Source organism: Amblyomma americanum, chromosome 1 (genome assembly GCF_052857255.1).
Source record: "Amblyomma americanum isolate KBUSLIRL-KWMA chromosome 1, ASM5285725v1, whole genome shotgun sequence".
Classification (NCBI taxonomy): domain Eukaryota; kingdom Metazoa; phylum Arthropoda; class Arachnida; order Ixodida; family Ixodidae; genus Amblyomma; species Amblyomma americanum.
In genome coordinates this window covers 120,467,766-120,611,944 of record NC_135497.1, presented here as the reverse complement: position 1 = coordinate 120,611,944, position 144,179 = coordinate 120,467,766, and the positions used below count along the sequence as shown (strand labels likewise).

General features: G+C 48.6%; 1 protein-coding gene and 1 pseudogene across 3 annotated transcripts; both read left to right on the top strand.

Moving 5' to 3' along the window:
• Positions 1-42,795: 42,795 nt before the first annotated feature.
• Positions 42,796-119,751, top strand: LOC144113556 (kelch-like protein 17). 3 transcript variants are annotated; one of them, XM_077646692.1, is made up of 36 exons: positions 42,796-43,189; positions 44,610-44,920; positions 54,740-55,182; positions 56,710-56,893; positions 56,986-57,229; positions 59,406-59,639; positions 62,018-62,351; positions 63,892-64,075; positions 64,168-64,398; positions 66,570-66,803; positions 69,164-69,497; positions 71,032-71,215; positions 71,308-71,538; positions 73,710-73,943; positions 76,325-76,658; positions 78,193-78,376; positions 78,469-78,699; positions 80,871-81,104; positions 83,486-83,819; positions 85,354-85,537; positions 85,630-85,860; positions 88,029-88,262; positions 90,643-90,976; positions 92,511-92,694; positions 92,787-93,017; positions 95,189-95,422; positions 97,785-98,118; positions 99,659-99,842; positions 99,935-100,165; positions 102,337-102,570; positions 104,926-105,259; positions 106,794-106,977; positions 107,070-107,298; positions 109,459-109,612; positions 119,175-119,322; positions 119,407-119,751. In XM_077646692.1, the coding sequence occupies exons 30-33, from the start codon at positions 102,542-102,544 to the stop codon at positions 107,192-107,194; spliced, it is 672 nt and encodes a 223-aa protein (XP_077502818.1). In that variant the 5' UTR covers positions 42,796-43,189; positions 44,610-44,920; positions 54,740-55,182; positions 56,710-56,893; positions 56,986-57,229; positions 59,406-59,639; positions 62,018-62,351; positions 63,892-64,075; positions 64,168-64,398; positions 66,570-66,803; positions 69,164-69,497; positions 71,032-71,215; positions 71,308-71,538; positions 73,710-73,943; positions 76,325-76,658; positions 78,193-78,376; positions 78,469-78,699; positions 80,871-81,104; positions 83,486-83,819; positions 85,354-85,537; positions 85,630-85,860; positions 88,029-88,262; positions 90,643-90,976; positions 92,511-92,694; positions 92,787-93,017; positions 95,189-95,422; positions 97,785-98,118; positions 99,659-99,842; positions 99,935-100,165; positions 102,337-102,541; the 3' UTR covers positions 107,195-107,298; positions 109,459-109,612; positions 119,175-119,322; positions 119,407-119,751. The 3 variants fall into 3 exon arrangements, with proteins under 3 accessions (XP_077502818.1, XP_077502817.1, XP_077502816.1); XM_077646691.1 differs by having other exon boundaries at positions 109,459-109,701; XM_077646690.1 differs by having other exon boundaries at positions 109,459-109,710.
• Positions 119,752-137,616: 17,865 nt separating this feature from the next.
• On the top strand, positions 137,617-138,894 carry LOC144135447 (uncharacterized; annotated as a pseudogene).
• Positions 138,895-144,179: the final 5,285 nt, after the last annotated feature.

Genomic DNA, 144,179 nt, shown 5'->3' with positions numbered 1-144,179 from the left:
ACGCGTCGGAAGCGGGCCTTGAATGCTCGCACTCGAAATCGGAACTGCTGGTTCTTAGGGCCAAGTCACGCGGTAGAAACGCAAGCCAGACCCCGCCGACCCCTCTGAATGTATATGTGCAAAGTCTTCCGGTCAAGGAGGTCCGAACCATACGCATACTGGGCAGGAACATACAGAACAATCGCAAAAACATCGAAACAATCAACAGACTTACGGCCACATTCAATCAGACTGTGCGGCTAACCAGACGGATCTCCAGCAAAAGACGAGGCATGAAAGAGAAAGATCTATGTCGACTTGTGCAGGCTTTCGTGCTGAGCAGGATCGTCTACTCCCTTCCTTACCTGCAACTCCAGCTCGCGGCAAGTAGTAGGAGTAGTAGAAAACATTTATTCCTAAAAGGTAGGATAGAGAGGCGAAAATACAGATTTTGGGTGGTTCCTTATTTCAGGACCCCAATGTCCACCGCAATTGCTCTTCCTTGGGATATCAGCGTTCGCTGCGTCGCCAAGTCAAAGTTGAGCAGGGCAGACTCCCACTGTTCCTCGGAGTGATGTTTGTCTAGTTCGGTGGGCTTGGGACCGGAGCAGCCCTATGTTACATGATATGTTGTTGGAATTCCGCCACACCAGGGGCAGATTCTGTCATATCTGTCGGGGAAGATGATGTGGTACTTGTGTAGGTTAGGAAAGGTGTTCGTCTGAAGATGTCGCCATTCCCTCGCCTCTGCCACCGTTAGCTTACGGTGTGGTAGGGGATATACTTGTCTTTGTGTTCGGATAAGGAGGAGGCGCTCGCCGTACGTAGAGGGGAGAGGGGTGAGGTCGGGGAGGTTATTCGCTCGATTAGTATATCCTCTAGCTAAACTGCCCGCGGCCTCGTTTCCCTCATTTCCCTCGAGCCCATCGTGCCCAGGAGTCCAAGTGATTTGGTGCTTGCATGTGGAATTTTGAACTTGTGGGGTACTCAGAATGGGAGCGACGGAGTGTGGAAGTCTGCCAGAGAGGAAGAGGCGACACGCGGACTGGGAGTCGGTAATAATTTTTAGCTAATTTCCCGTAGCATCGCCGTGCTGGATTGCGAGGGCAATTGCAGCAGTTTCTGCTACTGTGGGAGAGCAGTTTCTTAGGGAGGCGCTGGCGATTTCCTTGAAATTGGTGTCCAAGACGACCGCCACCGCGTTTGTTGAATCGGGGTACATGGCTGCGTCGACGTATACAGCATTTTGTGCCTGTCGATGTGTGCGGCGCAGGTAGTCCACTCGCGCCTTTCGTCGTCCCTTTTGTGAGTCCGAGTGCATGTTCTTTGGGAGTGGAGCTACACACACGCGAGTTCGCAGAGTTGAGGGTAGGTCTCGGTTGTCCTAAACGGCGCGTATGTCAGCCGGGGAATCCACTCTTTCCAAGATTGCGCGTCCAGCTTTGCTGGTGAGGAGGCGTTCCTTTTGCGATGCTAGGACGGCTTCTCGAATTTCTTCTATTGTGTTGGTCAGTCCCAGGTCCTCGAGGTGGCAGCTGGCCTTGTACATGGGGAGGCCTAACGCATGTTTGTAGTCGGTACGGATGATGGCGTCTGCTTTGTCTCGCTCATTCCCCAGAGGTGGTAGGAATGGGAGACCGTATGACAGGCGGCTCATAACTAGAGCCTGTATCAGTCGAATTGTATCCTCCTCTCTCATGCCTTTTCGGTTGCGGGTGATGCGCCGAATCATGCGGGAGATCTGGAGGGCAGTTGTCCGGAGACGCTGTAACGTGTGCTTGGCTTTCCTGTCGCTCTGAAGCCAAAGGCCCAGGATGCGGATAAGAGGGACTTCCTTTATTCTAGTGCCTTCGAGGTAAACCTCGATCTCGCAGAGAGATTTGTAGGCATAGCCCTGAATGCGAATAATTTCGGATTTGTCGGGTGCGCAGCGGAGGCCGCAATTTGCTGCTTGTCTTTCTACGCAATTGACTGCCTCTTGTAGGTTGTTTTCTTTGTCATAAAGGGAACCACAGGTGAACCAGATGGTAATATCATCGGCGTAGATAGTATAGCCGATGCCTTCAATAGCCTCGTGTGCTTTTGCCATGCCGATCATAGCTATATTGAAGAAGAGAGGAGAGATGATCGAGCCTTGGGGAGTGCCTTTGTTGGGTGTCTGCTCTTTTCCAGAGCCGACATCACCCATGTCAATCGTGGCCGTGCGGTTGCTGAGAAAGTTTTTGATGTAGTTGAAGGTCTTGGGTCCGCAATCGACGGCGTTGAGCTCTTCCAAATGGTGTCGTGAGAAACGTTGTCCAAAGCGCCTTTCAGATCAAGTGCCATAATTAGGTGCTCGCCGCCTCTTGGGATGTTACTGAGTACTTCTTCCTTGAGAAGGAGGAAAGCGTCTTGCGTAGAAAGACCTTTCCTGAAGCCGATCATAGTGGGTGGAAAGAGGTTGTTGTCCTCTATGTAGTTTTGGAGGCGGATCTGGATAACGCGCTCGTATAGTTTGCCCAGGCAAGAGGTGGGGGAGATGGGTCGTAACGATTCCAGGCTTGGTGGTTTGCCTGGTTTTGGGATTGTAACGATTTCGGAGTGTTTCCACTCCGCAGGGAGTTCTCCCGCCTCCCATAGGGTTTCATTTATGTAGGTAGTGAGGACCTCGATCTGCGACTTTCCCAGGTTTCGAATCATCCCATTTGTGATCTTGCCCGCGCCAGCTGCCATGTTGCGTGTGGCAGATCGAATCGAGCAGCGGCGTAAACCTCGGCAGTGGTGATGGGGGCGTCCAGCCTCTCATTTCGGCCTCCCGTGTACGAGATTGTGCTGGGAGGATGGGGGGTGCCGATGTATTTGGTTTTGAGGGCGGTGAGGAGGGCCGCGTCGTCTCCGGAGCACAGATGAGCGATTTTCTTAAGTGTACGGTTAGTGGCAGATCGCGATGTTTGCGGATCGACGAGGCTTCGGAGGATCGCCCAGGTGCGGGAGGTCCCCAGCGTGCCGCGTAGTGGCTCGCAAAATTCCTGCCAATTCCGTTGAGAGAGCTGTTGTGCATACTCTTGTGCTTCTGCCATGATCTGTGATATGCGGAATCTCAGGGCACGATTGAGGCGTTGGCGTTTCCATCTGCGACCAGAGTCCGTCGGGTCTGCCACTTCAGAAGGTGGTGATCGACCGCCGGATTATCTTGTGTGCATTGTACTTCGGTGGTGGCCTCCTTGTGTGCTTTCCGAATCTGTTCACTCCATTCGCTGATTGATTGAATGGGGTTTTCCGGAACGCACTGTGCACGGTATTTAGTCCAGTCCGTGACTTTGACTGTTCCCAGGGTGCGACGAATGTTTGCGGAGGTGATAGACGTGCTTACGATGTAGTGGTCGCTACCTAGGCTCTCTCCGAGATTTGTCCACGTAGCGTTATGGATGTTCTTGACGATTGTAAGGTCAGGGCATGAATCGCCGTGACGCTGTTTCCTTCGCGGGTTGGGTATAAAGGATCAGTAAGTATTTCCAGTCCCAGCGCATCCCGAGCTCGTACCACGCTCAGACCACGCAGCGAGTTCGTTTTGTAGCCCCATTCCCTGTGGAGAGGGGGGGGGCCGTTAAAGTCACCGAGTGCGATAAGCTGATGCGAAACAGCTAGCTGATCTGCCTCTTAAAGTATGTCAGAGAAATCGGCCTTGGTTGCTCGTGGGGGGTGATACACGTTCAGAACGAAGGTGCTCTTGCGGCCCCTCTTATTGGGATTGACATCGATCATGTTGCAGTTGATCTCCTGTTCTCTCAAGGAGTGTTCGACCACCGTGATGTCCTTAGAAACAATGGTGGCAACTTTTGGTGAGCTCGCGTTGTGGACTGTGTAATTTCCTGAGAGAGTCGGCGCCAGGTCGGCTCCTACCTCTAGCAGGCAGATTATATCGGGTCTAATGGGGGTGACATTGATGTATTCTTTCAAGAGGCTTTGTTTTCTCCTGAAACTTCGGCAATTCCATTGCCAGATCTCTAGGCGGTCTGAAGTGCCTGATTTAGAGAGCGGAGCCATCCTGGTGGCTGGTAAAGCTCCTGACAGATTCGTTGTCGGTACTCATAGCGACGGCCGCGGTCGCGGACCAGTAGGCTTTTGCTCGAGGGTTGTCAGAGCTGCTAACACGTTTTCTGCTAGGGACTTTGGTGTTTATCAGTGCTTGTTGGGTAACAAATTGGGCGTCATGTGCGTCCAGGCGCGAGCCGATATATTTGTGCGATTTGGGCTGAGAGCTGCGAGGTGAATGTTTTCAGAAGGGGGTTTATGTTGTTCTTAATGCTATTCAAGAGACGTCCCTCCTTCTTCATATTTGTTGGGTAGGGCGGTGGTTGTCGGTTGGCGATGTGTGGGAGTGGGTGTCGCCACTACTGGTAGAAGTGGTTTGCGGGAAGTCTCAACGTCCCGGGGCGCGGGAGGTGGGGGAGGTTGGACATGGGGGGTGGTGAGAGGAGTGCACTTGCGGGCTAGCTCCGCTACCTGGGATTGTAGCTTGTCGATAGTGTGTGCCATTTTTGCGCAGTCTGAGCATTTGGGTGGAGTGGGTGTGTTCGAAGGAACAGTGGGAGAGTTCTTAACGAGCTCTGCCCAGCTCACCTTTTTGTACGTGGCCCTGGCTTGCCCCTGGTGTGGCCGGCTAATTTCCTTTTTTTGCTTGGGTGCAGGCGGAGGAGGGGTTGACCGGTTGGTGGAGACAGATCTCGATCTGCTCCTACTGCTGCAGCTTTGGCTGGATGACTCGTCGTCCATGCTGAACCAGCGCGGCGTCTGAGTTCGGGCCTAATGGTCTTTCCTGGACCGGTGTTGTTCCTTGATGGGTGGGGTGGAGGATCGGACGGATGGTGGCTTTTCCTTGAGTGGTTTGAACCGATTGGGGCACTCCTTGCTGCCGGTTTCGTGTGTTCCTCCGCACAGAGCACACTTCGGCAGGCACTGATGTCCATGAGGAGGATTTTGGGCCCCGCATTTCCGGCAGGCCGCCAGGTCTGGTGTGGGGCACACATCGGAGCGATGACCCGGCTGCATGCACACATAGCAGAATTGTCGTGCTGGGCGGTACAGATGGCAACGAAACTCCGCGCTCTTGAAGTACACAACTTTGGAGGTGGTCGGGCCGTTGAAAGCGATCAGCATTGACGATGTTTTGCACATGCGTCGTACGTCGAGTAGGGTGGTCCCGCGTGAGCGGATATATAGGCACGTCTGTAGAGCTTCCGGTGTCACGTGGTCCGGAATTCCGTGGATTACGCCCCGTCTGTCGTGCTCTGTGAAAGGCATGTAGGCGTTCACGTCATGAGTGAGGTCTCCAAGGGACAGTGTCTTGATTTGTCGAAGTTAGTTGGCAACTTCTGCGTGCGGAGTGCTCGCTACGAGGGTATTTGAACCGTGGTGGGGGCGGAGGGGGTACCTTCCTTCCACCTGCTGGGGTTCTGGACCGGCATTGCTTAATGCTTGCGCAAGATCGAGATTTGAGAAGTTCTTTAAAGCGAGTCCTCGGCGAGGTCGAATCACGATTTTGATGTCCGTTTGCGGTAGAGGCGGGAGGCGGACTCGAAGGCCGCGTTTCTTTGGCGTAGGATGTTTGTGATTTGGTGGGGGGTCCTGGGTGTCGGTGCTGCCCTGCACTTGGCTGTTGGTTTAAGCCCGGGCTGCTTTGCGAAGCTTCCTTTTTTGATGTCTGCTCAAGGCTATCTTCCAGCCGTTGTGCAGAGGGGTAATAGGCGGTGGCGAGGCCGGAGACGAACTGGTCGTCGGACCGTTCTCCGTTCGGTTTTGAGAGTCGTTTAAGTCCATGTCGGAATCCAAGACTTCATTTGTTCTGGGTGGCAGGGACGCCTCCGAGCTCATTTTCAGCGCCGCGCAGCGTGGCGTGGGGCGAGGCGTGGGCTGGAGGACCGGCCGCCCTTGTTGTGCTAGGCACAACGCTTGTGCTAGGCAAGGAATATGGTCAACGCTGCTATCCGGCACGCCTACAAGGCGGCCCTTGGGCTCCCGCACAGTGCGTCCACGGATAGGTTGCTGGCCCTTGGGGTACACAACACACTCGGAGCTGTGCGAGGCGCACCTCGTTTCCCAGTTCGGACGACTCACTCGTACTAGCGTGGAAAGGGCCATCCTATACAGACTAAAGACGTGCGAACAGCTCCCAGAAAAGGGCTCGAAAACGCAGTTACCCTCGCACATCAGGAAAGCTCTCTTGATTAAATCTCTACCCAAGAACATGCACCCCGCGCACCACGAAGGCCGACGCACAGCGAGGACTCGCGCCCTACACACCACACACGACCGGAACGACAATGTGGCGTACCTGTACGCAGCGGAATACCGGAAAACCCAGATAAAAGCGTTTGCACTTGTCGCGGTGAACGGGAACGGCGCCCCGTTGGCGGCCGCGTCGATAGAGAGAGAGAGAAAGCACTTTATTTGCACCCGTCAGAGAGTATGGGTGATGGGTGAGACGCAGAAACCACCTCCTCCGAGACGGTGGAGGAAGCGACAATAGCCTTACATAAAGCGAACACGCGTGCTGATATTATATTCAGCGACTCCAAAACAGCCATTCGCAATTTCGCAAGGGGCCGTATCACATCTACCTCACTCCGCATCCTTTAAAACACCCCCCTTCCGATTAGAGAAATTGAATTGATCTGGGTTCCGGCCCACTCGTCTAATCCAGGCAACGAGGCGGCTCACGCGCAAGCCCGAGGTTTCGTCGACAGGGCAGTGATCGCGCCCTCCGACCCGAATTTCACGAGGGACGGGTTGATCTCATTTCATGACATCACCCATCACTTTAGGCTGGAGAGGCGCGCATATGCCCCTCCCTACAAATCGTTAACACAAGCGCAGGAAGTTACCTGGCGCCGACTGCAAGCACGCTCCCTTCTGAAACCGGCAGTGCTTGCCCTCATGTACCCTGGCCAGTACGACCCAGACTGCCATAAATGTGGTGAAAGGGCCACATACGACCACATTCTCTAGAACTGTGCAAATGATTCGCCTCCGGCGGAGTTGATACAGCTCCCTTCTTCCGAGCGGTGCGAGGCCGCGCTGGTTGGCTCGGACCCTAACATTTAAGTACGGGCAATCGAGCGGGCCAATGAGGTCGCCGCCGGCCATGGGCTAGCGGCCATCTAGTATGTGTCTCCTGCAACCTGCCCTCGACGCAATAATTGTTTTACAATCCAATTCGGAGCCCCCCAGTACGGCACCTCTTTTATGCGTTGCATATTGCAATCACTCAGTTCAGCCATTGGGCGCGGCCGGGCAGCCACCATTGACCTTTAGCGCAACCACGTGACGTGACGTCACGACAGCCGGAGGAAAAGCTGGGCCCCAACTCGCGCGGTCGCGCGCGGCCGCAGCCACCACCTGACTCCCGCTCCTCCCGCTAGGGGCGCTGCGCCGGCGCGTGACGTCACGGAGGAAAAGCTGGGCCCCAACTCGCGCGGTCGCGCGCGGGCGCTGCCACCACCTGACTCGCGCTCCTCCCGCTAGGGGCGCTGCGCCGGCGCGTGACGTCACGGAGGAAAAGCTGGGCCCCAACTGGCGCGGCCGCAGCCACCACCTGACTTCCGCTCCTCCCGCTAGGGGCGCTGCGCTATGATTGACGTCACGGCATATGTATAAAAGAGCTGCGCTCCTTCGCCGGGACAGTCTTACAGCCAGATGCCGCCCACGGGTAAAGCAATTCGACAGAGCGCAACTGCATTAGCTTCACCGGCAACCACATATATAGCCGCTACAGCACTTCTCGCCTCACTACTGGTGCTTGCACACAGAATGACCAAGAATTAAAATAGCTAAACCAAGTATTACCGAGTAAATCCAAGTATAACCAAGTATTGCCGAGTAAATCGAGTGCCGCCAAGCAATACCTCGCCCTCAAAAAAAAGCGCGCAATATGCAACGCATTCTTGCCTTAACCAAGCTAAGCTTGGCCATTTTCTTCTTTCTTCTTTCACTCCCTCCTTTATCCCTTTCCTTACGGCGCGGTTCAGGTGCCCGCCGATACCGCGCCATTTCTTGTCCCCAAAAAAACCAATTTTAATTTCTCAGGTGCGGGGCGTTCGAAGCGAGCGGACGTGTTTTTTAGCTCTCTGCTCCTTCGGACGCTGGGCCTAAGGCTTCGCGGCGTTGCGGGGTCTCCCCATGGAGGCCACAGACACCGTGAACGAGCGAAGGCCTGTGTTCGGCGGTGACAATCAGCAACGCAGGGCAGGCCGCTCACGATCACGATCACGGAGACGAACGCCATCCAGAGGAAGGTCGTCCAGCACCATTCGGCGAATGCAGGCCGAGATCGCTGATCTGCGGGACACGGTGAGGTGCCTGACGGCGGCGCTCATCACCACCTCGGAGAACCTTGAGTCCGTCATCGGGACCTTGGACGTATCGCCGGCGGACCCACGCGTTCTAGCCTTGAGGGACGCCATGGCGCTCGCTCACCAGACGCAGAACTCCATGGCGGCTCCCTCCCCGCCATTTCTGGCCACCTCTGCGCTTCCTGCCGCCTTTGCTACTCCTGGGGAACCGGCTGTGATGCCCTCTCCCCCTGATGCTGCTGCTGCGGGCTCACCGCGGACACCTGCAGCCGAGGAGAGCATGTGCACCCCAATGGACGAGTCTGCTCTCCGGAAACGGCGACGCTCAACGGGGTCCGAGGAGGAGAGGGACTCGGAAACCAAAAGGGACATCGCGGTGGCCAAGCGGGAAGCTCGAAGGCCCCCCACCGTCACTGTTCCCTCTCCCTCCACACTCGAAGGAGCAGGGCCTTCCCAGCACGAGCCCCATGGAGCCCACCTCCTGCCTGCTGCTGATGCTGCTGCTGTTGCTGGTGGGGCGACGGCGTCCGGAAGAAAACCGGGTGCGACCTCACCAAATCCCGCCGCACGAGACCAGGCTGCGGCTGGGGCTTCGTCTGCTGGCAGCGAGCGCGCCCAACTCCGCGGCGCACCGCAGCAATGCGCCGCAGGCAGCGGCGACGCTGATGCTGGGGCCAGCCTGGTCCCGTGGCGCATTATCACTACCAAGGCGCAGCGCCGTCGGAGAGCTGCCCTGGAGCGAGCCGCTGCTGCCGTGGAGGTCCCGTCCAGCCTGGTGGGGACGGTGCTGTTTCGGCCGGCGAACCGGGGCACCGCCTTCACCAGGGAACAAGGCTGGGAGTTGGCCGAGGAGATCGGATCCCGCCCGGGCGTCCTCGCCGTCCGGGTAAACATGCGGCGGAATGTGGTGGCAGTGGACGCGGGGAGCAGCGATGCTCCCCAGGCCCTGCTAGCCACGGCCGTCATCCGCGGCGTGCCGGTCTGCGCCAAGGAGCCTCCTCCTCGGAATCAAAGCTCCGGCCTGGTCTTCGGCGTGGACGGGCGCAGGACGGCGGAGGAACTGCTAGCGGCGGCGGAGTCAACGGTACCGATGGTGTCGGCGTCTCTGTCGGGCAGCACACTCGCTCTCCGTTTTGCGGCGCCGACACCCCCGGCGTTCATAACCATATTCAAGCGCAGGCTCGCGGTCCGCCCCTGCCGTCCCCGGCCGCTACAGTGTGCCAAGTGCGCCAGCCTGGGGCATGCCACTGAGGTGTGTCGTGCTCCTGCCCGCTGCACGCGCTGCGGTGGGCCGCACGAGCCTGGTACCTGCGCGAACAAGCCCCGCTGCATTAACTGCGGGGGGCGGCACGCAGCCATTGACCCAGCGTGCCCGCACTGGCAGCGAGAGCGTCACGTGGCCACTTTAATGGCCACATCCATGGCCCCGATGTCCAGGCGGGTTGTCCGAGCCGTCGTCCAGGCTGAGACAGCGGCCCCAGCCCAGCAACATCAGCAGATGCCGCGCGCTCTTTATTATGCGCAGGTCGTCAGGGGAACACCCCAGCAGCAGCAGCAGACACAGAAGCAACGGCAGCGCCGGCAGCGGCAGCGGCGATCCGTTTTCCCGGCGTCCCGTACAGCGCGGCCCGAGCCTGCGGCCGCTTCTCACGGCCAGCCCCCTGACGCACGGGACGCGGAGATCGCGAGCCTAAAGCTGGCGTTGCGCGCCCTCAGCGCACTTTTCCCGGAGGGCACCGATGGACACCGGGCTTGCTTAGAAGCAGCGGGTGCTCCCGCACAGATAAGCCAGCATGATGGCTAGCCGCCGGACTCCCTCCCGCATACCATCCATCCTGCAGTGGAACGTGCGCTCACTTGCGGCGCGGTACGCCGAAATGCGAGTTCGCATCGCACAGGATTCGCCGGCAGTTATCGCGCTGCAGGAGACGTACGTACGTTCACATGACGGGGAGCCCCAGATGCGGCTACCTGGCTACATTGGCTACCACTCAGCCACCACGTGCGAGGAACCCACCTGTGCTGCAGTGCCCTGTTGTGTCACATCTCATCGCCCCGGGAAATCAAGGTGCGCGATATACGTGCGGCAGGACGTCCAGCACACACTCGTCGGCTCGGCGGCGGCGACATCTGACGCCCAGGAGTGCGTGGTGGTGACAGTGCGCGTCGGTGGTGTTGACACGTCGGTGGCCAGTGTTTATGTGCGTCCAGCTGTCGCGTGGAACGCGCTGTGTTTTCGTGCTGTGTCTTCGTGCTGTGCCCCGCGCCAAATCATCTGTGGTGATTTTAACGCCCACCATAGTGCGTGGGGCAGTGCGCGCCACTCCGCGCGTGGAGACGACCTGCACGACGCAGCAACGCAGCTGGGACTCACCCCCTTGAACACCGGCGAGCCCACCTTTCGACGACGCGGAACAACCGGCTCCTGCATCGACGTTGCCTTCGCATCCAGAGGCATCGAGGCGACATGGCGCCGATCACCATCTCTCTGGGGCTCGGATCATTACTCCATCCTAATTGAACCCACTGCGATGGAGGCGCGCCCCAAACGTGCCTACTCCATTACCAACTGGAGTGCGTTCAGGCGGGCGGTCGACGAGGCGGCGGCCACTGGCGCAGATTTCTTTTCAAGTCTAGTCCGAAGCGCTCTCGCAGCCACCCAACGAGCAGAGGTAAGGGCAGGGCAGCCCACACCTGATATGAAGCTGCTCAATCTGCGTGAGAAAAGAGATCGCGCAGAGCGACGGGCGCGACGGACTGACAGAGCCGCCGACTGGACTGTCTACAACCGCTTGGACGCAGCAGCGCGCCGCCACGCCAACAAGCTATACCGCCGGCAGTGGGCTTCACCATGCCAAAGGATGGAGGAAGATGTCAGCTCGCGGAGGCTGTTCGACACCCTGCGGCGCATCACCGAACCACAGGCAAACCGTCAACCGCTGGCCGCCCTCGCAATCTCCAGCGGGCTCAGCTTTGTAGAATTGGCACAGCGGCTTGCCGATCGGTTCGCGCCGCCCAGCCCCGCAAACGCCGCTAACATAGCTGCTCCTGAGAGCCCCAGAAGCGACGCCAGTCCCTCGCCCGTCGCCTCGGAAGGTCCATGTGATGCGCCGTTCACCGCGGCGGAATTGAACAATGCGCTGCAGGGCTGCCGCCGCCGCTTGGCGCCCGGACCGGACGGGGTGACATACCAAATGCTGCGAAACCTGGATGCGCAGCAACGACAGATCCTCCTGCAGCAGATCAACCTGGTGTGGGAACGCGGGGAGCTACCGGAGGATTGGTGAACCGCGGTCGTTTGTCCTATCCGAAAGGCAGGGCGCCCACCTACGGAGCTGAGCGGATACCGGCCAGTGGCATTAACATCGGCGGCAGGTAAGCTCATGGAGCATATGGCGTTGCAGCGTCTGAACGAGCGGGCTGCGGAGGCTGATTTGTTTGACGAGCGGCAGACGGGTTTCCGTGGGATGCGGTGCACGGCTGATTCTATATCGGACGTTGTTACAGCGCTGGAGCATGCCAGGACAGCAGGCCAGGTTGCGCTGCTGCTGCTACTGGACGTCTCGGGCGCTTTTGACAACGTTCACCGCGCACCAATTCTCGCGGTGCTTGAGGGGGCTGGTGTGAGCGGGCGCCTTTTGCGATACGTTCATGGCTTCCTGAGCGGTCGCACCGTGCGCGTACGAGTAGGGGGTAAGCTCTCCAAGCCTCGCCCGGTCGACATGGGCGTGCCGCAGGGCTCTGTCCTATCACCATTTCTGTTTAATGTGGCCATGTCGGTGGTGCCGGCCTCCCTCCCCACGAGCGGGCGACACCATGTGTACATGTCCATATATGCAGACGACATAGCTCTGTGGTGCCGGGGACCACCGGGCGAGGCGTTCCGCGTGCGGGGGTGCCTTCAGGGAGCCCTGACCGCAGTCGATGCCAGCTTGCGCGGCCTTGGTCTGTCGCTGAGCGCGGACAAATCGGTGGCCATGGCCTGCGTTTCGCGCTCGCGCGCGCACCTTGCGCCACTGTCACTGGACGGGACTCCGATTCCTTGGCGTAAGTCGGTGCGGTACCTTGGCCTGGACATCGACTGGCGCCTTTCCTTCCGCCCCGCGGCGACCAAGGCCTGTCTGCAGATGAAGAGGATCACCGCCGCCGTGCACAAGCTAACCGCTCGAGGCCAGGGCATCTCCCAGCAAGCCGCGCTGCGTCTATACAATGCCACAGCTTTGGGGGCGGTGCTCTATGCGCTGCCGCTCGTCACGGTGCGCAAGCCGTGCTGGAAGAAGCTCGAGCTTCAGCACCGTAAGTCCCTGCGCGTGTGCCTAGGCCTGCCCAAAAACTCGCAGTGCGCCGCAACGTTGGCCGAGGCAGGAGCGTGATCCCTTGAGCTCCAAGCAGCGCGCAGGGCACTGAATCACATCGACCGGCTTCAACGCGCACCGGACGGCGGCTCGCTGTTGCAGCGTATGCGCTCGCACCCGCGCTCACGAATGGGCGCGGCGCTGCTCGAGTGTGAGCAATTGAACCAAGGCCCACCCCCCTACGGCTCCTGCGCGCCCTGGCCTGCTGCCTCGGAGGTACAGCGAGAGATCGTCGGCATCGCGGGAAAGCGGAGCACACCCCTCTGTGCTGTGCAGCAGCTGGCCTGAGCCGTCATACACGAGGAGCTCCAGGACCATCTCCTCGTGTACACAAACGGATCAGTGGCCCGCGACAGCTGCTCCCTTGCTGCGGCGGCCACCATCCCCGCCCTGCGACTGCACAGCCAGCAACACGCAGCCTTCCTGGGCTCCTCCACTACGGCGGAGTTGATGGGGATCCGGCTCGGGCTGGACCTGCTGCTCACCCTCGGCCCTCCGCCGCCCAGGAGTGCTCTGCTGTGCGACTCCCGCGCCGCCCTCAGCCGCCTGCAATCTAACGGCCGCGGTACCCCACTAGTGCGGGAAATTCGCTCGCGCATCGAGCGCCTCGCACAGAGAGGTTGTGCCGTGCGTGCACAGTGGGTGCCCGGTCACTGCGGCATCGCCGGCAACGAAGAAGCTGACGACCTCGCGACCGCTGCACACCAACTACCTGCCAGCGATCTGCCTCTTGCGCTGGAGGATGTGCATGCGGCCATCCACGACCATCTCCGAAAGCAGCACCCCGACCCACGCATCGCGGGAGGTGAGCGCATCGCCAGTGTCACCGGCTGTCGCGCACTTACACGGTCACAACGTGCAATGATCCTCCGCGCGCATTGGCTGCGTGTGGCCCGGGGAACGACGGGTGCGTCACGGAATCGCGACGAGTGATGTGTGTGACGGATGCGGTGCAGTGGAAACACTAGAACATCTGCTCCTTCGCTGCTCCGCGTTCGCCGATGCTCGTCGCGATATGCTCGCGGCCTATAGGGCGCAGGGCATACTACCAGACTCCATCAAGACGGTATTGTGGCCGCAGGGCAGTGCGCGCACTCGTGAGCGAACTTTGGTGAGCCTCTGTGCATTCCTCGAACACACGGGCTTGACGTCCCGTCCGTTCTCCGTCAGGTAGTTACACGCAGTGACCGAACGCTCCGCGAGTTCTACCTTGAACAATTAATAACTGGACGCCCCGCTCCAGTTGTAACCAACACAGTGCTGTGCGCGTGTGTGATTTAATTCCTCTAAAATGGACTAATCACGCGCACAACCTGGACACATTTCTTATTGTGTAAATAGTTTGTACATATTACTTCTCCCCTGTCCTCTATTCCTGTCCCCTCACCTCTTTCATTTCATTTCTCTATTCTGCCTGCTGTCCTTTATTTCCGCTGCCCCAGCTCAGGTGCTTCAGTATCGATGGCAGATGCCGGGGCTAGCAAAAATCTTTTCCTTCCTTTTTACTATTATTTTAATTTAAAAAACCATTACCACCACCACCATTTTTTCTTATATACCTTCGGCGTTCTTTGGTATTAATTGGCGTAAGCGTTGACAACATTCTAGAATCCAATGATTTTGAGGAAAGGAAGACGCATAAATGGCTCCCTGGGGCAGTGTATTCCTCAAACGCGCTTTGAGGTACGTGGCGGTAGGGAGAGAGAGGTGTGGGCTGCCTACATTTGCGCTGACCGCAATTTGCAATACATTTGCAATAGGCCGCAGCGTTCATTGGGTGACCAACCTCTCGCGATCAACCATTAATTTGACCTCCACCTGGCAGGGTGGGCGCGTCGCCTATACACTGTGCGGAACGCACTCAACATTAGAAAGGCCAAGCCGCGTCTACTTGCCTGATACACCACTTCAATATAGTCCTTAATAATAATAATTGGTTTTGAGGGATAAGAAATGACGCAGTATCTGTCTCATATATCGTTGGACACTTGAACCGCGCCGTAAGGGAAGGGATAAAGGAGGGAGTGAAAGAAGAAAGGAAGAAAGAGGTGCCGTAGTGCAGAACGCGGCCGCGGCGGCTGCGTTTTTATGGCGGCAAAACGCTAAGGCACCCGTGTGCTGTGCGAAGTCAGTGCAGGTTAAAGATCCCCAGGTGGTCGAAATTATTCCGGAGCCCTCCACTACGGCACCTCCTTCTTCCTTTCTTCTCTCAGCCCCTCCATTATCCCTTCCCTTACGGCTCGGTTCAGGTGTCCAACGATATGTGAGACAGATACTGCGCCATTTCTTTTTCTCAAAAACCAATTATTATCAACGCATTTTGACATTATGTATATTGATACACCATGCACCAATCAAGATGATGCCATCATACCAGGTGTTCCAGAGAAAAATTTCAAAAATTTTCAAATAGAGGCTTTTCGGGGCAAAAATGTTGCTCTTGCGGCATAGTATACCTGTGTCAGGAACAACAGAAACCTGGGGAACTGTGTTAAGTAGCAAGCTGGTAAACTACTTTCTGATAACTAACTTTTTAGCTATTACAGAGAGGCAACTTGCTGCAATAGATATTTGTAGCCGGTCGATAGTAATAGCGATATATGTTTCAAAATTTCGAAATCGCAGTTACCCTCACTGCTGTTTCTGGACAAAATTTGGCTCAATCGTGCGAAAATACATGCGCTTTCGAAAGCATGCAGGCAAAGCAGCCCCTCCAGCGCACGTAACTAATAATAATAATAATAATAATAATAATAATTTGTTTTCGGGGAAAGGAAATGGCGCAATATCTGTCTCATATATCGTTGGACACCTGAACCTCGCTATAAGGGAAGGGATAAAGGAGGGACTGAAAGAAGAAAGGAAGAAAGAGGTGCCGTAGTGGAGGGCTCCGAAGAATTTCGACCACCTGGGGATCTTTAACGTGCACTGACATCGCACAGCACGCGGACGCCTTAGCGTTTTTCCTCCATAAAAACGCTGCCGCCGCGGTCGGGTTCGAGCCCGGGAACTCCGGATCAGTAGCCGAGCGCCCTAACCACTGAGCCACCGCGGCGGGGTCACGTAACTAGACGAAAAAGCCAAATTTTGTCGAGCAGCAGCGCCAAGGGTAATCGCGTTTTCGAAATTCTAAAAATTGATATGGCTATTGCTAACGACCGGTTACAAATATCTAATTGCAGCTAGACGCCCCCGCCGCGGTGGCTCAGTGGTTAGGGCGCTCGACTACTGATCCGGAGTTCCCGCGTTCGAACCCGACCGCGGCGGCTGCATTTTTATGGAGGAAAAACGCTAAGGCGCCCGTGTGCTGTGCGATGTCAGTGCACGTTAAAGATCCCCAGGTGGTCGAAATTATTCCGGAGCCCTCCACTACGGCCCCTATTCTTCCTTTCTTCTTTCACTCCCTCCTTTATTCCTTCCCTTACGGCGCGGTTCAGGTGTCCAAAGATATATGAGACAGATACTCGCCATTTCCTTTCCCTAAAACCAATTATTATTATATTAGCTAGACGCCTAGCTGTACTAGTTAAAAGTTAATGATTAAAAATTGGTTGGTGCATGGTTTATGGGGGTTTAAGGTCCCAAGGCGAATCAGGCTATGAGAGACGCCGTAGTGAAGGGCTCCGGAAATTTCGACCACCTGGGGTTCTTTAACGTGCAGTGACATCGCACAGTACATGGGCCTCTAGAATTTCGCCTCCATCGAAATTCGACTGCCGCGGCCGGGATCGAACCCGCATCTTTCGGGCCGGCAGCCGAGCTGATTAAAAATTAGTTAACCAGCTTACTAAAGACGATTCACCGGTTTTCTGATGTCCGTCAACACTGGTAATAGCATGCCGCAAAGGCCAGTTTTACCCCAAAAAGCCTATTTTTGTATATTTTCGATCCGGAGTTCCAGGGTTCGAACACGACCGCGGCGGCTGCGTTTTTTATGGAGGCAAAACGCTAAGGCGCCCGTGTGCTGTGCGATGTCAGTGCACGTTAAAGATCCCCAGGTGGTCGAAATTATTCCGGAGGCCTCCACTACAGCATCTCTTTCTTATTTCACTCTCTCCTTTATCCCTTCTTTTACGGCGCGGTTCAGGTGTCCAACGATATATGCGACAGATACTGCGCCATTTACTTTCCCCGAAAAACCAATTATTAAATTGTTATTATTAACATTTCCGAAAGCGTTCGCTGAAACACCCGGTATGCAGGGCTGCTACCTCCACATCATTGTGCTGTCAGATATATGAATCAGTAGTACAAGTTAGCTCTTTGCTACGTTGTGCAATTTAATTCTAACCTGAGGAAAAGTTAAATACCTCAGTTCTCTCATGGTACCAAAAAAAACAATATTGTTTTCAGTTATACGTTGAATTCTACATTGCCAAGCGACTTCAAGAGCAATATTTTTCAAGTCACCAGCTACGACCAACTTCAACACCGCGACTTCTACCATAGCTGATATAACATGAATAAAATCTGTTCATCTGAAATGGGAATCGTTTGGGCTGTGGTTGCGGTTGGTTCCATAATCAGTAAGCCATCGGCTGTAAATTTGATGTTTTTTGCTTATTTTCAATTAGGTTTTGATAAATTAACATTCTCTTGGATCATATCGATCAAGAACATAGACTTTTAATGACTTGTGAGAAATCGGCTGTAAATTTATTTTTATTGCTTTCTTCATTTTTGTAAGTGCGCGCCGTAGGGGAAGGGATAAAGGAGGGAGTGATAGAAGAAAGGAAGAAAGATGTGCTGCAGTGGAGGGCTCCGGAATAATTTCGAACACCTGGGGATCTTTAACGTGCACAGACATCGCACAGCCCGAAGGCGCCTTAGCGTTTTGCCTCCATAAAAATGCAGCCGCCGCGGTAGGGTTCGAACCCGGGAACTGCGGACCAGTAGGTCTTTCGTACACCACTTGCCAATTGAGCCTCGTCTCCGTCCCTCAGAGGCTTCGGCCACCACTGCATTGACTGATTAGGCCCGCGTTCCCAATTTCACAGACATGGTTCCTCAGTTTTATAATCAGGTCGCACGGCAAAAGCCGCTCCACAATAATGGCCACTAATATTCCTTGGGTCCTTATGCTTCGGGTGCTACGTCAGGCTTCGTCGGCACTTCAACAGCAAATGCGAGTCGTTCACGTCCTTTTCCTTTGTTCGACTAGACTGAGCGACGCCCTCCAGCAGGGATCAAAATGATCTATTACAGGGATGATCCGTTTCAAGTAATTTGCTCATCCACATTCTTTTTGGCGGAGTTTTTTATTCGTTTTCAAGTTTTCGCGGTTGTCTTGGCAGGCATCGTTAGTACTTGGTGGTAACCGCGGTGCGAAGGCATCACTTCGAAATCCATGAACATCGGGAAAAAGAGCCGGCTTACAGCATACCCTAGTAACAGGATATAAACGGCCTACTGTCTAGCTACAAGTATTTTCAGTGGAAACCCCGAAGTTAATGTGGAGTGCTGCTCGAGTGTCCAGCCTCCGTGGACACGTTTTCTTCACGGGGAACAATAAGGCGTCTCAACAAAAGAGGCAAGCGAGATCCCAGTTCTTCAATCCATGCGCATCAACATAAATTACAGCCAAGCGACTTCAAGGCTTAATGGAGGGAGAATTAGAAGGACAGGGCCAAGCACGTAATAGTTTTGTGGGGAACCAAAAAATACTAATATGATGCGTAAGTGAACGACTACCGTCTCCACTTCCCGGCGGGGAAGGTGGACATGGCGGCAACAGTCGGACGCCAGGCCTAACGGAACCGAGAGTTGTACGCACGGTAGTAGACTTGGAATATTTCGTAAGCGTTCATAAAAAAGTGACTCGCTTTTTTTTTCGAGGCATACTTCAAAAAATGTCTCAGTACGCGCTAATACCGAAATTCAACGTGCAGTTACCACCGGCGTTCTTACTGAAACCGGGCCGAGGCAGCAGATAGCGAAATCTATTTTTAGTGCATAGTAAAAATTGGAAAATGGGATTTTGGGGAAAGGAAATGGCGCAGTATCTGTCTCACGTATCGGCTATACGGCGTTATATAGGTATACCCGTATATATCACGGAGCCAGTTATTCGCCTTTCCTTTCGTGACTCTCAGATGCTCTAAGCAAACAGTCGGTTTTGGCGCGGTCGGAGGCTAACAGTGCTTTTGCACCTAGTGTGCAACTGCTACCAGTAATGTGGGCCAGGCTCGACATGCGGAAACCTGCCCCAGTGGTTCGGGTGCTCTGCTACTGAGTCGGAGTACCCAGGTTCGAACCCGACCGCGGCGGCCGGGTTTCGATGCAGGCGAAACGGAAGAAATGAGGCAAAGCGTTTAAACGCTATTTTTTTTTTCTTTCAGCTATCGTTACTTCAAAAAGAGCCCGTTATAATAAAGCGTGTTCGAACAGATCGCCATATGCCGCAATGCAACTCTGGCATCTTATCAGCACATTTTCCGTGGACCGTAGCCTCTGCAGTGAAGGTGTAGACTTGCTTTTGTCTGATTTGGCTGGTGTCGGGTAGACTAGATCCTCGATTCAACACCAAAGGAAAAAATCCAGGAAAGTTAAATCTTGCTATAGGCCGGACTCATGCCGCCCTATCCACTGCTGCTGCGGGAAAACTTCAGCCTAGCCACTCGCAACATTTGCTGCTGCCGTGTGCAGCAGCACTATCATGCTGATAACCGATATCACTGATCCTAGCCAATGGAACTTCGCAAAGAAAATCCTGAAGTGGTCCATGCAGACGTATTATTCGCTTGTGTGTCGTCAGAAAACAAGGGCCCAATAACAGTGGTACTGTCAATTCCACACTAAACACTGAACGACCCCTGATATTAGTAATATACCTGCAAAACGCAGCGGCAGCTTTAGTCACTCCAATAGAGAGCATTGTGGATGTTCACTGTGCATTGCATGAGAAGAAAGCTTCATCGGGCTTGTGTATCTTGCAAACAAAACCTGGATCCTCGTCAGTCTTGATTGCAATCCAGTTTGCAGTCTTTTAGACTTTGGAAGTCGCAGGGCTACAACATTTGGTGCCGCTGCATGCGGCAGGGATGAAGTTTCCCCGCACTGATGACTTCCGGTACTCCAGCTTCAGCACTAAGAGCATCTGCATGGGTGTCTTAAAAAAACTTTGACGGCATATCTGTCTGCACGTCTTTGTCCGGAATTCCACACCTATGTAGTTTATTCGTAAACGTCTCACTCTGCCTGAGCATCTCATATGGACAAAAGTCATTGAGCTTGGACACGTACCCAGATGCCAGCGTTAAAATACCTTAACTGTCTGCCTTCTATGTCCGCTTCATACGCCTAGAGCCAGAACCATATCTGCTCTTCCCTCACTACAGTAAGGCATGTATGCTGATCTAAGTACATCCTAGCCAAGTAGTAACGTCGCTGTCAAAAACACGTAGGCATATGGGTGCCTGAGGAGCCCCCGATAAATGGAAACTCTTCAGGACTATCTCACATGAAGTAGAAACTTGATCAGGGCATTTTTATCCAACGGTGCAATTGCTGCCGCCGTCATCGCCTTGCATTGTCCTAGCGCGCTTCACCCTTTCCTGCCTTGAAGCAGAACCAAAAAGCTGTTTCTTCCTTTCTTTCATAGCCTTGGACACTTATTCACTTCGGCAACGATCCGCCAGCAGTATCCATTTGCCCCGTCAAGAGCCAGAGGCACAGATACAACAGGCATAGCACCTTAATTGTCACCTCCCCAGGATCACAGTCACGCTGCAGCTGACCTTGTTCACCTATCGCACGCTTGAGAGCAGCACAATAGCGAAGTGCAAATGTTCAGTCATGTTCTTTTTTTTTCATATTTAACAGGCTTCCTTCGCAAAGTGAAAAAAAGGCTACACGAGACAAAATGCACAGAAAATAGGTGGCTCCTGATGGTGCTCTACAACTTTGCGTATCACTCTTAAGGTCTCCATCCAATATTGAAAAAGTTCGATAATTAAACCTAGTTATTTATTCATTTATTATTCCTCAAAGGTCAAGGCACATTCCTGGAACAGTGTGGAAACGTGAAATTAACAGTGAAGTTGGGGGGGGGGGGCTGTTCAGAATTTTACGGAAAGTTATGTGGGACAGCGTGTACTATACAGGCTCTTCGTTTTTGATTTCCAGAATGCAGGGAGTAAAAATTGGGCAATACTTTTTTAGTTCAAATTCCGATACAAATGGTTTATTCAGCAAAAATTTCTTCACTTCGTGTTTTTTTTTTGGGGGGGGGTGTCTTCTTTTGCAACAGAATGCAATTTATTGCAAGTGCTCGTCTTTGTGCGGAAGCCATGCCTTTTTTGTTCAAAATTCCGGGAACATAGATATGACAGCTTGCGAAGATAAGAACTATTCATCAAAAGAATGTTTTCTCTATTCCAATTACTTTCTCACGTAAATTGTCAATCGCCTAAGCAGCACTTTGCATGCATGTAAAAGCCTGTCTGCCTTGTACACTGCGAAAACATTCATTAAACACCACACAGGATAATATTTTAAACGGACAAGAGTACTGAAGCAGAATGTCATTTGCTTGGATATAGCACTTGATATACGATACTTGATAGCGACAACCTGTATTTTGGCCTTGCGCTTCTAAAAATTGCTTTTTGAACACGTCATAAATCACAAATATTAAACGAGGTTTAAGGTCACCAGTTGAATGCACACTACTGTGGAGACCAGGATGTCTGCCTATTTTTGTGCAGTTGAGCTTTGTTCAGGAAACCTCCCATTTTCTAGGCTCTTCCTTATACAGTGAAAGCTCGTTAATTCGAACCTCAATAATTCGAATTTTCGGATAATTCGAACTACTCTACTTGGTCTGGCCAAGCTCCATACAGATCTGCGTATAAAAAAGCCCGTTAATTTGAAAGCGAGTCAGTTCCGCTACGGATAATTCGAACTACGCGTTGCCCCGTCTGGGCGGTTTGGAACACAGCATGTGGCCAAAAAAAAAAGCGCCTCCGCGTACTTAGAGGCTGCGCACGTGCTAATAAACGGGGACAGAAGATGGAGCCAGATGAAAGCGTGGAAGACTGGGTAAAGCCTAACAGGCGCCATGACCGGCGCGGCGGCCAGCGGCGTGGGAGGGTAGGGGTTGGCGAACGCGGTGGCGGCTGCCTATCCTCTTTTCCGCGCAGCCTCCGAACCCGGAACTACCGTATTTACTCGCGTAATGGACCCGCCCCCCCCCCCCTTTTCTCGGCCAGAATTTACTTTTTTTTTGTTTTCCAGCCTAGCGAGTTCCTCAGTTTTCGCTGCCGTCCGCAGCGCAGACCTTGGCAGTGCGCCAATATGCTGCCCGCCGCCGACATAACCACTTGTTCATCTTGAGAAGAGCTCCAGCCAGAGGCGTTGGGGGGAAACAAAGACGGGGGTATGGGGGGCGATGATAGAGCTAAGGTCAAAAGGTCGCTGCGCAGCATCTTGGCGCACTACCAAGAAATGCGTTGTGAACCGTGACGGTGCGCAACGGAGGGAAGCATTAACGAATGACGCTTTTTTTTCTTTCAAATTCTTAGGCGAAAATCGGGGATGGGTGGGTGGGTTCATTATGCGAGTGGATTCATTACGCGAGTAAATACCGTACAGGTACGGCAATGCAAATGGTTATGGTCAGTTTTTTCGAGGCCATTCGATAATTCGAACATCGGATAATTCTAACTTTTCTCCCGGTCCCATGAAGTTCGAATTAAAGAGCTTTTACTGCATACATATATCATAACAAGCCTCTCCATTCCTTGCCCTAGTGTGTTCTCTAGGAGAGAAGTGGGAATTTAGGCAAGAAATTGGGTTTAACCTGAGTTTTACAAAGTGTGCTTTGGGTGCAAGAATGGGTAAAATCTCGTTTAACCCCAATACGAAAAGCTCTACCTGCATATGGTTACAACACCCGGAACTACCCTTCTTGAAGTAAATGGATAATGATTGGCACAGCAAACAGTACTGGCAGTTAAACAGATTGAAGTGTCTTTATAAAGGCTAATAGACAACTGATGAAAATACATGTTTGCCTTCCTTAGTTCAGAGTCAAACAGCAATATCATATGCTTTACGCGACACTGCCAGCAGCCAACACCTTGTCCTCCGAGCTTGTGTGGAGTAAGGTGAGCCTTTATCCTCACCTCTCACGATCTTCTGGCAGTGCCAGGATGGCTCCGCCATCTTTGGGGCGAGGACGGTACATTTGGTGTTTTACGTGCTCTTGAAAGTGTACGTCATCAGCAATTACTCTCGGCCATTGCTCTTTTTATGGTTTTATGGCCATCTACAACTTTTACGTGTCAATTTCATCAATTTCTGAAGGCACCTTTTTTTTCTAATCCTTATGGCTTTCCATTGTATAACCTTTGCATTCAATCGCATTATATATAGTATTTTTTTATCCATGTTGCTTTGTATTGTATAATGTTATTCTCACTGTATGTTCCTTAATGCAAAATTGTTCCATTTACAGCTTTACCTTTACTGTAGGCATGAAGGATCACTTGCCAGGAGACAGGGTAAGAACCTTGTCAAGCTGCTCCTGCAGCAGATTTTTGTTCTTACCCGTGCATTTGTTTCTGTAATTAAAGAAATGGTAAATAAACTTAATTCATGAATAACAGCCAAAGCCATGAAGAGAACATTACACACCATACACAAAGGGTACCTTTAATGCAGAAAAACCTCAGACAAGAGACTGCTTTTATGAAAACTGCTTCTGCAGCATGATCGAAACAATAGGAATCTTCAAAAACACGGGCATGTGCCAGTCTTGTTTTTTGAGAATGAACGCAAAATAATGCAGCAGGTTCTTCCTGAACATGATTTAACAATAACAAACATGATGCACTTTTCTGCCAGTGTTTATCGGAACTGAAAGATGAAACCTCCAGGGAATCCACTAAATCCTGAGTTATGTTGAAAAGAATTGGTAGATAGCATGTCTGGTAGAAACCAGCCTGGTAGATAGCATGTCTTAACTGTATTCTAATGACGCCAAAAGTAGCGCTCTTCTAACTCAAAAAGCCTATTTTAGAAATTGTGTAATCTTGTGTGAAACACCCTGTATATACCCCACTTATGAGACTCCTGTAGAGAGGTCAGAATCTTGATGCCTTTGACATATATAACGGAACGGAAGATTTCGTTCACTGCTGTGTGAAGCACCTTGTGCGCCATAGACCACTGTTGCGCATTTCTGTTTAAGTAGTAATAGTAGTGCCCTTAGCTATTGTACATCATAAGGAGGAGAGTTATTGCTACCTTCCAGGGATTTGGAGTGACGTAAGTTGCAATATGTGGCCCAGAAGCAAACCCAATGGCATGGAAGCTTTTGAAAAGGACAGCACACCATGGTGTAGATTTCAGCACTCACTATATTTCTCAATATACAGGCAGTGGGTTTCAACAAACTCTTTGGATGTCTTTAAAAGTTCCTCGTGGGACATTCCTTGCTGTAAGTGCTCAATGTGCCGCACAGTACTCTCAAACACAGTGGTGGCGTCCGTGCTGCAATCCAAACTCGGCACCAGAGTTCTGAGGGTGTCGCAAGCGCTCTTAATCCGGGCTCGTCGCTTTCGTTCTACATCGTTATGGCGCGCTCGTCTGTCTTCTGGTACTTCTGCGCTAGACGCGCTGCTTGCTTCCGGTGATGTGCCTTGCTCTTGACTTGTGGACGTGGTAGTATCGTCAACGTCGACGCCGTCCAGGTTTAGGTAGACCGCATCCGCTTCGTAAACGACGTCAAATGTCGAGTCCATCGTCGCAGTACCGGGACCCTCGGCACCAGTCTTGCCCAGGGGCTGTATTACGTGCGCTGCACCAAACCGATCAATATACAGCAGTTGCTGCTGGCTGTCCATCGTGAAATTTCCTCGTGCACTGAACGAAGCCCCTCCGCCTCCCTTTTGCTGCCGCCGTTGTGGTGTGCTGCTGCTGCTTCAGCTTCCGGTTCTCACCAAAGTGGAGTGCGAGAAATGTGATTAGTTCCGGTCGGCGTCCTGGCGGTCGCTGATCGCAACAGCTTGGTGAAATCCCCTTTGCAGATCTTGCGATAGTCATGGCGCAAATGGCTTTTCTGGCACTGACGTGAAACTGCTCTAGCAAACAAAAAAAAACCATAGGGAAATTTATTGGTCTTATATCTTCGTTAGTATTGGTGCTAGAGTTTATCTTCGCGTTGTATCTGCATTTGTACTGGACCAAAGCACAAACCGATACTATATATATCGATATGTCTTAGAGGCTGTGGTACTAACTGTATCGGTCTATGGGCTGAATATGAAAAGCATTAGACCAATGCAGAATCCAGTGCACCTTATCGACTGATTCATATTCGCCGCATAGACCAATACCTATTTGTCCATGGGACTGACGGACTGATATGCACTAGTCAATGGGCCCTACAAAACCAGTCGGTTGGTGGTTCTAGTCGTTTTTCATTGCTTCGATCCTCATTCATCTCAGGCTCTGATCTCAAAATCAACACATGCCGATCCCATGGCGCTTACGAGGCATTGCAGTAACGTAAATTATTTGCCCCATTAAGAATAAAGTACGCTGAGGCATACAGAAAAACTGCCGCCTGAAGTTCCAGAGGATCCGTCGTCGCGCAACGCTCTCAAACTACGTTTGAGTTTGACGCCACAAGCCGCGGACAACGCGGTGCCGGCAGCGGAGAGAGAGGGGCCAGCGCTCGCATCTGGCTCGCATCTGGGTAGGAATACTTTTTTTCTCTCTCCTCAAGTCAGAAAGAAAGCAAACAAGAAAGAAAAATGACCACCATTGGTGGTTGCCCGTATGCCGACCCTCCAAGGTAGGACCATATGATTATGGTGAGAAGTATTTTTTTTCTTCTCTTTTACGGTATAGTGGCCCTAACCGCAATTTGAGACCACAGTGATATTTTAGTGTTACTAAAATACTTTTTTTCAGTTGTCGACTCAGTATTATGCAGAATTTAGCGAAGTGGTAGCAAAAACGTAGTCGAAGGGCGGCAACGTTGGGTAATTTTGATTGTTTTTTTTTAGCTTGCTTGTGTGCGCGTCAGGTGTTAAGTTTGTCGCGGTATGCGCTGCCGTGAATTCAAAGTTCTGCAAGACGCTTCTCGTGGATATCAACATTCCAGCGCTAGTTCGGGTTTTAGTGAGGTCCGTATGCATTAGTTACAACCGCAGGCTGCGGTTGTTATTCTTTTTTGCGCTGCGGCGTTGCGTTGCTAACGGCCGTTGCTACGCGAACAAATGAATTTGAATCGCGCGTTATGATGAAATTAATGTGGGGCAGAGTTTTAATATTTTAGGCACGATTTCTTATTAGGAGTATTTAAGGCTTTTAACCATAATTTTGCTTTCTACTGTGCTGCCATCTCTCTTCCTCAAGTGGCAAGTCGTACCCCGGCGGCTCAGCTCGGCAGATTGTAGTATACAGGTGCAGTCAAAAGCAAATGGAAGGCGCGAGAGCGTGGCAAACCGTGTCGCAGCGCTTTCTAACGCCGGCTCTGGTAAGTGATTAACTCGGTCGCCAGCAAGCAGCGCGCGCTATCAGCCGACCCTTATCTGGAGCGTACGGCCATCACTTTTGGAAGCTCGAACGGATGCTTGTTGCTTTTCAAATACGGCACCACGGATCTCTTTGGCCCTACCTGCGAAGTATTTGAAGAGCGATTTGCGCCGTATGATTGTACTCAGCAGCGAGCACTGCCATGACTGTTATGCTTTTGCCGTGAGGGGCGTGTCGCGGGGCGTTTTTTTTCATCTTGTTCTTAGGTTTACATGGTATATCGTGGCTTCCCCAGTGTCCGCTCAAGAAATGAGGACCAGCAATAATCAGCCCTCGCTTTTTTGCTGCCTTCATTTTGTTTATTGTAAGTTGCGCATATACCCTCGCGTATGTAAGAACAAATACGCACAAAATAATCAAAAGAACACGACGCTGGTCTAGTCTGTGTGCTCTGTGTAACAGTTGAAGCAAAATACGCGAAATGCATGCATTTCGAATTGGCCAGGTAGTAACGCATGATCAGCACGTCGATCGCAACAAGGGGAATCCTTATTGTTCTTAGTAGGAAGAATTTCATCGAGTTAGTTCCACAAGAACAAAAAATACAAGGTGCAAAAGCAAACGCGGTTCAAAAGCGCGTGAGACTGCCGTTAACGCGAATGGTTGCTTCCATGCGCAGGGGCAGAGAATCGTACACAGATTGTACAAACTCGCTGTATCGCTTAATGCGGTCCCATTCAGCTGCAACAGCGAGGCACAATGCTTCTTTGCTTGTTGCACCCAAGTTCATGTATGCCAAGTTGGATTTCAGAAATCCCCACACATTTTCTATAATGTTGAAGTCCGCGCCCTTTGGCACCCATTGCAGCTGTCGACCTCCTCACTCTTCTAGAAAGTCTTGGACGACTTTAGCTTTGTGGACGGGGCTGTGGTCCTGCTAAAGCCAGTAAAAGCCATCTTTAAAGGGCTCGTCCAGGGCGAATGGGACAAGGTAGCTGTCAAGGACATCGCAGTAGGACGCCGCGTTAATCTTCGCTCGAAGATGCGCAAGTGGGGCCAGTCCACCTCTGCAGACGGCTCCCCAAACATTCACAGCCGTGCCACCACTGCTAAGCACATTGTGCAAGTACCCGGGCTGATACCTACGTGCAAGCAAAAACAAAACGTTATCGTTAGAAATGTGGGCAAGCGCCCTTCTAAGACTCGTTTTGCTGACGTGCAGGCGTGATCCTTAGCGTCCAGACAAAATTAAAGACCTCTGGAACAAATTCCCAAATGCGCACTCGACCACTGCACACAGAAAAACAGCATCCGGATTATCACCCTTATCGCTCCGCCGTCGCATTGCCAGCCTGTCTTTATTTCACAAATTCTTCCTCAGCCCTATGCACCTCCCACCTTATAATCTTCGCCCAGAAAGCATATCTCATCGCACCAGCCATCACCTACAAGTTTTTGTCCTCGGTCACGCACCGTCACTTTTTCGAATTCCTTCTTTCTTCGTGCAGCCGCAGGCTGGAACGGCCTTCCAAACAACGTTGCCATCATCACTTGCCCAAGTCTCTTCGCTAAATATGTAAAAACATTCTTGCTGTTGTGAATTTGTGCTTTTAATTCTTTCCACCCCTTATGTAAAACCCCTTTTTTGGGGCCTTTAATATAATAAAATGAAATGAAAGTATTCACCCATGCCGAAAATATAGCACTGGCAATTGCAAAGCGTGATATCATTAAGAGAATGTAGTTATATCTTACCCGCAGTTGTACGGGCGCCATACCCGGCGCTGTTGACCCATCTTGAGATTACAGTAGACTCATCAATAGATATGACCTCACCCCAATCGACTACCGACCATTCTTCATGGGCTCGCGCAAAGCCCAGTCGAGCGCGCTTCTGCTGATCTGTTAAGTAAAGTAGGGTTTGTGAGCGACCACGCATCCGCTCAGTCCTGCTTCAAGCAAGCGTCGGCGGATTGTAGCCACACTGATTGTTCAGAGATAGGGTCTCTCGAATTTCTCGCGTACTCTCGAATGGATCAGCCGCCACCGCTGCCACGGTGAGTTCGTCGACTTCTGTCGATGTGGATCGTGGTCTTCCTGAATTGGGGGCATCTTCAATGCGGGCATCCTCATCTCGATATGCCTTAGAGAAAACCTAGCGCAAAAACATGCAACCACAAAGACAGAACAGACGAGACACAAGCGCTAACTCACAACTGGCTTTTTATTGAAGCAGGATGCAGTTTATATACGGTGAAGCTTCAAAGGGAAAGAAGGGTGACAAGGAGGAGAAGGTGAACAAAGGGAACATCGCTTCGCAAAAAACAGGCAGGCAGCCAAAAAAAATCATACAAGAAAAAGAAAAAGTTACATGATAACTGAATCTAAAAATTGATACTCTGAATTAAAAAGAGATAAAGAAGGGGTACTGATGCACCTACTGCCATATCTCGACGTAGAAAGCCTCCAGACTAACACGCGCCGTCTTATCTGTGCCTTTGCCAAGAATCTTCGTCTCACTCAAAATCGCCTCGCACCCGTCGCAGCTCATTACGTGCGCAACCAAATGTGCGTACTTGTCTTTTAAGTCTGACAAATTTCGGGCATGGTCCCCCAAGCGCTCATTGATGCAGCGGCCAGTTTGACCAACATAAAACTTCCCACATGTTAAGGGGATAGCGTAGACCACTCCTACTGAACACTTGATAAACGGTGTGTCGTGCTTTATCTGGCAACCCCGCTTCCTAGAGCTGGCGATTGGGGGGCACAACTTTCCCAGCTTGTTGGGAGCCGAAAAAACGACACTCACGCCATACCTGTTGGCCACTTTCCTCAAGTTGTGCGAGGTCTTGTGTAAATAAGGCACAACTAGCGGCTTTTGTGTCCTGGCACGATCTTCTCCGGAATTTCTTCGGGTTCCGTGTTTTAGTTTTTGGAGATGGGTCTCGCAAACAGCATCCAACACAGAGCAGGGGAACCCAGCCGCCGAAAGTCGGCCCATCTGATTGTGAAAGCTGTCTTGCAACTGATGCGGGCACGATTTCTTGAGAGAAGACTCCAGGCAATGCGACGCTACTGCCCTTTTAACAATTTTGGAGTGCCTAGAGTCATAAGGCAAAAGATCTTTTTTTGCACGCGGGTAATAGCCCCAGCAAACGTGTCTTTCAAGGAATGTTAGTTTCAAATCTAAAAACTGTAAAACATTAGTGTAGGGTAGTTCATGCGTAAAAGTTAGCCCAAGTCCATGTTTGTCAAAATCATCTAAAACTTCACCTACTGTAGAGGGGTAGGTGAAGGGCGTCTGCTTTTTTAAAAGCACTAAAAAATCATCAACATATCTAAAAACCTTTAAAACCACCCCTCCCGTATAAAAAAGTTTCTCTAAAGATTGATCAACCTTTGCTAAAAATATATCGCAAAGGATAGGGGCCACGCAGGACCCTATGCACACACCGTTGCGCTGCAAAAAAGGCAGGTTGTCAAAATGTATAAAAGTAGCACTTAGGTAAAACTGCAAAAAAGCGATAAAACTATCAACCGACAGTCCTGAAGAATTCTGGAAAGACACGTCGCCGTTTGCTTCTATGCATTCCCTTACAGCCAACAAAAGCTGGTCTTGAGGTACCGAATAAAACAAATCTTGCACGTCTACCGAAAACCCAAAGCCGATGTTATCGGAACCCCGTAGGTACTCAGCGACAACTGTGGAATTTTTTGTGAGAAAGGGGTCGTCGAATTCAAGTAACTTAAGATGTTTTTGCAAAAAGCTGCTGACATTTTTTTGCCAAGAACCTTCTTCGCTGACTATAGTTCTGAAAGGGGTTTCTGGCTTGTGGGTCTTGGCTGTAAAGAATGCATTTAGGCTATTACCTTTGCTCTTTTTTATATCCTTGGCAAGAGTTTGAAGATTTAACTCTTTACAAAAGTTAATGAATTTTGTCTTAATTCTAACAGCACTTTTCTTCACCTGTACAAAGTTATTATTGACTGCCGCACGCGCTTTCTGATTGTACATTTCGTCAGGCAAAACAACAAACCCAGTCTCTTTGTCCGCTTGAAGAAGCTTAAGGCTGTTCTGCCTAAAGAAGGAAACAACACCATTAAACAATCTCTGGCTCTGCACACATACGCGGCTTGGTGAGCAGCTCCTCAAACAGTCCACACCCTCTAGGAGGCACCGGTCTTGGTTCTCTCCATCTCTTACTTTTTGGGCCAATTTCCTGTTCGCAGCGATGAGCTCGTGTGGCTGTACACCAGGCTCCAAACTGTACTTCGGTCCTTTTTGAAGAATTCGCATAACGTTGTCAGGCACAGAGGCGTCGCCAAGGACTGTAACATTACTCTTTTTGTCATGTGCAGTCTTCCTCCCCAGGCACAACAGCAGCTGGCTCACGATGCCTCTCCAATGGAATTCAGCGAGTTGAGCAGCAGTTTTCTTCAAGGAAGAAAGCTTTCTGACGGCGAGCCAATCGGGGTGATCATGGCAGCATATCATGCGCAGCCAATCATGGAACAGACGAAGTTGTCGCCAAAGTTCTCAGCGCATTAATTTGCAAATTCTTTTCACATGTCCCCACGATGGTTTAACAGGGCCGAAGAGGGCACTTACTTCTTCAGGCACAATTAAGCCCCTTGCGGATGCAGAAAGCGTATCGTCTTGCCCGGCATGTTGCGTCCGCGATGTGCGTCAGTAAAAGATCGATTAAGTGAGAAGACGGAGGAACGCACATCGTGGACGCAACATGCCGGGCAAGACGATACGCTTTCTGCATCCGCAAGGGGCTTGTGCCTGAAGAAGTAAGTGCCCTCTTCGGCCCTGTTAAACCATCGTGGGGACATGTGAAAAGAATTTGCAAATTAATGCGCTCAGAACTTTGGCGACAACTTCGTCTGTTCCATGATTGGCTGCGCATGATATGCTACCATGATCACCCCGATTGGCTCGCCGTCAGAAAGCTTTCTTCCTTGAAGAAAACTGCTGCTCAACTCGCTGAATTCCATTGGAGAGGCATCGTGAGCCAGCTTGCATAATGCGATACAGCGCGAATAAAGACGGGGACGAAGCGAGACAAGACACCACAGCGCTGTGGTGTCTTGTCTCGCTTCGTCCCCGTCTTTATTCGCGCTGTATCGCATTATGGAAAATTACCAACTAGCCCGATCTGCCACTCTTGTGAGCCAGCTGCTGTTGTGCCTGGGGAGGAAAACTGCACATGACAAAAAGAGTAATGTTACAGTCCTGGCCGACGCCTCTGTGCCTGACAACGTTATGCGAATTCCTCAAAAAAGACCGAAGTACAGTTTGGAGCCTGGTGTACAGCCACACGAGCTCATCGCTGCGAACAGGAAATTGGCCCAAAAAGTAAGAGATGGAGAGAACCAAGACCGGTGCCTCCTACAGGGTGTGGAGTGTTTGAGGAGCTGTTCACCAAGCCGAGTATGTGTGCAGAGCCAGATATTGTTTAATGGTGTTGTTTCCTACTTTAGGCAGAACAGCCTTAAGCTTCTTCAAGCTGACAAAGAGACTGGGTTTGTTGTTTTGCCTGACGAAATGTACAATCAGAAAGCGCATGCGGCAGTCAATAAGAACTTTGTACAGGTGAAGAAAAGTGCTGTTAGAATTAAGACAAAATTCATTAACTTTTGTGAAGACTTAAATCTTCAAACTCTTGCCAAAGATATAAAAAAGAGCAAAGGTAATAGCCTAAATGCATTTTTACAGCCAAGACCCACAAGCTAGAAACCCCTTTCAGAACTATAGTCAGCCAAGAAGGTTCTTGGCAAAAAAAATGTCAGCAGCTTTGTGCAAAAACATCTTAAGTTACATGAATTGGACGACCCCTTTCTCACAAAAAATTCCACATTTGTCGCTGAGTACCTACGGGGTTTCGATAACATCGGCTTTGGGTTTTCGGTAGACGTGCAAGGTTTGTTTTATTCGGTACCTCAAGACCAGCTTTTGTTGGCTGTAAGGGAATGCATAGAAGCAAACGGCGACGTGTCTTTCCAGAATTCTTCAGGACTGTCGGTTGATAGTTTTATCGCTTTTTTGCAGTTTTACCTAAGTGCTACTTTTATACATTTTGACAACCTGCCTTTTTTGCAGCGCAACGGTGTGTGCATAGGGTCCTGCGTGGCCCCTATCCTTTGCGATATATTTTTAGCAAAGGTTGATCAATCTTTAGAGAAACTTTTTTATACGGGAGGGGTGGTTTTAAAGGTTTTTAGATATGTTGATGATTTTTTAGTGCTTTTAAAAAAGCAGACGCCCTTCACCTACCCCTCTACAGTAGGTGAAGTTTTAGATGCTTTTGACAAACATAGACTTGGGCTAACTTTTACGCATGAACTACCCGACACTAATGTTTTACAGTTTTTAGATTTGAAACTAACATTCCTTGAAAGACACGTTTGCTGGGGCTATTACCCGCGTGCAAAAAAAGATCTTTTGCCTTATGACTCTAGGCACTCCAAGATTGTTAAAAGGGCAGTAGCGTCGCATTGCCTGGAGTCTTCTCTCAAGAAATCGTGCCCGCATCAGTTGCAAGACAGCTTTCACAATCAGATGGGCCGACTTTCGGCGGCTGGGTTCCCCTGCTCTGTGTTGGATGCTGTTTGCGAGACCCATCTCCAAAAACTAAAACACGGAACCCGAAGAAATTCCGGAGAAGATCGTGCCAGGATACAAAAGCCGCTAGTTGTGCCTTATTTACACAAGACCTCGCACAACTTGAGGAAAGTGGCCAACAGGTATGGCGTGAGTGTCGTTTTTTCGGCTCCCAACAAGCTGGGAAAGTTGTGCCCCCCAATCGCCAGCTCTAGGAAGCGGGGTTGCCAGATAAAGCACGACACACCGTTTATCAAGTGTTCAGTAGGAGTGGTCTACGCTATCCCCTTAACATGTGGGAAGTTTTATGTTGGTCAAACTGGCCGCTGCATCAATGAGCGCTTGGGGGACCATGCCCGAAATTTGTCAGACTTAAAAGACAAGTACGCACATTTGGTTGCGCACGTAATGAGCTGCGACGGGTGCGAGGCGATTTTGAGTGAGACGAAGATTCTTGGCAAAAGCACAGATAAGACGGCGCGTGTTAGTCTGGAGGCTTTCTACGTCAAGAGATATCGCAGTAGGTGCATCAGTACCCCTTCTTTATCTCTTTTTGATTCAGAGTATCAATTTTTAGATTCCGTTATCATGTAACTTTTTCTTTTTCTTGTATGATTTTTTTTGGCTGCCTGCCTGTTTTTTGCGAAGCGATGTTCCCTTTGTTCACCTTCTCCTCCTTGTCACCCTTCTTTCCCCTTGAAGCTTCACCGTATATAAACTGCATCCTGCTTCAATAAAAAGCCAGTTGTGAGTTAGCGCTTGTGTCTCGTCTGTTCTGGCTTTGTGGTTGCATGTTTTTGCGCTAGGTTTTCTCTAAATCAAGTATGCACCAACTAGCCCAAAAAGAGGTGTTAATGCTCGATATGCCTGCAAATCCTATTCTCAGCGCCGATCGATCGGCCAACTCGGCGACTTATAGTGTGCTGAGGAACACTTTCAATTGGAGAGGCGAATTATGCTGTGCCGTTCATCTTCAGGTATTCTGGACGGCATCGCGCTTCGAGGAAACGGTGCAATCAATCCCTCCGACCTGAGCACAAGAAATAAAACAGGTGCTCCACAGCACGCCGCTCACGGCAAAAACATAAACAGTCGTGGCATTACTCGCTACTGAGTATTATCAAACGGCGCGAATCTCTCATCAAACAAATTGCAGGTAGCGCCGGAGAAATCCTTAGTGTCGCATTTGAAAAGCAACAAGCATCCGTTAGAGCCGTCAAAGGTGATGACCGTAAACGCTCCAGATAATGGTCGGATCATAGCGCGCGCTGCTTGTTCGAAAACGAGCTACTCAATTACCCGAGCCGGCATTAGAAAGCGCTGCTGCACGGTTTGCCACGCTCTCGCACCTTTAATTCACTTTTGACTTCACCTGTACGTCTTGTCTGCCCCATTTCGTATTTCGCATAATCACGAGAGTCAAAGTAACGGCCGTTTCGCCGGCGTGCCAGATGCTAAGCGTTCACCGAGTCTCGCTTCATTCTTGCGATGCACGAGCTACAGCTCGGCAGTTACCTCGTTGGCATTGCTCCGCCACCCCTCCCTCTCTCCCTCCCTTCACGCGGATACGCGTCCATATAACATCTTGCTGTGTCTTTTTAAGATTTGGGCACACCTCTGCGAGACAATCATTCCGGCTGTCGAGGTTCGGGGGATGTTCTACTTTCGATTCCAACGTGTCTATCTTCCCGCCGGCGGTCGCCTGTAGCGCACGCCGCCTCGGAGGTCGATAGCCGGTGTAATCGGCTGGCACAGGTGTGTTCCAAGCTTAAAAGTCGTATCAAGAGACTATACCGACGCGTATTCGCGTATCAGATCGTGGTACGCCAAGCATGCCGAGCCACGCGCGTTACCGACGACCGTGGCTTGCGCATAGTAGAGTGGACAGGGCTTTTTCCAGGCTCATTTGCCTGCCAGAGCTTTCGAACAGTTCTTCCAAACATACGGTGCCGTCAGCAGGAGAGACCAGTGGTGCGTTTACCTGGTGTTGGAGATGTTTCTTCTTCTTAATGCACCAAGGAATTTACATGCATTCATCAGTGGCATGTCACTTCTGTACAGTTGGAAGTACCAATTGTTAGTACAGGTGGTGCGGTGCCCTGCCCTTGTGATCAATGTTTTTTTTTTTATTTTGCAGACTGCAATGTGCTTTTTTTTATTTTTGAGGTGCTTTAGGTTTCGGCGAGACTGCACCAATGGCCCAGAGCTCACAATCTTGTAACCCAGCTCTACTTGCAGTCAAAGTTTTTGTGATGTTCCATTATGAGTTGCTGCTCTCATTGTGTATACATGAAACTGCTGCCTAACTCTCCATTCCTGGAGCTTCTGAACTCTGGAGGGACAAGGAAGATTGCTGTCCATACCCTCCAGAAATCTGAACCAGTAGACACAATGAGACCCATACACCATTAAATCTACAAAACACTTACGAAACCAGTAGCCTATGAGATTGCTGACAGCTATGGGTGTGTGAGCGTACTGGTCTTATAGGCCTTTTGGTATCTACCAAACACTATTTCAAAGAGTGCAAATTTCGCGACGGCCTGACCTGTGCAGGCACGGTGCTGCCGTGCGCGCATCACCTCGTGTGGACATGTCCTCTGCGCACACAGTTGAAATCGAGATGGTAGCTAGGTTTTTCATACTCGGTTCAACTCGAAACAGCTGGCTTATCTCCACTGCAGGACAAAAACGTACCCCAGTTCTCTCCCTCCAAGAATCGCTGTCCGCCGCGGCCACAGTATTCCAGGCAGCCTTTTGAACTCGTGCTCGTCCAAGTCCATTTTCTTCTTAATTTCCAAATTTTTGCCCTAATTCGCATTGCTTTCTGTCTCAAGGTTACCTCTGCTATTTTCCTTTTTATAGCATGCTGCGTTATTCTAAATCATTTAGGGTGTGTACCAGTTGCTCTGAATATTGGTATAATGTTAGAATGACGAATTGTAATGGTGCAAGGGCAACTTTGGCCTAACAGCACCATAGCACGAGGCATTTTTCTTTCCACAAAGCAGGGCCACAAACCCATTTTTTAAGCATTTCAGCTCTGTGAACCAGAGCACCAGGCCAGGGTAAATCTTTCAAAGTGGTGGAAATTTCATAAGTGTGAACACATGTAGTGGGGTATTGGACAGGGGCGTCTTGCAAGAGGCACCATCTGGCAGAGTGGGACCACTTGGCAGAAGGGACCATTTGGAACTTACTGGTTTAAAAAATCATTGGAAATTTCGGTTAGAACCGAGTGATTTTTTCAGTCACTTCCAATCGGTTTAGGTTTATGTTTATGGGTTTCATGTCCCAAAGCGACTCAGGCTATGAGGAATGCCGTGGTGTAGGGCTCCGGAAAATTTTGGCCACCTGCGGTTCCTTAACGTGCACTGACAACGCACAGTGCATGGGCCTCTATCTAGCATTTCGAAAACCTCTATCGAACTGCGACCACCATGGCCAGGGTCGAACCCGCATCTTTCAAACCAGCAGCCGAGCACCGTAACCAATGAGCCAAGGTTCAAATTGGGTTTCGAAATTGGTTCCAGTCATGCCTTTAATCACCTTACATATTATTAAGGTACAAAAGGAAAACTTATTTGTGAGGACTGCAGGGCAGCGCCTAGCTCGGTACCAACATTTTCACAGGAGAATGGAAACTGAGAATTGTGTATGCTGTCATGGAAATGAAGGAACGCTCACAAGAAACATACTGTAGTCTGGCACTAATAACATACTAGAGCATGTATGCAAACACAGAGCACACTTCTGTCCCATATACAGGGCGTTTCACCTAGGACTTTACACGATTTAAAAAAAAGGGCTTTTGAGTTAGACGAGCGCTTTTTTCTTGATGGCATTGTCAGCTGTGTATTACATATCAAAAAACATCTGAAATGTGCTAACAAGCAGGCTGGTTAACTAATATTGAATAGTTAAATTTTTAACTATCATAGTTAGGCTCCTTATTTATTGAGAAGCATGTAGCCCACCGTAAGTAATATCCATATCTGTTTTTAGGATTTTGAAGACGCGGTAGCCCTCGGCACTGTGGCCCGACAAAGTTTGGCTACATAGCGCCAAAATGCATGCGCTTTCGAGAAGTTTGCGGACAAAACGATCTCTTCAGTGGTCGTGATTCGTCGAAACAGCCGAAATTTGTTGGGCCACAGCGCTGAGGGTAAGTGTATTTTCGAAATTCTAAAAACTGACATGGATATTACTTACGGTGGGCTACACGCCTCTCAGAGGAGGCTCACAATTGAAGTTACAAAGTTAACTGTTCAATATTAGTTAACCAGCCTGGTAGATAGCATGTCCTAATTGTATTCTAATGATGCCAAAAGCAGCGCTCTTCTAACTCAAAAAGCCTATTTTAAAAATTGTGTATTCTTTTGTGAAACACCCTGTATATACCCCACTTATGAGACTCCTGTAGAGAGGTCAAAATTTTGATGCCTTTGACATATATAACGGAACGGAAGATTTCGTTCACTGCTGTGTGAAGCACCTTGTGCGCCATAGACCACTGTTGCGCATTTCTGTTTAAGTAGTAATAGTAGTGCCCTTAGCTATTGTACATCATAAGGAGGAGAGTTATTGCCAGCTTCCAGGGATTTGGAGTGCTGGGAGTGACGTAAGTTGCAATATGTGGCCCAGAAGCAAACCCAATGGCATGGAAGCTTTTGAAAAGGACAGCACACCATGGTGTAGATTTCAGCACTCACTATATTTCTCAATATACAGGCAGTGGGTTTCAACAAACTCTTTGGATGTCTTTAAAAGTTCCTCGTGGGACATTCCTTGCTGTAAGTGCTCAATGTGCCGCACAGTACTCTCAAACACAGTGGTGGCGTCCGTGCTGCAATCCAAACTCGGCACCAGAGTTCTGAGGGTGTCGCAAGCGCTCTTAATCCGGGCTCGTCGCTTTCGTTCTACATCGTTATGGCGCGCTCGTCTGTCTTCTGGTACTTCTGCGCTAGACACGCTGCTTGCTTCCGGTGATGTGCCTTGCTCTTGACTTGTGGACGTGGTAGTATCGTCAACGTCGACGCCGTCCAGGTTTAGGTAGACCGCATCCGCTTCGTAAACGACGTCAAATGTCGAGTCCATCGTCGCAGTACCGGGACCCTCGGCACCAGTCTTGCCCAGGGGCTGTATTACGTGCGCTGCACCAAACCGATCAATATACAGCAGTTGCTGCTGGCTGTCCATCGTGAAATTTCCTCGTGTACTGAACGAAGCCTCTCCGCCTCCCTTTTGCTGCCGCCGTTGTGGTGTGCTGCTGCTGCTTCAGCTTCCGGTTCTCACCAAAGTGGAGTGCGAGAAATGTGATTAGTTCCGTTCGGCGTCCTGGCGGTCGCTGATCGCAATTGCTTGGTGAAATCCCCTTTGCAGATCTTGGGATAGTCATGGCGCAAATTGCTTTTCTGGCACTGACGTGAAACTGCTCTAGCAAACAAAAAAAAAATAGGGAAATTTATTGGTCTTATATCTTCGTTAGTATTGGTGCTAGAGTTTATCTTCGGGTTGTATCTGCATTTGTACTGGACCAAAACAGAAACCGATACTATATATATCGATATGTCTTATAGGCTATGGTACTAACTGTATCGGTCTATGGGCTGAATATGAAAAGCACTAGACCAATACAGAATCCAGTGCACCTTATCGACTGATTCATATTCGCCGCATAGACCAATACCTATTTGTCCATGGGACTGACGGACTGATATGCACTAGTCAATGGGCCCTACAAAACCAGTCGGTTGGTGGTTCTAGTTGTTTTTCATTGCTTCGATCCTCATTCATCTCAGGCTCTGATCTCAAAATCAACACATGCCGATCCCATGGCGCTTACGAGGCATTGCAGTAACGTAAATTATTTGCCCCATTAAGAATAAAGTACGCAGAGGCATACAGAAAAACTGCCGCCTGAAGTTCCAGAGGATCCGTCGTCGCGCAACGCTCTCAAACTACGTTTGAGTTTGACGCCACAAGCCGCGGACAACGCGGTGCCGGCAGCGGAGAGAGAGGGGCCAGCGCTCGCATCTGGCTCGCATCTGGGTAGGAATACTTTTTTTCTCTCTCCTCAAGTGCCCCGCCGCGGTGGCTCAGTGGTTAGGGCGCTCGACTACTGATCCGGATTTCCCGGGTTCGAACCCGACCGCGGCGGCTGCGTTTTTATGGAGGAAAAACGCTAAGGCGCCCGTGTGCTGTGCGATGTCAGTGCACGTTAAAGATCCCCAGGTGGTCGAAATTATTCCGGAGCCCTCCACTACGGCACCTCTTCTTCCTTTCTTCTTTCACTCCCTCCTTTATCCCTTCCCTTACGGCGCGGTTCAGGGGTCCAACGATATATGAGACAGATACTGCGCCATTTCCTTTCCCCCAAAAACCAATTATTATTATTATTCTCCTCAAGTCAGAAAGCAGACGACAAGCAGACGAAACGGGTGTTTGCTTCAGCGGGCACCCCGTGACGCTGTATTTCGGTAGTTTCTTGAGCGCCGCGGCGCGGCTGTGCGCCAGTGCATACCATTTTACAGCGAAACCTACTGAACTAGAGACCTGCACACTTGGCGGGATCCTATGGGACTGCGTGCGCCAACTTTCGTTAACTTTACGGCCGTTGAGAACGCTCGGTTGACTTTTTTGTTTTTCATTATCATCATCATCGTCTGCTTATCACAAATGATTTGTCTCCTCTCACTGCCTCCCTGTGCATTTGTCCTCTTATTATTTGGAAACCTAGTAATGAACGATGCAAATATGACATTGCTTTAAATCCTAGCGGTGAATATTCTGTTTGCGCGCATGCATGCCTGAGACTTTCAGGCATCTTTGCTAAGGCAATGAATGAATTATGAATACTCAAAACATAGACAAATAACAAAACTTTTACATCATAACTGACACCATCTTGTTCAACAGGTTAATTGTAGCGCTACGCTGCCCGTAGATGCCCTTCCCTGGCGGCAAAAGGCATAAACTAGAAGGTGCGCGCTGGAGCAGTGCCAAGTGTGCAGGTCTCTAGTTCAGTAGGTCTTGATTCACAGTAGGTCGTGATCAAAGCCTCCTTTATTTTTTCCATGCCTTGGTAGTAGTAGCTCTATGGCCTTGTCGAAGGCTGAAGCGCTGTCCGACTCCGCCGTGTTTCTCCGCGGGGCGGCGCTGCCAGCCCTGGAAGGAAAAATTGGATAGATTCAATGGAAAAGAAGCATAGTGTAGAACTATATCGGTGCTGGAAAAAGCAGATCAGGAAGGAAACGTTTTATGATAACTCAAGAGGCAGTGCCCTCCTCTTTGAATCTAGGTCAGGGTGTCTTAGAACGCGCAGCTACAAAAAGAAATTTAACGAAGATGACACATGTGCTGTGTGTGGTAAATCTGTAGAAACAATGGAACACCTCATTCTAAAATGTGATGGTATCCATCCCGATGTCGATGCAGGCACAGTCACTCTTTTTTAGGTCTTAGGGTTTAGAGATAACAATGGTCATGCGAATGAATCTGCGGTGGAAATTAGCAAAAAGCGATTGGAGGATTGTTGTCACAAAAGCAGAGAGGTGACCTAAGTTTTGAAGTGCAGGAAGACGTATTTTAAAGAAAATGGCGAATTTTATTAACAACTTACAGCATAATTAAACAAAAATAAAGAAAAATACAGCATGATGGCAAGTACCACTGCCCCGTTTCAAAGGGGACGCTCCTACCTTCCATCCATCCATCGGATGGGCGCGCGCGTAGTTGCGGCCGGCTGCAGGGGCTTCGGCGGCCGCGGAATAAACGTGGGCTTTGCCTACTTCGCAAAGGACCAACTCGTCCTAAGCCATTACCAATTCATAGCTACAGCAAAGAGGAACGCTCTTTTATATCATCTGGAAAATAAACGCCTGTTAATTGCGAGGCAGCAGCGCTGAGCACCTCGACACCAAATTGTTTCTTGTGTGTTTTCTTCTTTCAAATTTTTGCAATACTTTTCTCGAAGTCAGCCTTGTTCATATATGCCTCGCAGTGTTCTGCCCTGTTCATTAACAGGGAAAGGAGCGCGATGGCAGAACACTCCCTGGCTGACTCTGAGGGAACATGCATTGTGCTCACTGCCGAGAAATCAACGCATAACAGTCAACGTCACCACAAAAAATACGCCTCTCTGCCTTTTGCCTAAGTGCCAGCGAAACCATCATCCGAGTCCTGAGAAAAGGGTGGTCTCCAGGTTGCGCCCAAGTCTACAAGCACAGTACTGTTGCGCTTGCATACCAAGTGCTCCCAAAATCGACCGGCCACGGAGAAAAAGAGCCCAATGTATTATCTACAAAATTCCTTGCGCCGACTGCGACGCAATTAAGCTACATCAGCGAAACCAAAAATATATAAAAGAAAGAACTCGGCAACACAAAAACGACGTCCGCAACTATATATGCAAGAAAGCGCAGTCCTGTAACTGAGTATTCCTAAGACACACAATCAACTTCGACGAAACCAGCATACTCGGTGCCGGAACAAGTTAGCAAAAACGCGCTTCCTCGGATCCTGGCACATTCAAACGATCCCGAACAACATAAACAGCACAAAGGGAAACCTCCCCAAGACAGACAATCAACTACCAGCATGCTCGGCGCCGGAAAAATTATACACACAAACGTACCTGCAGTCACCCAGCGCGCGAACGACTTTCCACCGGAGGGGAAAAGTCTCATCGAAGACCTTCTCAGGATACAGAAAACGTTGCTGCCAGCGCCATGGCACTGCAGCACTTGAGATGTTAGGAGGTTATTTGGCTCGCGTTGTTCAACAAAAAATTGATTGCAGCAGCTGCACTGCTCTTCTTACTCGACCAGCCTGATCTGCGCCCAGTGACAGTTTGATCCGTCGTCAGACAGAGGAGGCCTCCTTTATCCTTCAATGCAGTTTTTGTACGTTCTGTACGCCCTGAAGAACGTACTAGCTACATTAACTAACTGAGTCATCATCATCATCATAATTTATTGATCTCTTAAGGACCCTTCACAGGGTATTACATAAGGGGAGGGGGGGGGGGGGGCGACGTACGTAGGACAATACAAGAACAAAGCCAAAGAGGTTGAATAAAAGAAAAACAAATCTAGTAAAACATGTATATAGACATACAATGAGGGCAATTAGGACAACGAATACAATCAGTAACATCAAATTAGAACAAAATTAAAACAGTTACAAAAAATCAATCGACTAGATAAGGACATTTACAAACGAGTTGCTCAAGCACATCATACTAATGGCGAGAAAAGAAATATAGACAAATTTACAGTATACTATGTGTACGTCGAGGTATTGCTCAACAAAAGAAGGTTTTTAGCAAAACCCCTGCAAGCTGCAGTCAACAATGAAGTTGATGCTCTTGCAGAACATCGAGCACTGAAATGTGAGCTTGCTTGCAGTGATCACCACGGCCAGCTATTGAAACTCATCTGCACAAAGTTTTTCCGGCCTGTTTTTGTGAACTATGTGTTATCACTGACTGACAGGAACAACGTACCGAAGCCGCTCACATCAAAGCCTCAATCTAGAAAGCTGTTAAAACTTTTTGCGCATGTATGTTTTATTTTATAACTACGTACGACAGTAAAATTCTTTCCCTTCATTAATTCATCGCTCACAAAAATGCTTCCTTAATGTTTCTGCTTATTTATTGGATCAGATACGACTTGTTCTTAGAATGCGTGTTTTGTGCAAAGAAGCACACTAATAATTAGCGTCCATAAAGTTGAAAACTGAGGAATTCATCTCGATACTGCAGCAACGTTCGATCTGTATATATGCCCGGCCACCGCTTTCATAATTTCTTTGATGAGCAGCTTTTATTAAAGTGCATGTGCACATGGCTTAACAAAAACAACTTAGCACTTTAACGATCGTGCCCGCATATCACTCTTACTAAAGAAGAGGAGTATACACAGTAGCAGAATTGCGCGTCGCGTTTTACGCTGCGTGCAACTCCTGCCGCGTCGTCTGCTCCATTCAGGGCTGCGCGCGCCACTCGTCGGCAGCTTCGCGTAGTAGCGCGAACGCCGCCACACACACAACGGCGTTCCCCGCGGTTGAGTGGGCATGAAAAAAATAGAGGAGGCTCGTGATGCGCCCCATCCAGCGCCTCCTCTATTTTTCCATCTAACCTGCCAACACGATGTAGCGCATTTTGATTCATATGGGCCCCGTCGTTTCATTTAAAGCCTGACCAAAGCGCTGTGCTTTTACTGTCAGCTTGGGGCGGCACGATCGGGTGGCTCGTGGCTCGAGCCTCGCTCCGCCGTTTCTCGCGGCTCGAGCTCGCGCTGGAGTTCCTGACTCGGCGCCCACTCCAGCTGGCCACGCTAACAGGCGCTTAAAGCCACCCTCGCTCTATCATTTCGGACCGGGCCAACTCCGAAGAAGCTCGTGGACCACCTTGGAAGGCTTCACGTTAGGTAAGTGCCTCGACTACGTTGCGCAGGCTACCTTTCTACCGACCACGACACAAAGAGTAGATCTTAACGCTCGCTGGTGCTCTGTACTCTGTCGACGTCCGTGTGCAAGCCAGTCTCCCCCATGCACCCCCTCAGCAGCCGTCACTAAGTGGTTGTGCCGAAATGGGAAGCCTTGTCAGCGCCTTTTAGCGTGGCCAACGAGTGAGCGCCGAGTTTGGAACGCCAACGCGAGCCTATCGCTCCTCCGTGCCTCGCGGCTCGAGCTCGCGCTGGCGTTCCAGACACGGCGCCCACTCCAGCTGGCCACGCAAAAATTTTAAGGCGCTGACAAGGCTTCCCATTTCGGCACAGCCACCCTCGCTGTAGCATATCGGACCGGACCGACTCCTAAAAAACTCGTGGATCGCCTTGGAAGGCTTCACGTTAGGTAAGTGCCTCGACTACGTTGCGCAGGCTCAGTTTCTCTTGACCACGTTACAAAGAGCTAGTCTTAACGCTCGCTGGAGCTCTGTACTCTGTCGACGCTCGCGTGCAAGCCATGGCTTGCACCATGGCTCCATGGTCTCCACCATGGACCCCCTCAGCAGCCGTCCCCAAGTCACTGAGCCTGCAACACGATAGAATACAACCGGCGAGAACTGTGACCTCGTAGAAAATAGTGTCAACCAATGCTCTTCGTCTACGGGTGTCCCCGGAAGCGCCGTTGCGGACACCTGCAGTAGGTTCCCTGAGCAGCGGGACGATGAGTGGACAGCAGTGCAAGCAGAAGGGATTTTTAATGCTTGGCCTCCCACCCAAACTCATATAGGTGCCATCGGACCACGAGAAGGTCCTCGTCTTTCCGACCACCTTACGGATTATTTAATTTAATTAATGCAGACTAGGGCTCCTGGGTGAGGGCTTTACATGAGTGGTATTGCTAAGTAAGCCGTTGCGAGAGCTCGCCTCACGCACGATGAAGCGCGAGGCGTTACCCTGAGTGTTGGAACGGAAGAAAATTTAGCCATCCTTGAGACGCCGGAAAGATTGGTGGCGGCAAAGCTTGCTTCTATTACCAAATTAGTACTTAGTGAAAAAAAGAATACCCTGTCAAAGCATGCATCGCCACCCCCATCAACTCTTGTACAGGGGTGATCCATGGAATTGCACCGGGTACGCCCTCGGAAAGGCTCATGAATCGCCTGAAGCCAGGATCTTGGCAGCGAGAATGATAGGAAGCTCAAAAACAGCGATCATTACTTTTGCAGGCTATACGAACACTCACCATTCCAATGTGAACCACATCGTCCGAAAGCCTAATTCTGTAACAACTGCCTTCTCTGCCCCACGAACACCCTTATAAGATGTTGTAACTGCATCAAACAACTCGAACATGCTGACATGGATCATAGCTGCTCCTTACTCTGCTTTCATTGTGCAGGGAAACACCGTTCCAATGACCCAGAATGCCCCGTGAGACAGGAAAAGGACCAACGTCTCTCAAGAGGACCTCCTTTCTATAAGTGAAAATACCCCAGGAGAAAGAACGGAGACGTCTGCTGGATTTAATTCCTGCACAAAGCCTTGCAACACCAAGAAACGAGCCCACAAACAGTTCAACATACGAAACCGGGAACCCTCCCCTTTCTCAACGGAGCCCAGGAAAGCGTACCGGGACACTGCAGCAGCCATCTTTGCTTGGACCTACCCTAATACCTCGCCCCCAGGCAACTAGAACTGCCAAATACGCAGGTAAGACTGTTACTCGAAAATGACCGCCTCAAGCCTATCCATTGCCAGGTATTCGGGACAGTACCCCGCCAGTGCAGCTACGCCTATCAGCCTAGTGTGTTCTGCTCTGCAACCACTCCATCACTTTCTCTCTCTGTTACGTCACGAATGATGTTGCCACACAATTTTTTAAATGTTCAAAGCTATGAGCAACGTTGCGGCAGCCATGTGAACAAGAGGCGCTTGTGCCGAATTCCTCGTAATGCTTATGCTCAGCATGCGAACCGGCACCAATGTTTGGACAGCAAGGGTCACAAGTGAGCTTTTACTGCACGAGGCGCACTTGGGGTTGACTGACGGCGGAACAGATCACTGGCCTTTCAACGCAACGATTTGGTCCTAGGCCCTCTTCCCAATCATCTCGCCCCAGAAGAGCTGAGCACCAGGCTGGGCGAAATCTTGTACCCATTAGAAAGCTAGTTGGTACTCAACGGCACTGGGGTTTGAACCCAGCACCTCACCATCCAAATATCCAGCGCTGCCCACTTACGCGACGAAAATGAGTACACTGCGCTCAGCCTGGCACAGCTGGAGATGAGAAGACTTACCACAGAATCACCGATAGCGGCCTTACCCCTTTCGTCCTCAAGGAATATAGAAAAAGCACTGCACCAAAGGCGACTACATATTTTAAGAGCCAAAGTCGTCCTAGCTAACACCTCCTGTGACAAAATGCAGAGGAGCATTAGCTGCTGCCTTCATTTTTCCTACCCCTTGCAACCGCATTATACACACCTTAGGGCACTTTTTGTGACTCTTGAAGTACCTTTATATTAGGCGCACTCATTGTGAATAATGCTTCTGAAAGCCAATCTCATTTCCGCTCCACAATTCTCTGAACGCACACACAGACTGCATAAAGGCTTTATGCCCCGCCCGAAATGAACACCTAAGTGAGAGAAAGTGCACAGTTACAAGCTTGGCTACAAGCAGACAAAGAGAGACTGATTATCTGGGCTTCTGTGGATATGGACATGGATGGAAATGAACATGACTAAATTATAAAACACCTTTAAAGGCGTTTTTAGGCATCTATATCTCGCACCCTTGCATTCGGCCCAGAAGAGAGTGTTGCCCTTTCATACGTCATTCACGCTGCTGTTTCATGAAAGAACCAGCCCGAAAATGAGAAAACGTGACCTAAACGAATTGGGGTGAATCACACACTATTACTGCCGAGTCATTGGCATTTTGGTGCTGCTTACACCCCTACACTCATCAGGAAATATGCGTGCAATGGGTTCATAATTTGTTCCCACTTTTATTACTTTCCTTAAGGGTTCTTTAAATTTACCATTATAATGCCTACAAAATGTAATATACCTGTACTACTGGAGCTCTTCATAGCAGTAGACAGGCTGTGTGCATCTTCGGAAAACATTCAGTGATACGCAAATCACAAAAACGCAGAAATGTGGAAATTTTTGTTATCAGAACAAAACACATCCATAAACAAAATGCAAGCAGCTTTACCAACGAATTTCTTACTGCCATCCAAGGAGCACTAATGCAATAATTTCCATGAACAACTGCACCATATCTGCTTTTATCAGTGTTATGGTGCCACAAAAATAAGATTCCATTGCACTTGTATCTACCTACTAATTTAACAGTGCAAACAAAGTAAAAAATTCACGCTTGTGCAGCATTACAAACCAGCTTGAGGCAGGCTTCGACCGTGGCACTTAGTGCCAGGAATAAGAGTTCAGATGCATAAGCTTGTGCGCAAACTTAAGGTAGCTTATGCTAAACATCCTAATCCCGACATTATGGCAGTTGTGGAGTTTGAACGTTCACGCATTGGTGAGCCTGCTGAGTAGTCATCCTCTCTTGATGAACAGGTTCTCAGCCTCCTCAGAATTTTCTTCGGGGAACGGCATGCATGATGCGAGTCTGCATTTTACACAAAAACAGTAAAGCATTTCATATCGGCTTACATTGCTCAATGATCCTTATAAAATGCCAACACAACTTGCTGCTCATCACATATTGCTCATGTGTGATGTTATGCATGCTAACCCTAACAGAAAGAATAAAATCTGCCCATATGGCAAACAAGCACCAGCTGTTATTCTCTGAACCATTCCAAAGAGGCTATTGTGGTGTCGGAGATAATAGCTCCAAACGGCATTATATAAATGATATTTTAGCTAAAAAGATACCTGTGAGGAATTGGAATGAAGGTTGTCAGGCCATGCAATTAATACTGCACGAACTGCTATAAGCTAGTGCAAACCACTGGCCTTGCAGGAGAGGATCCACAAATGGCACAAAACACCATGACAACAAAACCGAAGATAATAGTGCACTTCATAATGCTTTAGTTGCACCAACAACAAATCAGGTGTAACATTACTGTGACAGCAGAAAACATACTGTCTGTGTCAGTCAGCAACGCAACCCCTTCCATAGCAGTGGTCCGCTGCAGCGCAACACAAAGCATGCATTATTATCCCAAGTATGCGACATCTTGAAAGGCAGGCAACTATGCTAAGTAACATATCTCCAGTCAAGAAAAATTTGTATGAGGTCACTAAACTACTTCACGGAAAGCAGCCGGACCAGTTGGTGCATGATTCTTAGCAAAACTGCGCAGGTAACAGTACACAAAGAAGACATAGCTACAGCACTGATTAATATATGAGGAATTTATTGCTTTGCTCACAATAAATACAGGAGCCATCATCCAAAATACAGAGAAGGAAAGTCATGGAATCGTCATTTTCATATCTGTCATTTTTTATCCAGATAGTCTTTTCTGTGTTTTCGCAGGCTGAACATTTCTTATGTATGATGTACACTTTGTATATTTTGCGCATGAGCTGTCGATTATATATCCTCAGAATTTTACATCGTCGAAAGTGGGGAATGCACTTAGTCCGACACGCGTCTTGCTAGCTTGCTGCCATATCCTGTCTGTGTTGCCGACATGTTCTATTAGACGGATGTTCACACGCGAACCTTATGTCCTAACATATGACGCTCCGCATGACAGAGGGATCTCGTGAACTAAGCCACTGCCGCATGCTGTGAATTTGTCTCTTTGCTTTGTCATACACTAGGCTGTCTTTGAAGCACCTTTGCTGGGCATGTTGCATACTAAGTTCACACAAGCCCGCCCGACCAGTTTCTTTAGAGCGTGGCTGACATTGTGCACATATGGCATGACAGTGAACTTCTGTTCTTTCTGAAGCCTCGTTGGGGTAGATTGGCAAATTCCTTTCATTATCTTGAAGCCAAGGCTGCAGATGAGGTCATCTTGGAAACCAGCTTCACGTAACCGTGTCAGTTGGTCCTCAACGCTTTCCTGCTGACGGTCAATATACAATCTGCTTGGGACATTTTTCAGTGCATCTGCGGCCACAGCCTTTTTTTCGACCGTGGGAAATAATATCAATACATGTCGGCCTCTCCTACGTACAGCCATAGATCGAGAAACTGAAGCTGTACCTCCACTGGCATTTCTTTGGTTAGCTCAAAGTTGGCAAGAACATCGAAGAAGGTCTTAAAGATGTCAACAATGCCCTTGTGTTGCCCTGGGTCAGGAAGCTTGTGGATTACTTGGAAGTCGTCCACAAGCAGGAACGTCGTCATCATATTGGTGCATGCAAAGCTTCTTTTAGTTGGCTATGTTGACAGGCTAGCAGAAGGTCACTGAGAGTCAGTGCAATGTAGGAACAGGTCGATACTCCTTGCCATTGAGTGTACAGATCATCATTAAACATTACATAGGTAGAACGCAGATAGATGCTTATCAATTCCAGGAAATATCCGCATTGGTTCTGGAATTGTGCTTCCATGGAATTAGTGCCTTCTGTTACCATCTCAGACAAGGCGGTATGTGGCAGCTTGTAATATAAGTCCTTGATTACAATAGAGAAGACACTTCTTCTGGATAGCTGTTCGAGAGGAATGCGGACATTTCTGACTTCTTTACCAGGAAAAGGTCTTTCACAGTGAGCAAGGAGAGCAATTTTCGCAGATACCACCCTAAAGGTTGCTGCCACGATCCATGTTCAGAGACAATTACATTGAAAGGCCAGTTATCCTTTTGTGTTTTTGCTGTAAAGGAGGCATTCAGGCATAGGCCGTCACTCTTCTTCACACCCAGCCCTAGTTTGGTCAAGTTGTTGGCTTCACACAAGTTTTTCGTTCTTCACTGTTTGGCGCTTCACCTTTTGCAGCGCGCAGAAGTTCTTTGCGATGGCTTCATTTGTTTTTGCAAAAAGTAGCTGCACTTAGTATGCAACGCGCCCAGAAAAGGTGCTTAAAAGACAGCCCTGTGTAATATGGAGCACAGATACAAAGTCACGGCATGTGACAATGGCTTAGTTTACAATATCCCTCTTTATGCGGAGTGTCATGTTGGGAAGTAAGGTCCGTGTGTCAACATTCATCTAATGGAACATGTCTGCATACAGACAGGATACGGCAGCAAGGTAGCAAGACACATGTCCGACTGTGCCTTCCAGAATTTCGCCGAAGTAGAATTATGAGGAAATATGATTGATAGCTAGCTCATGTAAGAGATATACGAGGCCTACATCATACACAAGAACTGTTTAACCTGCATAAGTACATCACCACTTACATTAACAAAAAAAAAAATTGACTATCATATCTGGATAAATAATCACAACAAATGTGTCAAAATGAGGATTCCATGACTTTCCTTCGCTGCATTTTGGATGATGCTTCTGCATTTATTCCGAGCAAGGCAATAAATTCCTCAGTTGTTAGCATTGTATCTGTCTTGTCTGTGTCGTGTTACCCTGCGTTCTGTTCTGCCAAGACTGAAATACTGTCAGACATTAAGAGATTGTCTAGATCTGGATAACGACCCCAAGGGGTTCCAAGCTGATGTTTCCTTTCTGCACCCACCCTTGAAAAAATACAGACACATATAAATGTGTATTTGGAGATCACAAATGCTAGCTGTGGCATCCTAATATCCACAACAAACAAATCAGGCTAATTTTTTACTCAGGAACGGGTTCTGATTCTCTTTCTTAAGGCATACGTGCAGCATGTAGTGAACAAAAGTACAAACTAGATAAATAGAATGAATCATTTTGCAAATATCGCTACTGTAAAATGGTGTTAACTAATGGCCACATTCATCCTTAGGACAACATTTCATCTGCCATTACATATGAAACTTGAAAATACCAAGCAGCCAAATGAGTGCATAAATTTTTCCCAGAAAGTTACCAAGGGTTCACACAGTCATACTACTCCACAGGTCCAGTTGTGTATGCTGCTCAGGAGCAGCAGTATCCATATGGGGTGAATGCCTGCAGCAAAAATTAGTTTCAAGGCAATATGTTCGCACACAAGGAGCAAAGTAAACGGCATGATATGGAACCATTCGAATTATGCAAGCAGTGCAAATTGCATTCTGCTTACACTGCAATATTAATCAAGGTACAAAAATATCATAAAGGCTCCTTCAAACCAGCACACAGTTGGCATTTAAATGTCATTGGGTCATTCAATGCCAACTGATCTAGACTTAGCACTTGACCATCTTCAATTAAAAAAAAAAGGCTTATTGACAAACATTATCCAAGCTTTTTTTTGGTGGAATAAATTTTTTCGTGTCGTGGCCATCATCTCATGTTTGTAAGCAGTAGCCAAACGTAACCTTGCAAATAATTTGGAAAAAGAACATTCTTACACGTGACTATGAAACTTTTTTATATAAATAAAAGGCATTCCGCTTCCATATGCAGTAAATTGAACTTATTTTGTTTTAAATAAAACATGGAAGAAGGTACAAAATATGAAAATTTGAAATCTTTTATCAAATGTTATGTGCTTACAACTACTGTAACTTCAATTATTGCAGCTATATTTCTAAGCTGTCCAGAAGGCAAAGAAGGTGATAAAAATGTTTCAGAGAGCAAAAAGCGTAACGCATGCCAGCAAAAGAATACGAATATTGAGAAAATTTGCTTTATTTCGAGATATATTCAGCAGTCTATAGCATAATAAGGTGATCTTAAATTGTGAACCACAGAAAGTTGCACTGTACCCTTTAATGGCATTTATTTCTATAAGTTTAATCGGACCATTTTTTGTTTCAAGTGAGAAAACAATTTTGCTAGTTGTGTCCCTGCATTCAACATCGACATTGCTCTGTGCTTCCTCTTCGCTGCAGCACATTTTTCTGTTGGCTGTAAATATACACAAGACCAGCACTCCACTGCTGGAATATAATGGTATGCTAGGCTTCAATGCCACCAGCTTTGTCAGTACGGAAACCTGCTGAATGCTACGTTTACAAAAAGTAAAAATGAAGTGCCTGCATGGCAGAATGACTTTTGTTCAACACAAACAGTACTGAGCCGGAAAGCACACTTTGCGGTCTGACCAATCAGAGTCGAAATCTCTGCTACCGTGAAATTGAGTTCAATTTTTCAATGAAATGGACTTTCTCGTGACATCACAAGGGAAGAGTGCTTATGACAGCACTGTTGAAACTGTGAGGCTCTTGGCAGCAACAGAAAGTATTCTGACGCCATACAAAGGTCAAATACTAACCGTGTCCCTCTGTGATCTGCTTACATGGGTGGAGAAAACTATTGTGATTAGCCCTCTGGGTGCCCCAACAAATTTTATAAAGAAAATGAAAGTGAACTCACTAGGAAATTTACAAGAGCACTACCATTAAAAAGAATACACAAGTTTCACCATATGAAGCCTTTATCTCTCGCACAACGGTGCATGCTGAACTTGCGTCATGCTTGAGTTTAAAGTGACAAAATGTGAATAAACATGTAAGCGGACCTTTCAAACCGAAATATGAGGAGCATCCACTTGGAGCACCGTGCAGCGAGCAATGCTGGGGTTGAATGCAGAGACAGAAATTGCAAAAATATTTTCCCACCTAAAACAAATTATTCCAATTAAACTTTTAGAAATAAATGGCATTGTCAGTAGAAAATAAGTAAGGGCCACCTCACTATGCAACTGATGGCATGATATGTCTAAAAAAATTTTTTTTTGCTGACATTCCTTACGTTTTTCTGTCTAAAACATTTTGATCACCTTCTTTGCCTTTTGATACCTCAGAAATATAGTTCAAATGACTACTATAAGAACATAAATTGCATAAAAAAATTCAAATTTCCATATTTTTTTATCTTTCATGTTTTATATTTAAAACATAAATACAGAAGGTGAGTTCAATTTATTGGATATGAAAGCACATCTTTTATTTATGCAAAAAAGTTTCAGCCATGTGTAAAAACTTTTATCTTTTGCAAGTTCTGGAGCTTGGTCTTCAATATGGGCAGTAAATAAGACATTCATTTCATTAGATAATATTCCAGAATGTATCTTGCCGGTTACATATTCTGTCAAGTTTAGTATCTCATCCACTTCCTGCTCTTTGCGGAATACTTCGGCAGACTCTTCAAGCGCTTTTTTCAAAGTAGCAGACTCAAGACGGCATCGCTTCGATTTGAGGACATCACTTGAGCTGCATGGCTTAGAAAGACCAGACGGGCATTCTGGAAACTTAGTTGGGATTGTGGCCGTGCGAAAGCAGCGCAGTTGTGGTGCTCTCTGTAAGCTCGGTGATGTGGTAGACCTCTCGCACGAGTGAAGTTTGCAAACCTAGAGGGAAGTTCAATTTTGTTTAAATAGCTGTAGCATGGCAAGACAGCTATCTCCTAAAGTGCTGGATTCACTGCTTATGACTGTAACAAGCTTCCTGGTTTACAGACACTTTTCTAAAGTGTAGTGCCAAGTCAATCCTGTTTTTCAGAAGAGACTATTATAATTGGAAACGTTCCAAACATCTTGCCTCAGAGTGCGGTGACAACGAAATTTCCACGTGGTATAGCCCTAATCCAGTTGTCCTGTTCTTCAACCCAGAGAAACTTCAAAACGTGGTTTTTGGGCCCCAATCTGCATTTAATCTGACAATTGGGCACGCAGCACTTGTCTCCAATGAAGGCACTACCACATCACCTCGACGGACACACAACCGCAAGCGCAGCTTAAGGCGTCGACTCTACATGCACTGTCAGTGTATAGAAAAAAAGTGTGTTCGGAAACGTGTCGCAACGTGCCACGACTTTGCTTTCCCCGAGGTAATCAAAGGAGCGTCAGGTGTTTGCGGAACTGATCGCATTGTCGTTTCTGTCGTCCCCCACTCCGACTTCTCTGAATGGATGGGGTTAACCATAATATACCTTCCTGGCCTCATCTGCAACACTCCTACTTCGCTCGTAGCTTCGGAATGTGCTGCATGAAACTTTATGTAGGCCTCTTTTCCGTGACATAGCTCAGCGGGGAAGGAAGAGCCAGCAGGCATTTAGTTCTTTTGAGGGTGTTGCCCTACCTCCACCAGCTGCGGCGCGCGCCGAGTCACCGCTGCCGCAGTACTGCGTGCCGTCTGAAAAAGAGTTTGGCGCTGTGAAGCAATGAGAACCCCCAGCTCCTGACTTCAGTTGCATGACGTGATGCTGAATGCCAGATTTTCGCACGAAAGCCTGGCACTGCGTGTCGCCGCAAGGTGTGAAAGCGGGTATTTTTAAAAATGTGTTGTAAATTTTCCGTTCGCTTTCGAGGTCTGGTACGCGGCACGGGCGCTTGGTGTCCTGTACTCAACATAGTGCAAGCATTTTAAAGCTAAGCTGAAACATCCCTTTCAGGGATCCTTTAAAGGTGTGAAATTTTTTACAGTGCAGGCATTCAGCTCACCTTTGAGAGAATGCCAGCCGAACGGGGATATCACTCAGAGACACTATCCGTTCTGAGCATGACGCAACGGAATGGTTAGGAGTGCGGACGGTATATGGGCACACAACACAACAGTATTCCTATTTTGTATTGCAATCCGTCTAAAGGGCTCACGAGCCAAGCATTTGCGTACTGTGGTCACTGAGAGCTGCCTTGCCGTCGCCAGTCTTCCTAGCCGACGCGCCATCCCGACAAGCTGTAAGACGCCCTTAGAGGCGCTGCGCTCTAGTTCTTACTTCTGAGAGTAGTCAGCGTGCATATGTTTATTTTCTTTGCTTCTTTCCTCTACAAACATCATCTGCGTGTCCGCACTCATTGTAATTCCCAGTAATGCCCATTCTCATTGCATAACAAGCCGGCAAGCGCTACTTAGCTGCATATGCTATGCCATAATAATAATAATAATAATAATAATAATCAACGTCATCATCATCAGCCTCACTATGCCAAGCGCAGCGCAAGGACCTCCCATTACTCTCCAATTAAACCAGCCCTGCGTTAACCGCGCCCACATTATCCCTGCAAGCATTTTAATCTCACCCGCCCACCCAACTCTGCTGATCCCCGCATCCCTTGCCTTCTCTTGCATACGGGAGCAGCGGCTACACGGGATTAGACAACCGCTGCATCATCATCACCATCAGCCTCACTCCTGCGTTTGCTTTCCCTTGGAATCAACTCCGTAACCCTTAAGGACCAGCGGTTATCTTCCCTTTGCATTACATGCACTACACAAGCCCATTTTTTCCTCTCGATTTCGATGAGGGTGTTTTTAACCCGTGTTTCTTCCCTCACGCACCCTGCCCTCTTCAGGCCACTACTAACGTTACACCTATCATTTTTCTTTTCATGGCTCGCTGTGTTGCATATATGGACATTAACCCATCATCGCTATCCCAGCAACTGCCATCCGTGAACACTCTATCTGAAAACTAGAATGGAAGTTGAAACCGAACTGCTAGCACACCTAATTCTCATCTCGCCTAACTACGCTAATCGACCATCATTTTTTTATCTTACCCACTGCAGATCTCAAGATGATGCACAAATTGGGTGGCCTGGGCCACTTCTGCGGCTTAGAAGACCACATTCTACAGCCTAGAGTTTTGCCCCTGGTTGCGACATCCTCTGCGGTAGACCACGTCGTTGCGGCCATTTTTGCTGCCTGTGTTGCTTTCGACTCTTGACCGCCGTCCACCTCTGCCGCCCAGAGTTCCTCGCCGATGATCACGCATAGGTGACTGGGCACAATAGCGACTACGTCGTGAACTGGGTCATCTGGTTCTGATCGGCAGACGATCTCGTCCTCCACCTCGACCTGCGATTGCAGATGTTCCCGGAAGGTTGGGAAAGGCTTCGCATCTCCAGCCAGCTGCAGTTGAAGAGGCTCATCGCAAGTGCCCCTAACGCTGGAATAGACAACTTGTTCATAGCCCGAGGCCTTGCGTCCCTTTGTCTCCAGTTGTCCGCAAGTAAGCATCTATCGTTTCTGTCATGCTTGGGCACTGTGCGAAATGAGAACCAAAAAAGAAATCAGGTTTATTCAGGATTGAGTTTTGGTTGCTGCTGAGAAGGTGGCGCTAGCTGCAGGGCCTTGTTAAGTGACGAGAATACGGAGATATGGTACGACACGAAGATTGGGGGCTTTGCCGCTGTGCGTATACGTAGCAGTTCCTTCGTTGCATACTTTTGCAGTGTATTGGCTAGTTAGTTTGGTTTACTTCTTGTTAACGTAATCTACTAGTTGAAGAACTGACCATGCACAAACCAGTCTGTTAATTTTTATTTCCACTGGTTCTGAATCTAGATCAACACCCATTTATTATCATTCTTTGGGACACAAGTGGACAGCACTCGTAAAAGTGAGCGCTCAATAATACAAGTGATAAAGGTGGCAGAAATTTAACTACGACAAGCCTTCTCCACGCAGGCAGTCCAGTTCTATTTAGAATCCTCTACACCATATCCTTATGTGAGGCGTCAGCATGTAAATATAAATATATGCCATTAGAAAAACAATGAGTGGAGCATAACGGTGGGTCCTTGGCGTTGTCGATAAAACGCCAAGTCGATGCGGCAATTGCTTCCTTACAGGGCTGTGTGCCATGTTGCGGGATTCGCACGAACTAAGGTCACTCCTCAGATTTATGGAGACGTAAATTTGTTTTCTGGGAAAATGAGACATCCCAGCAAAAATCAGGAAATGTAGGTGATAATCCGCTTTCAGTGGTGCTAATATATACTCGGTTTGGATTTTGTGTAGACACAGCGCCGCTGATGAAGTGGTCAGATGCTAAGCATTTGAGCAAATACACCTGCGATCCATTTGGTTTAAAACTGGTGTGGAGTGAATTCTGTGGATGCGTCTACTTGATAAAATCAAGTTCTATTGGCTGACCTTAACATAAGTGATTGAGCTTTGTACAGCAAAGTCCGATTAGCTGCTTCGCAGAAATGCATTCCCTTTGCGCAGTCTGTTAGATTGCTGGACACGTCGGTTCCTTTTTGGCTGCCAAGCACTTTATAAATTGATTCTCATGTCCCGACGTGCCCAACGTTCTCGGACAAAAATTTTTAAGATTGAAAAATAGTAAGATACTGTTCTAGAAATATTGAAGGTAATAGTTCATTTTTCTTATGTGTAAGAGTAGAATGTTAACGTTTCCATCGATCGCATCGAGCAGTGAAGACTAGCATTGAAACTCAAAAGGGAACGCTTTTTCCTGTAGCAAAAGCGGTAGTAGGACAAAAAAAGATTTAAGACTGCCGACTGGTGGTGGGCGGTCATATTGATTGTTATACTGAAATCTTATATGAAAAAATTACGTTCATAAACTTTTCTCGTTTTAAAATGATTCTGTCCAGAATTGTTGCGTATGGTAGTGGAAGTTTGAGTTTCGACAGAGTGATGTTGAAAAAAGGCAGGATAAATTATGTGTCAGTAAACACTGATAATGCTGATGATGGGTGCTGAGATGCTTTCATTTCTGTAATGCCAGCTGCTGCAACGCTGGTGCCTACAACTGATGCGGCGAGAGTTCCTGCTATCCAGAGTGGGTGAGGAGCCACTGCTCCGCACGAGCGAGGAGGGCAAGGAGCCGCTCATCGAAGCCATGCGCTGCCACCTGATGCCTGAGTGGCGCGCCGCCATGGCGGGGCCACGCACCTCCGCTAAGCAGCTGGGTAATGAATCGCACTGATATTTTGCTGAGAACGAGGTCATATTACAACCAGCTCACGTTTAGCGCGTTTTCTCACCATGATGTTTCCTGCAGCTCCGCGAGATGCAGACACCTATGCACGACCTTCTGGAGCTTGACGATCCACTGCTTAACGCATGGTGTTGACCAGATGTCCCTCTTTGCTGACATCGCCAAGCATATTCCTGGGCTTGAGTTTTGATAGTCTTCGTAGTGGGAAGACCACCGTGGAAGACCAGCAATGTGGAAGACCAGCGAAGTAATGCCAAGCGTCGTGGACCGCGCAAGCAAGCTGTTCTCGGGTGTGCTACGTCTGGAGGTAAGCCAGTCTCCCACTGTTAGCCCTTCTATTATAGTGTTGGCATTAAACAAAGTGTACACTAAGGGGGTAATTACTCTTAGCACCACCCGTGCTCAGCCCTTCAAATCGTTGATCCACACGGACCGGCCCTGCCATCTGCTAGGCTTTCAGGTTAGCTGAGATGGTAGACTGCCTGCCGTGGACAAGAGGTGGATCTGGGTTCGATCTTCGCGACAGGACGAATTTCTTCAACTACGAAGTTTCGGAAAAAACTGTTTAGCTTCGTTTTGTAGCTGTATGGCTGCGCACGGCTGTATACTGGTGTGTTATTACTTAGGGATTGCCTTATGCAATCAATTAAACTTTATAAAGTTCGGGCTTGGCTTCAGTTCCAGTTCTTTCATTTGTTTTCTCTCGACTTGCGACCCGTGAGAGAACGACCGTCTCACTCAGCCCCCTGCGGGAGTAAAACAGTAAACCAGCGAGTTGAGCTAGTTGGTGAATGGTCACTGACTGCAAGAACGCCTTCGGGAACGGAGCTCTTGCCTTTGGTAACCCAGTTTCAGCCCCTAAGCTAAGCGCCAGCGCTGGTTAGGGCAACCGCAGGCTTCCCCACGTCCTCCCCAAATCCGGCTACAGAATTACGTCACTGTGACAAGGAGATAGAGCTGCAGCGAACAAGGACGGGGTCCTTATGGAGCGGCAGCTCCTCTCTCTGAGCTGAGACTTTCAAGTGAACAAGGTTTCACTTTGACCTTGAGCCAGGCCTCACACGCCTGACGTCATACCACGTGACTGGCCACAGCTGGAGTCGAGCTCCGCTGCGCTGCTCAACGCTGCGCCGACCCTCCGCCATACCACGCGACATCACCACTTGATTGGCCGTATATGGCACGCGGCTCGTTGCGCTCACTTCAGTCAGAGCCATTGGGCCTTGACTGGGTGGAGTGATGGAGCCCGGTCTTTCGCTCGCCACATTAGCTATAACTGAGTTAAAGCTCAGCTATTTTATTTCGATTCTTTCGGGGGCGCTACGAGTCGCTTACGACGGGTTCAATAGATTTCAGCTGATAATGATAACTCTCCAAGATTAGGCCAGATTAGGCGAAGCAAAACGTTTGGGCTGACGAGGCATTTGGTGTGCAGGTTCGTCAATGCCCTCCCAAGAAAGTCAGAGATCGAACAAAGAATATATAGACTAATCAAGCATCGCTGCGGCCTACATATATATTAACCTCCAGAACCCTCTTACGCTACGTATGTCACCAAGGCTGCCAGATTCGAGTTTTGCAGCCTCGAATCTGGCAGCCTTAATGCCATAGGTTGCATAAGTGTTCTCGCACGGCTTCCGCCCTCAGCGTTCGATCACATTCCTACGTGGCACTCGCGGTAATGTAGTATGTACTATGTACACCGCTATGGATGTGTGTGGCAATGGTGAACACTCTCAAGGTTAGGTTACACTACACATAAATACCCCCGATAGCTTACACTGCATATAAATACCCTCGAAAGCAGAAGATAGGACAGCTGTCGCCGTAGTTCAGGTGGTAGAGTACCGGACGCGAAATTTGTAGGTCGTGGGTTTGGATTCCACCGGCAGCATGTGGTTTTTTTCTTCTGCTTTTATTATTCTGCCATTCATGAAAAACTAAAAAAAAAAGAGATCCCCTATGCTCCTTGGTCAGGAGGGCAGTTGCTTCTCTTGTCTGCTATGTATATATATATATTTGTGTATAAACCGAATATCCCTTATGCTTAAAACGAATTCCTGCTCTAAATGGTGTGCTGCCGTTACAGGACAGCGTGCTGTGCTCCTCTGTAGTAGTATTGTAGCCACGACCATAATATGGTGGCCTTTTCTGGTTACAAGTATGAGCTATCCCATTGTTGTTTTTAATATATGTAGCCTTACTGCTGTTTACAAAACTACAAAACGCACTTCTCTGCAATCACTTTTCAGCCCCTTATGTCCACATAATCTTCAAGTGCCTTGTTTATTTGAGTTTACGACGACATCAACCACATCCGCACTGCGACAAAAGCTGCGGATGAGCGATGCCACGTAGAATAATCAGCGGATGCTTAATACCGGGTCTGGCTACCAACGGTACCCAACTGCTGGTGCACATATTTGGCATCTCGCCTAACTACGCAAGCCGACCATCATTTTTTTTTGTCTTACCCACTGCAGACTTCAAGATGATACACGAAATGGGCGGCCTCAAACACGACATACTCATAAGTTTGCCAACCCGTGGCAATGGTGTATCCCAGCTGTCCTCGTCTCTGCACTTGCCAAGAGGCCTTGACCTTGAAGATCACGGGCAGTATGCGACCACTACAGCCGAGAGTTTTGTCTCTCGATCGTGTCGACCTCCTCTGCGTCACTCTGCTGAATGCCGGATTTCGGTGCATGGTGCGGAAGGTGAGCAGCAGAAGATGTGTTTTTGCTGAACTCTAATTACTAGGGGTGTGCGAATATTTGAAATTTCGAATATGAATCGAATATGTTTGATATTCTGTTCGTATTCGTATTCGAAAATTGATATTCGTGAATTTCCGAATATTCGAAAATTCCCGGATACTCGCCAGCGATCGGATACTGCGCATACTTTCATAAATTTGACCGTGGCAAAACCACAATATCTGGGAAAATTAGCCGATAATCGAGTTAAAAGTTCCAGGAAAACAATACAGAGGTCCTATCCGCTTCTTTCTCCGCCGTTTATAACGCGGACCTACCGCATCCCGACGCCACAAGGCGTCCCGACGCCACAAAACCTCTTGAGGATTTCGCCAAGTGGGCTTTCCCACGTATCACCCGTGCGGAGAACATGATGGCCGACGGCCCGCTTCAAGCAATCGCAACGCGAAATCGCGTTTTTTTTTTAATCCTTCGGTAATACGTTACACATTTAATGCCCACATCCGATGAATGCGTCCTGTCGCCTTCATAACTCTCCGAGAGTGACTTCCGCCATCCCGTTTTGTAAACTACGCTATGCGGGAAAGCCTACTTGTGGAATTCAGCAGGAGCCTCCTGAAGGGGCGCGTCGAGTAGTCACAATGGGGCAAGCGATCCTGTTAAAATATCGCATATGGCATGGTGCGTTGTAAATTGCACACCTCTTTAGCGGGCGTAAAAGCAGTCGTGGCAACAATCGGAAGGCCTCTGTCGCTAGGGGAAAAAAATAGCCTGGCTGCGTAATTTGTTTCCGAGCTTCACCGCTGCCCCGCGGCAACTTGAAATGTCGGCCCATGCATTCGCTGATAGTCCAATCCACGCTCCGCGCGGCTTATTTCTTTTTCCTTTTTAGAAACCGCCTCGCCGCTCCGACGGCACTGTGTGTTCCCCGGCCCCTTGCTTGCATTTGTGTTGTTCTTCCAGCACTCCAAAACGGGTGGCTCGTCACGGGCTTACAGGTGATAGCGCGATGGAGCTACCTGATAAAGCCTTAGTGCATCTTCAGAATTTTCGGCAGCATTTTTTTTTTTCAGGGGGGGGTTGGGGGCAATTCAATAACAGGCCATCGGATGAACCGGGCATTTCTTCTGGTGCCTTGAACTCCGAATAAATGAGGTTTAATAGTCATCATGTTATTGTTTTGTTGGCAGTCTTGTCATTTTATGAATTTTGTATTGCGTGACCTCATTATAGTTTGGATACTTTTATGCTGTCTAATCAAGTAGTATACATTTCTGTGCACATCATGTTTTTTATATGGTACTGAGGCAGTCTTGTTTTGTTTATTTTAGTTGCAAAGACCATACACCATTTCGAAGACCATACACCATTTTGAAAAAAATAAGGGCAACAACGTTTGCTTGCTCATTGTTTTCTGAAATTTTTTTTTGCGCTGAACAGATATTCGATATTCGATTCGATATTCGAAGCCATTTTTTCTTCATATTCGTATTCGATTCGTATTTGAAAATTTCAATATTCGCACACCCCTACTAATTACTGAAGGCAGCATAGCTTCATCTTGTGGCGAATGGTCAGCATGAGTAGCTGGCATGCGTTCCTCATGGCTAGAAGCTCACTGTGGCGTACCAATCTCGATTCTGATCCCATTATTAACCCACCTCCCACCTATATTATGTGTGGTTTTCTGACTATTCACTGGGCACTAGCTTTCACGGCACTCTTGTTTTTTTTTTTAGTGCCTTAGCTGCAGAACTTCCATGTCGGTAAAACTTGAATGCCATAATTTTGAAAGCGCTGCGCAATTTCTTGAACGCGGATTTTCTGGCTGCCACGCAAGGCGACGTGGCACAGGGCGCATAGGGGAGAAGCGGCTACACGGGATTATGCAAATGCTGCATCAAGATCAACATCAGCCTCACTCCACCCACTCCAGGGGAAAGGCCTCTCCCATGTCTCTCGAATTAACCTATCCTTTGGCAGCTGCGGGGAACATATCCCTGCAGACTTCTTTATCTCATCTGCCCACCTAACTTTCTTCCGATCCCTGCATCGCTTGCCTTCTCTTTGTAACCAGTCCGCTACCTTTAACGATCGGCGCTTATCTTCCCTTCACGTTACATGCCCTGAACAAGCTCATTTTTAGCTCTTGATTTCGACTAAGATGTCATTAACTCTATCATTATTCTTTTCATCGCTCGCTGCATTGCATATATGGACATTATCCCATTATTGCTAACTCAGCAACTGCCATCTGTGAACACTGAATCTGAACGGCAGAGCCCAAGTGAAAACCGAACTTCTAGCGCACCTAGCTAATTCGTGTCTCGCCGAAAAACGCAAATGGACCATCATTTTTTGTCTCTTACCCACTGCAGACCACAAGATAATACACGAACTGGGTGGCCTGGACAACCTCTACGCCTTCGAGTCCGCCTTTTCCGCCCAGAATTCCTTGCCGATGCTCACGCAATGGTGACTGGGCACAAAAGTGACTACGTCGTGAACTTGGGCAACTGGTACCGGTCGGCAGACGATCTCGTCCTCCACTACGAGCTCAGACTGCAGACGCTACCGGAAGGTTGGGAAAGGCTTCGCGTCTCCAGCCAGGCGCAGTTGAAGAGTCTCATTGCCAGTGCCCCTGACGCTGGAATAGACAACTTGTTCATAGCCCCAGAGGCGTTGCGTCCCTTTGTCTCCAGTTGTCCGCAAGTAAGCAGCTATCGTTTCTGACATTCTTGGGCATTTTGTGAAATCAGAACCAAAAAGGAAATCAGGTTTATTCAGGATTTTTTTTGAGTTTTGGTTGCTGCTGAGAATGTCGCGCTAGCTGCGGCGCATTGTTAAGTTCGAGAATACGGAGACATGGCACGACGCGATGATTGGGGGCTTTGCCGCTGTGCGTATACGTAGCAGTTCCTTTGTTGCATACTTTTGCAGTGTATTGGCTAGTTAGTTTGGTTTACTTCTTGTTATTGTAATCTACTAGTTGAAGAACTGACCATGCACAAACCAGGGTGTTAATTTTTTTATTTCCACTGGTTCTGAATCTAGATCAACACCCATTTATTATCATTCTTTAGGACAGAAGTGGACAGCTCCCGTAGAAGTGAGCGCTCAATAATACAAGTGATAAAGGAGGCAGAAATTAAACTACGCCAATCCTTCTCCACTCTGGCAGTCCAGTTTTGTTGAGAATTCTCTACACCATATCCTTATTTGAGGCGTCAGCATGTAAAGATAAATATATGCCACTAGAAAAACAATGAGTGGTGCATAACGGTGGGTCCTTGGCGTTGTCGATAAAACGCGAAGCCAAGTCGATGCGGCAATTGCTTCCTTACAGGGCTGTGTGCCATGTGTCGGGATTCGCACGAACTAAGGTCACTCCTCAGATTTATGGAGACGTAAATTTGTTTTCTGGGAAAATGAGACATCCGAGCAAAAATCAGGAAATGTAGGTGATAATCCGCTTTCAGTGGTACTAATATATACTCGGTTTGGATTTTGTGTAGACACAGCGCCGCTGATGAAGTGGTTTGATGCTAAGCATTTGAGCAAATACACCTGCGATCCATATGGTTTAAAACTGGTTTGGAGTGAATTCTGTGGATGCGTCTACTTGATAAAATCAAGTTATATTGGCTGACCTTAACATAAGTGATTGAGTTTCGTACAGCAAAGTCCATTTACCTGCTTCGCAGAAATGCATTCCCTTTGTGCAGTCTGTTAGATTGCTGGACACGTTGGTTCCTCTTTCGCTGCCAAGAACTTTATAAATCGATTCTCATGTACCGACATGCCCAACGTTCTCGTAAAAAAATTTTTAAGATTGAAAAATAGTAAGAGACTGTTCTAGAAATATTGAAGGTAATGGTTCATTTTTCTTATGTGTAAGAGTAGAATGTTAACGTTTCCATCGATCGCATCGAACAGTGAAGACTAGCATTGAAACTCAAAAGGGAACGCTTTTGCCTATAGCAAAAGCGGTAATAGGGAAGAAAAAAAATTTAAGAATGCCGACGGGTGGTCGGCGGATATATTGATTGTTATACTAGAATCTTATATGAAAAAATTACGTTCATAAACTTTTCTCGTTTTAAAATGATTCTGTCCAGAATTGTTGCGTATTGTAGTGGAAGTTTGAGTTTGGACAGAGTGATGTTGAAAAAAGGCAGGATAAATTATGTGTGAGTAAACACTGATAATGCTGATGATGGGTGCTAAGATGCTTCCATTTCTGTAATGCCAGCTACTGCAACGGTGGCGCCTACAACTGATGCGGCGAGAGTTCCTGCTATTCAAAGTGGGTGAGGAGCCACTGCTCCGCACGAGCGAGGAGGGCAAGGAGCTGCTCATCTAAGCCATGCGCTACCACCTGATGCCCGAGTGGCGCGCCGCCATGGCGGGGCCACGCACCTCCGCTAAGCAGCTGGGTAATGAATCGCTCTGATATTTTGCTGAGAACGAGGTCATATTACAACCAGCTCACGTTTAGCGCGTTTTCTCACCATGATGTTTCCTGCAGCTCCGAGAGATGCAGACACCCATGCACGACCTTCTGGAGCCTGATGATCCACTGCTTAACGCATGGTGTGGGCCAGACGTCCCTGTTTGCTGACATCGCCAAGCATATTCCTGGGCTTGAGTTTTGATAGTCTTCGTGGTAGGAAGACCAGTGATGTGGAAGACCAGCGAAGTAACGCCAAGCGTCATGGACCGCGCAAGCAAGCTGTTCTCGGGTGTGCTACGTCTGGAGGTAAGCCAGTCTCCCAATGTTAGCCCTGCTATTATAGTTTTGGCATTAAACAAAGTGTACACTAAGGGGGTAATTACTCTTAGCACCACCCGTGCTCAGCCGTTGAAATCGTTGATGCAGACGGACCGGCCCTGCCATCTGCTAGGGTTTCAGGTTAGCTGAGATGGTAGACTGCCTGCCGTGGACAGGAGGTGGATCTGGGTTCGATCTTCGCGACAGGACGAATTTCTTCAACTACGAAGTTTCGGAAAAAACTGTTTAGCTTCCTTTTGTAGCTGTATGGTGGCGCACGGCTGGATACTAGTATGTTATTGCTTGGGGATTGCCGTATGCAATCAATTAAACTTTAAAGTTCGGGCTTGGCCTCAGTTCCAGTTCTTTCATTTGTTTTCTCTCGACTTGCAACCCGTGAGAGAACGACCGTCTCACTCAGCCCCCTGCAGGAGTAAAACAGTAAACCAGCGAGTTGAGCTAGTTGGTGAATGGTCACTGACTGCAAGAACGCCTACGGGAACGGAGCTCTTGCCTTTGGTAACACAGTTTCAGCCCCTAAGCTGAGCGCCAGCGCTGGTTAGGGCAACCGCAGGCTTCCCCACGTCCTCCCCAAATCCGGCTACAGAATTACGTCACTGTGACAAGGAGATAGAGCTGCAGCGAACAAGGACGGGGTCCTTATGGAGCGGCAGCTCCTCTCTCTGAGCTGAGACTTTCAAGTGAACAAGGTTTCACTTTGACCTTGAGCCAGGCCTCACACGCCTGACGTCATACTACGTGACTGGCCACAGCTGGAGTCGAGCTCCGCTGCGCTGCTCAACGCTGCGCCGACCCTCCGCCATACCACGCGACATCACCACTTGATTGGCCGTATATGGCACGCGGCTCGTTGCGCTCACTTCAGTCAGAGCCATTGGGCCTTGACTGGGTGGAGTGATGGAGCCCGGTCTTTCGCTCGCCACATTAGCTATAACTGAGTTAAAGCTCAGCTATTTTATTTCGATTCTTTCGGGGGCGCTACGAGTCGCTTACGACGGGTTCAATAGATTTCAGCTGATAATGATAACTCTCCAAGATTAGGCCAGATTAGGCGAAACAAAACGTTTGGGCTGACGAGGCATTTGGTGTGCAGGTTCGTCAATGCCCTCCCAAGAAAGTCAGAGATCGAACAAAGAATATATAGACTAATCAAGCATCGCTGCGGCCTACATATATATTAACCTCCAGAACCCTCTTACGCTACGTATGTCACCAAGGCTGCCAGATTCGAGTTTTGCAGCCTCGAATCTGGCAGCCTTAATGCCATAGGTTGCATAAGTGTTCTCGCACGGCTTCCGCCCTCAGCGTTCGATCACATTCCTACGTGGCACTCGCGGTAATGTAGTATGTACTATGTACACCGCTATGGATGTGTGTGGCAATGGTGAACACTCTCAAGGTTAGGTTACACTACACATAAATACCCCCGATAGCTTACACTGCATATAAATACCCTCGAAAGCAGAAGATAGGACAGCTGTCGCCGTAGTTCAGGTGGTAGAGTACCGGACGCGAAATTTGTAGGTCGTGGGTTTGGATTCCACCGGCAGCATGTGGTTTTTTTCTTCTGCTTTTATTATTCTGCCATTCATGAAAAACTAAAAAAAAAGAGATCCCCTATGCTCCTTGGTCAGGAGGGCAGTTGCTTCTCTTGTCTGCTATGTATATATATATTTGTGTATAAACCGAATATCCCTTATGCTTAAAACGAATTCCTGCTCTAAATGGTGTGCTGCCGTTACAGGACAGCGTGCTGTGCTCCTCTGTAGTAGTATTGTAGCCACGACCATAATATGGTGGCCTTTTCTGGTTACAAGTATGAGCTATCCCATTGTTGTTTTTAATATATGTAGCCTTACTGCTGTTTACAAAACTACAAAACGCACTTCTCTGCAATCACTTTTCAGCCCCTTATGTCCACATAATCTTCAAGTGCCTTGTTTATTTGAGTTTACGACGACATCAACCACATCCGCACTGCGACAAAAGCTGCGGATGAGCGATGCCACGTAGAATAATCAGCGGATGCTTAATACCGGGTCTGGCTACCAACGGTACCCAACTGCTGGTGCACATATTTGGCATCTCGCCTAACTACGCAAGCCGACCATCATTTTTTTTTGTCTTACCCACTGCAGACTTCAAGATGATACACGAACTGGGCGGCCTCAAACACGACATACTCATAAGTTTGCCAACCCGTGGCAATGGTGTATCCCAGCTGTCCTCGTCTCTGCACTTGCCAAGAGGCCTTGACCTTGAAGATCACGGGCAGTATGCGACCACTACAGCCGAGAGTTTTGTCTCTCGATCGTGTCGACCTCCTCTGCGTCACTCTGCTGAATGCCGGATTTCGGTGCATGGTGCGGAAGGTGAGCAGCAGATGTGTTTTTGCTGAACTCTAATTACTAGGGGTGTGCGAATATTTGAAATTTCGAATATGAATCGAATATGTTTGATATTCTGTTCGTATTCGTATTCGAAAATTGATATTCGTGAATTTCCGAATATTCGAAAATTCCCGGATACTCGCCAGCGATCGGATACTGCGCATACTTTCATAAATTTGACCGTGGCAAAACCACAATATCTGGGAAAATTAGCCGATAATCGAGTTAAAAGTTCCAGGAAAACAATACAGAGGTCCTATCCGCTTCCTTCTCCGCCGTTTATAACGCGGACCTACCGCGTCCCGACGCCACAAAACCTCATGAGGATTTCGCCAAGTGGGCTTTCCCACGTATCACCCGTGCGGAGAACATGATGGCCGACGGCCCGCTTCAAGCAATCGCAACGCGAAATCGCGTTTTTTTTTTTAATCCTTCGGTAATACGTTACACATTTAATGCCCACATCCGAAGAATGCGTCCTGTCGCCTTCATAACTCTCCGAGAGTGACTTCCGCCATCCCGTTTTGTAAACTACGCTATGCGGGAAAGCCTACTTGTGGAATTCAGCAGGAGCCTCCTGAAGGGGCGCGTCGAGTAGTCACAATGGGGCAAGCGATCCTGTTAAAATATCGCATATGGCATGGTGCGTTGTAAATTGCACACCTCTTTAGCGGGCGTAAACGCAGTCGTGGCAACAATCGGAAGGCCTCTGTCGCTAGGGGAAAAAAATAGCCTGGCTGCGTAATTTCAGTTTCCGAGCTTCACCGCTGCCCCGCGGCAACTTGAAATGTCGGCCCATGCATTCGCTGATAGTCCAATCCACGCTCCGCGCGGCTTATTTCTTTTTCCTTTTTAGAAACCGCCTCGCCGCTCCGACGGCACTGTGTGTTCCCCGGCCCCTTGCTTGCATTTGTGTTGTTCTTCCAGCACTCCAAAACGGGTGGCTCGTCACGGGCTTACAGGTGATAGCGCGATGGAGCTACCTGATAAAGCCTTAGTGCATCTTCAGAATTTTCGGCAGCATTTTTTTTTTTCAGGGGGGGGTTGGGGACAATTCAATAACAGGCCATCGGATGAACCGGGCATTTCTTCTGGTGCCTTGAACTCCGAATGAATGAGGTTTAATAGTCATCATGTTATTGTTTTGTTGGCAGTCTTGTCATTTTATGAATTTTGTATTGCGTGACCTCATTATAGTTTGGATACTTTTATGCTGTCTAATCAAGTAGTATACATTTCTGTGCACATCATGTTTTTTATATGGTACTGAGGCAGTCTTGTTTTGTTTATTTTAGTTGCAAAGACCATACACCATTTCGAAGACCATACACCATTTTGAAAAAAATAAGGGCAACAACGTTTGCTTGCTCATTGTTTTCTGAAATTTTTTTTTGCGCTGAACAGATATTCGATATTCGACTCGATATTCGAAGCCATTTTTTCTTCATATTCGTATTCGATTCGTATTTGAAAATTTCAATATTCGCACACCCCTACTAATTACTGAAGGCAGCATAGCTTCATCTTGTGGCGAATGGTCAGCATGAGTAGCTGGCATGCGTTCCTCATGGCTAGAAGCTCACTGTGGCGTACCAATCTCGATTCTGATCCCATTATTAACCCACCTCCCACCTATATTATGTGTGGTTTTCTGACTATTCACTGGGCACTAGCTTTCACGGCACTCTTGTTTTTTTTTTTAGTGCCTTAGCTGCAGAACTTCCATGTCGGTAAAACTTGAATGCCATAATTTTGAAAGCGCTGCGCAATTTCTTGAACGCGGATTTTCTGGCTGCCACGCAAGGCGACGTGGCACAGGGCGCATAGGGGAGAAGCGGCTACACGGGATTATGCAAATGCTGCATCAAGATCAACATCAGCCTCACTCCACCCACTCCAGGGGAAAGGCCTCTCCCATGTCTCTCGAATTAACCTATCCTTTGGCAGCTGCGGGGAACATATCCCTGCAGACTTCTTTATCTCATCTGCCCACCTAACTTTCTTCCGATCCCTGCATCGCTTGCCTTCTCTTTGTAACCAGTCCGCTACCTTTAACGATCGGCGCTTATCTTCCCTTCACGTTACATGCCCTGAACAAGCTCATTTTTAGCTCTTGATTTCGACTAAGATGTCATTAACTCTATCATTATTCTTTTCATCGCTCGCTGCATTGCATATATGGACATTATCCCATTATTGCTAACTCAGCAACTGCCATCTGTGAACACTGAATCTGAACGGCAGAGCCCAAGTGAAAACCGAACTTCTAGCGCACCTAGCTAATTCGTGTCTCGCCGAAAAACGCAAATGGACCATCATTTTTTGTCTCTTACCCACTGCAGACCACAAGATAATACACGAACTGGGTGGCCTGGACAACCTCTACGCCTTCGAGTCCGCCTTTTCCGCCCAGAATTCCTTGCCGATGCTCACGCAATGGTGACTGGGCACAAAAGTGACTACGTCGTGAACTTGGGCAACTGGTACCGGTCGGCAGACGATCTCATCCTCCACTACGAGCTCAGACTGCAGACGCTACCGGAAGGTTGGGAAAGGCTTCGCGTCTCCAGCCAGGCGCAGTTGAAGAGTCTCATTGCCAGTGCCCCTGACGCTGGAATAGACAACTTGTTCATAGCCCCAGAGGCGTTGCGTCCCTTTGTCTCCAGTTGTCCGCAAGTAAGCAGCTATCGTTTCTGACATTCTTGGGCATTTTGTGAAATCAGAACCAAAAAGGAAATCAGGTTTATTCAGGATTGAGTTTTGGTTGCTGCTGAGAATGTCGCGCTAGCTGCGGCGCGTTGTTAAGTTCGAGAATACGGAGACATGGCACGACGCGATGATTGGGGGCTTTGCCGCTGTGCGTATACGTAGCAGTTCCTTTGTTGCATACTTTTGCAGTGTATTGGCTAGTTAGTTTGGTTTACTTCTTGTTATTGTAATCTACTAGTTGAAGAACTGACCATGCACAAACCAGGGTGTTAATTTTTTTATTTCCACTGGTTCTGAATCTAGATCAACACCCATTTATTATCATTCTTTAGGACAGAAGTGGACAGCTCCCGTAGAAGTGAGCGCTCAATAATACAAGTGATAAAGGAGGCAGAAATTAAACTACGCCAATCCTTCTCCACTCAGGCAGTCCAGTTTTGTTGAGAATTCTCTACACCATATTCTTATTTGAGGCGTCAGCATGTAAAGATAAATATATGCCACTAGAAAAACAATGAGTGGTGCATAACGGTGGGTCCTTGGCGTTGTCGATAAAACGCGAAGCCAAGTCGATGCGGCATTTGCTTCCTTACAGGGCTGTGTGCCATGTGTCGGGATTCGCACGAACTAAGGTCACTCCTCAGATTTATGGAGACGTAAATTTGTTTTCTGGGAAAATGAGACATCCGAGCAAAAATCAGGAAATGTAGGTGATAATCCGCTTTCAGTGGTACTAATATATACTCGGTTTGGATTTTGTGTAGACACAGCGCCGCTGATGAAGTGGTTTGATGCTAAGCATTTGAGCAAATACACCTGCGATCCATATGGTTTAAAACTGGTTTGGAGTGAATTCTGTGGATGCGTCTACTTGATAAAATCAAGTTATATTGGCGGACCTTAACATAAGTGATTGAGTTTCGTACAGCAAAGTCCATTTACCTGCTTCGCAGAAATGCATTCCCTTTGTGCAGTCTGTTAGATTGCTGGACACGTTGGTTCCTCTTTCGCTGCCAAGCACTTTATAAATCGATTCTCATGTACCGACATGCCCAACGTTCTCGTAAAAAAATTTTTAAGATTGAAAAATAGTAAGAGACTGTTCTAGAAATATTGAAGGTAATGGTTCATTTTTCTTATGTGTAAGAGTAGAATGTTAACGTTTCCATCGATCGCATCGAACAGTGAAGACTAGCATTGAAACTCAAAAGGGAACGCTTTTGGCTATAGCAAAAGCGGTAATAGGGAAGAAAAAAAATTTAAGAATGCCGACGGGTGGTCGGCGGATATATTGATTGTTATACTAGAATCCTATATGAAAAAATTACGTTCATAAACTTTTCTCGTTTTAAAATGATTCTGTCCAGAATTGTTGCGTATTGTAGTGGAAGTTTGAGTTTGGACAGAGTGATGTTGAAAAAAGGCAGGATAAATTATGTGTGAGTAAACACTGATAATGCTGATGATGGGTGCTAAGATGCTTCCATTTCTGTAATGCCAGCTACTGCAACGGTGGCGCCTACAACTGATGCGGCGAGAGTTCCTGCTATTCAAAGTGGGTGAGGAGCCACTGCTCCGCACGAGCGAGGAGGGCAAGGAGCTGCTCATCTAAGCCATGCGCTACCACCTGATGCCCGAGTGGCGCGCCGCCATGGCGGGGCCACGCACCTCCGCTAAGCAGCTGGGTAATGAATCGCTCTGATATTTTGCTGAGAACGAGGTCATATTACAACCAGCTCACGTTTAGCGCGTTTTCTCACCATGATGTTTCCTGCAGCTCCGAGAGATGCAGACACCCATGCACGACCTTCTGGAGCCTGATTATCCACTGCTTAACGCATGGTGTGGACCAGACGTCCCTGTTTGCTGACATCGCCAAGCATATTCCTGGGCTTGAGTTTTGATAGTCTTCGTGGTAGGAAGACCAGTGATGTGGAAGACCAGCGAAGTAACGCCAAGCGTCATGGACCGCGCAAGCAAGCTGTTCTCGGGTGTGCTACGTCTGGAGGTAAGCCAGTCTCCCAATGTTAGCCCTGCTATTATAGTTTTGGCATTAAACAAAGTGTACACTAAGGGGGTAATTACTCTTAGCACCACCCGTGCTCAGCCGTTGAAATCGTTGATGCAGACGGACCGGCCCTGCCATCTGCTAGGGTTTCAGGTTAGCTGAGATGGTAGACTGCCTGCCGTGGACAGGAGGTGGATCTGGGTTCGATCTTCGCGACAGGACGAATTTCTTCAACTACGAAGTTTCGGAAAAAACTGTTTAGCTTCCTTTTGTAGCTGTATGGTGGCGCACGGCTGGATACTAGTGTGTTATTGCTTGGGGATTGCCGTATGCAATCAATTAAACTTTAAAGTTCGGGCTTGGCCTCAGTTCCAGTTCTTTCATTTGTTTTCTCTCGACTTGCAACCCGTTAGACAACGACCGTCTCACTCAGCCCCCTGCGGGAGTAAAACAGTAAACCAGCGAGTTGAGCTAGTTGGTGAATGGTCACTGACTGCAAGAACGCCTACGGGAACGGAGCTCTTGCCTTTGGTAACACAGTTTCAGCCCCTAAGCTGAGCGCCAGCGCTGGTTAGGGCAACCGCAGGCTTCCCGACGTCCTCCCCAAATCCGGCTACAGAATTACGTCACTGTGACAAGGAGATAGAGCTGCAGCGAACAAGGACGGGGTCCTTATGGAGCGGCAGCTCTTCTCTCTGAGCTGAGACTTTCAAGTGAACAAGGTTTCACTTTGACCTTGAGCCAGGCCTCACACGCCTGACGTCATACCACGTGACTGGCCACAGCTGGAGTCGAGCTCCGCTGCGCTGCTCAACGCTGCGCCGACCCTCCGCCATACCACGCGACATCACCACTTGATTGGCCGTATATGGCACGCGGCTCGTTGCGCTCACTTCAGTCAGAGCCATTGGGCCTTGACTGGGTGGAGTGATGGAGCCCGGTCTTTCGCTCGCCACATTAGCTATAACTGAGTTAAAGCTCAGCTATTTTATTTCGATTCTTTCGGGGGCGCTACGAGTCGCTTACGACGGGTTCAATAGATTTCAGCTGATAATGATAACTCTCCAAGATTAGGCCAGATTAGGCGAAACAAAACGTTTGGGCTGACGAGGCATTTGGTGTGCAGGTTCGTCAATGCCCTCCCAAGAAAGTCAGAGATCGAACAAAGAATATATAGACTAATCAAGCATCGCTGCGGCCTACATATATATTAACCTCCAGAACCCTCTTACGCTACGTATGTCACCAAGGCTGCCAGATTCGAGTTTTGCAGCCTCGAATCTGGCAGCCTTAATGCCATAGGTTGCATAAGTGTTCTCGCACGGCTTCCGCCCTCAGCGTTCGATCACATTCCTACGTGGCACTCGCGGTAATGTAGTATGTACTATGTACACCGCTATGGATGTGTGTGGCAATGGTGAACACTCTCAAGGTTAGGTTACACTACACATAAATACCCCCGATAGCTTACACTGCATATAAATACCCTCGAAAGCAGAAGATAGGACAGCTGTCGCCGTAGTTCAGGTGGTAGAGTACCGGACGCGAAATTTGTAGGTCGTGGGTTTGGATTCCACCGGCAGCATGTGGTTTTTTTCTTCTGCTTTTATTATTCTGCCATTCATGAAAAACTAAAAAAAAAGAGATCCCCTATGCTCCTTGGTCAGGAGGGCAGTTGCTTCTCTTGTCTGCTATGTATATATATATTTGTGTATAAACCGAATATCCCTTATGCTTAAAACGAATTCCTGCTCTAAATGGTGTGCTGCCGTTACAGGACAGCGTGCTGTGCTCCTCTGTAGTAGTATTGTAGCCACGACCATAATATGGTGGCCTTTTCTGGTTACAAGTATGAGCTATCCCATTGTTGTTTTTAATATATGTAGCCTTACTGCTGTTTACAAAACTACAAAACGCACTTCTCTGCAATCACTTTTCAGCCCCTTATGTCCACATAATCTTCAAGTGCCTTGTTTATTTGAGTTTACGACGACATCAACCACATCCGCACTGCGACAAAAGCTGCGGATGAGCGATGCCACGTAGAATAATCAGCGGATGCTTAATACCGGGTCTGGCTACCAACGGTACCCAACTGCTGGTGCACATATTTGGCATCTCGCCTAACTACGCAAGCCGACCATCATTTTTTTTTGTCTTACCCACTGCAGACTTCAAGATGATACACGAACTGGGCGGCCTCAAACACGACATACTCATAAGTTTGCCAACCCGTGGCAATGGTGTATCCCAGCTGTCCTCATCTCTGCACTTGCCAAGAGGCCTTGACCTTGAAGATCACGGGCAGTATGCGACCACTACAGCCGAGAGTTTTGTCTCTCGATCGTGTCGACCTCCTCTGCGTCACTCTGCTGAATGCCGGATTTCGGTGCATGGTGCGGAAGGTGAGCAGCAGAAGATGTGTTTTTGCTGAACTCTAATTACTAGGGGTGTGCGAATATTTGAAATTTCGAATATGAATCGAATATGTTTGATATTCTGTTCGTATTAGTATTCGAAAATTGATATTCGTTAATTTCCGAATATTCGAAAATTCCCGGATACTCGCCAGCGATCGGATACTGCGCATACTTTCATAAATTTGACCGTGGCAAAACCACAATATCTGGGAAAATTAGCCGATAATCGAGTTAAAAGTTCCAGGAAAACAATACAGAGGTCCTATCCGCTTCCTTCTCCGCCGTTTATAACGCGGACCTACCGCATCCCGACGCCACAAGGCGTCCCGACGCCACAAAACCTGATGAGGATTTCGCCAAGTGGGCTTTCCCACGTATCACCCGTGCGGAGAACATGATGGCCGACGGCCCGCTTCAAGCAATCGCAACGCGAAATCGCGTTTTTTTTTTTAATCCTTAGGTAATACGTTACACATTTAATGCCCACATCCGAAGAATGCGTCCTGTCGCCTTCATAACTCTCCGAGAGTGACTTCCGCCATCCCGTTTTGTAAACTACGCTATGCGGGAAAGCCTACTTGTGGAATTCAGCAGGAGCCTCCTGAAGGGGCGCGTCGAGTAGTCACAATGGGGCAAGCGATCCTGTTAAAATATCGCATATGGCATGGTGCGTTGTAAATTGCACACCTCTTTAGCGGGCGTAAAAGCAGTCGTGGCAACAATCGGAAGGCCTCTGTCGCTAGGGGAAAAAAATAGCCTGGCTGCGTAATTTCAGTTTCCGAGCTTCACCGCTGCCCCGCGGCAACTTGAAATGTCGGCCCATGCATTCGCTGATAGTCCAATCCACGCTCCGCGCGGCTTATTTCTTTTTCCTTTTTAGAAACCGCCTCGCCGCTCCGACGGCACTGTGTGTTCCCCGGCCCCTTGCTTGCATTTGTGTTGTTCTTCCAGCACTCCAAAACGGGTGGCTCGTCACGGGCTTACAGGTGATAGCGCGATGGAGCTACCTGATAAAGCCTTAGTGCATCTTCAGAATTTTCGGCAGCATTTTTTTTTTTCAGGGGGGGGTTGGGGGCAATTCAATAACAGGCCATCGGATGAACCGGGCATTTCTTCTGGTGCCTTGAACTCCGAATGAATGAGGTTTAATAGTCATCATGTTATTGTTTTGTTGGCAGTCTTGTCATTTTATGAATTTTGTATTGCGTGACCTCATTATAGTTTGGATACTTTTATGCTGTCTAATCAAGTAGTATACATTTCTGTGCACATCATGTTTTTTATATGGTACTGAGGCAGTCTTGTTTTGTTTATTTTAGTTGCAAAGACCATACATCATTTCGAAGACCATACACCATTTTGAAAAAAATAAGGGCAACAACGTTTGCTTGCTCATTGTTTTCTGAAATTTTTTTTTGCGCTGAACAGATATTCGATATTCGATTCGATATTCGAAGCCATTTTTTCTTCATATTCGTATTCGATTCGTATTTGAAAATTTCAATATTCGCACACCCCTACTAATTACTGAAGGCAGCATAGCTTCATCTTGTGGCGAATGGTCAGCATGAGTAGCTGGCATGCGTTCCTCATGGCTAGAAGCTCACTGTGGCGTACCAATCTCTATTCTGATCCCATTATTAACCCACCTCCCACCTATATTATGTGTGGTTTTCTGACTATTCACTGGGCACTAGCTTTCACGGCACTCTTGTTTTTTTTTTTAGTGCCTTAGCTGCAGAACTTCCATGTCGGTAAAACTTGAATGCCATAATTTTGAAAGCGCTGCGCAATTTCTTTAACGCGGATTTTCTGGCTGCCACGCAAGGCGACGTGGCACAGGGCGCATAGGGGAGAAGCGGCTACACGGGATTATGCAAATGCTGCATCAAGATCAACATCAGCCTCACTCCACCCACTCCAGGGGAAAGGCCTCTCCCATGTCTCTCGAATTAACCTATCCTTTGGCAGCTGCGGGGAACATATCCCTGCAGACTTCTTTATCTCATCTGCCCACCTAACTTTCTTCCGATCCCTGCATCGCTTGCCTTCTCTTTGTAACCAGTCCGCTACCTTTAACGATCGGCGCTTATCTTCCCTTCACGTTACATGCCCTGAACAAGCTCATTTTTAGCTCTTGATTTCGACTAAGATGTCATTAACTCTATCATTATTCTTTTCATCGCTCGCTGCATTGCATATATGGACATTATCCCATTATTGCTAACTCAGCAACTGCCATCTGTGAACACTGAATCTGAACGGCAGAGCCCAAGTGAAAACCGAACTTCTAGCGCACCTAGCTAATTCGTGTCTCGCCGAAAAACGCAAATGGACCATCATTTTTTGTCTCTTACCCACTGCAGACCACAAGATAATACACGAACTGGGTGGCCTGGACAACCTCTACGCCTTCGAGTCCGCCTTTTCCGCCCAGAATTCCTTGCCGATGCTCACGCAATGGTGACTGGGCACAAAAGTGACTACGTCGTGAACTTGGGCAACTGGTACCGGTCGGCAGACGATCTCGTCCTCCACTACGAGCTCAGACTGCAGACGCTACCGGAAGGTTGGGAAAGGCTTCGCGTCTCCAGCCAGGCGCAGTTGAAGAGTCTCATTGCCAGTGCCCCTGACGCTGGAATAGACAACTTGTTCATAGCCCCAGAGGCGTTGCGTCCCTTTGTCTCCAGTTGTCCGCAAGTAAGCAGCTATCGTTTCTGACATTCTTGGGCATTTTGTGAAATCAGAACCAAAAAGGAAATCAGGTTTATTCAGGATTGAGTTTTGGTTGCTGCTGAGAATGTCGCGCTAGCTGCGGCGCGTTGTTAAGTTCGAGAATACGGAGACATGGCACGACGCGATGATTGGGGGCTTTGCCGCTGTGCGTATACGTAGCAGTTCCTTTGTTGCATACTTTTGCAGTGTATTGGCTAGTTAGTTTGGTTTACTTCTTGTTATTGTAATCTACTAGTTGAAGAACTGACCATGCACAAACCAGGGTGTTAATTTTTTTATTTCCACTGGTTCTGAATCTAGATCAACACCCATTTATTATCATTCTTTAGGACAGAAGTGGACAGCTCCCGTAGAAGTGAGCGCTCAATAATACAAGTGATAAAGGAGGCAGAAATTAAACTACGCCAATCCTTCTCCACTCAGGCAGTCCAGTTTTGTTGAGAATTCTCTACACCATATCCTTATTTGAGGCGTCAGCATGTAAAGATAAATATATGCCACTAGAAAAACAATGAGTGGTGCATAACGGTGGGTCCTTGGCGTTGTCGATAAAACGCGAAGCCAAGTCGATGCGGCAATTGCTTCCTTACAGGGCTGTGTGCCATGTGTCGGGATTCGCACGAACTAAGGTCACTCCTCAGATTTATGGAGACGTAAATTTGTTTTCTGGGAAAATGAGACATCCGAGCAAAAATCAGGAAATGTAGGTGATAATCCGCTTTCAGTGGTACTAATATATACTCGGTTTGGATTTTGTGTAGACACAGCGCCGCTGATGAAGTGGTTTGATGCTAAGCATTTGAGCAAATACACCTGCGATCCATATGGTTTAAAACTGGTTTGGAGTGAATTCTGTGGATGCGTCTACTTGATAAAATCAAGTTATATTGGCGGACCTTAACATAAGTGATTGAGTTTCGTACAGCAAAGTCCATTTACCTGCTTCGCAGAAATGCATTCCCTTTGTGCAGTCTGTTAGATTGCTGGACACGTTGGTTCCTCTTTCGCTGCCAAGCACTTTATAAATCGATTCTCATGTACCGACATGCCCAACGTTCTCGTAAAAAAATTTTTAAGATTGAAAAATAGTAAGAGACTGTTCTAGAAATATTGAAGGTAATGGTTCATTTTTCTTATGTGTAAGAGTAGAATGTTAACGTTTCCATCGATCGCATCGAACAGTGAAGACTAGCATTGAAACTCAAAAGGGAACGCTTTTGGCTATAGCAAAAGCGGTAATAGGGAAGAAAAAAAATTTAAGAATGCCGACGGGTGGTCGGCGGATATATTGATTGTTATACTAGAATCCTATATGAAAAAATTACGTTCATAAACTTTTCTCGTTTTAAAATGATTCTGTCCAGAATTGTTGCGTATTGTAGTGGAAGTTTGAGTTTGGACAGAGTGATGTTGAAAAAAGGCAGGATAAATTATGTGTGAGTAAACACTGATAATGCTGATGATGGGTGCTAAGATGCTTCCATTTCTGTAATGCCAGCTACTGCAACGGTGGCGCCTACAACTGATGCGGCGAGAGTTCCTGCTATTCAAAGTGGGTGAGGAGCCACTGCTCCGCACGAGCGAGGAGGGCAAGGAGCTGCTCATCTAAGCCATGCGCTACCACCTGATGCCCGAGTGGCGCGCCGCCATGGCGGGGCCACGCACCTCCGCTAAGCAGCTGGGTAATGAATCGCTCTGATATTTTGCTGAGAACGAGGTCATATTACAACCAGCTCACGTTTAGCGCGTTTTCTCACCATGATGTTTCCTGCAGCTCCGAGAGATGCAGACACCCATGCACGACCTTCTGGAGCCTGATTATCCACTGCTTAACGCATGGTGTGGACCAGACGTCCCTGTTTGCTGACATCGCCAAGCATATTCCTGGGCTTGAGTTTTGATAGTCTTCGTGGTAGGAAGACCAGTGATGTGGAAGACCAGCGAAGTAACGCCAAGCGTCATGGACCGCGCAAGCAAGCTGTTCTCGGGTGTGCTACGTCTGGAGGTAAGCCAGTCTCCCAATGTTAGCCCTGCTATTATAGTTTTGGCATTAAACAAAGTGTACACTAAGGGGGTAATTACTCTTAGCACCACCCGTGCTCAGCCGTTGAAATCGTTGATGCAGACGGACCGGCCCTGCCATCTGCTAGGGTTTCAGGTTAGCTGAGATGGTAGACTGCCTGCCGTGGACAGGAGGTGGATCTGGGTTCGATCTTCGCGACAGGACGAATTTCTTCAACTACGAAGTTTCGGAAAAAACTGTTTAGCTTCCTTTTGTAGCTGTATGGTGGCGCACGGCTGGATACTAGTATGTTATTGCTTGGGGATTGCCGTATGCAATCAATTAAACTTTAAAGTTCGGGCTTGGCCTCAGTTCCAGTTCTTTCATTTGTTTTCTCTCGACTTGCAACCCGTGAGAGAACGACCGTCTCACTCAGCCCCCTGCGGGAGTAAAACAGTAAACCAGCGAGTTGAGCTAGTTGGTGAATGGTCACTGACTGCAAGAACGCCTACGGGAACGGAGCTCTTGCCTTTGGTAACCCAGTTTCAGCCCCTAAGCTAAGCGCCAGCGCTGGTTAGGGCAACCGCAGGCTTCCCGACGTCCTCCCCAAATCCGGCTACAGAATTACGTCACTGTGACAAGGAGATAGAGCTGCAGCGAACAAGGACGGGGTCCTTATGGAGCGGCAGCTCCTCTCTCTGAGCTGAGACTTTCAAGTGAACAAGGTTTCACTTTGACCTTGAGCCAGGCCTCACACGCCTGACGTCATACCACGTGACTGGCCACAGCTGGAGTCGAGCTCCGCTGCGCTGCTCAACGCTGCGCCGACCCTCCGCCATACCACGCGACATCACCACTTGATTGGCCGTATATGGCACGCGGCTCGTTGCGCTCACTTCAGTCAGAGCCATTGGGCCTTGACTGGGTGGAGTGATGGAGCCCGGTCTTTCGCTCGCCACATTAGCTATAACTGAGTTAAAGCTCAGCTATTTTATTTCGATTCTTTCGGGGGCGCTACGAGTCGCTTACGACGGGTTCAATAGATTTCAGCTGATAATGATAACTCTCCAAGATTAGGCCAGATTAGGCGAAACAAAACGTTTGGGCTGACGAGGCATTTGGTGTGCAGGTTCGTCAATGCCCTCCCAAGAAAGTCAGAGATCGAACAAAGAATATATAGACTAATCAAGCATCGCTGCGGCCTACATATATATTAACCTCCAGAACCCTCTTACGCTACGTATGTCACCAAGGCTGCCAGATTCGAGTTTTGCAGCCTCGAATCTGGCAGCCTTAATGCCGTAGGTTGCACAAGTGTTCTCGCACGGCTTCCGCCCTCAGCGTTCGATCACATTCCTACGTGGCACTCGCGGTAATGTAGTATGTACTATGTACACCGCTATGGATGTGTGTGGCAATGGTGAACACTCTCAAGGTTAGGTTACACTACACATAAATACCCCCGATAGCTTACACTGCATATAAATACCCTCGAAAGCAGAAGATAGGACAGCTGTCGCCGTAGTTCAGGTGGTAGAGTACCGGACGCGAAATTTGTAGGTCGTGGGTTTGGATTCCACCGGCAGCATGTGGTTTTTTTCTTCTGCTTTTATTATTCTGCCATTCATGAAAAACTAAAAAAAAAGAGATCCCCTATGCTCCTTGGTCAGGAGGGCAGTTGCTTCTCTTGTCTGCTATGTATATATATATTTGTGTATAAACCGAATATCCCTTATGCTTAAAACGAATTCCTGCTCTAAATGGTGTGCTGCCGTTACAGGACAGCGTGCTGTGCTCCTCTGTAGTAGTATTGTAGCCACGACCATAATATGGTGGCCTTTTCTGGTTACAAGTATGAGCTATCCCATTGTTGTTTTTAATATATGTAGCCTTACTGCTGTTTACAAAACTACAAAACGCACTTCTCTGCAATCACTTTTCAGCCCCTTATGTCCACATAATCTTCAAGTGCCTTGTTTATTTGAGTTTACGACGACATCAACCACATCCGCACTGCGACAAAAGCTGCGGATGAGCGATGCCACGTAGAATAATCAGCGGATGCTTAATACCGGGTCTGGCTACCAACGGTACCCAACTGCTGGTGCACATATTTGGCATCTCGCCTAACTACGCAAGCCGACCATCATTTTTTTTTGTCTTACCCACTGCAGACTTCAAGATGATACACGAACTGGGCGGCCTCAAACACGACATACTCATAAGTTTGCCAACCCGTGGCAATGGTGTATCCCAGCTGTCCTCATCTCTGCACTTGCCAAGAGGCCTTGACCTTGAAGATCACGGGCAGTATGCGACCACTACAGCCGAGAGTTTTGTCTCTCGATCGTGTCGACCTCCTCTGCGTCACTCTGCTGAATGCCGGATTTCGGTGCATGGTGCGGAAGGTGAGCAGCAGAAGATGTGTTTTTGCTGAACTCTAATTACTAGGGGTGTGCGAATATTTGAAATTTCGAATATGAATCGAATATGTTTGATATTCTGTTCGTATTAGTATTCGAAAATTGATATTCGTTAATTTCCGAATATTCGAAAATTCCCGGATACTCGCCAGCGATCGGATACTGCGCATACTTTCATAAATTTGACCGTGGCAAAACCACAATATCTGGGAAAATTAGCCGATAATCGAGTTAAAAGTTCCAGGAAAACAATACAGAGGTCCTATCCGCTTCCTTCTCCGCCGTTTATAACGCGGACCTACCGCATCCCGACGCCACAAGGCGTCCCGACGCCACAAAACCTGATGAGGATTTCGCCAAGTGGGCTTTCCCACGTATCACCCGTGCGGAGAACATGATGGCCGACGGCCCGCTTCAAGCAATCGCAACGCGAAATCGCGTTTTTTTTTTTAATCCTTAGGTAATACGTTACACATTTAATGCCCACATCCGAAGAATGCGTCCTGTCGCCTTCATAACTCTCCGAGAGTGACTTCCGCCATCCCGTTTTGTAAACTACGCTATGCGGGAAAGCCTACTTGTGGAATTCAGCAGGAGCCTCCTGAAGGGGCGCGTCGAGTAGTCACAATGGGGCAAGCGATCCTGTTAAAATATCGCATATGGCATGGTGCGTTGTAAATTGCACACCTCTTTAGCGGGCGTAAAAGCAGTCGTGGCAACAATCGGAAGGCCTCTGTCGCTAGGGGAAAAAAATAGCCTGGCTGCGTAATTTCAGTTTCCGAGCTTCACCGCTGCCCCGCGGCAACTTGAAATGTCGGCCCATGCATTCGCTGATAGTCCAATCCACGCTCCGCGCGGCTTATTTCTTTTTCCTTTTTAGAAACCGCCTCGCCGCTCCGACGGCACTGTGTGTTCCCCGGCCCCTTGCTTGCATTTGTGTTGTTCTTCCAGCACTCCAAAACGGGTGGCTCGTCACGGGCTTACAGGTGATAGCGCGATGGAGCTACCTGATAAAGCCTTAGTGCATCTTCAGAATTTTCGGCAGCATTTTTTTTTTTCAGGGGGGGGTTGGGGGCAATTCAATAACAGGCCATCGGATGAACCGGGCATTTCTTCTGGTGCCTTGAACTCCGAATGAATGAGGTTTAATAGTCATCATGTTATTGTTTTGTTGGCAGTCTTGTCATTTTATGAATTTTGTATTGCGTGACCTCATTATAGTTTGGATACTTTTATGCTGTCTAATCAAGTAGTATACATTTCTGTGCACATCATGTTTTTTATATGGTACTGAGGCAGTCTTGTTTTGTTTATTTTAGTTGCAAAGACCATACACCATTTCGAAGACCATACACCATTTTGAAAAAAATAAGGGCAACAACGTTTGCTTGCTCATTGTTTTCTGAAATTTTTTTTTGCGCTGAACAGATATTCGATATTCGATTCGATATTCGAAGCCATTTTTTCTTCATATTCGTATTCGATTCGTATTTGAAAATTTCAATATTCGCACACCCCTACTAATTACTGAAGGCAGCATAGCTTCATCTTGTGGCGAATGGTCAGCATGAGTAGCTGGCATGCGTTCCTCATGGCTAGAAGCTCACTGTGGCGTACCAATCTCGATTCTGATCCCATTATTAACCCACCTCCCACCTATATTATGTGTGGTTTTCTGACTATTCACTGGGCACTAGCTTTCACGGCACTCTTGTTTTTTTTTTTAGTGCCTTAGCTGCAGAACTTCCATGTCGGTAAAACTTGAATGCCATAATTTTGAAAGCGCTGCGCAATTTCTTTAACGCGGATTTTCTGGCTGCCACGCAAGGCGACGTGGCACAGGGCGCATAGGGGAGAAGCGGCTACACGGGATTATGCAAATGCTGCATCAAGATCAACATCAGCCTCACTCCACCCACTCCAGGGGAAAGGCCTCTCCCATGTCTCTCGAATTAACCTATCCTTTGGCAGCTGCGGGGAACATATCCCTGCAGACTTCTTTATCTCATCTGCCCACCTAACTTTCTTCCGATCCCTGCATCGCTTGCCTTCTCTTTGTAACCAGTCCGCTACCTTTAACGATCGGCGCTTATCTTCCCTTCACGTTACATGCCCTGAACAAGCTCATTTTTAGCTCTTGATTTCGACTAAGATGTCATTAACTCTATCATTATTCTTTTCATCGCTCGCTGCATTGCATATATGGACATTATCCCATTATTGCTAACTCAGCAACTGCCATCTGTGAACACTGAATCTGAACGGCAGAGCCCAAGTGAAAACCGAACTTCTAGCGCACCTAGCTAATTCGTGTCTCGCCGAAAAACGCAAATGGACCATCATTTTTTGTCTCTTACCCACTGCAGACCACAAGATAATACACGAACTGGGTGGCCTGGACAACCTCTACGCCTTCGAGTCCGCCTTTTCCGCCCAGAATTCCTTGCCGATGCTCACGCAATGGTGACTGGGCACAAAAGTGACTACGTCGTGAACTTGGGCAACTGGTACCGGTCGGCAGACGATCTCGTCCTCCACTACGAGCTCAGACTGCAGACGCTACCGGAAGGTTGGGAAAGGCTTCGCGTCTCCAGCCAGGCGCAGTTGAAGAGTCTCATTGCCAGTGCCCCTGACGCTGGAATAGACAACTTGTTCATAGCCCCAGAGGCGTTGCGTCCCTTTGTCTCCAGTTGTCCGCAAGTAAGCAGCTATCGTTTCTGACATTCTTGGGCATTTTGTGAAATCAGAACCAAAAAGGAAATCAGGTTTATTCAGGATTGAGTTTTGGTTGCTGCTGAGAATGTCGCGCTAGCTGCGGCGCGTTGTTAAGTTCGAGAATACGGAGACATGGCACGACGCGATGATTGGGGGCTTTGCCGCTGTGCGTATACGTAGCAGTTCCTTTGTTGCATACTTTTGCAGTGTATTGGCTAGTTAGTTTGGTTTACTTCTTGTTATTGTAATCTACTAGTTGAAGAACTGACCATGCACAAACCAGGGTGTTAATTTTTTTATTTCCACTGGTTCTGAATCTAGATCAACACCCATTTATTATCATTCTTTAGGACAGAAGTGGACAGCTCCCGTAGAAGTGAGCGCTCAATAATACAAGTGATAAAGGAGGCAGAAATTAAACTACGCCAATCCTTCTCCACTCAGGCAGTCCAGTTTTGTTGAGAATTCTCTACACCATATCCTTATTTGAGGCGTCAGCATGTAAAGATAAATATATGCCACTAGAAAAACAATGAGTGGTGCATAACGGTGGGTCCTTGGCGTTGTCGATAAAACGCGAAGCCAAGTCGATGCGGCAATTGCTTCCTTACAGGGCTGTGTGCCATGTGTCGGGATTCGCACGAACTAAGGTCACTCCTCAGATTTATGGAGACGTAAATTTGTTTTCTGGGAAAATGAGACATCCGAGCAAAAATCAGGAAATGTAGGTGATAATCCGCTTTCAGTGGTACTAATATATACTCGGTTTGGATTTTGTGTAGACACAGCGCCGCTGATGAAGTGGTTTGATGCTAAGCATTTGAGCAAATACACCTGCGATCCATATGGTTTAAAACTGGTTTGGAGTGAATTCTGTGGATGCGTCTACTTGATAAAATCAAGTTATATTGGCTGACCTTAACATAAGTGATTGAGTTTCGTACAGCAAAGTCCATTTACCTGCTTCGCAGAAATGCATTCCCTTTGTGCAGTCTGTTAGATTGCTGGACACGTTGGTTCCTCTTTCGCTGCCAAGCACTTTATAAATCGATTCTCATGTACCGACATGCCCAACGTTCTCGTAAAAAAATTTTTAAGATTGAAAAATAGTAAGAGACTGTTCTAGAAATATTGAAGGTAATGGTTCATTTTTCTTATGTGTAAGAGTAGAATGTTAACGTTTCCATCGATCGCATCGAACAGTGAAGACTAGCATTGAAACTCAAAAGGGAACGCTTTTGCCTATAGCAAAAGCGGTAATAGGGAAGAAAAAAAATTTAAGAATGCCGACGGGTGGTCGGCGGATATATTGATTGTTATACTAGAATCTTATATGAAAAAATTACGTTCATAAACTTTTCTCGTTTTAAAATGATTCTGTCCAGAATTGTTGCGTATTGTAGTGGAAGTTTGAGTTTGGACAGAGTGATGTTGAAAAAAGGCAGGATAAATTATGTGTGAGTAAACACTGATAATGCTGATGATGGGTGCTAAGATGCTTCCATTTCTGTAATGCCAGCTACTGCAACGGTGGCGCCTACAACTGATGCGGCGAGAGTTCCTGCTATTCAAAGTGGGTGAGGAGCCACTGCTCCGCACGAGCGAGGAGGGCAAGGAGCTGCTCATCTAAGCCATGCGCTACCACCTGATGCCCGAGTGGCGCGCCGCCATGGCGGGGCCACGCACCTCCGCTAAGCAGCTGGGTAATGAATCGCTCTGATATTTTGCTGAGAACGAGGTCATATTACAACCAGCTCACGTTTAGCGCGTTTTCTCACCATGATGTTTCCTGCAGCTCCGAGAGATGCAGACACCCATGCACGACCTTCTGGAGCCTGATGATCCACTGCTTAACGCATGGTGTGGACCAGACGTCCCTGTTTGCTGACATCGCCAAGCATATTCCTGGGCTTGAGTTTTGATAGTCTTCGTGGTAGGAAGACCAGTGATGTGGAAGACCAGCGAAGTAACGCCAAGCGTCATGGACCGCGCAAGCAAGCTGTTCTCGGGTGTGCTACGTCTGGAGGTAAGCCAGTCTCCCAATGTTAGCCCTGCTATTATAGTGTTGGCATTAAACAAAGTGTACACTAAGGGGGTAATTACTCTTAGCACCACCCGTGCTCAGCCGTTGAAATCGTTGATGCAGACGGACCGGCCCTGCCATCTGCTAGGGTTTCAGGTTAGCTGAGATGGTAGACTGCCTGCCGTGGACAGGAGGTGGATCTGGGTTCGATCTTCGCGACAGGACGAATTTCTTCAACTACGAAGTTTCGGAAAAAACTGTTTAGCTTCCTTTTGTAGCTGTATGGTGGCGCACGGCTGGATACTAGTGTGTTATTGCTTGGGGATTGCCGTATGCAATCAATTAAACTTTAAAGTTCGGGCTTGGCCTCAGTTCCAGTTCTTTCATTTGTTTTCTCTCGACTTGCAACCCGTGAGAGAACGACCGTCTCACTCAGCCCCCTGCGGGAGTAAAACAGTAAACCAGCGAGTTGAGCTAGTTGGTGAATGGTCACTGACTGCAAGAACGCCTACGGGAACGGAGCTCTTGCCTTTGGTAACACAGTTTCAGCCCCTAAGCTGAGCGCCAGCGCTGGTTAGGGCAACCGCAGGCTTCCCGACGTCGTCCCCAAATCCGGCTACAGAATTACGTCACTGTGACAAGGAGATAGAGCTGCAGCGAACAAGGACGGGGTCCTTATGGAGCGGCAGCTCTTCTCTCTGAGCTGAGACTTTCAAGTGAACAAGGTTTCACTTTGACCTTGAGCCAGGCCTCACACGCCTGACGTCATACCACGTGACTGGCCACAGCTGGAGTCGAGCTCCGCTGCGCTGCTCAACGCTGCGCCGACCCTCCGCCATACCACGCGACATCACCACTTGATTGGCCGTATATGGCACGCGGCTCGTTGCGCTCACTTCAGTCAGAGCCATTGGGCCTTGACTGGGTGGAGTGATGGAGCCCGGTCTTTCGCTCGCCACATTAGCTATAACTGAGTTAAAGCTCAGCTATTTTATTTCGATTCTTTCGGGGGCGCTACGAGTCGCTTACGACGGGTTCAATAGATTTCAGCTGATAATGATAACTCTCCAAGATTAGGCCAGATTAGGCGAAACAAAACGTTTGGGCTGACGAGGCATTTGGTGTGCAGGTTCGTCAATGCCCTCCCAAGAAAGTCAGAGATCGAACAAAGAATATATAGACTAATCAAGCATCGCTGCGGCCTACATATATATTAACCTCCAGAACCCTCTTACGCTACGTATGTCACCAAGGCTGCCAGATTCGAGTTTTGCAGCCTCGAATCTGGCAGCCTTAATGCCATAGGTTGCACAAGTGTTCTCGCACGGCTTCCGCCCTCAGCGTTCGATCACATTCCTACGTGGCACTCGCGGTAATGTAGTATGTACTATGTACACCGCTATGGATGTGTGTGGCAATGGTGAACACTCTCAAGGTTAGGTTACACTACACATAAATACCCCCGATAGCTTACACTGCATATAAATTACCCTCGAAAGCAGAAGGTAGGACAGCTGTCGCCGTAGTTCAGGTGGTAGAGTACCGGACGCGAAATTTGTAGGTCGTGGGTTTGGATTCCACCGGCAGCATGTGGTTTTTTTCTTCTGCTTTTATTATTCTGCCATTCATGAAAAACTAAAAAAAAAGAGATCCCCTATGCTCCTTGGTCAGGAGGGCAGTTGCTTCTCTTGTCTGCTATGTATATATATATTTGTGTATAAACCGACCCTTATGCTTAAAACGAATTCCTGCTCTAAATGGTGTGCTGCCGTTACAGGACAGCGTGCTGTGCTCCTCTGTAGTAGTATTGTAGCCACGACCATAATATGGTGGCCTTTTCTGGTTACAAGTATGAGCTATCCCATTGTTGTTTTTAATATATGTAGCCTTACTGCTGTTTACAAAACTACAAAACGCACTTCTCTGCAATCACTTTTCAGCCCCTTATGTCCACATAATCTTCAAGTGCCTTGTTTATTTGAGTTTACGACGACATCAACCACATCCGCACTGCGACAAAAGCTGCGGATGAGCGATGCCACGTAGAATAATCAGCGGATGCTTAATACCGGGTCTGGCTACCAACGGTACCCAACTGCTGGTGCACATATTTGGCATCTCGCCTAACTACGCAAGCCGACCATCATTTTTTTTTGTCTTACCCACTGCAGACTTCAAGATGATACACGAACTGGGCGGCCTCAAACACGACATACTCATAAGTTTGCCAACCCGTGGCAATGGTGTATCCCAGCTGTCCTCATCTCTGCACTTGCCAAGAGGCCTTGACCTTGAAGATCACGGGCAGTATGCGACCACTACAGCCGAGAGTTTTGTCTCTCGATCGTGTCGACCTCCTCTGCGTCACTCTGCTGAATGCCGGATTTCGGTGCATGGTGCGGAAGGTGAGCAGCAGAAGATGTGTTTTTGCTGAACTCTAATTACTAGGGGTGTGCGAATATTTGAAATTTCGAATATGAATCGAATATGTTTGATATTCTGTTCGTATTTGTATTCGAAAATTGATATTCGTGAATTTCCGAATATTCGAAAATTCCCGGATACTCGCCAGCGATCGGATACTGCGCATACTTTCATAAATTTGACCGTGGCAAAACCACAATATCTGGGAAAATTAGCCGATAATCGAGTTAAAAGTTCCAGGAAAACAATACAGAGGTCCTATCCGCTTCCTTCTCCGCCGTTTATAACGCGGACCTACCGCATCCCGACGCCACAAGGCGTCCCGACGCCACAAAACCTCATGAGGATTTCGCCAAGTGGGCTTTCCCACGTATCACCCGTGCGGAGAACATGATGGCCGACGGCCCGCTTCAAGCAATCGCAACGCGAAATCGCGTTTTTTTTTTAATCCTTCGGTAATACGTTAGACATTTAATGCCCACATCCGAAGAATGCGTCCTGTCGCCTTCATAACTCTCCGAGAGTGACTTCCGCCATCCCGTTTTGTAAACTACGCTATGCGGGAAAGCCTACTTGTGGAATTCAGCAGGAGCCTCCTGAAGGGGCGCGTCGAGTAGTCACAATGGGGCAAGCGATCCTGTTAAAATATCGCATATGGCATGGTGCGTTGTAAATTGCACACCTCTTTAGCGGGCGTAAAAGCAGTCGTGGCAACAATCGGAAGGCCTCTGTCGCTAGGGGAAAAAAATAGCCTGGCTGCGTAATTTCAGTTTCCGAGCTTCACCGCTGCCCCGCGGCAACTTGAAATGTCGGCCCATGCATTCGCTGATAGTCCAATCCACGCTCCGCGCGGCTTATTTCTTTTTTCTTTTTAGAAACCGCCTCGCCGCTCCGACGGCACTGTGTGTTCCCCGGCCCCTTGCTTGCATTTGTGTTGTTCTTCCAGCACTCCAAAACGGGTGGCTCGTCACGGGCTTACAGGTGATAGCGCGATGGAGCTACCTGATAAAGCCTTAGTGCATCTTCAGAATTTTCGGCAGCATTTTTTTTTTTCAGGGGGGGGTTGGGGGCAATTCAATAACAGGCCATCGGATGAACCGGGCATTTCTTCTGGTGCCTTGAACTCCGAATGAATGAGGTTTAATAGTCATCATGTTATTGTTTTGTTGGCAGTCTTGTCATTTTATGAATTTTGTATTGCGTGACCTCATTATAGTTTGGATACTTTTATGCTGTCTAATCAAGTAGTATACATTTCTGTGCACATCATGTTTTTTATATGGTACTGAGGCAGTCTTGTTTTGTTTATTTTAGTTGCAAAGACCATACACCATTTCGAAGACCATACACCATTTTGAAAAAAATAAGGGCAACAACGTTTGCTTGCTCATTGTTTTCTGAAATTTTTTTTTGCGCTGAACAGATATTCGATATTCGATTCGATATTCGAAGCCATTTTTTCTTCATATTCGTATTCGATTCGTATTTGAAAATTTCAATATTCGCACACCCCTACTAATTACTGAAGGCAGCATAGCTTCATCTTGTGGCGAATGGTCAGCATGAGTAGCTGGCATGCGTTCCTCATGGCTAGAAGCTCACTGTGGCGTACCAATCTCGATTCTGATCCCATTATTAACCCACCTCCCACCTATATTATGTGTGGTTTTCTGACTATTCACTGGGCACTAGCTTTCACGGCACTCTTGTTTTTTTTTTTAGTGCCTTAGCTGCAGAACTTCCATGTCGGTAAAACTTGAATGCCATAATTTTGAAAGCGCTGCGCAATTTCTTGAACGCGGATTTTCTGGCTGCCACGCAAGGCGACGTGGCACAGGGCGCATAGGGGAGAAGCGGCTACACGGGATTATGCAAATGCTGCATCAAGATCAACATCAGCCTCACTCCACCCACTCCAGGGGAAAGGCCTCTCCCATGTCTCTCGAATTAACCTATCCTTTGGCAGCTGCGGGGAACATATCCCTGCAGACTTCTTTATCTCATCTGCCCACCTAACTTTCTTCCGATCCCTGCATCGCTTGCCTTCTCTTTGTAACCAGTCCGCTACCTTTAATGATCGGCGCTTATCTTCCCTTCACGTTACATGCCCTGAACAAGCTCATTTTTAGCTCTTGATTTCGACTAAGATGTCATTAACTCTATCATTATTCTTTTCATCGCTCGCTGCATTGCATATATGGACATTATCCCATTATTGCTAACTCAGCAACTGCCATCTGTGAACACTGAATCTGAACGGCAGAGCCCAAGTGAAAACCGAACTTCTAGCGCACCTAGCTAATTCGTGTCTCGCCGAAAAACGCAAATGGACCATCATTTTTTGTCTCTTACCCACTGCAGACCACAAGATAATACACGAACTGGGTGGCCTGGACAACCTCTACGCCTTCGAGTCCGTCTTTTCCACCCAGAATTCCTTGCCGATGCTCACGCAATGGTGACTGGGCACAAAAGTGACTACGTCGTGAACTTGGGCAACTGGTACCGGTCGGCAGACGATCTCGTCCTCCACTACGAGCTCAGACTGCAGACGCTACCGGAAGGTTGGGAAAGGCTTCGCGTCTCCAGCCAGGCGCAGTTGAAGAGTCTCATTGCCAGTGCCCCTGACGCTGGAATAGACAACTTGTTCATAGCCCCAGAGGCGTTGCGTCCCTTTGTCTCCAGTTGTCCGCAAGTAAGCAGCTATCGTTTCTGACATTCTTGGGCATTATGTGAAATCAGAACCAAAAAGGAAATCAGGTTTATTCAGGATTGAGTTTTGGTTGCTGCTGAGAATGTCGCGCTAGCTGCGGCGCGTTGTTAAGTTCGAGAATACGGAGACATGGCACGACGCGATGATTGGGGGCTTTGCCGCTGTGCGTATACGTAGCAGTTCTTTTGTTGCATACTTTTGCAGTGTATTGGCTAGTTAGTTTGGTTTACTTCTTGTTATTGTAATCTACTAGTTGAAGAACTGACCATGCACAAACCAGGGTGTTAATTTTTTTATTTCCACTGGTTCTGAATCTAGATCAACACCCATTTATTATCATTCTTTAGGACAGAAGTGGACAGCTCCCGTAGAAGTGAGCGCTCAATAATACAAGTGATAAAGGAGGCAGAAATTAAACTACGCCAATCCTTCTCCACTCAGGCAGTCCAGTTTTGTTGAGAATTCTCTACACCATATCCTTATTTGAGGCGTCAGCATGTAAAGATAAATATATGCCACTAGAAAAACAATGAGTGGTGCATAACGGTGGGTCCTTGGCGTTGTCGATAAAACGCGAAGCCAAGTCGATGCGGCAATTGCTTCCTTACAGGGCTGTGTGCCATGTGTCGGGATTCGCACGAACTAAGGTCACTCCTCAGATTTATGGAGACGTAAATTTGTTTTCTGGGAAAATGAGACATCCGAGCAAAAATCAGGAAATGTAGGTGATAATCCGCTTTCAGTGGTACTAATATATACTCGGTTTGGATTTTGTGTAGACACAGCGCCGCTGATGAAGTGGTTTGATGCTAAGCATTTGAGCAAATACACCTGCGATCCATATGGTTTAAAACTGGTTTGGAGTGAATTCTGTGGATGCGTCTACTTGATAAAATCAAGTTATATTGGCGGACCTTAACATAAGTGATTGAGTTTCGTACAGCAAAGTCCATTTACCTGCTTCGCAGAAATGCATTCCCTTTGTGCAGTCTGTTAGATTGCTGGACACGTTGGTTCCTCTTTCGCTGCCAAGCACTTTATAAATCGATTCTCATGTACCGACATGCCCAACGTTCTCGTAAAAAAATTTTTAAGATTGAAAAATAGTAAGAGACTGTTCTAGAAATATTGAAGGTAATGGTTCATTTTTCTTATGTGTAAGAGTAGAATGTTAACGTTTCCATCGATCGCATCGAACAGTGAAGACTAGCATTGAAACTCAAAAGGGAACGCTTTTGCCTATAGCAAAAGCGGTAATAGGGAAGAAAAAAAATTTAAGAATGCCGACGGGTGGTCGGCGGATATATTGATTGTTATACTAGAATCTTATATGAAAAAATTACGTTCATAAACTTTTCTCGTTTTAAAATGATTCTGTCCAGAATTGTTGCGTATTGTAGTGGAAGTTTGAGTTTGGACAGAGTGATGTTGAAAAAAGGCAGGATAAATTATGTGTGAGTAAACACTGATAATGCTGATGATGGGTGCTAAGATGCTTCCATTTCTGTAATGCCAGCTACTGCAACGGTGGCGCCTACAACTGATGCGGCGAGAGTTCCTGCTATTCAAAGTGGGTGAGGAGCCACTGCTCCGCACGAGCGAGGAGGGCAAGGAGCTGCTCATCTAAGCCATGCGCTACCACCTGATGCCCGAGTGGCGCGCCGCCATGGCGGGGCCACGCACCTCCGCTAAGCAGCTGGGTAATGAATCGCTCTGATATTTTGCTGAGAACGAGGTCATATTACAACCAGCTCACGTTTAGCGCGTTTTCTCACCATGATGTTTCCTGCAGCTCCGAGAGATGCAGACACCCATGCACGACCTTCTGGAGCCTGATGATCCACTGCTTAACGCATGGTGTGGACCAGACGTCCCTGTTTGCTGACATCGCCAAGCATATTCCTGGGCTTGAGTTTTGATAGTCTTCGTGGTAGGAAGACCAGTGATGTGGAAGACCAGCGAAGTAACGCCAAGCGTCATGGACCGCGCAAGCAAGCTGTTCTCGGGTGTGCTACGTCTGGAGGTAAGCCAGTCTCCCAATGTTAGCCCTGCTATTATAGTGTTGGCATTAAACAAAGTGTACACTAAGGGGGTAATTACTCTTAGCACCACCCGTGCTCAGCCGTTGAAATCGTTGATGCAGACAGACCGGCCCTGCCATCTGCTAGGGTTTCAGGTTAGCTGAGATGGTAGACTGCCTGCCGTGGACAGGAGGTGGATCTGGGTTCGATCTTCGCGACAGGACGAATTTCTTCAACTACGAAGTTTCGGAAAAAACTGTTTAGCTTCCTTTTGTAGCTGTATGGTGGCGCACGGCTGGATACTAGTATGTTATTGCTTGGGGATTGCCGTATGCAATCAATTAAACTTTAAAGTTCGGGCTTGGCCTCAGTTCCAGTTCTTTCATTTGTTTTCTCTCGACTTGCAACCCGTGAGAGAACGACCGTCTCACTCAGCCCCCTGCAGGAGTAAAACAGTAAACCAGCGAGTTGAGCTAGTTGGTGAATGGTCACTGACTGCAAGAACGCCTACGGGAACGGAGCTGTTGCCTTTGGTAACCCAGTTTCAGCCCCTAAGCTAAGCGCCAGCGCTGGTTAGGGCAACCGCAGGCTTCCCCACGTCCTCCCCAAATCCGGCTACAGAATTACGTCACTGTGACAAGGAGATAGAGCTGCAGCGAACAAGGACGGGGTCCTTATGGAGCGGCAGCTCCTCTCTCTGAGCTGAGACTTTCAAGTGAACAAGGTTTCACTTTGACCTTGAGCCAGGCCTCACACGCCTGACGTCATACCACGTGACTGGCCACAGCTGGAGTCGAGCTCCGCTGCGCTGCTCAACGCTGCGCCGACCCTCCGCCATACCACGCGACATCACCACTTGATTGGCCGTATATGGCACGCGGCTCGTTGCGCTCACTTCAGTCAGAGCCATTGGGCCTTGACTGGGTGGAGTGATGGAGCCCGGTCTTTCGCTCGCCACATTAGCTATAACTGAGTTAAAGCTCAGCTATTTTATTTCGATTCTTTCGGGGGCGCTACGAGTCGCTTACGACGGGTTCAATAGATTTCAGCTGATAATGATAACTCTCCAAGATTAGGCCAGATTAGGCGAAACAAAACGTTTGGGCTGACGAGGCATTTGGTGTGCAGGTTCGTCAATGCCCTCCCAAGAAAGTCAGAGATCGAACAAAGAATATATAGACTAATCAAGCATCGCTGCGGCCTACATATATATTAACCTCCAGAACCCTCTTACGCTACGTATGTCACCAAGGCTGCCAGATTCGAGTTTTGCAGCCTCGAATCTGGCAGCCTTAATGCCATAGGTTGCACAAGTGTTCTCGCACGGCTTCCGCCCTCAGCGTTCGATCACATTCCTACGTGGCACTCGCGGTAATGTAGTATGTACTATGTACACCGCTATGGATGTGTGTGGCAATGGTGAACACTCTCAAGGTTAGGTTACACTACACATAAATACCCCCGATAGCTTACACTGCATATAATTACCCTCGAAAGCAGAAGATAGGACAGCTGTCGCCGTAGTTCAGGTGGTAGAGTACCGGACGCGAAATTTGTAGGTCGTGGGTTTGGATTCCACCGGCAGCATGTGGTTTTTTTCTTCTGCTTTTATTATTCTGCCATTCATGAAAAACTAAAAAAAAAGAGATCCCCTATGCTCCTTGGTCAGGAGGGCAGTTGCTTCTCTTGTCTGCTATGTATATATATATTTGTGTATAAACCGAATATCCCTTATGCTTAAAACGAATTCCTGCTCTAAATGGTGTCCTGCCGTTACAGGACAGCGTGCTGTGCTCCTCTGTAGTAGTATTGTAGCCACGACCATAATATGGTGGCCTTTTCTGGTTACAAGTATGAGCTATCCCATTGTTGTTTTTAATATATGTAGCCTTACTGCTGTTTACAAAACTACAAAACGCACTTCTCTGCAATCACTTTTCAGCCCCTTATGTCCACATAATCTTCAAGTGCCTTGTTTATTTGAGTTTACGACGACATCAACCACATCCGCACTGCGACAAAAGCTGCGGATGAGCGATGCCACGTAGAATAATCAGCGGATGCTTAATACCGGGTCTGGCTACCAACGGTACCCAACTGCTGGTGCACATATTTGGCATCTCGCCTAACTACGCAAGCCGACCATCATTTTTTTTTGTCTTACCCACTGCAGACTTCAAGATGATACACGAACTGGGCGGCCTCAAACACGACATACTCATAAGTTTGCCAACCCGTGGCAATGGTGTATCCCAGCTGTCCTCGTCTCTGCACTTGCCAAGAGGCCTTGACCTTGAAGATCACGGGCAGTATGCGACCACTACAGCCGAGAGTTTTGTCTCTCGATCGTGTCGACCTCCTCTGCGTCACTCTGCTGAATGCCGGATTTCGGTGCATGGTGCGGAAGGTGAGCAGCAGAAGATGTGTTTTTGCTGAACTCTAATTACTAGGGGTGTGCGAATATTTGAAATTTCGAATATGAATCGAATATGTTTGATATTCTGTTCGTATTCGTATTCGAAAATTGATATTCGTGAATTTCCGAATATTCGAAAATTCCCGGATACTCGCCAGCGATCGGATACTGCGCATACTTTCATAAATTTGACCGTGGCAAAACCACAATATCTGGGAAAATTAGCCGATAATCGAGTTAAAAGTTCCAGGAAAACAATACAGAGGTCCTATCCGCTTCCTTCTCCGCCGTTTATAACGCGGACCTACCGCGTCCCGACGCCACAAAACCTCATGAGGATTTCGCCAAGTGGGCTTTCCCACGTATCACCCGTGCGGAGAACATGATGGCCGACGGCCCGCTTCAAGCAATCGCAACGCGAAATCGCGTTTTTTTTTTAATCCTACGGTAATACGTTACACATTTAATGCCCACATCCGAAGAATGCGTCCTGTCGCCTTCATAACTCTCCGAGAGTGACTTCCGCCATCCCGTTTTGTAAACTACGCTATGCGGGAAAGCCTACTTGTGGAATTCAGCAGGAGCCTCCTGAAGGGGCGCGTCGAGTAGTCACAATGGGGCAAGCGATCCTGTTAAAATATCGCATATGGCATGGTGCGTTGTTAATTGCACACCTCTTTAGCGGGCGTAAAAGCAGTCGTGGCAACAATCGGAAGGCCTCTGTCGCTAGGGGAAAAAAATAGCCTGGCTGCGTAATTTCAGTTTCCGAGCTTCACCGCTGCCCCGCGGCAACTTGAAATGTCGGCCCATGCATTCGCTGATAGTCCAATCCACGCTCCGCGCGGCTTATTTCTTTTTCCTTTTTAGAAACCGCCTCGCCGCTCCGACGGCACTGTGTGTTCCCCGGCCCCTTGCTTGCATTTGTGTTGTTCTTCCAGCACTCCAAAACGGGTGGCTCGTCACGGGCTTACAGGTGATAGCGCGATGGAGCTACCTGATAAAGCCTTAGTGCATCTTCAGAATTTTCGGCAGCATTTTTTTTTTTTCAGGGGGGGGTTGGGGGCAATTCAATAACAGGCCATCGGATGAACCGGGCATTTCTTCTGGTGCCTTGAACTCCGAATGAATGAGGTTTAATAGTCATCATGTTATTGTTTTGTTGGCAGTCTTGTCATTTTATGAATTTTGTATTGCGTGACCTCATTATAGTTTGGATACTTTTATGCTGTCTAATCAAGTAGTATACATTTCTGTGCACATCATGTTTTTTATATGGTACTGAGGCAGTCTTGTTTTGTTTATTTTAGTTGCAAAGACCATGCACCATTTCGAAGACCATACACCATTTTGAAAAAAATAAGGGCAACAACGTTTGCTTGCTCATTGTTTTCTGAAATTTTTTTTTGCGCTGAACAGATATTCGATATTCGATTCGATATTCGAAGCCATTTTTTCTTCATATTCGTATTCGATTCGTATTTGAAAATTTCAATATTCGCACACCCCTACTAATTACTGAAGGCAGCATAGCTTCATCTTGTGGCGAATGGTCAGCATGAGTAGCTGGCATGCGTTCCTCATGGCTAGAAGCTCACTGTGGCGTACCAATCTCGATTCTGATCCCATTATTAACCCACCTCCCACCTATATTATGTGTGGTTTTCTGACTATTCACTGGGCACTAGCTTTCACGGCACTCTTGTTTTTTTTTTAGTGCCTTAGCTGCAGAACTTCCATGTCGGTAAAACTTGAATGCCATAATTTTGAAAGCGCTGCGCAATTTCTTGAACGCGGATTTTCTGGCTGCCACGCAAGGCGACGTGGCACAGGGCGCATAGGGGAGAAGCGGCTACACGGGATTATGCAAATGCTGCATCAAGATCAACATCAGCCTCACTCCACCCACTCCAGGGGAAAGGCCTCTCCCATGTCTCTCGAATTAACCTATCCTTTGGCAGCTGCGGGGAACATATCCCTGCAGACTTCTTTATCTCATCTGCCCACCTAACTTTCTTCCGATCCCTGCATCGCTTGCCTTCTCTTTGTAACCAGTCCGCTACCTTTAACGATCGGCGCTTATCTTCCCTTCACGTTACATGCCCTGAACAAGCTCATTTTTAGCTCTTGATTTCGACTAAGATGTCATTAACTCTATCATTATTCTTTTCATCACTCGCTGCATTGCATATATGGACATTATCCCATTATTGCTAACTCAGCAACTGCCATCTGTGAACACTGAATCTGAACGGCAGAGCCCAAGTGAAAACCGAACTTCTAGCGCACCTAGCTAATTCGTGTCTCGCCGAAAAACGCAAATGGACCATCATTTTTTGTCTCTTACCCACTGCAGACCACAAGATAATACACGAACTGGGTGGCCTGGACAACCTCTACGCCTTCGAGTCCGCCTTTTCCGCCCAGAATTCCTTGCCGATGCTCACGCAATGGTGACTGGGCACAAAAGTGACTACGTCGTGAACTTGGGCAACTGGTACCGGTCGGCAGACGATCTCGTCCTCCACTACGAGCTCAGACTGCAGACGCTACCGGAAGGTTGGGAAAGGCTTCGCGTCTCCAGCCAGGCGCAGTTGAAGAGTCTCATTGCCAGTGCCCCTGACGCTGGAATAGACAACTTGTTCATAGCCCCAGAGGCGTTGCGTCCCTTTGTCTCCAGTTGTCCGCAAGTAAGCAGCTATCGTTTCTGACATTCTTGGGCATTTTGTGAAATCAGAACCAAAAAGGAAATCAGGTTTATTCAGGATTTTTTTTGAGTTTTGGTTGCTGCTGAGAATGTCGCGCTAGCTGCGGCGCATTGTTAAGTTCGAGAATACGGAGACATGGCACGACGCGATGATTGGGGGCTTTGCCGCTGTGCGTATACGTAGCAGTTCCTTTGTTGCATACTTTTGCAGTGTATTGGCTAGTTAGTTTGGTTTACTTCTTGTTATTGTAATCTACTAGTTGAAGAACTGACCATGCACAAACCAGGGTGTTAATTTTTTTATTTCCACTGGTTCTGAATCTAGATCAACACCCATTTATTATCATTCTTTAGGACAGAAGTGGACAGCTCCCGTAGAAGTGAGCGCTCAATAATACAAGTGATAAAGGAGGCAGAAATTAAACTACGCCAATCCTTCTCCACTCAGGCAGTCCAGTTTTGTTGAGAATTCTCTACACCATATTCTTATTTGAGGCGTCAGCATGTAAAGATAAATATATGCCACTAGAAAAACAATGAGTGGTGCATAACGGTGGGTCCTTGGCGTTGTCGATAAAACGCGAAGCCAAGTCGATGCGGCAATTGCTTCCTTACAGGGCTGTGTGCCATGTGTCGGGATTCGCACGAACTAAGGTCACTCCTCAGATTTATGGAGACGTAAATTTGTTTTCTGGGAAAATGAGACATCCGAGCAAAAATCAGGAAATGTAGGTGATAATCCGCTTTCAGTGGTACTAATATATACTCGGTTTGGATTTTGTGTAGACACAGCGCCGCTGATGAAGTGGTTTGATGCTAAGCATTTGAGCAAATACACCTGCGATCCATATGGTTTAAAACTGGTTTGGAGTGAATTCTGTGGATGCGTCTACTTGATAAAATCAAGTTATATTGGCTGACCTTAACATAAGTGATTGAGTTTCGTACAGCAAAGTCCATTTACCTGCTTCGCAGAAATGCATTCCCTTTGTGCAGTCTGTTAGATTGCTGGACACGTTGGTTCCTCTTTCGCTGCCAAGCACTTTATAAATCGATTCTCATGTACCGACATGCCCAACGTTCTCGTAAAAAAATTTTTAAGATTGAAAAATAGTAAGAGACTGTTCTAGAAATATTGAAGGTAATGGTTCATTTTTCTTATGTGTAAGAGTAGAATGTTAACGTTTCCATCGATCGCATCGAACAGTGAAGACTAGCATTGAAACTCAAAAGGGAACGCTTTTGCCTATAGCAAAAGCGGTAATAGGGAAGAAAAAAAATTTAAGAATGCCGACGGGTGGTCGGCGGATATATTGATTGTTATACTAGAATCTTATATGAAAAAATTACGTTCATAAACTTTTCTCGTTTTAAAATGATTCTGTCCAGAATTGTTGCGTATTGTAGTGGAAGTTTGAGTTTGGACAGAGTGATGTTGAAAGAAGGCAGGATAAATTATGTGTGAGTAAACACTGATAATGCTGATGATGGGTGCTAAGATGCTTCCATTTCTGTAATGCCAGCTACTGCAACGGTGGCGCCTACAACTGATGCGGCGAGAGTTCCTGCTATTCAAAGTGGGTGAGGAGCCACTGCTCCGCACGAGCGAGGAGGGCAAGGAGCTGCTCATCTAAGCCATGCGCTACCACCTGATGCCCGAGTGGCGCGCCGCCATGGCGGGGCCACGCACCTCCGCTAAGCAGCTGGGTAATGAATCGCTCTGATATTTTGCTGAGAACGAGGTCATATTACAACCAGCTCACGTTTAGCGCGTTTTCTCACCATGATGTTTCCTGCAGCTCCGAGAGATGCAGACACCCATGCACGACCTTCTGGAGCCTGATGATCCACTGCTTAACGCATGGTGTGGACCAGACGTCCCTGTTTGCTGACATCGCCAAGCATATTCCTGGGCTTGAGTTTTGATAGTCTTCGTGGTAGGAAGACCAGTGATGTGGAAGACCAGCGAAGTAACGCCAAGCGTCATGGACCGCGCAAGCAAGCTGTTCTCGGGTGTGCTACGTCTGGAGGTAAGCCAGTCTCCCAATGTTAGCCCTGCTATTATAGTGTTGGCATTAAACAAAGTGTACACTAAGGGGGTAATTACTCTTAGCACCACCCGTGCTCAGCCGTTGAAATCGTTGATGCAGACGGACCGGCCCTGCCATCTGCTAGGGTTTCAGGTTAGCTGAGATGGTAGACTGCCTGCCGTGGACAGGAGGTGGATCTGGGTTCGATCTTCGCGACAGGACGAATTTCTTCAACTACGAAGTTTCGGAAAAAACTGTTTAGCTTCCTTTTGTAGCTGTATGGTGGCGCACGGCTGGATACTAGTGTGTTATTGCTTGGGGATTGCCGTATGCAATCAATTAAACTTTAAAGTTCGGGCTTGGCCTCAGTTCCAGTTCTTTCATTTGTTTTCTCTCGACTTGCAACCCGTGAGAGAACGACCGTCTCACTCAGCCCCCTGCGGGAGTAAAACAGTAAACCAGCGAGTTGAGCTAGTTGGTGAATGGTCACTGACTGCAAGAACGCCTACGGGAACGGAGCTCTTGCCTTTGGTAACACAGTTTCAGCCCCTAAGCTGAGCGCCAGCGCTGGTTAGGGCAACCGCAGGCTTCCCCACGTCCTCCCCAAATCCGGCTACAGAATTACGTCACTGTGACAAGGAGATAGAGCTGCAGCGAACAAGGACGGGGTCCTTATGGAGCGGCAGCTCCTCTCTCTGAGCTGAGACTTTCAAGTGAACAAGGTTTCACTTTGACCTTGAGCCAGGCCTCACACGCCTGACGTCATACCACGTGACTGGCCACAGCTGGAGTCGAGCTCCGCTGCGCTGCTCAACGCTGCGCCGACCCTCCGCCATACCACGCGACATCACCACTTGATTGGCCGTATATGGCACGCGGCTCGTTGCGCTCACTTCAGTCAGAGCCATTGGGCCTTGACTGGGTGGTGTGATGGAGCCCGGTCTTTCGCTCGCCACATTAGCTATAACTGAGTTAAAGCTCAGCTATTTTATTTCGATTCTTTCGGGGGCGCTACGAGTCGCTTACGACGGGTTCAATAGATTTCAGCTGATAATGATAACTCTCCAAGATTAGGCCAGATTAGGCGAAACAAAACGTTTGGGCTGACGAGGCATTTGGTGTGCAGGTTCGTCAATGCCCTCCCAAGAAAGTCAGAGATCGAACAAAGAATATATAGACTAATCAAGCATCGCTGCGGCCTACATATATATTAACCTCCAGAACCCTCTTACGCTACGTATGTCACCAAGGCTGCCAGATTCGAGTTTTGCAGCCTCGAATCTGGCAGCCTTAATGCCATAGGTTGCACAAGTGTTCTCGCACGGCTTCCGCCCTCAGCGTTCGATCACATTCCTACGTGGCACTCGCGGTAATGTAGTATGTACTATGTACACCGCTATGGATGTGTGTGGCAATGGTGAACACTCTCAAGGTTAGGTTACACTACACATAAATACCCCCGATAGCTTACACTGCATATAAATACCCTCGAAAGCAGAAGATAGGACAGCTGTCGCCGTAGTTCAGGTGGTAGAGTACCGGACGCGAAATTTGTAGGTCGTGGGTTTGGATTCCACCGGCAGCATGTGGTTTTTTTCTTCTGCTTTTATTATTCTGCCATTCATGAAAAACTAAAAAAAAAGAGATCCCCTATGCTCCTTGGTCAGGAGGGCAGTTGCTTCTCTTGTCTGCTATGTATATATATATTTGTGTATAAACCGAATATCCCTTATGCTTAAAACGAATTCCTGCTCTAAATGGTGTGCTGCCGTTACAGGACAGCGTGCTGTGCTCCTCTGTAGTAGTATTGTAGCCACGACCATAATATGGTGGCCTTTTCTGGTTACAAGTATGAGCTATCCCATTGTTGTTTTTAATATATGTAGCCTTACTGCTGTTTACAAAACTACAAAACGCACTTCTCTGCAATCACTTTTCAGCCCCTTATGTCCACATAATCTTCAAGTGCCTTGTTTATTTGAGTTTACGACGACATCAACCACATCCGCACTGCGACAAAAGCTGCGGATGAGCGATGCCACGTAGAATAATCAGCGGATGCTTAATACCGGGTCTGGCTACCAACGGTACCCAACTGCTGGTGCACATATTTGGCATCTCGCCTAACTACGCAAGCCGACCATCATTTTTTTTTGTCTTACCCACTGCAGACTTCAAGATGATACACGAACTGGGCGGCCTCAAACACGACATACTCATAAGTTTGCCAACCCGTGGCAATGGTGTATCCCAGCTGTCCTCGTCTCTGCACTTGCCAAGAGGCCTTGACCTTGAAGATCACGGGCAGTATGCGACCACTACAGCCGAGAGTTTTCTCTCTCGATCGTGTCGACCTCCTCTGCGTCACTCTGCTGAATGCCGGATTTCGGTGCATGGTGCGGAAGGTGAGCAGCAGAAGATGTGTTTTTGCTGAACTCTAATTACTAGGGGTGTGCGAATATTTGAAATTTCGAATATGAATCGAATATGTTTGATATTCTGTTCGTATTCGTATTCGAAAATTGATATTCGTGAATTTCCGAATATTCGAAAATTCCCGGATACTCGCCAGCGATCGGATACTGCGCATACTTTCATAAATTTGACCGTGGCAAAACCACAATATCTGGGAAAATTAGCCGATAATCGAGTTAAAAGTTCCAGGAAAACAATACAGAGGTCCTATCCGCTTCCTTCTCCGCCGTTTATAACGCGGACCTACCGCGTCCCGACGCCACAAAACCTCATGAGGATTTCGCCAAGTGGGCTTTCCCACGTATCACCCGTGCGGAGAACATGATGGCCGACGGCCCGCTTCAAGCAATCGCAACGCGAAATCGCGTTTTTTTTTTAATCCTTCGGTAATACGTTACACATTTAATGCCCACATCCGAAGAATGCGTCCTGTCGCCTTCATAACTCTCCGAGAGTGACTTCCGCCATCCCGTTTTGTAAACTACGCTATGCGGGAAAGCCTACTTGTGGAATTCAGCAGGAGCCTCCTGAAGGGGCGCGTCGAGTAGTCACAATGGGGTAAGCGATCCTGTTAAAATATCGCATATGGCATGGTGCGTTGTAAATTGCACACCTCTTTAGCGGGCGTAAAAGCAGTCGTGGCAACAATCGGAAGGCCTCTGTCGCTAGGGGAAAAAAATAGCCTGGCTGCGTAATTTCAGTTTCCGAGCTTCACCGCTGCCCCGCGGCAACTTGAAATGTCGGCCCACGCATTCGCTGATAGTCCAATCCACGCTCCGCGCGGCTTATTTCTTTTTCCTTTTTAGAAACCGCCTCGCCGCTCCGACGGCACTGTGTGTTCCCCGGCCCCTTGCTTGCATTTGTGTTGTTCTTCCAGCACTCCAAAACGGGTGGCTCGTCACGGGCTTACAGGTGATAGCGCGATGGAGCTACCTGATAAAGCCTTAGTGCATCTTCAGAATTTTCGGCAGCATTTTTTTTTTCAGGGGGGGGTTGGGGGCAATTCAATAACAGGCCATCGGATGAACCGGGCATTTCTTCTGGTGCCTTGAACTCCGAATGAATGAGGTTTAATAGTCATCATGTTATTGTTTTGTTGGCAGTCTTGTCATTTTATGAATTTTGTATTGCGTGACCTCATTATAGTTTGGATACTTTTATGCTCTCTAATCAAGTAGTATACATTTCTGTGCACATCATGTTTTTTATATGGTACTGAGGCAGTCTTGTTTTGTTTATTTTAGTTGCAAAGACCATACACCATTTTGAAGACCATACACCATTTTGAAAAAAATAAGGGCAACAACGTTTGCTTGCTCATTATTTTCTGAAATTTTTTTTTTTGCGCTGAACAGATATTCGATATTCGAAGCCATTTTTTCTTCATATTCGTATTCGATTCGTATTTGAAAATTTCAATATTCTCACACCCCTACTAATTACTGAAGGCAGCATAGCTTCATCTTGTGGCGAATGGTCAGCATGAGTAGCTGGCATGCGTTCCTCATGGCTAGAAGCTCACTGTGGCGTACCAATCTCGATTCTGATCCCATTATTAACCCACCTCCCACCTATATTATGTGTGGTTTTCTGACTATTCACTGGGCACTAGCTTTCACGGCACTCTTGTTTTTTTTTTTTTTTTGTGCCTTAGCTGCAGAACCTCCATGTCGGTAAAACTTGAATGCCATAATTTTGAAAGCGCTGCGCAATTTCTTGAACGCGGATTTTCTGGCTGCCACCCAAGGCGACGTGGCACAGGGCGCATAGGGGAGAAGCGGCTACACGGGAATATGCAAATGCTGCATCAAGATCAACATCAGCCTCACTCCACCCACTCCAGGGGAAAGGCCTCTCCCATGTCTCTCGAATTAACCTATCCTTTGGCAGCTGCGGGGAACATATCCCTGCAGACTTCTTTATCTCATCTGCCCACCTAACTTTCTTCCGATCCCTGCATCGCTTGCCTTCTCTTTGTAACCAGTCCGCTACCTTTAACGATCGGCGCTTATCTTCCCTTCACGTTACATGCCCTGAACAAGCTCATTTTTAGCTCTTGATTTCGACTAAGGTGTCATTAACTCTATCATTATTCTTTTCATCGCTCGCTGCATTGCATATATGGACATTATCACATTATTGCTAACTCAGCAACTGCCATCTGTGAACACTGAATCTGAACGGCAGAGCCCAAGTGAAAACCGAACTTCTAGCGCACCTAGCTAATTCGTGTCTCGCCGAAAAACGCAAATGGACCATCATTTTTTGTCTCTTACCCACTGCAGACCACAAGATAATACACGAACTGGGTGGCCTGGACAACCTCTACGCCTTCGAGTCCGCCTTTTTTGCCCAGAATTCCTTGCCGATGCTCACGCAATGGTGACTGGGCACAAAAGTGACTACGTCGTGATCTTGGGCAACTGGTACCGGTCGGCAGACGATCTCGTCCTCCACTACGAGCTCAGACTGCAGACGCTACCGGAAGGTTGGGAAAGGCTTCGCGTCTCCAGCCAGGCGCAGTTGAAGAGTCTCATTGCCAGTGCCCCTGACGCTGGAATAGACAACTTGTTCATAGCCCCAGAGGCGTTGCGTCCCTTTGTCTCCAGTTGTCCGCAAGTAAGCAGCTATCGTTTCTGACATTCTTGGGCATTTTGTGAAATCAGAACCAAAAAGGAAATCAGGTTTATTCAGGATTGAGTTTTGGTTGCTGCTGAGAATGTCGCGCTAGCTGCGGCGCGTTGTTAAGTTCGAGAATACGGAGACATGGCACGACGCGATGATTGGGGGCTTTGCCGCTGTGCGTATACGTAGCAGTTCCTTTGTTGCATACTTTTGCAGTGTATTGGCTAGTTAGTTTGGTTTACTTCTTGTTATTGTAATCTACTAGTTGAAGAACTGACCATGCACAAACCAGGGTGTTAATTTTTTTATTTCCACTGGTTCTGAATCTAGATCAACACCCATTTATTATCATTCTTTAGGACAGAAGTGGACAGCTCCCGTAGAAGTGAGCGCTCAATAATACAAGTGATAAAGGAGGCAGAAATTAAACTACGCCAATCCTTCTCCACTCAGGCAGTCCAGTTTTGTTGAGAATTCTCTACACCATATCCTTATTTGAGGCGTCAGCATGTAAAGATAAATATATGCCACTAGAAAAACAATGAGTGGAGCATAACGGTGGGTCCCTGGCGTTGTCGATAAAACGCGAAGCCAAGTCGATGCGGCAATTGCTTCCTTACAGGGCTGTGTGCCATGTGTCGGGATTCGCACGAACTAAGGTTACTCCTCAGATTTATGGAGACGTAAATTTGTTTTCTGGGAAAATGAGACATCCGAGCAAAAATCATTAAATGTAGGTGATAATCCGCTTTCAGTGGTACTAATATATACTCGGTTTGGATTTTGTGTAGACACAGCGCCGCTGATGAAGTGGTTAGATGCTAAGCATTTGAGCAAATACACCTGCGATCCATATGGTTTAAATCTGGTTTGGAGTGAATTCTGTGGATGCGTCTACTTGATAAAATCAAGTTATATTGGCTGACCTTAACATAAGTGATTGAGTTTCGTACAGCAAAGTCCATTTACCTGCTTCGCAGAAATGCATTCCCTTTGTGCAGTCTGTTAGATTGCTGGACACGTTGGTTCCTCTTTCGCTGCCAAGCACTTTATAAATCGATTCTCATGTACCGACATGCCCAACGTTCTCGTAAAAAAATTTTTAAGATTGAAGAATAGTAAGAGACTGTTCTAGAAATATTGAAGGTAATGGTTCATTTTTCTTATGTGTAAGAGTAGAATGTTAACGTTTCCATCGATCACATCGAACAGTGAAGACTAGCATTGAAACTCAAAAGGGAACGCTTTTGCCTATAGCAAAAGCGGTAATAGGGAAGAAAAAAAATTTAAGAATGCCGACGGGTGGTCGGCGGATATATTGATTGTTATACTAGAATCTTATATGAAAAAGTTACGTTCATAAACTTTTCTCGTTTTAAAATGATTCTGTCCAGAATTGTTGCGTATTGTAGTGGAAGTTTGAGTTTGGACAGAGTGATGTTGAAAAAAGGCAGGATAAATTATGTGTGAGTAAACACTGATAATGCTGATGATGGGTGCTAAGATGCTTCCATTTCTGTAATGCCAGCTACTGCAACGGTGGCGCCTACAACTGATGCGGCGAGAGTTCCTGCTATTCAAAGTGGGTGAGGAGCCACTGCTCCGCACGAGCGAGGAGGGCAAGGAGCTGCTAATCGAAGCCATGCGCTACCACCTGATGCCCGAGTGGCGCGCCGCCATGGCGGGGCCACGCACCTCGACTAAGCAGCTGGGTAATGAATCGCTCCGATATTTTGCTGAGAACGAGGTCATATTACAACCAGCTCACGTTTAGCGTGTTTTCTCACCATGATGTTTCCTGCAGCTCCGAGATGCAGACACCCATGCACGACCTTCTGGAGCCTGATGATCCACTGCTTAACGCATGGTGTGGACCAGACGTCCCTGTTTGCTGACATCGCCAAGCATATTCCTGGGCTTGAGTTTTGATAGTCTTCGTGGTAGGAAGACCAGTGATGTGGAAGACCAGCGAAGTAACGCCAAGCGTCATGGACCGCGCAAGCAAGCTGTTCTCGGGTGTGCTACGTCTGGAGGTAAGCCAGTCTCCCAATGTTAGCCCTGCTATTATAGTGTTGGCATTAAACAAAGTGTACACTAAGGGGGTAATTACTCTTAGCACCACCCGTGCTCAGCCGTTGAAATCGTTGATGCAGACGGACCGGCCCTGCCATCTGCTAGGGTTTCAGGTTAGCTGAGATGGTAGACTGCCTGCCGTGGACAGGAGGTGGATCTGGGTTCGATCTTCGCGACAGGACGAATTTCTTCAACTACGAAGTTTCGGAAAAAACTGTTTAGCTTCCTTTTGTAGCTGTATGGTGGCGCACGGCTGGATACTAGTATGTTATTGCTTGGGGATTGCCGTATGCAATCAATTAAACTTTAAAGTTCGGGCTTGGCCTCAGTTCCAGTTCTTTCATTTGTTTTCTCTCGACTTGCAACCCGTGAGAGAACGACCGTCTCACTCAGCCCCCTGCGGGAGTAAAACAGTAAACCAGCGAGTTGAGCTAGTTGGTGAATGGTCACTGACTGCAAGAACGCCTACGGGAACGGAGCTCTTGCCTTTGGTAACACAGTTTCAGCCCCTAAGCTGAGCGCCAGCGCTGGTTAGGGCAACCGCAGGCTTCCCCACGTCCTCCCCAAATCCGGCTACAGAATTACGTCACTGTGACAAGGAGATAGAGCTGCAGCGAACAAGGACGGGGTCCTTATGGAGCGGCAGCTCCTCTCTCTGAGCTGAGACTTTCAAGTGAACAAGGTTTCACTTTGACCTTGAGCCAGGCCTCACACGCCTGACGTCATACCACGTGACTGGCCACAGCTGGAGTCGAGCTCCGCTGCGCTGCTCAACGCTGCGCCGACCCTCCGCCATACCACGCGACATCACCACTTGATTGGCCGTATATGGCACGCGGCTCGTTGCGCTCACTTCAGTCAGAGCCATTGGGCCTTGACTGGGTGGAGTGATGGAGCCCGGTCTTTCGCTCGCCACATTAGCTATAACTGAGTTAAAGCTCAGCTATTTTATTTCGATTCTTTCGGGGGCGCTACGAGTCGCTTACGACGGGTTCAATAGATTTCAGCTGATAATGATAACTCTCCAAGATTAGGCCAGATTAGGCGAAACAAAACGTTTGGGCTGACGAGGCATTTGGTGTGCAGGTTCGTCAATGCCCTCCCAAGAAAGTCAGAGATCGAACAAAGAACATATAGACTAATCAAGCATCGCTGCGGCCTACATATATATTAACCTCCAGAACCCTCTTACGCTACGTATGTCACCAAGGCTGCCAGATTCGAGTTTTGCAGCCTCGAATCTGGCAGCCTTGATGCCATAGGTTGCATAAGTGTTCTCGCACGGCTTCCGCCCTCAGCGTTCGATCACATTCCTACGTGGCACTCGTGGTAATGCAGGATGTACTACGTACGCCGCTATGGATGTGTGGGGCAATGGTGAACACTCTCAAGGTTAGGTTACACTACACATAAATACCCTCAAAAGCAGAAGATAGGACAGCTGTCGCCGTAGTTCAGGTAGTAGAGTACCGGACGCGAAATTTGTAGGTCGTGGGTTCGGATTCCACCGGCGGCATGTGCTTTTTTCTTCTGCTTTTAATATTCTCCCATTCATGAAAAACTACAAAAAAAAAGAGATCCCCTCTGCTCCTTGGTCACGGCGGCGGTTGCTTCTCTTGTCTGCTGTGTGTGTGTGCGTGTGCACGAGTGCGTGCGTGCGTAAACCGAATATCTCATATGCTTAAAACGAATTCCTGCTCTAAATGGTGTGCTGCCGTTACAGGACAGCATGCTGTGCTCCTCTGTAGTAGTATTGTAGCCACGACCATAATATGGTGGCCTTTTCTGGTTACAAGTATGAGCTATCCCATTGTTGTTTTTAATATATGTAACCTTACTGCTGTTTACAAAACTACAAAACGCACTTCTCTGCAATCACCTTTCAGCCCCTTAAGTCCACATAACCTTCAAGTGCCTTGTTTATTTGAGTTTACGACGACATCAACCACATCCACACTGCGGCAAAAGCTGCGGATGAGCGATGCCACGTAGAATAATCAGCGGATTCTTAATACCTGGTCTAGCTACCAACGGTACCCAACTGCTGGTGCACATATTTGGCATCTCACCTAACTACGCAAGCCGACCATCATTTTTTTTTTTTGTCTTACCCACTGCAGACTTCAAGATGATGCACGAACTGGGTGGCCTGGACAAGTTCGGCGGCCTCAAGGACGAAATACTCATAAGTTCCCCAAGCCGTGGCAATGGTGCATCTCAGCTGTCCTCGTCTCTGCACTTGCCAAGAGGCCTTGACCTTGAAGATCACAGGCAGTATGCGAGCACTACAGCCGAGAGTTTTGTCTCACGATCTTGTCGACCTTCTCTGCGTCACTCTGCTGAATGCCGGATTTCAGTGCATGGTGCGTAAGGTGAGCACCGGAAGATGTGCTAGTGCTGAACTCTAATTACTAGGGGTGTGCGAATATTCGAAATTTTGAATACGAATCTAATATGTTTGATGTTCTATTCGTATTCGAAAATTGATATTCGTGAATTTCCGAATATTCGAAAATTCTCGGATACTCACCAGAGATCGGATACTGCGCATACTTTCATAAATTTGACCGTGGCAAAACCACAATATCTGGGAAAATTAGCCGATAATCGAGTTAAAAGCTCCAGGAAAACAATACAGGGGTCCTATCCGCTTCCTTCTCCGCCGTTTATCACGTGGACCGACCGCCTCCCGACGCAGCAAGGCTTGACCTCGTGAGGATTTCCCCAAGTGGGCTTTCCCACATATCACCCATTCTGCGAACATGATGGCCGACGGCCCGCTTCGAGCAATCGCAACGCGTTTTAATCCTTCGGTAATACGTTACACATTTAATGCCCGCATCCAAAGAATGCGTCCTGTCGCCTTCATATCTCTCCAAGCGTGACTTCCGCCATCTCGTTTTGTAAACTACGCTATGCGGGAAAGCCTACTTCCGGAATGCAGCGGGAGCCTCCTGAAGGGGCGCGTCGAGTAGTTGCATACTAATCCCACAGAGTTGTGAAAAACATTCGTATCATGCAAAGTGAATAAAACCTGTATGCATAAGCATCAGAAGTTAGGCTCGAATCGAAGATTGATTCGAATCAAGAAAAAGATCCAAGTTTAGAATCGAATATCAAATAGTAACAAACTTATTTAAACATGTGCTGAAGTGCTTGTAATTTATAAGCTCTCATTTAAAAAACAACTGTTGCACATGATCCGGCAACAGCTTTTCTCGCCTGTTGGTGAGAATGTTGCCAGCTGTAGGAAATAGTTTTTCACTTGGAACTTGCGTTGCTGGTATAGCCAGGTATTTCATGGCCATTCTGCAAAGTCCGGGAAAGTTCTGCTTGCCTGTTTTTCTCCAGTATGCAAAAGGGCCTACATCCCTGCTTAATAATAATTGGTTTTGGGGGGAAAGGAAATGGCGCAGTATCTGTCTCATATATCGTTGGACACCTGAACCGCGCCGTAAGGGAAGGGTAAAGGAGGGAGTGAATGAAGAAAGGAAGAGAGAGGTGCCATAGTGGAGGGCTCCGGAATAATTTCGACCACCTGGGGATCTTTAACGTGCACTGACATCGCACAGCACACGAGCGCCTTAGCGTTTTTCCTCCATAAAAACGCAGCCGCCGCGGTCGGGTTCGAACCCGGGTACTCCGGATCAGTAGTCGAGCGCCCTAACCACTGAGCCACTGCGGCGGGGCAACATCCCTGCTGCAAATTGGCTCTTGAAGGTACCGCCGAAATTCATCAGTGTTACCTGGTTCACGGTTGTGCCTTTTCCCAGATGACGTTGCAAGTTTGTCGTTATTGTCCCATATGCTGGCACTATGCTGCTTTTGTGCTATAGATGTTGAGCGCTCAGCACAGTCACTGGGTGGTGGTGTTGACGAGCTCTGCAGCTCACTCCATGCAAGTTCCCGAAGCATTGTTTCTTGTAATGCTTCAGTACAGAAGATGTTTTTGCATCTTGGGTCACATGCCGTTGCCATGATGTACTATCGCGATTGAAAGTTTACGGGGTGCGAGTGTACGGAAGAAAGTTTATTTCGGAGGATTCACGTAATCCAGTGGCATGAAATGCCACTAGGTATAAAGGGGCATGCACGCTCTATCCGTTGTAACCAAGCCTGGCTACTGGGTAGAGAGGTTGAGCTACAGTAAACTTCTTTACAAGAACACATGTCCCACAATATTTTGATCGTGATACAGTAAAAGCTCGTTAATTCGACACTGACGGGACCGCGAAAAATTGTCGAATTAACCGAATGTCGAAATATCGAATGAACCACAAAAAAAAAACATGAAATTTGCCCCAGCATGACATACCTTTATTTGGCAAAGAAGTTTATCGTCGTCTGCTTTTTCGGGCGAATTTGAGCAGCTACAATAGCTCTAACAGCTGCCAGATGCTCCGCGGCACGCGAACCATCCGGAATTTGTTCACAGAAGTCTTCCAGCACGGACAAGGCTTCTGCGGCTTCTTTCACCGTGCGCTTCGGCGTTTGGGGCAGGTGCTCACAAAACGTCATCTTCCGACGAATCGTCGTTGTCAGCGCCTGTCACTTCTTGGATGATTTCGTCCTCGGTCAGCTGACCGGCAATGGCGACACCATCATCGATGGACACGTAATCCGCGAGCCGCACGGCAGGAGGCAAAACGCTGTCGAAACAGCTGTCGTCTTCTGTGGTTGCGTCAGCTGCTTCTGTCGGCAGTTCCCCCACACCGCAGTACAAAACCGCTGTGCCGAAAGCAGTTCGCAATAACTGCTGTAGGCATGTTGGCCCATTCGTGCGCCAGAATGTTCAAAGCGCTGAGGAGCGTAAGGTCGTACTTCTTCCCAGCTTCCATACAGAGAAGCATGCGCTGCAATACATGCTTTCTGTACTTGCATTTTATATGCTGGATTATGCCCTGGTCCATGGGCTGAAGGGCTGCGGTTGTATTCGGCGGGAGGAACACAAGCTTAATCCATTCCAGGCCCGACACCTTGCAGTGAGCACTGCAATTGTCCACAACCATGAGGACCTTCCGTTTCTCAGCTCGAAAACGCCGATCCATTTGATGAAGCCAGGACTGAAATATGCTGGACGTCATCCAAGCCTTCCTGTTGGCTTGGTATTCAACCGGAAGGCGCCGCGCGTTCTTGAAGCACCTCGGCTTCTGAGCCTTTCCGATCGCTAGGAGAGGCAGACGCTCTGTTCCCGTCATGTTGGAGGCAAGTAGCACAGTGACCCTTTCTTTGCTTCTTTTCGCTGCTGTGCAGGGGTCACCTTTAAAGGTGATCGTCTTATCCGGGAGTGCTTTAAAGAAAAGCGCTGTTTCGTCGGCGTTAAATATATTCGGAGCGTCGTACGCAGCTAGGTGTTCACGAAGCCCGGTGATCCGCCACTCCTCTATCCTGTCTTCGTCCACGGATGCTCTTTCGCCACACACACTCTTAAAAGTCAGATTGTGACGGCTTCTGAAGCGAGCAAGCCAACCTTCAGAAGCTTTGAACTCTTCAAGGTTCATTTTTGTGGCGAACCTTTCAGCCTGGGCACAAATTAATGGCCCACTCACAGGGAGGTAGGCCTCACGTGCGTTTCTAATCCATCGCATTACGGCTTCTTCGAGTTCCGGGTGGGCCGCAGTCCGCAGTCGTTTCCTTTTGTCACCGTAGGCTTCACTGTCAAACGCCTCCATAATGCTGTTTTCATTCTTCACGTAAGTGGCCAAGGTGGTTCTTTTAACATCATACTTGACCATCACGTCAGAGCGTGAAACACCATCCTTCAGCACCTTCAATATTTCCACTTTCGTGGCTAGGTCCTTCGCCTGGTTGTACTTCGGCCGCTTTGCCGGTGTCGCCATAGGAGCAAGACGCGATGGCGAGGCGCGCAGGCACGGTGCGCTACGCACTCAAAAACAGCACAGTAAACACGCTGGCAAAGCACGCAATATCCAGAAAAGGCATGTTAGGGTTCAATAACCGCGATTGTAGCAGCAAGAAACACGGGGCAACGACGACACACGCCAAAACGAGACTTGCTGAAGATAGGGTTAACACGACGACTGAGCACGACTGCAAGAGGCAACGAAGCACAAAGAAAGACACCGGGCACTTCGGCCACTGCTAACCTTGCTTCTCTCGCCCTCTCTCGCACTGCTGTTGACGATGACCGTACGGATGGCCTACGCTACATTCTTTTTTTCCAACTTTACAGTAGCGCCGCTCTTGGCGGGCCGTGGAACTAGGTCGAATTAACCGATGGGCGGTAAAATTTGTCCGAATTAACGAGAGTTTTGCCCCATAGACTTTTGTATATAATTGTAGGGACCATGCGTGCAGGTCGAATTATCCGATTGTCCGAATTAACGGGGGTTGAATTAACGAGCTTTCACTGTAGTACTCTTTTTGCTCATTGTGGCTAGGAAATCTTGCCTTCGCACTTTTCTGCAAGTTTTCCGCGAACAGTGACTTGTCGACATCCGCTGCAGCACAGTCATTCAGCACTATGTGCGTTCCGTAAAGAATCACTGTAGTGGTATCACCGAAGACAAGGTCGCATACTTTCTGTCTACTCAGGTCTCTTGATGCAATTGGCTGAAGGGCCTTGAACAGTCCAGCTACTGTTTCCCATTCCTGTGGTGTCAGGTTGGGTACCACTGTCTCAGAGGTAGCGAGTTCAAGGCAAACTGCCTTTTTAAGCTGAAAGAGACATGATAGCATGTCATGCTCGCTATTCCACCTGGTGTCTACATTCTGGATGAGCTCCAGGGGGGGTAGCTCCAGCCACCGCTGGCAGTCATTTAGTCTTGCTGCAGCTTGGGCACTGTGTTTGTAATGGCGCACTATTGCACGGCATTTTAGAATGGCGGGCACTCCTGCAGTTTATTCCTTGGCACCCTTGCAGGCAATTGCAGTGTATGGCCCAAACGCTGCATGGGGGTACACTCAAAGTCCCGAAGAGCTGCGCGGAAATTTCGAGCATTGTCCATCACAATGCTCGAAATTTCCAAAATAGGTACCTCTTGCAGTGGCAGATCCCATTCACATGTCATTGCTTCCAGGTGTGCTAAGATGTTGCATGCAGTGTGATTGTCAATTACATGCTGGTTGCCCAGTGTAAACGCCTGGATTTCGAAGTTTGAGGTCAAGTAATGGCACGCGAGACTAATGTAGCTCTGGTTTGACCTCGATGTCCACATGTCACTGGTGAACGACAAAGACTGTACGCCTTCCTGCAGGTCGGCGTGAATTCGGCGCTTGACAGCACTTAGTGTCCCGGTACAAGTCGGGGATGATTGTTGATTGTTCTTGAAAAAGTTGTCCGCGAGGGGATCTTGTACAGTGGCTTCTCGTCACGCATTAACTCCTCGAACCCTCGGCTTTCGACCACGGCCGGTCTCGAGGGAGGCGCGCGCTCTTTTATATGGCCTTTGCATTCGCCGTGGAAGCAATGTGTTTTTTTTTCTCCGGGAGTTATGCCGCCCGCCACCACTAGAGGTGCGACGATCCTACCACTGGCTCCACGCCTGCATCTATGGCAGCTCGCTGTAGCCCGCTGGTTCAATGTGAGCGCAGCACCGAAATCAAAGGAAACTAAATGCTGATTCTTAAGCTGAGTATCTTCAATACAGTCCACATGTGCACAGATTCTTCATCACAAACTTGGCTCGAAAACATTTAGAATGAGGAATCACTCTCCCATTCCTCAGACTGTGTCGAGCATTTGTGATCTTAAATCCAGAAGGAAATTCTCTGATCACTTTCTCTCGTATGTCTCATGGTCAGTGATTAAATGACGAGTTAATTCTAAGGGGAAGAGAACGGAAATTTTGTGCTCGTCCCATAGAAATGTACTACATTTGTTGCACTTACACCCTCTCCCCCTGTTCCCGTTGGCGACTACCTCGTTGCGCCTAGTACCGATCTCCTGCTGACCCGCAACGTTGCTCTGCCTTATATCATCGCCTCGGTCAAGGCGAATACACTGTCTCTGCTGTTCGTCAACTTCGGCTTCTCTCCTCAAGTTCTACCATCCGGCATTTGCGTTGCTACGATCTCCTCCCTCACACTGTGTGAAGTCGCTACATTTGACACCACCCCTTCTCAAGATCACGCAGGTCATCCCCAGCCTACCTCTTTTTCTACATACGCCTTTGCGACCATGATGCCCTCCGACCTACGTCCCGCCCAAAACTGCACTGGGCCAAGCTCTCTTTGTGCCGCACCACATCGACGCCGGGGATGCCTCTTCTATCCGTCGTCGACCATACAGGAGTCTCCCATGCTGAGCGCAAGGTCATTAACGTGCTGAGGTTACAAAGATGCTTGATAAGAACATTATCGAACCCTCCTACAGCCACTGGGCCTCGCCAGTCATCCTTGTGAAGAAAATGGATGGCTTATGGTGTTTTTGTGTTGACTATCGCCACCTGAACAAGATAGCCAAAAAGGATGTATAACCCCCTCCCATGCATCGATGACACCCTTGATTGCCTCTACGGTGCCAAATTCTCCCCCTCCATAGACCTTCGCTTCGGCTATTCGCAGATAGCAGTGGATGGCCAGGACCCTGAGAACACCGCTTTTCTGACGCCTGATGGGCTGTATCAGTTCAGAGATACGCCTTTGGCTTATGCAATGCGCCGACCACCTTCGAGCATACGATGGACACCCTTCTGCATGGATTAAAATGGTCCACGTGCCTCTGCTATCTCGACAATGTCATTGTCTTCTCCCCCAGCTTTTCCTCTCACCTCGATGACCTTTCCAAGATTCTTCAACATTTCCGTCATGCCGGCCTGCAGCTCAACTCCTCCAAATGCCGTTTCTCGCGTCGTCAGATCACAATCTGCTCACCCTGATCCAGCTAAGATCCGAGCTGTGAAAGACTTACCGGTGCTGCTTTCCTGCAACAATGTATGCAGCTTCTTGGGGCTAGGCTCCTACTTCCGCCGATTTGTGCCCGGCTTTGCTGATATCGCCCACACCCTCAGGGATGTGCTAAAAAAGGACGACTTTCACCTGGGGACACCTACAAGAAAACGCCTTTGCCGCTTTAAGCTCGAAGCTCACCACCTCGCCCATCTTGGCACACTTCGATGTGGCCGCTCCCACTGATGTCCGCACTGACGCCAGCGGTCATGGAATCGGCGCTGTCCTTTCTCAACGGCAATATGGGGCTGACCGTGCCATTGCCTACGCCAGCTGCCACCTCTCTACATCAGAGCACAATTACTCCATCACGGAACGCGAGTGCTTGGCCCTCGTGTGGGCCCTTGGAAACCCTCGTGTGGGCCACTGGAAAATTTCGCCTGTTTTATGCGGCCGCCCTTTTACGGTTGTCACAGACCACCATGCGCTCTGCTGGCTCTCCTCACTGAAAGATCCTACTGGCTGGCTAGATCGCTGGGCTTTACGTCTACAAGACTACGACTACACCGTGGTCTATAAGTCCGGTCAGTTACACATCGATGTAGATTGCCTCTCCCGATATCCCGTTGACTCGTCTGACCATCATGGCAGTGGCTGTGCATATCATTCTGCACACTCGTTCAGGCCTGCCGGAAGACTAACTACAGAGGCTAATAGACTATAAGGGTATATTGTGTTGACGTCTGTGCTCGAAGCATATATTCGGCTATACACAGTCCGGCTAACGGAGAGAGCGCGCAAACATTAATCCGTTGTTTCAGATTTCTCCTGTGTCAAAGGGGCTGACTACGCAGCGTTTGCTTAGAGCACAAGAGGTGGAATATATAAAGGCTTGACGGTTACCACGGTTACCACTGACGCAGGCCGAACTAGGAGCGCGCGCGCGTTCTTCCATGTGAACGGCGGTCAGAGCGGGGGAGGGGTGGGCCAGTGGCTTGCACAACCCAAGAAGCGCTGGCACTCTACAAATTTCTCCCCTCCCCCCCCACCCGCCATGATAGAGCTAGGGTCAGAAGGTCGCTACGCAGCATCTTGGCGCACTGCCAAAAAATGAGTTGTGGAAACACTCCATTGCGAAGGCCATAAGTGCGCTTCCCTCGAGACCAGCCGCATTTCAACAGTGGTCTGGCTGCAGGTCTAGTGCCAGCATCCGAGCAATCCGCGTCATGATTTGTCTTCGGAGCTGTGCCAATTCCTTGGTCGTGTCAAACTTACATTTCATAGAAGGCTGCGATGCGCTGCCAAAACTTGTTCACTTCTCACTTGCCACCAAAAACTCTCTGTGCAAAGCGTAATGTTTGTTCCCCAGGTGGTTTGCCAGCGGTGTCGTTGTGCCCAATGGCGTCCCAAGTTTGTCGTTGCACATGTTGCATGTCGATTCCTGCGAATTATACTTGACGAAATGTTTCCAGATCGCACTTTTCGTGCGATCAGCCATGTTGCTGAGACAGGCACTGCATACAGATACAATCCTATTGCGCCTTTGGTCCACTGAGCTGAACTAGACAGCGCAGAGACGCGGAAAACAGAACTATAGAGACACGGAACTGTGAAGCGCTGACAGCGCAGCGGTGTGGGTGCGCGTACAACCGGGATTAGAAAACTTCTTGCACTTGACAGGTGGCGCTGCGTGCATTCATCACCACCACCTGTTTTGTTCAGTTTAGTGCTGTTGTTTTCTAGTTGTGGCATGCTGCTCTCTTCTGAAAACTAAACATTTCTACATAACTGCCTGTCTTATGAATGAATCTTTATTGGAGTAGGATGGCTTGTGAACAAAATGGTGAATAGAAGTAGATGCTCTTATCGTAGTCTCTAATAGTGACCTCACAGGCCGGCGTATTGGCGTTCACCACAAAATTTCACAGGAAAACTAGTTTCACGCGTGTCAACAGCAGAATAAATGAAGTCTTAAAGTCTTTAAAGGTGCACACCTACCGTGGCTTGTGTTCTGCTGTGGTTGCTGTCGCTCCTGCTCCGCTAGCGACGTTCCGGCCGCATGAAGTGGATTTTTTTTGCAGCTGTTCATGATTCGGTTGCGTCACGAGTGCTGTCAGGTTTGTGCTATTGAGAATTTATTTCCGCCTGCTGTGTGGCGGCTGTAGATTTAAAATGTGCGTTGCACGATTAGAAAACCAATGACTGCACTGGAGAATTGGGAGGAGGAGGAATGGCAGATCTTGCACCGGCACGGTCACCCGAATACCATTCGGCCACCTGAATTTTAGATATTCGATTCGCGAATCGAATAATTTGAACATTTGCTATTTGATTCAAATTTGAGTATTTGCACACCCCTATCAGAAATGCATTTATGCCGATCTTATGGCTGTTTTGGGTTTATTTACAGCCATGCCACTGCTCACTACTCGTGCGTACTGTGTAACTGGCGATCATGGCATCAGCGATATTCATTTAAAGCTCAAGTCTGCGATATTGGTGTCACAGCTCATGTAATCACGTCATATGTAGTGGCATGGAGTGTGTTTGAAACATCTGAAATTCTGCACGTTGTACTACCTTTTAACTCTGGCCAGGGAATTTTACACATTGTACCATCCCGAAAATTGTATCTGCTGTGATCGTATCATAGAGATTCTACAGTAGTTGGCTTAAATCCACCAACTTTCCTTTATTTGGCTTCATTCCAGTGTATGTGGGTTAAACCTAGAGTGCATGATTGTCTGATGTGTTTGCAAACTCATTTTTCTAGTTTAATTTCATATACTTGTTGCTCCATTTTAAAGTTGCAAGATCATATGAAGAGAAATGTAAAACAGTGAAAGTGAATGAAGTATGCGGTATGAACACCTTGGTGTAAAACAGTGCTATTAAACAAGTGTTGCGGTTTTCGGGCTTTCCTGCTATAGGTAGTAGGTTTTTGTTGGTGGGATTTGCTTTGATAGCATTCTGTTCTCACTCCCAGATCGACATTCCAATGCTTCCGAGGACATGAAGCGTGAACAGGAAAAAAAATTCAAAGAGCTTGGCGAGGCCTACAACATTTCTGACCCCAAGAAGCGAATGCGTTGATGAAGGGAGAGACTTGGATGAGACGGAAGGCTGTTCTTCAGGTATGGTGAAGAAGCTTTTGTAGGCAGTGTTGAGAGGTATACTAGTTGTACATTTGGTAATAACTGCTTTTTTCACTTTCACAGGCCCCAACCCCCATGTTTTCCGGACATTCTTTTTTGAGACACCTGGATTCTCCTTCTCGACAAATGCCAATTCTTTTCAACATAACTCAGGATTTGTTGGATTCCCTGGAGGTTTCAACTTTCAGTTCCGATAAACACTGGCAGAAAAGTGTATCATATTTGTTATTGTTAAATCATGTTCAGGAAGAACCTGCTGCATTATTTTGCGTTCATTCTCAAAAAACAAGACTGGCACATGCCCGTGTTTTTGAAGATTCCTATTGTTTGGATCATGCTGCAGAAGCAGTTTTCATAAAAGCAGTCTCTTGTCTGAGGTTTTTCTGCATTAAAGGTACTGTTTGTGTATGGTGTGTAATGTTCTTTTCATGGCTTTGGCTGTTATTCATGAATTCAGTTTATTTAGCATTTCAGAAACAAATTGCAGAAACAAATGCATGGGTAAGAACAAAAATCTGATACAGGAGCAGGATGACAAGGTTCTTACCTTGTCTCCTGGGAACTGATCCTTCATGCCTACAGTAAAGGTAAAGCTGTAAATGGAACAATTTTGCAGTAAGGAACATACAGTGAGAATAACATTATACAATACAAAGCAACATGGATAAAAAATACTATATATAATGCGATGGAATGCAAAGGTTATAAAATAGAAAGCGATAAGGATTAGAAAAAAAGATGCCTTCAGAAATTGATGAAATTGACACGTAAAAGTTATAAATGGCCATAAAACCATAAAAAGACCCATGGCCGAGAGTAATTGCTGATGACGTACACTTTCAAGAGCATGTAAAACACCAAATGTACCGTCCTCGCCCCAAAGATGGCGGAGCCATACTGGCACTGCCAGAAAATCGTGAGAGGCGAAGATAAAGGCTCTCCTCGCTCCACACAGACTCTGAGGACAAGGTGTTTGCTGCTGGCAGTGTCGCGTAAAGCATTTGATATTGCTGTTTGACTCTGAAATGTATTTTCATCAGTTGTATAATAGCCTTTATAAGGACACTTCAATCTGTTTAACTGCCAGTACTGTTTGCTGTGCCAATCATTATCCATTTACTTCAAGAAGGGTAGTTCCGGGTGTTGTAACCATATGCAGGTAGAGCTTTTCGTATTGCACCCAAAGCACACTTTGTAAAACTCAGGTTAGACCCAATTTCTTGCCTAAAATCCCACTTCTCTCCTAGAGAACACACTAAGGCAAGGAATGGAGGGGCTTGTTATGATATATGTATACAGTAAAAGCTCTAATTCGAACTTCATGGGACCGGGAAAAATGTTAGAATTATCCGATGTTCGAATTATCGAATGGCCTCGAAAAAACTGACAATAGCCATTTGCATTGCCGTACCTGTACGGTATTTACTGACGTAACGATCCACTCGCATAATGAACCCACCCACCGCCGATTTTTGCCAAAGAATTTGAAATAAAGCGTCATTCCTTAATGCTTCCCTCCGTTTCGCACCGTCACGGTCCACAACGCATTACTTGGCAGTGCGCCAAGATGCTGCGCACCGACCTTTTGACCCTAGCTCTATCATGGGGGAGGGGGGGAGAACTTGGCAGAGTGCCAGCGCTTCTCCGGTTGCGCAAGCCTCGCACCGACCTTTTGACCCTAGCTCTATCATGGGGGAGGGGGGGAGAACTTGGCAGAGTGCCAGCGCTTCTCCGGTTGCGCAAGCCTCGTTTTCACTATGTTCGCCTTATCGTGCCATGGGCGATTGGGGCGGACGCCGTCTACTGCCACTCAATCTTTGGAAGGCGCGATAGCAGCCAGCCTTTTGCAGCGGACGATGCTAACAGCCGGCGTTATGATAGCGGCTGACCGCGTGGTTCCGTTGGCGACTGATATGGGTGGAAGGATGGACGAAACTCGCAAAGGGGAAAAAAAAGTTTTTCGCACGTAAATTTTCCGAATTAACGAGTATTTACCGTATTTACTCGCGTAATGGACCCACTTTTCCCAGAAAAGTTGACATCAGTTTGGGGGGGGGGGGGGGGGCTCATTACGCGGGAAAAAGTTTCCAACAAATATTTTTGGAAGGGTCGAGATTTCATATATCTCCGTCCGTCCTTCCGTCATCAACAAACGCACGCGGTCAGACGCGTTCGTGCCGCTAGTGTTTAGCATCGTTCAGTTCGACGTGCTGTACACCGGCCATGAAGGTCAGGCGCCCGTTTCTTACTGCGAGGTTAAAAACAGGACAGTGACGAGTGTAGTCGAGCGTTTGACGGAATCCCGTCTGGCGTGGAGGGAACATAATAGCAGAAAAAGAGAAGCACTCGCCAAAAAAAGAAAAAGGGAAAAACAAAGACGTTTCGGGGCCCGTACGGGTCCCTTGTTCACAATGGCAGCGGATGGGCGAAGGTGGTTACTTAAGTACGTTGCAGGTGACGTAATGAGCATGCGTAGATCTCGGGAAGATTACCCTCGTTCGGTTTAATACATGTGGTGTCGTTTGGATGTGAAGTGATTCTAGAAGTAAACGGGACGATAAATACTTCTCCGTCGCGATGACTGAGGCGTTGTTCCAATCGATGGCATGGGATGCAACTTGATAGTGTTCAGCCAAGGCATTTTCTTTCGTGCGGCCTTTGGCGACGTCATTTTGATGTTGTTTTAAGCGCCTGATAAAATTGCCTGATTCGCCGATGTATGCAGCTTTGCAGTCCTTGCAGGGGATCTTGTACACCACTCCGGGGAATCTGTTTCTTTCAACCCGGTCTTTAACTCTGACAAGTTTTTGCTTCAGCTTACTTGGAGCTCTTCTCAAGATAAACAAGTGGTTATGTCGGCGGCGGGCAGCATCTTGGCGCACTGCTAAGGTCTGCGCTGCAGACGGCAGCGAAAACTGAGGAACTCGCTAGGCTGGAAAACAAAAAAAGTAAATTCTGGCCGACAAAGTGGGGGGCGGGTCCATTACGCGAGTAAATACGGTAGTTCCGGGGTTCGGAGGCTGCGCGGAAAAGAGGGTAGGCAGCCGCCACCGCGTTCGCCAACCCCTAGCTACCCTCCCACGCCGCTGGCCGCCGCGCCGGTCATGGCGCCTGTTAGGCTTTACCCAGTCTTCCACGCTTTCATCTGGTTCCATCTTCTGCCCCTGTTTATTAGCACGTGCGCAGCCTCTAAGTACGCGGAGGCGCTTTTTTTTTTTGGCCACGTGCTGTGTGCCAAGCCGCCCAGACGGGGCAGCGCGTAGTTCGAATTATCCGTAGCGGAACAGACTCGCTTTCGAATTAACGGGCTTTTTTTATACGCAGATCTGTATGAAGCTTGGCCAGACCAAGTAGAGTAGTTCGAATTATCCGAAAATTCGAATTATTGAGGTTCGAGTTAACGAGCTTTCACTGTGTATGAAAGAGCCTAGAAAATGGGAGGTTTCCTGAACAAAGCTTAACTGCACAAAAATAAGCAGACATCCTGGTCTCCACAATAGTGTGCATTAAACTGGTGACCTTAAACCTCTTTTAATGCTTGTGATTTATGACGTGTTCAAAAAGCAATTTTTAGAAGCGCGAGGTCAGCATACAGGTTGTCGCTATCAAGTATCGTATATCAAGTGCTATATCCAAGCAAATGACATTCTGCTTCAGTACTCTTGTCCGTTTAAAATATCCTGTGTGGTGTTTAATGAATGTTTTCGCAGTGTACAAGGCAGACAGGCTTTTACATGCATGCGAAGTGCTGCTTAGGAGATTGACAGTTTACGTGAAAAAATAATTGGTATAGAGAAAACATTTTTTCGATGAACAGTTCTTATCTTCGCAAGCTGTCATATCTATGTTTCTGGAATTTGAACAAAAAAGGCATGGGTTCCGCACAAAGACGAGCACTTGCAATAAATTGTATTCTGTTGCAAAAGAAGACCCCCCCCCCAAAAAAAAAAAGACACGAAGTGAAGAAATTTTTGCTGAATAAACTATTTGTATCCGAATTTGAACTAAAAAAGTATTGCCCAATTTTTACTCCCTGCATTCTGGAAATAAAAAACGAAGAGCCTGTATAGTACACGCTGTCCCACATAACTTTCCGTAAAATTCCGAACAGGCCCCCCCCCCCAACTTCACTGTTAATTTCACGTTTCCACACTGTTCCAGGAATGTGCCTTGACCTTTGAGGAATAATAAATGAATAAATAACTAGGTTTAATTATCGAACTTTTTCAATATTGGATGGAGACCCTAAGAGTGATACGCAAAGTTGTAGAGCACCTTCAGGAGCCACCTATTTTCTGTGCATTTTGTCTCGTGTAGCCTTTTTTTTCACTTTGCGAAGGAAGCCTGTGAAATGTGAAAAAAAAAACATGACTGAACACTTGCACTTCGCTATTGTGCTGCTCTCAAGCGTGCGATAGGTGAACAAGGTCAGCTGCAGCGTGACTGTGATCCTGGGGAGGTGACAATTAAGGTGCTATGCCTGTTGTATCTGTGCCTCTGGCTCTTGACGGGGCAAATGGATACTGCTGGCGGATCGTTGCCGAAGTGAATAAGTGTCCAAGGCTATGAAAGAAAGGAAGAAACAGCTTTTTGGTTCTGCTTCAAGGCAGGAAAGGGTGAAGCGCGCTAGGACAATGCAAGGCGATGACGGCGACAGCAATTTCGCCGTTGGATAAAAATGCCCTGATCAAGTTTCTACTTCATGTGAAGTAGTCCTAAAGAGTTTCCATTTATCGGGGGCTCCTCAGGCACCCATATGCCTACGTGTTTTTGACAGCGACATTACTACTTGGCTAGGGTGTACTTAGATCAGCATACATGCCTTACTGTAGTGAGGGAAGAGCAGATATGGTTCTGGCTCTAGGTGTATGAAGCTGACATAGAAGGCAGACAGTTAAGGTATTTTAACGCTAGCATCTGGGTACGTGTCCAAGCTCAATGACTTTTGTCTATAGATATGAGATGCTCAGGCAGAGTGAGACGTTTACGAATAAACTATATAGGTGTGGAATTCCGGACAAGGACGTGCAGACAGATATGCCGTCAAAGTTTTCTTCAGACACCCATGCAGATGTTCTTAGTGCTGAAGCTGGAATACCGGAAGTCATCAGTGCGGGGAAACTTCATCCCTGCCGCATGCAGCGGCACCAAATGCTGTAGCCCTGCGACTTCCAAAGTCTAAAAGACTACAAACTGGATTGCAATCAAGGCTGACGAGGATCCAGGTTTTGTTTGCAAGATGAACATGCCCGATGAAGCTAACTTCTCATGCAATGCACAGTGAATATCCACAATGCTCTCTATTGGAGTGACTAAAACTGCCGCTGCGTTTTGCAGGTAATTGCCAATATCAGTGGTCGTTCAGTGTGTAGCGTGGAATTGACAGTAGCACTGTTATTGGGCCCTTGTTTTCTGACGACACACAGGTGAATAATACGTCTGCATGGACCACTTCAGGATTTTCTTTGCGAAGTTCCATTGGCTAGGATCAGTGATATCGGTTATCAGCATGATAGTGCTGCTGCACACGGCAGCAGCAAATGTTGCGAGTGGCTAGGCTGAAGTTTTCCCGCAGCAGCAGTGGATAGGGCGGCATGAGTCCGGCCTATAGCCAGATTTAACGTTCCTGGATTTTTTCTCCTGGTGTTTAATCGAGGATCTAGTCTACCCGACACCAGCCACATCAGACAAAAGCAAGTCTGCACCTTCACTGCAGAGGCTATGGTCCACGGAAAATGTGCTGATAAGATGCCAGAGTTGCATTGCGGCATATGGCGATCTGTTCGAACACGCTTTATTATAACGGGCTCTTTTTGAAGTAACGATAGCTGAAAAAAAAATAGCGTTTAAACGTTTTGGCTCATTTCTTCCGTTTCGCCTCCATCGAAACGCGGCCGCCGCGGTTGGGTTCGAACCTGGGTACTCCGGCTCAGTAGCAGAGCACCCGAACCACTGGAGCAGGTTTCCGCATGTCGAGCCTGACCCACATTACTGGTAGGAGTTGCACACTAGGTGCAAAAGCACTGTTAGCCTCCCACCGTGCCAAAACCGACTGTTTGCTTAGAGCATCTGAGAGAGTCAGTCACGAAAGGAGAGGCGAATAACTGGCTCCGTGATATATACGGGTATACCTATATAACGCCGTATAGCCGATACGTGAGACAGATACTGCGCCATTTCCTTTCCCCAAAATCTCATTTTCCAATTTTTACTATGCACTAAAAATAGCTTTCGCTATCTGCGGCCTCCGGGTTCGAACCCGACTGCGTTTTTATGGAGGAAAAACGCTAAGGCGCCCGTCTGCTGTGCGATGTCAGTGCACGTTAAAGATCCCCAGGTGGTCGAAATTATTCCGGAGCCCTCCACTACGGCACCTCTTTATTTCTTCTTTCACTCCCTCCTTTATCCCTTCCCTTACGGCGCGGTTCAGGTGTACAAAGATATATGAGACAGATACTGTGCCATTTGCTTTCCCCCTAAAAACCAATTATTATCTGCGGCCTCGGCCCGGTTTCAGTCAGAACGCCGGTGGTAACTGCACGTTGAATTTCGGTATTAGCGCCTACTGAGGCATTTTTTGAAGCTCTGCAGTATTCCTCGAAAAAAAAAAGCGACTCACTTTTTTATGAACGCTTACGGATTATTCCAAGTCTACTACCGTGCGTAGAACTCTCGGTTCCGTTAGGCCTGGCGTCCGACTGTTGCCGCCATGTCCTCCTTCCCCGCCGGGAAGTGTAGACAGTAGTCGTTCACTTACGCATCATGTTAGTCTTTTATGGTTCCCCACAAAACTATTACGTGCTTGGCCCTGTCCTTCTAATTCTCCCTCCATTACGCCTTGAAGTCGCTTGGCTGTATTTTATGTTGATGCGCATGGATTTAAGAACTGGTATCTCGCTTGCCTTTTTTGTTGAGACGCCTTATTGTTCGCCGTGAAGAAAACGTGTCCACGGAGGCTGGACACTCGAGCAGCGCTCCACATTAACTTCGGGGTTTCCACTGAAAATACTTGTAGCTAGACAGTAGGCCTTTTATATCCTGTTAGGTTATGCTGTAAGCCTGCTCTTTTTCCCGATGTTCATGGATTTCGAAGTGATGCCTAGGTTATGCTGTAAGCCTGCTCTTTTTCCCGATGTTCATGGATTTCGAAGTGATGCCTTCGCACCGCGGTTACCACCAAGTACTAACGATGCCTGCCAAGGCAACCGCGAAAACTTGAAAACGAATAAAAAACTCCGTCAAAAAGAATGTGGATGAGCAAATTACTTGAAACGGATCATCCCTGTAATAGATCATTTTGATCCCTGCTGGAGGGCGACGCTCAGTCCAGTCGAACAAAGGAAAATGACGAACGACTCGCATTTGCTGTAGAAGTTGTGCCGACGAAGCTTGACGTAGCACCCGAAGCATAAGGACCCAAGGAATATTAGTGGCCATTATTGTGCAGCGGCTTTTGCCGTGCGACCTAATTATAAAACTGAGGACCCATGTCGGTGAAATTGGGAACGCAGGCCTAATCAGTCAATGCAGCGGAGGCCGAAGCCTCTGAGGGACGGAGACGAGGCTCAATTGGCAAGTGGTGTACGAAAGACCTACTGGTCCGGAGTTCCCGGGTTCGAACCCGACCGCGGCGGCTGCGTTTTTATGGAGGCAAAACGCTAAGGCGCCCCCCGTGTGCTGTGCGATGTCAGTGCACGTTAAAGATCCCCAGGTGTTCGAAATTATTCCGGAGCCCTCCACTGCGGCACATCTTTCTTCCTTTATTTTTTCACTCCCTCTTTTTTCCCTTCCCTTACGGCGCGCACTTACAAAAATGAAGTGAATTAAAACTCAAGCAATAAAAAATAAATTTACAGCCGATTTCTCACGTCATTAAAAGTCTATGTTCTTGATCGACATGACCCAAGAGAAAGTTAATTTACCACAACGTAATTGAAACTAAGCAACAAAAATCAAAGTTACAGCCGATTGCTTACTGATTATGGAACTAGCCGCAACCACAGCTCAAACGATTCCCATTTCAGCTGAACAGATTTTATTCATGTTATATCAGCTATGGTAGAAGCCAGCGTGTTGAAGTTGGTCGTAGCTGGTGACTTGAAAAATATTGCTCTTGAAGTCTCTTGGCAATGTAGAATTCAACGTATAACTGAAATGAATGAATGAAAAGCTTCATTGGTTCCTTTAGGAAGTAGTAGCGGTAGAGGACGAAGTCTTCGTCTTGAAGCTTGGGTCCTCCTTGGCCGTGGGTGGGCCTCTAGTCCAGGGCTCCACTGAGTCGGGCCACCTCGCTTGCGTGTGCTATGAGGGCCCTTTGGACCCCTAGCTCGCGGCTGGTGAGCCGGCTCTCCCATTGCTCCGCACTTGGTGTTTTGTGTTTGTGGTATGCTTGATTTCTTCCGCACTCCCATGTGACATGATATATTGTTGGTTTTGCTCCGCACCACGGACAGTTGGCGCTATACTGTGTGGGGAACATCTTGTTTAATATGCATAAGTTTGGGAAGGAGCCTGTTTGCAGTCTTCGCCATCCTGTGGCTTCCTCCTTGGATAATGCTTTATGTGGTGGGGGTATTGGAATCTTAGCCCTTAATATAGGTTTAATAATTCCGAATAGCTGTCCCCGCAATTAATCTGGGGCCCCTCCGGTGTTAATGACGTTCCTGCTCGGCTGGTCATTCCTCGAGCTAGGTTGTCTGCCCCTTCGTTGCCCCTGATGCCTGAGTGACTCGGTATCCAGATTATGTTGTGTATTGGTCGTCCCGCAGGGAGCAGAGCTCTACTGAGGATTTTGAGTTCCGTGCTGCTAATTCTGCCTCTAGTATAGTTCCGGCACGCCTCTTGTGAATCCGTTAAGATGTTAAGGGATCTCCCTGTCCTATATCCTTCATTCGCTGCCAGGGCGACAGCAATCTCCTCTCTTTCCGTTATGTTAGATACTTCGGCTGTGAAGCTTGTGATGTGTTCTCCGTGGTAATTTACAACTACTGCTACCGCGCTATTTTTGTGTGTTTGGGGGTATAGGGAGGCATCAGTGTAGACTGTGTTGTCCCGATGCCCCATGTTCCTCTCATAAAATTCTGCCCTAACCTGTCTCCTGTTAGCATGGAGGTTTGGATCCATGTTTCGGGGGATAGGTTGTATGCATAGCTTCTTTCTTAGCGGGTCTGGTATTGCGGCCCTGCTATTTTGTGGCTTTTCTATTTCCCGACCTAGCTTTGTCAGGAGCGCCCTTCCAGTCGTTGTGTTGCTAAGTCTTCGTATTTGTGCCTTGAGCTGGCATTCTTTTAATTCTTCGAAGGTGTTGCTGATTCCGAGTTGCATGAGCTTGTCGCTGGATGTATTTCTAGGGAGATGAAGAGCTGTTTTGTATGCCTTCCGGAGTATTGTCTCCGCTTGCGCCTTCTCTGCTTTGATAGTCACATGGTATGGTAATGGATATGTTACCCGGCTGACCACTAGGCTGTTGACTAGCCTGAGTGTGTCCTCCTCCTTCATGCCATACCTCTTGTGCGCTACTCTGCTGATCATCCGGCCTACTTGTCCTGCCGCTTTGCTTAACAGGCTGAGTGTATGACTGCACTTCCGGCTTCCTTGCAGCCACATGCCGAGGATTCTGATCATCTTTTGTTCCGGGATGTTCTGGCCCTCTAGTTTTATTTCGAGTGGAGCATCCGTAGGGTGCCTACCCACTCTGAGGAGCTCAGATTTTTCCGTGGAGCATTTAAGTCCTCTTTGTTTTGTGTATTCTTCAATGCAGGTGGCAGCCTCTTGTAGCGCCTCCTGCTTCTCCCCCAGTGAGCCTTGGGTGGTGCAGATGGTGATATCGTCTTCGTACATTGCATGACTAATCCCCTGGACTTGGCTGAGTTTCTTGGCGAGGTTGACCATCGCTATGTTAAAGAGTATTGGCGAGATTACTGAGTCTTGCGGAGTGCCCTTGCATGGCGTTTGAAAGGTGTCACTCCGCAGGTCTCCTAGGCCTACCGTCGCTGTTATGTCCGTGAGGAAGCTTCTAACGTAGTCATGGACCTTCTTCCCGCAGTTGGTGGTGTTAAGTCCTTCTATAATGGCGGCATGGAATACGTTGTCAAAAGCCCATTTAATATCGATGGCCATGACAACGTTCTCCCCGTTCTTTGGCATTGTTTCGAGTACCTCTTCTTTTAGTTGTAGCAAGATGTCTTGGGTTGATAAATTTGCCCTGAATCCGAACATGGTGTTGGGGTACCATTCTCCATCTTCTAGATGCGTTTGTATTCGTCGGGTAACTATTCTCTCGTACAGCTTGCCTAGGCATGATGTCAGCGAGATTGGTCTGAGGTTTTCAATTAGGAGTTTCTTGCCGGGCTTGGGGATCATGACGACTACGGCGTGTTTCCACTCCGCTGGGACCGTCCCTTCTTCCCATTGTTTGTTTAGGTATGGGTGAGTTGGCTGATTGCTTCGTCGCTTAAATTTCGGATTAACAAGTTATGAATCTTGTCCGCCCCTGCTGCCGTATTTTTCGTTGTTGCCCTTATGGCCTCGACGACCTCTTCTCTTGTGATGGGTCTGTCCGTGGTTGGGTTTTCTTCGCCCTGGTAGTCGCCTTGGTAGCCGTCTACTTGGTCCTTCCCGTAGCATTTATCTCGTACTGCCTGGAGCAGCTGTTCTTCTGTACCTTCGTACTGATGAATTAGCCTTTGGATGGATTTGCTGCTTTCCGCCTTGCTTTTGCTCGGATCCATGAGTGTTCTGAGGATCTGCCACGTTCTAGCCGTGCTGAGGGTGCCATACAGCGAGGTACTAAACTGCTGCCACCCTTGTCTTGCCAGCTGCGTTGCATATTCCTCTGCTTGCCTGGTGATTTCGGCAATCTTCATTAGCTTTCTGTTTAGCTTTTGGCGCTTCCACCGCTTGGTCAGGCCTCGTCTTGCCTCCCAGAGCCTGAGGAGTCGCTTGTCCACTTCTGGTGCTTGTTCTGTTCGATCCACTTCTTTAGTGTAGAGATCCCTGATTTGTCTAAGCTGTTGGCTCCAATCTTCTGCCGAAGTTATGTCGTCCTTAAGTTGTTTGCAGTGGGTGCGGAAGGCATCCCAGTCAGTTAGGTTTGCTTGCCGATCTTCCTTTTGATGCTTTCTGCCTCTGTGCTGACCCTAATGATGTAGTGGTCGCTGCCGAGATTTTCTTGCAGGTTCTCCCATTCGACTTGCTTAGCGCCCCTGACAAAGGTTAGGTCGGGACATGTGTCCACGCTTACGCTATTACCCTGTCTAGTAGGCTGACTTTCATCTGAGAGTAACTCGCAGCCTATGTTTTCCGCTGCTGTGCAGATGCCGCGCCCCTTTTTATCTTCGATCCTGCTGCCCCATTGTGGGCTTTTCGCATTAAAATCCCCTGCTATTATTAGGGTATTCTGCCCTGCAAGCTTCTTTGCTTCCGCAAAAAGCTTATTGAAGTCTCCTTTACTTTTATGTAGGCTGTACAAATTTACTATAAAAGTGCTTTTAGCTTTTCTTTTTCTCTTGGGAATCACTTCAGTTATTATGTGTTCTAGCTGTGTCTTCAAACTCCTTATGAGCTATGGTTGTGATTTTGTTGCTAATGAGAGTTGCTGTTCTTCCGTTCTCCTGACATGAGTATCCTTTTAGGGTTAGGGTGCAATTTGTCTCTTGTAGAAGTATTAGATCTGGTAAGTTTTCTCTAGTGTTAATGAATTGCTGTAAGAGCCCTTGCTTACGCCTGTAGCTCCGGCAATTCCACTGCCATATCTCTAGTTGTTGTTGTCCTGCCATGTTGTCGTATTTGTACTGTTGTTTGTTCCCTGGGATTCTGATCCAAACCTGCGCTCATTGTAGAGGCGGTCCCTAGCGTCATTTACTGTCTTCTGTGTGTTTTGACTCTTTACATAGTTGCGGAAGCTCTGATCTTGCAGGGCTATCTTTTGATTTAGTTGCTGTATCTGCTGCTGCATTTGCTGCTGCATGAATGTCTTTAGATCGTCTATTGTTGAGTTTCCTCCTTCATTAGTTTGTAAACTTTCTACACTCTGTTGTGGGGGTGAGGGTGCCCTGACAGGCGAGCAGCCTGCCTTTCGCATCTCTTGCATTTCCGCTATTAATTCGCTTATTTGTTTCTTAAGCTGTCTGTTTTCCTCTCGAGTCTGCTCTTGTTCCTTCCTGATGTTATTAATTTCGGCTGTAAGCCTTTTTTCATTTTCTGTTTGTGTGTTTGTGTTATTGTTGTGCGGAGCAAAAAGAGTCTTGGGAGGGCCGGCCCCCCAGCTCACCTTGACTCCGCCGCTCTTCTTCTGTTGCTGCTTCGGCTTCACCCAGGACTGCTGGCCGCCCAGGAGTGGGTAGCACTCGTCCCGCTCCCGGCTCCGGCCCTGGCCCTGGCTGCTGCTGCGCTCCCGGCTGCGACTCCTGGATTCGCTCCGGTAGTCACCTTGCCGCTCCTGGTCCTCGTTCCGGAACCAGCGCGGTCTCCGTCTCCGCCTCTGCTTCGGCTGCGGCCGCGTCGCTGCTGGCTCTGGGGTGCCCATCGCAGTTCGTTGATTGGCTTCAGTCGTTGTGCACAGTCCTTCGTGCCCGCCGCGTGGGAGCCCCCGCATAGCAGGCACTTGGGTGTATATTGATGTCGTTCTTCCGGATCTTTCTGGCCGCATTGTCTGCATGCCTTGATTCCCGGGTTCGGACAGACGTCCGATCGATGTCCGTGTTGGCAACAAACGTAGCATATTTGCCGCGTCGGCCTATAGCGGTTGCACCACATCTCTCCCCAGTAGTACAAGACTTGCTTGGGGAGGATGGGGCTATCAAAGGTGATGACGGCTGTGCTCGATCGGCCTAGCATCCTTGCCGCCAGGATCTTCACCCCTTGTGTGCGGGTTCGTAAATTCGCCTTGAGTTCTTCGGCCGGGGTCCCCGGGTCCACTCCGTAGATGACCCCGCGCAGCGTTCCCTCCGGCGCCGCCACGTGTGCGTTGATTCCGTAGCTATGTTCTCCAAACTTCAGTTGCGTGATGCGCCTGATTTTTTGAGCAGCGCTTTCGTTATCGGTACTGATTATTATGATATTCGAGCCGGTGCGCAGTCGGATGATGAGATCTTCTGCCTTGCATCCGTGTCCGGTAGCCGCGACCGCCGCCCGCGCCACTTGGTGCGTCTGCTGGTTCTTCACTGCCAGTCCTTTCGGCCGAAGGACTTCTTTTAAATCATCCCTGGGAAGCGGAGGCAGCCTTCTCCTCGGCGCTCCTTCCCCCTCTCCTTGTTTAGGGGCAGCTGGGGTGCCACCTGTGCTCTTCGCCGCGCCTAGGGAATTTTCGTTCCCTAGCGCTTTTCCCGCCAAATCTCCTGCTTGGCTTCCACGTTGGCGTTTCTTTTGCCGCTTGGACATGGCTATCTCCCAGTCCGCGTCCAAAACCTTGTTCTGACTTGCCTGTAGCGTTGTTGTCGCTGGGGTGCTGCTTTTTAGGGCTTGAAAGGCTGTCGCTGGTCCGTGGGCGAGGGTCTCCCCGGTAGCGTCTTGATAGTCTTCGTCCATATTTTCTTGGGTTTCCGCCATAAAATTCGTCTGGTCTTTTAGCGGTGCGCGTTCTACGCTGGGATTTAGTGCATGGGTCATCGCTCCGTCGCCTCTACCGCTGGCCGAGGCCGGGAGGGCCGCAGAGCCCCGCTACTGTGTTATTCCTAATAGGCCTAGCTTCGGTCGGCCACGTGGGATATTTTCAAAACCGTATAAATCCAAAAATATTGGACCCACCGGTTTGAAAGAGGTGTCCTCGTGGCCCGCTTCGCTTTCGGCGCCGCCTCTTACCAAAATTTTGGCAGTCCAGTCGAGTTAACCGGGTCAAAAGTCTCGAAAACTGCAGAGCGCATGTGTGAAGTGCGTCCGCTCTCCTCGGCTGCTCGCAACGCCCCTCTATAACTGAAAACAATATTATTTTTTTTTGGTACCATGAGAGAACTGAGGTATTAAACTTTTTCCTCAGGTTAGAATTAAATTGCACAACGTAGCAGAGAGCTAACTTGTACTACTGATTCATAAATCTGACAGCACAATTATGTGGAGAGAGAGAGGATGAAAAGGAAACGCAGGGAGGTTAACCAGATGTGAGTCTCCGGTTTGCTACCCTACACTGGGGATGGGGGCTAGGGGTAGCAGCCCTGCATACCGGGTGTTTCAGCGAACACTTTCGGAAATATTAATAATAATAATTTAATAATTGGTTTTTTGGGGAAAGTAAATGGCGCAGTATCTGTCTCATATATCGTTGGACAACTGAACCGCGCCGTAAGGGAAGGGATAAAGGAGGGAGTGAAATAAGAAAGAGGTGCCGTAGTGGAGGGCTCCGGAATAATTTCGACCACCTGGGGATCTTTAACGTGCACTGACATCGCACAGCACACGGGCGCCTTAGCGTTTTGCCTCCATAAAAACGCAGCTGCCGCGGTCGGGTTCGAACCCGGGAACTCCGGATCAGTAGCCGATCCGGGAACTCCGGACCGAAAATATTCAAAAATGAGCTTTTTGGGGTAAAACTATGGCTTTTGCGGCATGCTATTACCAGTGTTGATGGACATCAAAAAACCTGTGAATCGTCTTTAGTAAGCTGGTTAACTAATTTTTAATCAGCTCGGCTGCCGGCCCGAAAGACGCGGGTTCAATTCCGGCCGCGGCAGTCGAATTTCGATGGAGGCGAAATTCTAGAGACCTATGTACTGTGCGATGTCAGTGCACGTTAAAGAACCCCAGGTGGTCGAAATTCCCGGAGCCCTTCACTACGGCGTCTCTTGGGACGTTAAACCCCCATAAACCATACACCAACCAATTTTTAATCATTAACTTTTAACTAGTACAGCTAGGCGTCTAGCTGCAATTAGATATTTGTAACCGGTCGTTAGCAATAGCCATATCAGTTTTTAGAATTTCGAAAACGCGAATACCCTTGTAGCTGCGGCTCGACAAAATTTGGCTTTTTCGACTAGTTACGTGCGCTGGAGGGGCTGCTTTGCCTGCATGCTTTCGAAAGCGCATGTATTTTCGCATGATTGAGCCAAATTTTGTCCAGAAACAGCGGCGAGGGTAACTGCATTTTCGAAATTCTGAAACTGATATCGCTATTACTATCGACCGGCTACAAATATCTATTGCAGCAAGTTGCCTCTCTGTGATAGCTAAAAAGTTAGTTATCAGAAAGTAGTTTACCAGCTTGCTACTTAACACAATAATAATAATATTAATAATAATAATAATAATAATAATAATTGGTTTTTGGTGGAATGGAAATGGCCTTTTGGCTAAGATCAAAGTGTAGTGCTGGGGGCACGCCTTGCTACATTTTGCGATTCCGTCTTTCGTGCTGCGACCTGTTTTACTGTTTTTGCGTGTTTTTTGTGATTCTGTTTTCAGACGCTGCCGGTGGCTTAGGCCTAACTTGGTTGCTGGTGACCCGCTGCACGTTGGTTCTCTTCGAGCTTTGGCCCTCACCTGGCGACTCGGTTCCTGCTGTCTGGCCGAATCATCCTGCATGCCCAATTGCTGCATGAACAAGTGTGCACGATAAATCTCCCTGTATTTTTATTCCTCTAAGGTTTTTATTTTGCTCGTCGTAGCGACGAGAAGTGTGCACGTAATTTAGCAGTCTCCGTTCCACAAGTTCTGTTCTCTTCCTCTCGTGGCGTGCCCCCAGGCTACTTTTTTTCTCTCTCGTGGCTTGCTCGCCTGCGGGGCTCTCACTTTTCTGCACATTTGTGTCGCCATTAGCCCGTCTTTCTCTCTCGCTCGCTGCAGGCACGTTCTGATAAGCTTGGCTTAACACTCAGCTTGATTGCTAACCCTTTCTATCTCTAACCACCACCCTTGTTTCTCTCCTCCTTACTCTGCCGCCGGGGACTGCCTGCTACTAGGGGGGACGGAAGCCACGTGTTCGGGACCGGCGTCGCCGTTTGCTCGCTCTGAGGGACATCCCTCTTTGCAGCTAAACGCCCGAACAGCTTCTCTCGTTTTTACTTTCACAGGATGGCATCGCCAGCGTCAAGCACCACCTCCAGCCCAAGTCGACCCGGATCGCAGCCGCGCCTCGAGGGAAGCACGCTCATGGTGTGTTTTCCGCTGGCGCGCACGTTCCGATGCACCGAGAAGGGATGCGCTACCGCGTATGCCCCGGTCACGTGGACGTCCAGGCGGCAGTCCCTCCTTCGACACCTGGAAAGCGACCATGGCGTGCGCGTCGACCGGGTCATATACTTCTGCACCTTGTGCGAGAAGGATATTGGCCTTCGTCCGACTTTGCACGGATGCCTCGCTGGAGGGAGGTTCGAGGAGACCGCACCTGTGGACCATCGCCACAAGTGCTCTGAGTGTGCAATGTCTTTTACCACAAAAAAGGGATTGAACAATCACCGCATGTGGCACCGCAAGAAAGTGGCTTCCGAGGCTCTGCCGCCCAGTCCCGGGCCGTCGACAGCGACTCGCCCGAGGACACGCCGCTCGCCGACGCCATCTGAAGACTCCCTCCCGGAAACGGAGCCCACAGACTCGCCTCCACCAAGAAGACAGTCACCGTTATTAATGCACTCTCTTTCTCTAGGTATCTTCGAAGCAGCCGATGAGCCACCGAGCCCCGCACCAGCAACGGACATCGCCCCGTCACCTATGGAGCCTGACGTCATCATCTCGACACAAAGCGAAGCACCCACCCGGGAAGAGTCGCCGATCCCAACTCCCTCGGACGAAGAGGAGAGCCCGACGCAGCAACTAGAAGAGGAAGACGGCGGCCACGAAGACGAGGAAACCACCGACCCTGCGGCAAGACGGACTGACGACGACAACGACGGCGCCGGGGACGAAGCGACCACCGACCCTCTGGCAAACCTGACCGAGGACAACGGAGTTCTCGCCGAGCACGCCAGGCGCCTCCGGCATTCGCTGCGGGAGCCTGTTTCTGATGAGGGTTGGGATGACTTCCTTTCCGTTTTGCAGGAGGCCATCGCGGAGGTTGCGAAGGAGGTAAAGCTGCCGACGGCTCCGGCCGGAGGTAAGCCGCGCCAACTGGTCAACCCCGAAAACGCTCAGCAGATTCAGAGACTCTGCCGCAGGAATCGCCGCCGAGCGGTACGCCTGATCGTGGAAGGCGAATCTTCGCTCTGTCTGGTCCCGCTGCAAGACATTCAAGACCATTTCACGGCCACGTGGGGACCCAAGGAAGTAGACACGACCATCCTGCTAGACAAGACCAGCTACATCGATCCGGCGGAATTCCCCCTCGACGCATTCACAGAAGAAGTCCTCAGGAAGCTGCGCAAGTGCGAGAACAGCGCCCCCGGAAACGACCGCATCACCTACCAACACTGGAAAGCCACCGACCCGGAAGCCAAGTTCTTGACCGCCGTATTCAACACCTGCATCAAGTTCAAGAGAGTGCCCCAAGAATGGAAGGAGTCTCGGACGATACTGATTCACAAGAAGGGAGAGGAGCAAGACATCGGCAACTGGCGCCCCATCGCCCTCGGCTCGACGATCGCGAAGCTGTACGCCGGCTGCCTAGCGTCCAGGCTGCAGCGTTGGTTCGGAGAGCACGAGACCCTCTCGCGCTGCCAAAAGGGGTTCCTGCCGCACGACGGCGTGTTCGAGCACAACTTCGTGCTGCAGGAGCGCCTTGACGCGGCGCGGGCCGGCCGTGGGGAGCTCTGCGTGGCGTTCCTGGACTTCGCCAACGCCTTCGGCTCCGTCGCCCACAACGCCATCTTCGACGCCCTGCGAGGAGCCGGCGCCGGAGACGACTTCTGCGCCATCGTAGCCGACCTGTACCGCGACAACACCACCCGCATCGTGGCAAAGGACGGAGCAACGCAGTCCATCGACATCTCCGCCGGAATTCGCCAAGGCTGCCCCCTCAGCGGACTACTCTTCAACCTGGTTATCGATCCAGTGCTACGAGAAGTTCAAGGAGACGAGCGACAACACAACATCCTGGCCTACGCCGACGACCTGACCCCGCTGGCCAACAGCCCGGAAGAACTTCAAGCCCGGATCGACAAAGTAACAGCCCTCTCTTCCAGGTTGGGACTTAAACTCAACCCCGGAAAATGCAAGACCCTGCACCTCAGCGGCCGGACGCCCGTCGGAACCAGGCCGACAGTCTTCGAAATCAACGGGACGGCCATACCGACGATCAACGACTTTGAATCCCAATCTTTTCTAGGACGCCCCGTCGGATTCAGCGTATTCCCGGACACTGCAACCGTCGACGACGCCATCGGCGTAGGCCACCGCCTGCTGACCTCGATGCTCGCCCCGTGGCAGAGGTTGGACGCTGTCAAAACATTCGTATACCCAGCGCTCAACTTCTCCATGCGGTGCGGGTTGTTGGGGAAGGCAGAGTGGGAGCGCCTCGACGAAGCTCTACGACCGCTAATCAAACGCACTCTCTACCTTCCAGCAAACGCCAGCAACGACTACATCTACGGCAGCGCAGCAGCGGGCACGGCGGGAATCCCCCTGGCAGCGGAGCTCAGCGACATCTGACGCATCGACAGCGCTTTTAAACTCCTTTCTTCTCCAGAGGCAGAGGTTCGAGACCTGGCGAAACGAGCGGTCACCGAGGTCACCACCAAGAGACTGGGCCGAGAAGTGACCGAGGCGGACGTCGCTGCCTACCTCAGCGGGGAGACGGAGGGAGACTTCAGGGCGCGGGCCACGCAGCTCAAGTCCGTATGGACAGAGGCGCGAAAGGCGTCCCGGCGTCTCGAGGTCACGTGGGAAATGCGGGAAGATGGGCCCCACATCACCTGCGCCGACGTGACTCTGGCGCCGAAGCACCGAACGGAGGTTGTGAAGAAGCTGCGCTCGATCGCCACGGCCGCACGAAATCACTCTCTCCAACAGAAACCCAACCAGGGGAAAGTGATGGAGTGCGTCGCCGCCGATCCCAGCAGCTCTCATTTTATGCGTTCAGGTCTTTTCACCCGTTTCTGTGACTGGCGCTTTCTTCACAGGGCAAGGTTGAACCTCCTGCCACTCAACGGGGCCAGGCCGTGGGCACGTGCAAGCGACCAGCGGTGCAGAGCGTGCGGGCACAACCAAGAAACCCTACCCCACGTGCTCTGCCACTGCATGCGTCAGAGTGCTGCCTACACGGACCGGCACAATAAAATCGTGAACCGGCTGAAAGCGGCCGCTGGGAAGCGATTTACAGTCACCCACGACAACGGTCCCGTGGGAACGACTAACCTCAGGCCAGACCTCGTTCTGGCGCGAGGGGAGTCGGCGATCGTCATCGACGTCACTTGCCCCTTTGACAATCGCAGAACCGCCTTCGATGCGGCACTGGAGAGTAAGGTCGCCAAGTACGAACCCGTGCGCCAATACCTGCTGCGAAAATTCCAGCGGGTCAGCGTCGAGGCAATCGTTGTTGGAGCGCTCGGCTCTTGAGACCCCAACAACGATAAAGTAATGAAGAGGCTCTGTAGCAGAAGCTACTTGCGCCTCTTCAAGAAGCTGGCGGTGAGTGACACCATCGCTGCTTCACGCGAAGTCTACTCCAGACACGTGGCTGCAAAGTGAGGGGCTCGCACTTCGGTGGACCTCAGCAGTCGCGAGTTGGAAGACTTCGAACACGCACAACTGCACACTCACACCACACGAATAAAACTTACAGACGAGACTTCCGATAAAAAGGAACGAACAATAATCAGATATGCCGATGAGAAATAGGAAATGTCCCGAAACATTTCTGAAAAAACCTCTGTTCTTATCAGCTTAACACAATTCACCAGCATTCTGTTGTCCCTGACATCGGTAATACTATGCCGCAAGAGCAACATTTTTGCCCCGAAAAGCCTCTATTTGAAAATTTTTGAAATTCTTCTCTGGAACACCTGGTATGATGGCATCACCTTGATTGGTGCATGGTGTATCAATATACATAATGTCAAAATGCGTTGATAATAATTGGTGTTTGAGAAAAGGAAATGGCGCAGTATCTGTCTCATATACCGTTGGACACCTGAACCGAGCCGTAAGGGAAGGGATAATGGAGGGGCTGAGAGAAGAAAGAAAGAAGGAGGTGCCGTAGTGGAGGGCTCCGGAATAATTTCGACCACCTGGGGATCTTTAACGTGCACTGACATCGCACAGCACACGGGTGCCTTAGCGTTTTGCCGCCATAAAAACGCAGCCGCCGCGGCCGGGTTCTGCACTACGGCACCTCTTTCTTTCTTTCTTCTTTCACTCCCTCCTTTATCCCTTCCCTTACGACGCGGTTCAGGTGTCCAACGATATATGAGACAGATACTGCGTCATTTCCTTTCCCCAAAACCAATTATTATTATTATTAAGGACTATATTGAAGTGGTGTATCAGGCAAGTAGACGCGGCTTGGCCTCTCTAATGTTGAGTGCGTTCCGCACAGTGTATAGGCGACGCGCCCACCCTGCCAGGTGGAGGTCAAATTAATGGTTGATCGCGAGAGGTTGGTCACCCAATGAACGCTGCGGCCTATTGCAAATGTATTGCAAATTGCGGTCAGCGCAAATGTAGGCAGCCCACACCTCTCTCTCCCTACCGCCACGTACCTCAAAGCGCGATTGAGGAATCCACTGCCCGTGGGAGCCATTTATGCGTCTTTCTTTCCTCAAAATCATCGGATTCTAGGATGTTGTCAACGCTAACGCCAATTAATACCAAAGAACGCCAAAGGTATATAAGAAAAAATGGTGGTGGTGGCAGTGTTTTTTTTATTTAAAATAATAGTACAAAGGAAGGAAAAGGTTTTTGCTAGCCCCGGCATCTGCCATCGATATTGAAGATACCTGAGTAATGAAAATTGTTTTTTTGGGGAAAGCAAATGGCGCGGTATCGGCCGGCACCTGAACCGCGCCGTAAGGAAAGGGATAAATCAGGGAGTGAAAGAAGAAAGGAAGAAAGAGGTGCCCTAGTGGAGGGCTCCGTATTCGATTGTAAAACAATTATTGCGTCGAGGGCAGGTTGCAGGAGACACATACTAGATGGCCGCTAGCCCATGGCCGGCGGCGACCTCATTGGCCTGCTCGATTGCCCGTACTTGAATGTTAAGGTCCGAGCTGACCAGCACGGCCTCCCACCGCTCGGAAGAAGGGAGCTGTATCAACTCCGCCGGAGGGGGATCATTTACGCAGTTCCAGATAATGTGGTCGTATGTGGCCCTTTCACCACATTTATGGCAGTCTGGGTCGTACTGGCCAGGGTACATGAGGGCAAGCACTGCCGGATTCAGAAGGGAGCGTGATTGCAGTCGGCGCCAGGTAACTTCCTGCGCTTGTGTTAACGATTTGTGGGGAGGGGCATATGCGCGCCTCTCCAGCCTAAAGTGATGGGTGATGTCATGAAATGAGATCAACCCGTCCCTCGTGAAATTCGTGTCGGAGGGCGCGCTCACTGCCCGGTCGACGAATCCTCGGGCTTGCGCGTGAGCCGCCTCGTTCCCTGGATTAGACGAGTGGGCCGGGACCCAGATCAATTCAATTTCTCTAATCGGAAGGGGGGTGTTTTCAAGGATGCGGAGTGAGGTAGATGTGATACGGCCCCTTGCGAAATTGCGAATGGCTGTTTTGGAGTCGCTGAATATAATATCAGCACGCGTGTTCGCTATATGTAAGTCTATTGCCGCTTCCTCCGCCGTCTCGGAGGAGGTGGTTTCTATCGAAGCGGCCGCCAACGGGGCGCCGTTCCCGTTCACCGCGACAAGTGCAAACGCTTTTATCTGGGTTTTCCGGTATTCCGCTGCGTCCACGTACACCACATTGTCGTTCCGGTCGTGTGTGGTGTGTAGGGCGCGAGTCCTCGCTGTGCGTCGGCCTTCGTGGTGCGCGGGGTGCATGTTCTTGGGTAGGTAGTTTAACCAAGAGAGCTTTCCTGATGTGCGTGGGTAACTGCGTTTTCGAGCCCTTTTCTGGGAGCTGTTCGCACATCTTTAGTCTGTATAGCATGGCCCTTCCCGCGCTAGTACGAGTGAGTCGTCCGAGCTGGGAAAGGAGGTGCGCCTCGCACAGCTCCGAGTGTGTTGTGTACCTCAAGGGCCAACAACCTATCCGTGGACGCACTGTGCGGGAGCCCATGGGCCGCCTTGTAGGCGTGCCGGATAGCAGCGTCGACCATATTCCTTGCCTAGCACAAGCGTTGTGCCTAGCACAACAAGGGCGGTCCTCCAGCCCACGCCTCGCCCCGCGCCACGCTGCGCGGCGCTGAAAATGAGCTCGGAGGCGTCTCTGCCACCCACAACAAATGAAGTCTTGGATTCCGACATGGACTTAAACGACTCTCAAAACCGAACGGAGAACGGTCCGACGGCCAGTTCGTCTCCGGCCTCGCCACCGCCTATTACCCCTCTGCACAAAGGCTGGAAGATAGCCTTGAGCAGACATCAAAAAAGGAAGCTTCGCAAAGCAGCCCGGACTGAAACCAACAGCCAAGTGCAGGGCAGCACCGACTCCCAGGACCCCCCACCAAATCAAAAACATCCTACGCCAAAGGAACGCGGCCTTCGAGTCCGCCTTCCACCTCTACCGCAAACGGACATCAAAATCGTGATTCGACCTCGCCGAGGACTCCCTTTAAAGAACTTTTCAAATCTCGATCTTGCTCAAGCAGTAAGCAACGCCGGTCCAGAACCGCAGCAGGTGGAAGGAAGGTACCTCCTCCGCCCCCACTACGGTTCAAATATCCTCGTAGCGAGCACTCCGCACGCAGAAGTTGCCAACGAACTTCGACAAATCAAGACACGGTCCCTTGGAGACCTCACTCATGACGTGACGCCTACATACCTTTCACAGAGCACGACAGACGGGGCGTAATCCACGGAATTCCGGACCACGTGACACCGGAAGCTCTCCAGACGGGCCTATATACATCCGCTCACGCGGGACAACCTTACTCGACGTACGACGCATGGGAAAAACATCGTCAATGCTGATCGCTTTCAACGGCCCGACCACCCCCAAAGTTGTGTGCTTCAAGAGCGCGGAGTTTCGTTGCCATATGTACCGCCCAGCACGACAATTCTGCTATGTGTGCATGCAGCCGGGTCATCGCTCCGATGTGTGCCCCACACCAGACCTTGCGGCCTGCCGGAAATGCGGGGCCCAAAATCCTCCTCACGGACATCAGTGCCTGCCGGAGTGTGCTCTGTGCGGAGGAACACACGAAACCGGCAGCAAGGAGTGCCCCAATCGGTTCAAACCACTCAAGCAAAAGCCACCATCCGTCCGATCCTCCACCCCAGCCATCAAGGAATAACACCGGTGCAGGAAAGACAACCAGGCCCGAACTCGGACGCCGCGCTGGTTCAGCACGGACGACGAGTCATCCAGCCAAAGCTGCAGCAGTAGGAGCAGATCGAGATCCGTCACCACCAACCGGTCAACCCCTCCTCCGCCTGCACCCAAGCAAAAAAAGGAAATTAGCCGGCCACACCAGGGGCAAGCCAAGGCCACGGACAAAAAGGTGAGCAGGGCAGAGCTCGTTAAGAACTCTCCCACTGTTCCTTCGAACACACCCACTCCACCCAAATGCTCAGACTGCGCAAAAATGGCACACACTATCGACACGCTACAATCCCAGGTAGCGGAGCTAGCCCGCAAGTGCACTCCTCTCACCACCCCCCCATGTCCAACCTCCCTCACCTCCCGCGCCCCGGGACGTTGAGACTTCCCCCAAACCACTTCTACCACCAGTGGCGACACCCACTCCCACACCTCGCCAACCGACAACCACCGCCCTCCCCAACAAATATGAAGAAAGAGGGACGCCTCTTGAATAGCATTATGAACAACTTAAACCCCCTTCTCACAACATTCACCTCCCAGCTCTCAGCCCAAATCGCACAAATATAAAGGCGCGCATCTGGACGCACATGACGCCCAATTTGTTACCCTATAAGCACTGATAAACACCAAAGCCCCTAGCAAAAAACGTGTTACCAGCTCTGACAACCCTCGAGCAAAAACCTACCGGTCCGCGACCGCGGCGGTCGCTATGAGTAGCGACAACGAATCTGTCAGGAGCTTTACCAGCCACCAGGATGGCTCCGCTCTCTAAATCAGGCACTCCTGACCGCCTATAGATCTGGCAATGGAATTGCCGAAGTTTCAGGAGAAAACAAAGCTCCTTGAAACAATACATATGTGTAACCCCCATTCGACCCGATATAATCTGCCTGCAAGAGGTAGGAGCCGACCCGGCGCCGACTCTCCCAGGATATTACACAGTCCACAACGCGAGCTCGCCAAAAGTTGCCACCCTTGTTTCTAAGGACATCACGGTGGTCGAACACTCCTTGAGAGAACAGGAGATCAACTACAACATGATCGAGGTCATTCCCAACAAGAGGGGCCGCAAGAGCACCTTCTTTCTGAACGTGTATCACCCCCCACGAGCAACCAAGGCCGATTTCTCTAACATACTTCAAGAGGCAGATCAGCTAGCTGTTTCGCATCAGCTTATCGCACTCGGTAACTTTAACGCCCCCCTCCCCCCCCACCCCACACACATAGGGAATGGGGCTACAAAACGAACTCGCTGCGTGGTCTGAGCGTGGTACGAGCTCGGGATGCCCTGGGCCTGGAAATACTGATCCTTTATACCCAACTCGCGAAGGAAACAGCGTCACGCGCGATTCATGCCCTGACCTTAGAATCGTCAAGAACATCCATAACGCTACGTGGACAAATCTCGGAGAGAGCTTAGGTAGCGACCACTACATCGTGAGCACGTCTATCACCACCGCAAACATTCGTCGCACCCTGGGAACAGCCAAAGTCACGGACTGGACTAAATGCCGTCCACAGCCCGTTCCGGAAGACCCCATTCAATCA

What these genes read in the sequence shown, in the direction of transcription:
- LOC144113556 (XM_077646692.1), top strand. Translation starts at nt 102,542, where the DNA reads ATGCCGGATTTCGGTGCATGGTGCGGAAG. An exon ending in TTGTCTCCAGTTGTCCGCAA is followed by an intron (nt 105,260 to 106,793) that starts GTAAGCAGCTAT and finishes CTGTAATGCCAG; the next exon opens with CTACTGCAACGGTGGCGCCT. An exon ending in CACCTCGACTAAGCAGCTGG is followed by an intron (nt 106,978 to 107,069) that starts GTAATGAATCGC and finishes TGTTTCCTGCAG; the next exon opens with CTCCGAGATGCAGACACCCA.